Here is a 118,956-nt window from a genome sequence, read left to right as displayed (position 1 = left end):
ATTTTTATCATTTCAAACGAGAACAATATTTTTCAATATATATATTCTCATATTTTTCAATATTTTAACTATATGTCAACATCGTTTTGTTCTCTTTTAGTTTAGATTTTTGCTTAAAAAATTAGTTTAATATTTAGAAGATTTAAGTGAATGAAATTTTATTTGTTGCGGTGATAAAAATGCCGCTAATTAAATAAAAGATGGTCATGCTAATACCATGCGTTGACAATTACAATTTGTTTTGCCCTTTTATCCACAATCAGTTAGTCTGTATTGAAATTATGTTAATAATTTAAAATATAATACAATGATATAATATAAAATTAATATAAATACAAAATATAAAAATAATATAATTTAAAATTAAAAAATTATAAATAATTTTAATAAATTTTTAAAATTATATTTTATTTTTTATATAAATATAAATTATAATATATAATTTTTATATAAAATATGATATAAATATAATATTTTACTAAATACAATAATATGAATTACCAAATTTACTTAAAAGCAACTAATGCAAATTCCATTCCATTTCTTTGCCTATACGTATCTTCCCTTTGAATGAATACTTTGTTCATGTGGTTCTTGTATCAACCTTAACTTTTGCGCTTACCCTTTGACATGATTTGGAGTGGATGGAAAAAGGAAAAATAAAGGTTAACGAGTATTATCCCTTTATTTTATTCATGTGAGTAATATATTTTCAATTAAAATTGAAATTTTAATGATTTTAATAAAAATAAAAATAATTAAAATAAATATTAAAATTTGTTTTAGTTAAAAATATATTATTGATCATTAGATAAAACCGATGAAAACCTTTATCACTTTTTTTAAGCATCGAAGAGATTCCTTCTCATGATTAAATTATATATCAGAATGAGAGTGCATTCATATTTTGGGATTAGCAAAATTCTTGTTGCTATGGTTTGATTTTCTCCATGCAAATATTAATGAGAAGAACAATCATATCCTGTGGTGTTCTAACTAAAGACCCGGAAAAAATGTTGCTTTAATTTTACAACGTAGCAAGAGAGAATGAAAATAAAAAAATTAAAGATGATAATGAATCGAGATAAGTTTTTAATCGTTTTAAATATGATTTGATTTTATATTTATAATATTTAAATTTAATTTGATAATTTTAGTTATTTTATATTTAATTTAATATTTTATAAAATTATATTTAATTTAATTTTAATTTAATAAAATATTAATTTTAATATAAAATTAAATAAATAATTTTAAAATAATTTATATATATTTTAATCCAATTGAATTTATTTAAAATTTGATATTTTTTATTTATTATCTTGATTCAACTCAAAATTTAATTAAAAAAAAAATTTTATAAAATCGAATCGGATGAGTATCAGGTTGGACTGCAATCTCTAAGTACCACAGCATTCAATCTAAAAGATACACTCAGATCGCACGGAGAAATCCATGCATGGATTTGGACCTTGAGTGAGGAGGGAAAGAGCTCGACCGTCCCCACCCTCACGTGACATCACCCAGTTTCTAGTCATTATAATAATAAAATATTAAAAACACAACCCATACACAAACCCCAAAAACAGCATCGCCAGAGAAACCTGGCACGTCATAACTGTACGATTGCCGTATCAGATGCGTCATAATCTCTTCTCTTTTATCTCTATCTCTGTCAGACTCATATTAATCAATCATTATTACTACATTTGCTTTATTGATTTATTCTACTTTGTTTTTTATACAATATGTTTCTTAAACCCACAAGAAAACAAAATCTAATGAATAAAAACAATAAATATAGCCTGCTATGCTGCACCACTTTGGTCTAAAAAACTGGCCCCCGAGACTAGCGGTTGCTTTCAAGCAAACCCCTCGTTTTAAATGAATTGAAATGAATCGAATCTCATTAAAGTTCATGTTCCTGTAAGAAATTAAATTATGATGACATCTCATCACCATCATATCATCCAGCCGCGCTGACACTCTTCGTCAGGGCTATTAAGGTACACCAATTGCAGAGAGGAACGGTAATATCAGAAAGAAGACTAAATAAGTCAAAAGAAAGGGATCCAAACAAGGCAATGGTAGCTCTTTCTGAGCCTAGCTACCACTAGAACAGCCAGTGGCAGTATCCTCCAGTAGAGCTCCAGGGAGAAGAATGAATCATCTCAGCTGAGACACAGAGAGACGTTGAGAGGGGCAGACAGGAAGTGGGGGTTTCTTGTCTCGGGGAGTGGGCTGTGGAACACTCACTCGCATTACAGTGCGTGCATATCAAAATACAGGAGTGAATATTTAATACTAATAATTAATGCAGTAATGTCATTTTATTTTTTTTAAGAAAAAATTAAAATAAATAAATTATTTAATCTTTTAAATTAAAATAAAATTTTTTATATTTTATAATTTAAAATAAAATATTATAAATCATATATTCAAAATACAATAATATCATTTATGGTTACTGCCAATCGTCAGGATCTGCCTTTGGAGTAAGTTGAGGACTTAAGGTCACTCTGTAAGCTGAGTCGCGGGCATTGTCCGAGTGGCTTATAATGCAGGTTTGGAGTTCTAGTTTGGCTTCTTGCTAGACTAAGGGTAGGGGTAAATGTCGGTTGTTTCTAGACTAAGGGTTTAGTCATACTGTGTTAAGAAAAAAAAGTTTTAGGGCCAGGACGAATCAATAATTCATGACATAGGCAATGAACAAGCCACAAGGTTTTATGAATGAACCTGAAAACATTAAAAGGGAAACTTATTTGTTATCATTTTTTTACTTTCCAGTTTCTCAGCACAGCAAAAATGAACTGAATTTGAGACAGATCATGTTGCGGCTAAATCTCTTAAAGAAAATTGAAAAAAAAAAGAGGAGGAAGTAAAGAGGGAAGAGTATATCGATTGTTATTGTTGCCATCAATAAATTTTTATTTAATTTTGACAAAAATAAAATTACATTTATTTTGTACCTAACTTTAACTAAAATTAGTAAAGATATAATAACTTGATAACTTTATTTATTATATATAGATATATTTTTACCTTTTTAGCATAAGTATTGATTAACATATAATTTTTGACTTATTATTTTCTTTATTCATCTTGTTGATTATTCAAATTTATAATTTTTTCATCTTTTAGATTAAAAAATACTAATAAAATCATTCTTGACTTGTTTCACTGTTTTTATTTTTTTAATATTAAAGTAGTAAAGAAATAGAATAATTCAGATCTTTTATTCTATATAGTTTCTATAAAAATTCGATCACTTCATACTCTGATTTTATATTATTTTCATTATAATTTTTTTTTACAAAAATTCTTTTATCATCTATAGTAGCAATGATGTAAGGAGTTTGTGAATTTAATAGGATTTCATTCAGCAATTGTTTTATTTTTTCTATGGTGGTGATTACAGTTTTGAAATTATATAAATTTGTTTTATTAAATTGTGAAATAGCAAATTTTATATTTTTTTTATCTTCATTATGTGCTGATAAATCTAGTCTATAAAACACGTTTTAGACTTTTTAGATTTGATAAGGTTGAAAAAATCTTTTTTTGTGAAAGAGTCATATTAAACTAGTTATTTTAATATGCATATAAAAAAAATATTCATCATTTTTAACAAAATCAAATAGTTTTGATTTAATAAAAATAGAAAAATACCTTATTAAATGAAAAGATAAATTTTGAAAAGTAATTATTCTTACAAAACCATTTTGATACTGATTATACCATAAGTATCATGATCTAATCTGAATTTAATTTTTAAAAATCTGATTGAAATTTTTTTATTTTCTAAATACATAAAAGAAAAATATTCATGAAATTTTTTATGAAATAGAAGATCTACTTCATCTGTTATTGAATTTTTTATTTTATTAAAAATTTTATTGGTTGAGACTTTGTTGGCCTTTTCATATAAAATAATTTTTTTAATTTTTAAAAAATAATAAAAAATGTTTTTTTTAATGAGAAAATCACATATATTTAAAAGATTGTTTATCTCTTCAAATGAATATTTTGTTTCATCAAGTTCAAAATTTTGTGATTCTTCCCAATCTCTTAGAGTTAAACTATTTAAAATAAGATTTTAAAAAGTTTGAAATTTATTAATCTATTTCGTTAATCTTTCCGCAAGCTTAGACATGTTTTTCCTAAAAGCTTATTTACTACCTTGAAGTTGAGCTTTTCAAATTTCATTTATGAGATTATATAACTTAGGGGATAATCTTGGATTATAAAATTTTTTTATTTTTGAAAAATTTTATTGTGGTTTCAACAAATTTTTTGTTTTATGAAGAATTTTAGAATATGATATTGGAGTTTATTGGTTTGGATCCTGAGAAAATTGGGATAATCTATAGGGTTTCATTACTTATTATGATAGAATTCCTGACATTTTCATATATGGTTGAGGATAAAAGAAATATTCTGGATTAGGATATGGAACTAATGGTTGGCTAAATGACTGAAATCTTAATTATTGGTTAGGATTAACATGTGTAAGAGAAGAACTTTGTTTGAATTACTTTTTTTTATAGTAGTTTATTCACCAATTTGTTCTAGAGGTTTTTTACCTCGATCTATTGGACATACTTAAAAAATCAGTAAGAAAATTGTTAGATCTTTTAATAAATTCAATAGAAAAATTATATTGGCATAAAAAGTTATACCATCTAATTCTTTTAGGATTAATTTTTTATTTTTTATTTGTTAAGAAATCTTTAACTGCTTGATTATTAGTTATAATAATAAAGTTTTCATGTGCTAGATAAATATGAAATCTAGTTACAGCATTTTTTATAGCAAGTAACTATTTTTCAAATATAACATATTTTAATTCATTTGGTTTGAATTTTATTGAATTATAGCCACAAATTAATTATTGATTATGTACTTTTAATTTAAGTATACATCTCTAATATTGGTCTAATGCATCTGTTTTGAAAATAAGTAATTTTCCTAACTTTGGAAGATATACTTTATGTATAAATTTAAAGGTATATCCTTTTTTAGTTTTCTTGTAGAACTTTTTCGTTTGTAAAGAGATTTTTAATAAATTATCTTCTATAATTAAGAAGACCTAAAAAACTTTGAAGTTATTTTTTATCTATCAATTGTTCTATAAATTCTTTAAGTTTTACTATAATATGATATTGTAAAGTAAGATTATCTGCAGATAAATTTAATTCTATGGATTCTATATTAGTTTTTTTAAACCCTATCTTTTTAAGACTTAGTATTATACCATGTTTTATGAATTCTTGAGCTATAAGATTTAGGTATTTCCTATATTCATTTAATGTTTTAGAAAATATAGGTATATTATCAATATACACTATACAAAATTTTGTATATTTCTCAAAAATGGTGTCTATCCATCTTTTAATTTTGTGGAACATTACAAAGTCCAAAAGGCATGACTTTCTACTAATAATGTCCTTTTGGTGCAATAAAGGTTGTCAATAGTTTTGACTTTTTTGTTAGCATTATTTGCCAAAATCCTGATTTACAATCAAATTTATTAAAATATTTAACATTTTTCGCTAAGTTTATTAACACATCTTTTCTAAAGATAAAGTATTCATCAAATATTAAAATTTGATTAAGCCCTTTATAATTAATTACCATTATGGTTTTTTTTTCTTTTCTGTTCAGTATTAGTTCTTACCATAAATGATTAACTTAAATATAGACTAGTAGTGGGTTTTATAAGTCCCTTTTGTAAAAATTCATTGATTTGTATATCAATTTTATCTATATATTGTTTAGTATAAATCATTAATTTTACTCTAATTATTTTCTTTGAATCAATGATTTTTAGACTACAGAACCTAGGATTTTTAAACTATAATTTTAATGGTTCCTCACTAAAATTTTCTTTTAAAATTTTATATAACTAGTGTGTTTCACTAATTGATTTAATTTCTATCTTTTTAGTTTTAGTTTGGAAATAAAAATCACATATATGTTTATAATTTTTTACTAAAGGTATTTCATAGATTCTTTATCTATAGTAAAAATAATATTTTTGTTATTCAAACAAAAAGGTAAATAATTGTATATAAAATTATTTACTAATAACATATCACCATACATAAAAATAAAGCATAAAATTTTTGCGATTATGAATTTTTATTTATGAAATAAATAAAAACATTTTTTGCTTTATATTCTATTATGATTTTTTTTCCATCAATTCCTATTATTGCTATAGGGTTTTCGTTGACTCTCATTTTTCTAATGGTAAAGCATTTCTTCTACAATTATATATAATAGCTCCGGTATCTATTAGAACATTTAAAAGGTATGGTTTGTATTTTTTAAATTTAAATTATGCTTCAATATAATTATAATACCTTTTGGTTGATTTCTTGAAAACATAATTACTTCATCATTACCAATTCTATATTGGTTGATTATAACCAAACTTTTAATATCATCTCTTTTAGTATTTTTAAAAGAAATTGAATTTAAAACTAAGTTTATTGAATTGTAAACCAATTTTTCTTGATTTTGACTATTTGTATCTTTTGAAAAAATAGAAATATTTATATTTTTTGTACCTATTGCTTGAGGTTGAAAAAGAAAAGATTGCCTATGTAAAATAAATGATTATTCACTAGCCATACTCTCATTGTTTCATTATCTCTATTTGAGAATGAAGGTATAAAAGAGGGTGATGGTAGAACTAGATTGTTACTATAATTACTTTATTCATAATTTTAAAAAAACATGTTATTTCTTGATACCAAAATTTTCATATGTTTTATTTTTCTATTATAAGGAATAGGTTTTGTAATGCCTTATAATAACCATCTAATGGGTACTAATAAATCTCTATGATTTATTAATCTTGGTTTGTTTTTGAATCAAAATGTTTCAGTTCAAATATTACTATAATATTGGAATCTATTTTTTTAATAGAAGTAAAAGTGTAACCAGTAAATTCATTGAGAGCTATCTAATTTATAGATAGATCACGAGCTACATTTTTTATTTTTGACTGTTTTGTCATTATTCTTAATATAAGGTAGTCTTCTATTAATGGGTCATTAATAGAAATAAAATATTTGGTTTTATTTAACCAAACAGTTTCTGAAACAATATTTGATTGTATTCCTCTTATTAATGCTTTAATAGGATTTCAAATCTTTTATCTACTAATACTATTATTATTGGCATGTCATTACCAACTTTGAATAAAACTTTTATAGTTATCATAATTATTACTAAATGTATATATCTAACTTCATGATAGTTTTGTTTAATTCTCCTAATTTTTGTAAGTAAATAAAGAAATTTTTACGAATCATTGATTAGAATTAATAGCTATAGTATTATCACTAAATTTTTATATGCGTTTTTTTATCCGTGGTTTGAATTTTGAAAAGATAAAAAATTTATATATTTCATCTTTCTTTAATGATCGTAGTTTTTCTAGTAATTTATTTGAAATAGTAACATATTGTCCTAAGACATCATTTAATTTTGTCATTTACTATTTTTCAACAGGTATTTCTTTAGTTTCAAAACTAACTTAATTATTAACTTTTGATAAAGTATTATTAATAAGAGTACTGCTTGTATTAAACATAAAAATATACTCATCATTATCATAATCAGAATCTGTTTCAAAAATTAATTCATAAATAATTTCATCTTCAAAAATTTATTTTCCAAAACAAATTTTTAGATCTTGTTCTTTAAGAGTTTTAATAACTTTTTTAGTATTTTTCCTTTATTAGGACATTGAGGTGTTATATGGCCTTTTTCGTTACAAATAAAAACACTTGTATTTTGATTTCTTTTTAGAAGTTTTTCCTCTAACACATTTTTTTGTCAAATTTATGCTTTTTTTTTTTTGCTTACATTAGACTAATTTTTATCTTATTTTTCTTTTGTATTTCTTTTAATAGATTTTAGATTGAGATTTACAACCAAATTCTCATTCATTTTATAGTATTTTATGCATTATTTATCACTTAATTTACTTTTTACTTGCTTAGAAGCATTTGTTTTAAAGCAACATTTTATAATTTGTTTACAAGCAAAATAAATTCTATTACCTATAGAATCCAAATAGTTTTTATTTTCTGTTATAGGGTTATGAAGTTATAAATATTTTGGATTTTGTTGATTACAGAGTTTATCCTATGGTGATGGTAACTTATGAAAATATTGTTCTTTCCATAATTTTGAATGAGTTTCATCCAATTTTTGGTATTCATGAATATATTTTTTTGAAAATTCTTCTAAATATCTTATGTCACATAATTTTATTTTAGTCAATATATAACTAGCTTCATTGTTTTGATTTGCTGGTTCCATTCTTCCATAAAATTCATTTTTTAATAGATTTGTAAGGTTTTTTTTTTTTTAACAAATATGGTATGATATTTATATGATTTACTAAAGTCCTGTTTTGAGCTTTTTATATTTCAGAGTTTTCCCATTTATACAGAAATTGTAAAACATTTCCTTAAAATGTTCCATAAAAATAATTCAAAAAATTTTCTTTAAACTAGGTGTCTTTGTAGTTGTTTACTATAATAGTCATAAATTGTGCCCAATTTGAGTTGCGTGGATTAGTAGTATCATAATTAAATATATAATGATAATTAAACTTTTAAAAAAGTTTTGTGTTTCATATAGTTATTCAATCATATTCAAATAATCAATCTTTTCTTTAGAATCATTAGTTTTTTTAATTTTATATTTAAGGTGTTGTATTAAACTTTTATAAGATTTAAAATCTAATTTTTTTGCTTTAAAAAAATCAAGTGGTTGAGAGAATGATGGTTTATTATCATTACGAGTAAGAATAGCATTATCGTAATATAAAGATCCAAAGTCATTTGTTTGATTTTTATTAACTTTTAATAATTTTAATTTTTAATTAATATTTTTTAATAACTGTTTAGAATATTGATTTAGATCTAAATTAGTTATATGTCCTAAATGATCTATTTTTTATTCTAATATATTAACTTTATTAAACAAATTTTTAAAGAAAATAATAAATAAATCTACAAATTCATTAATACTATGATTGATCATCTATATATGATTTTTTTAATTAAAGATCTATATATAAATTATGATTATAAGATTTTTTTAAATAAATACAGTTTTCAATATTTTACTTTATGTCTTTAATACCTAAAATCATCTGTATATTTTTTAAAAATCTCTAAAACTAAATTTAAAAGTTACAACAAAATCATAATATAATTACAGAGATAATAAATAGATACATAAATTTTAAGAATATAAAACTTAATTTTGAAAGTTACGAAAATTAAAAAAAATTTATAATAATGGTTGTGACCGACAATTTCAAGTAAAAAAAGTATATATATTTTTTGTACATTGATTTATACAATTAATGATATACAAAATTTTTATAAATTTTATTTTAGGCTGTAATACCAATTACAAAAGTGAAGAAAAGAAAGAGGATAGCTCGCACGAGTAAGTATTTTGGCAGAGGCAAAAATAAACGAAGGGAGAGTGAAGCAGACGCAAAGCAAGGAGAGAAAGAGGAGTGAGACAGGAAAACAATAGGGTCTTATTGGGAAACTAAAATCCCAAGTCTGAACGCATTAATAAAAAAGCCTGACGTGTTTTTTAAAACTCATACAAAAAAAAAAAAAAAACGCTCCGAGCTTTCCTCCATTAAAAGAGCCTTCCTCAAGCATTTTCTACCAGTTCTGTGTGTGTCCTTCTCTTAACTGTCATTGCTTTCTTAGGAAGGCAACAGACTCACTTTATAGGAAAAGAGGAACAAAAACGAAAATGCAGAGCTTCAAAGCTGCAGCTCCTGCCAATCCAGACATGTTTTGCCACTCTTCTTTTTTTCTCAGGTACATTTACCTACTTACCATCGTTGTGGTTTTTGTTTTGTTGAAAGTGCATGTCTTTGATTACAAGGCAATGGTTATACTTGTATATACGTATGTAATGGAAAAAAAAATAGAGAACGAAAGCTGGCTACTGTTTCTGTTGTAGTACAAAGAAAGAAACATGCTTTGTTCTGACTCTTTGGGTGTCTCTGTTTGAGTTGAAAACAGAGGAGACGATTGTAATAGCCGTAACCAGACGCGTTTCTCGGATCTTGGAGAGCTTGATCATCCCGCTGCTGCTTTTCATCACGATGAAGCTGTTGATTTAAGCCCAAGTATTCTCTTTTTATCTAAAATATGTTTTTTTTTTCTTTTTGCCTTTTCTTAATTACTCTCGAACTTTCAGCTTCTCTAACTACTTTCTCTGTTTATGAAATTCCTTGTAGGCTCCAATTTTAGTTTAAAATCCAGCAACGTTGCTGTTGTTGCTAATAGTTTGCACTATGGCTTCGTGAACACGGTACTCAACCCAACTTCTCTCTGTGAACACAAGTGACAAGCTTTTTTTGCATATATTTCGCATAGGTTAATGTTCGCACATGTTTTGCTTCCGTGCAGAGCATTGGTGCAACAGGGATAGTTTCTAGTGGAACGGGGTGTTTGGATACAGGGCAGTTCATGTACCAGAAGGGGACAACATTTGGTGCCTCGTTGGGAAATGGGCATATTGAAAACCGGGGTGACTCTGGCCTTGCTGATAATAGCCAACAAACTGACACATCTACTGATGTTGACACTGACGATAAAAACCAGGTTTTATCTCTGTTTCTTTTATTCTCGTACTAGGCTTCTTTCTTTCTTTCCTTCATGTGTTGTTGCAATGGGAACACCTTTAGGATAGAAATTTGCAAGCATTAGAATCATGTTTTGTTCTAAAATTTTGCTAGTTATAGTAGAGTGTTATTTTTTGGGTGATTTTGATGATAACTTCCTAATAGGATTGCCTGAATTAGATGAAAGTAATTCATGCTTACAATTGTAAATACCTAGTTGGACACTGTTGCAAAGCATAATTATTTTATGATAATGAATTGTTGTTGCTTAACTCTGAGTATGGATGTTGATCTGAATTATTTGGTTGCGATTGGATATTATTAACTTGTGATAGTGGTTCTTAATTCTTTATGGTGTTGTAGCTTCATGGAGTTCAACATGGAGCTATTATAACGGCGGATTCTGTGGATCAATCTAAGTCTAAAAGTGGTGACCTAAAGGTTTTTAACATTATTGAAGATGTTGAGGAATCAATTTCAATATTTGAAGGTTAACTGTGTGACTTCTTGCTTATTGTCTCTGCAGATGCTTCGCAGGCTCGCTCAGAATCGAGAAGCTGCAAGGAGGAGTAGATTGAGGAAGAAAGTAATGTGTTTATTTCTTATTTATTATTTTTTTCTTTGTGTGTTGTATAAAAGGATTCATGGGCTGTCTGACATCCTGTTTTTCCATGTTTTTATCCGACTTTAAGTAGATTCAGTTTATCTGATAGACCTTGAATTGTGATCTATAAAAGTTAGAAACAACATTTAGTAGTTGGCCTTCTACAAGTTAAGGATTTGTCATTATGGTGGTCATTATTGGAGAGTTGAAAATTGTTGCCTCGTTCATCTATTGGAGATGTGGGATGCACTGCATTGGGTTTTAATGCTTTATTTGTGCTTTTATTCATGTATGGGAGAGGTAGGCTTTTAGTTAAAGTATGATGGATATCAACATTTGGGAAAATATATTTTATTGGGTACGTGGTAACTGAATATTGCTGATGGTAGTTGTGTAAGGTATTTGAAGCAAAAACTCACTGACTTTCCAAGTGACTCTACTGATTTATCTTTTGCCTAAAATATTTAATCTCAACTAGAAATGAATGTGAATGTGGTTGTTTTACACTTAACAGAGATGGTTGAGTGCACACCCTAGTGGCTTAAGCCTTGGGAATATTCTCTTGAGTTGAAGTTACCAAATGCAACTTTTCCTCTATGAAAAGTCTCTACTGCAGGTTATTGTCCTGTACAAATATGAGGGTTCTCTTTGATGTGCTGATTGTTCTGTGTCTTGGTTAGAATATTGTCTAGCAAAAGAATGGAAGAAGTGTATTGGTATCATAAGTTAATCAATGAAGCATGCTTGGATCATTTATAGGTTTTGGTTTTTGGATAGGCATATGTCCAGCAGCTTGAGAATAATCGACTTAGGCTTACACAACTAGAGCAAGAGCTTCAAAGAGCACGACAACAGGTATGATAGTTAATTCTGTTTATTGGAAGGTGGGGCTTAAGGGAGGGAATTTACAATCTCTAGTTCAGGATGCACCTTCTCTTGATTTTTTCTTTTGATTTTATTGATCCAATGCCATAGATTCATATTCATTATTGCTTTATAAATCAAAGTTTTGTGTTTTGGTTCTTGATTAGCTATATGTTTTAATTCAGGGTATTTTTATTGCATCTGGACTTAATGGGGACCATGGCCATTCAGTTACGGGAAATGGTGAGGAAATTTTATGTACAGTTTTGGGCATTGGATCATAGTGTTAACTAGTTTTTCATTTACATCTCTAAAAGCTATCGCTAAAGAGTTTTAGTTCAGGGTACTGCAAGAATTACTTAGTTGTGGCTTTAACCTCACTAGCCACAAATGGCAATACTAGCATGTGGTAATGGTTTTCAGTGCTCAGAGCGCACTTGGTAATGACTTCATGCTAATCTTGCGGATATGGAGATCCTCGTGCTGACATGATTTTTTGGATCAGATCTACAAAATGGTTGCATCTCACCACCTCCCTCAAGTGCATTCTGTATTTGTCTGATTTTCCTACAGTTATAATTTATAAATTCTGGTCCCTGGTATCATAAGATTGGCGGATGTGTAGGACTGTGCCAATTTTCAGATTCTAAGACAATCAAGCTTGCAATGCAAGCCAATCTATTGGCCATAATGATCAAATACTAAATTATTTTTTATAAGCAATTTTCTTTAACTACTATAATCTCAGTCCCATTCCAATGCCAACTCTGAATGACTTCAGTTTTGCTATCATTAAGCCAATTCAGTTTGCTCGCTTTTAACACCCATATGGAGAGCCTTCACCTTCTTTAATTAAATTGATAATCGTCTTATTCAATGACTCCTATGCATACATTTATCTTTCTTAGGTGTACAAGACTTCCATATAGAGGCACAAACACGTATTATTTTTACTACTAGTGGAGGCTTGCTTCTATATGTTAAAGGACAAAAAACTTTTCTAGGGCCTAAAACTTTCTGTATCTTATTCTTGTTGTTTGTGGTTTCGGTAGGAGATCTACTAATTTCTGAAAGCTAGTGCGTGAATCATTAAAGAGAACTTATTTTATTATTTGAATGATGATTTCCTCACATGGTTTAATCCTTAGTTATGCTTCCAGGGGCCTTGGCCTTTGACATGGACTATACTCGCTGGCTTGATGAACATCAACGGCTGATAAATGACCTAAGATCTGCTGTAAATTCTTGTATGGGAGATAATGAATTGCGCTTTCTTGTTGAGGGTGTTATGACTCATTATGATGAGGTTTTCAGGCTAAAAAGCATTGGTGCAAAGGCAGATGTATTTCACATGCTCTCTGGTATGTGGAAAACACCAGCAGAGAGGTGTTTTATGTGGTTGGGAGGATTTCGTTCGTCTGAACTTCTCAAGGTGCTTTACTGTTTGATATTTTCATTCTATTATTTATATCTAATGCCTTTTGAGGATTTTCAAATTAGCTGTTACCTCTTTGATTTTGGAACTTTAGATCCTTGGAAACCACCTTGAGCCTTTGACAGACCAACAATTAATGGGCATATGCAATCTACAGCAGTCTTCTCAACAGGCTGAAGATGCCTTGTCACAAGGAATGGAAGCTTTGCAACAATCTCTAGTAGACACCCTTTCATCTGCTTGTTTGGGTCCTGCTGGTTCTGGAAATGTTGCGGACTACATGGGCCAGATGGCAATTGCAATGGGCAAGCTTGCTACATTGGAGAACTTCCTTCACCAGGTAATTGACTTTTACCACATCCATTAAGTAACTGTAAACTGAAGTGCTTATAACAGTTTTTACAAGTCTCCCTTCAATTGCCAGGCTGACCTTTTGAGACAGCAAACTCTTCAACAAATGCATCGAATTTTGACCACTCGCCAAGCAGCCCGGGCACTGCTAGTTATTAGTGATTACACTTCTCGGCTTCGGGCGCTTAGTTCATTATGGTTAGCCCGACCTAGGAACTGATATTCTTTCATTCTATGGAGCTCTTCCTGATTTCATCAATGCCTTTGGCAGAATAGTTATGCCATTTAACCTTCTTTTGGAACCCATTGAAGGTGCTGGATGGCGAAGGTGAAACATGATGCGAAATGTCCCATGATACCCTAAATTTCGGTTGCTGTGGTTGTAATTTCGCCCTAGGAAGATTTCCACCTATAGGCCCATCGAAATGACAGTATTGTGAGGGGTGCCATATTAATTAAGTAGGGATTTGAGCATGTGTTGTGATTGTCAGTAGTAATCTCGCATGTGAGGTAAATCCTCCAGAACTTTGATGGTGGTAGTATTCACCTTAGTGCAATGCCTAACTTACAAAGGTCAATGCTAGAATGTATTTAACGATAGCGATTGTACTAACGTGTTAGTCGTTCTATGTATTGGGCTATCCCAAATTGTGGTAATCTTTGTTATCAGAATTGACAAATGACTTACAGCTATTTATATGTTGATTCTTGTTGTCGTAATATGTTGATTCTAATGTAATCAATGATACACATAACCCAACAATGATACAGCATCTTATTTAAGGGAATGGGATATTTGAATCGGGATCTACAATACACAGCCTGTTGATCCTGCCATTGGTTCGGCTTGTTCATGATTGTTTGGTGTCAACTGGCCTGTTTGCTCTTCTCTTGTTCGTCCTACCTGCAAGTTACCAGGTAAATGTTTATCGATGCAAACAGTCCACATAGCAAAACTGAAACTTGTAGAAGATAAAACTGAAATGTACTTGAAATGAAATCTTGCCCTTATAGTGGAGAAATGTGCATACCTGCCCTATGGCATCTTCTAGATTTGACAAGGGGGATAAACACGCCAGTTCCATTGCTAGTTCTCCACAGCTTCGCAAGCCAAATTGGTGCTGAGTTTGTGTTCTTGCTTTCCCACGAACTGAAATAGCTTCCATGTTGCAAAGAAGAAGAGATATTACCAACTGCCCTGTTTGATCCTGGTTTGCTAGAGCTGTCGGAATGGATATTTTTAGTGTCTTGATGATCTTCCTCATCATCCGCTGTTAAAAGTAGAATCTGTCTTCTAATCTCAGCATAGAAGACATCATCTTCATCAGTCCCTTCATATTCAAAACCAGGGCTGTCGATTCTCATATTCATGTCCATGGTAGGCCGAAGGCTGTACTTAAATTCCATGAGAAAGCCTAGAAACTGTGAAAGCTTGGTTTCTAATTGACATGATCGGACATTTTATAGAAGAATTTGGAATGTAAATGACTTTGTTTAGGGTCAATGTTTCAGGTCCAAAGAAACCTTATGGCTCGACTTGTCTCAAAAAATGGATCTTCATATAGGGAATACCTCTCTTTTTGTATGTTAGTTAATGTATGTCTCTTAGTTTGCCTTTATTTAATATTAAATCTTCAGGGACTGGTTTGTTAAACCAAGTGAATTACAGTGACTTGGACCTCCCTTATCACTTTGAAAAGCATTCAATTTTGACTAAGAAAACGGTTTAAGCTCACGGAATCAGATCCTTTTCATTGCTTAACGATAATTAGGGGAATCAAATATCAGCTGGTTGACTGCTACAGCAGATACTTTATCAGTCGAGTGGTTAGACCATAAAAACATGACTATTTACGTCGAGAAGTTGATCAAACCCTACCAACCTAGCTTTCTTCGGATTCTCTACCCGTTGAAATATATCTACTTTATTATATTTTTATTCCCAACGGGATAATTAGCAACGCCTTTTCTTTTCTTTAAAGACCAAAAGAAGGGTTAGTAACGTTTGTAATTATTGGTCAATATCTTCAAACCAAATTAGTTCATCCATCTCTTTTTCTTATTTTTTATTTTAATTTGGAAGGAAGTTAATCCATCCCTTAAATACTCTAACGATCAGAACTTTTTTTTTTTTTTTTTCAATTTGGACATGTTGTATTGTTTGTCCTCTTTTTCTAATATAAAATATGAAGTTTAGGTGTGATAAAATTTTTGTACATTGTTATAATTTATTCTCCAATTAAAGATAACTTCTTAACTAGGAATTTCTACCCTCAATCAAAATATAATTTATTCTCCCAAAAAAAAAAAGAGAATTGCAATTTGTATTTGATTTCCTCAGATCATCGAATAAATAAAAACATGCATCTTTTGTATTAAAGTGCAAAAGGCTATTTAATTTGTAAAAGGATATGAATTCGATGAATTGGAATTTACAAAACCAGAATATTAGTAAAATGAGATTTCTTACAAATTAAAAAGTCAGATCTATACAAGCAGCGTATACACACACATACACCCATTCACCTGTAAGGCTAGCGTACCAGTCGTGGTACCACAATCGGGGGAGTCATTCCATTCTTATTCCACCTGGCCACATTGCCCTCCCAACCTTTAAAAAAAGTGCAAAAAATTACGATTAATTATGGCCATGAATTCGGGGATCAAATTGCATCCACAACAAAATGGCAGATGATAAAAATTGTGTCAACTTCAAGGACAAAAAATGTTAATTGAGACTTATTCGGATCAAACTCAGTATGATTTGTTCGAAACAAATGTTATTTGCCAAATTCTGCATTGTTATTATGGAAAAAACCAGAGCAGATGATATGAATATTTACCTAAGTTTGGATCAGCTCCCCGAGTTTGGAGTTCCCTGTGTTCTTGACAAAGAGCGCACCACATGCACAAAAGATGAGTGCACCAATCTGGTAATGGTGACTCTGGCAATGAAAAGTGTTGCCTCAAGCGTGTACGGTTTTTCGACCCAAATATCCACCCGAATAGCACAGCCCCCGTAGCAAGGTGAAGGAGGCTGGCTGATCTGCAGGCTGCTCATGCAACTTATAATAAGGAAAATCATTGCAATATTAGATTGTTGTATCAACAATTTCAATTCCAATTCATGTGTTGATTAATTATAATTGTGATTGTAATATCAAATTCATAATGTCACAACCTTAATGTGATAGATAGATTCAATTCTGAAAATTCTAATAACAAGAGTTTGCTTACATATTTCTCCTCTATTGATAATCTCAGAATTGTGTCCCATGGTGATGCAGGGACAAAAGCATGTAAAGAAACCTTCAACAACACAAACAAAATACAACATTAATGCATCACTAAAAGAACAAAAAAAAAAGGATGAAGAAATTGTATGGAATTGGAGTTACAATTAGAAAGATCCTCGTAACACTCGCAAATACTGCTTGTCCACAGTCCTTCCGGCAACTGCCTCATGTATGCTCGATATGGAGAAGTTTCAGGGTCTGGACTGAACACTGGAATTGCAGTTTCAGTTTTAGGTAGAAACATTGCAGCTTTCTGCTCCAAACAATAACACAAATAGGTAAATCAATGAATTTCAAGTTAAAATGAATTCTCAAAGCATTATGTCAGTGTTTTCTTTGATTCAATACTCTGTGTTTTGGCTCTAATTAGGTGCTTGAAGTCTCAGTTTTGCTTGGTTTTAAACCCGTGACCAACGAGGCTGAAGATGGTTTACTCAAGAAATCGAACAATTTATTCAATTGACGTTTTTTTTCTTCTCACTGATGATGATGCAACTGCAAATATATACATTGCAAAGTGCAAACAGAATAGGCTTCAATAAAAGGTTAAATCTGCAACCAATTGGTAGAGGAAAAGACAGTTTTTTCCTCCCTAAAATATGGCGCATATATATATATATATATAATTTAAAGGGCCAATTTGTCATGGGTTATGGGGTCAAAACAAATGGTAGAACAATAAAATGGCTGTGGAATCTGCGTTTTGCATATGCAGGTCAATTGGAATTGGAGAGGGTAATGAACTACATTAATAATCATACCTTCAACTTTTTTCCTTCTCCCTGGAAATCACCGTTTGAGATGTTTCAGCTCCGTGGTTCCTATCCTCCGATTATGACAGATTATTTTCATCATTAACAAATTTTGCACCCTTGAACTCAAATTTTCACATTCAAATATGAGGAAAGCCTCCTTATTTTACTTTGCTGTTGAGATTAAAAGGGATGGGAAATCTGAAGTTTAGGATTCTTTTTGGATAATCAAAAGACATATGAATCTAACAAATTCCACACTTTTGCGTATGCTTGAATATGGAAGTGAGATTGATTTGGGTATTAAATATGTAGTTATTTTTGGATTAAAGGCTTTTTAAGTGATTTTAATCAGGCTATAAGCAAAAGAATCTTAGACATCGATCCTAAGGTGATGCGAAGAATTTGCATGACCCCACATGCAACATTAGTAGATCTATAAGTAGCTTCCAAAGTGAAGGGCTGATAATATCAGGATACTTGAATATCCTTGGATCAATTGAGGTCCAATAGTAGGTCAAGTCTATTTCCATCAAAGCTATTGTTATAGCATGTAAACAATAATCAATTTTTACTTTTGGGTACAGAGGACTAAGGCACACGAGCTAACATGCCTATTTCAATATCTTTTGACAAATATATTTATTCCAGTGACAGATATTGTAAGAACAACTTACTATAGAAGAAATTAGGCGAAAGACAACAAGCTATATCTCCTGTTTATGACTCTGGAAACTAATTCAATAAGTATTTCTTTGATGCAACCTTGTTCTGGTAAACGGATGAATTTATAATTTAAACAATGGAAAGATACAAAGATCAAAATACAAGACAATCCAAAAGAGACTCGAACTAGACAGCACAGTGAAGTATCTGCCAGAAAAGTACAATATGTAATGTTTGAAAGCAATTGTGAACTAAAGAAAGAACCAAACGACGACGATCAACGGATCAGGATAAAAAAGGGACTAGCATTACAACATGATAAATAAACAACCAAATTAAAATTGACAACAATGATATGGTGAAAAGAACGACGAGGACTCATGCAAGCATCGTTTCTGTAGTTGCAGAGCCACGCTCAAAGTAGTTAACGGTCCATTCCTGGTGCGATTATTGGTGGTTTAAGTCCCTCCCGTTTCCACTTCTCAACATTAGCTTGCCAACCTTCAGTAATCAGTGATCCGTCGCCAGTTTTTGTTAATTAAATAAATAAAATCGTATATTTATTAATGATTTGGATATTGGATTCCAAAGAATGAATTGACTATTCCATTAATCGTTACTCCTAATAATTATCAAAAGATGATATATATACTCTTCCACATATTATTGTTAATCACTAAGCCAAGACCTAGGATATATAAGATAAATTACCTATGGAGGGATCGGCCCCCTGTTCTTGAGCTCTCTGTACTCTTGAGAGAGAGAGCAAGGGCAGCAACAGCAATGAACAAACCTATCTCCATATGGAGCTTCAGGAAGTGAAAACAGTTGTCGTAGTTTGGTTCGATATAATCCGGCATAGAGCCACTCGCAATGGATGTTGCCCATAGCATAGTAGACGAGTCCCGATATTCCACATGCTGCTCATGCAATGCAAAAAATTTCATCCTAAAGTTAGGCCTTTGTTTAGTACCCAAATATATATTGTTGACTTTTCACCTGTCTATAGAATTAATCATGGCAAATGGAGATAAAGTTTATTACAACTCACATCTATCCCCTCCATCAATTATCTCAGCTATCTGCCCGAATGTGACGCATGGACAAGAAGAGAGAGTAAAAATAGCAATAAGAAACTGCAAAATTTAAATACGATAAGCTTTTCAGCTAGCTGCAATTACAATTAGAGGGGTCGTCGCCACGGTCATAGAGACCAGTCGTCCATTGCCCTTCAGGATACTGCTTCTGAAGTGGAGCAGATTTGGGATTGGCGGCTTCGATATTTTTCGGATCCATAACTAATAATTTTCCTGGGAGCTAGAAACAAGGGAGTACTAGATGAAGTTCAACGGAAGGGAGGTTAGGGTGTTGGAGTCATGGCATTGGTTCTCAGATATTTATGGTTTCCAAATGCTGATATTTAATTATGGCTTGAAAGTGATAAGGGAACTAATTAAGTTGATTCATGAAGAAAAATATAAATTCAATTCCTGAACTCGGAACCATATATGACCTCAAACCTATGGATCAAAGTTCCTATTAGACACGTAAATAGCAGAGAGACACTCAACCCCAATTAAATTTTTTTATAATAAATAAACTTGCGGTCATTGTTTATCTTGAAGGGGGCCTTTTTTAAGATTAGGAGTTATGCAATGCTGTCATTCATTATCTTCCAACTCGGCCTTGGACAACAGCCTTTTTTTATTGGTCGTTGACTTCAGCCATGAGAAGAACGGAAACATTAATATTTGCAGTCAGTCATGTAGTACTCACAGAAACTTCATTCAAGGTACATCATTGCTTTATTATAATATTTTTTTGACATCTATTCTGGTAAGGAAATTTGGGTTTTCACTTTCCATGAATTATATAATCGTGCATCATTGAAGACTTCAAGTCTCTTTTATTGATTTACAAACGTCGGTTCTTGTGGCGAGAATCCTTTGCTTTTCAGGTTTGTATTGAAAAGTGAAAGCATTTAAAAAATTCGCCCATTTCTTAGGCAATTCCTTGTCTTGTAGTGGATGCTCACATAAGAATGAATGGGTCAAATAATGGAAAAATCATGCGGAGTATACACAACTATAAATGATGGGAAAGGAATAATAACTCAAAAACGATTTTCTCCATATTTTAAAATTTTGTAATTTAAAAAGGTTGTTTCCGAGGTCTGTCATTCAAATGCATCGAAAAACCAATAATGAATTTGAAAGCTTAGTTTGATGGTTTCAGATATTGTCCATTTGCAAGCGAAAAAATGGACAGCATACTACTTTTAACATCAAATTCATGAAATATATAAATCCAGCTATCTAAGAATTTGAGCATTATTATCACAAGAGAGACTTGCACAATTACCTGACAGCAATGGGCTCTGTTCCTTGTCACAAAATTTCACTTTTCCAGGCTAATTAGCACAATAATTTTAGTTTAGATTTTTTCCAATTTCCATTTTTTTGCAAGCATAAATATATTCCACGTAATTTTGCCACAGCCAATAAAAATCATGCATGATTTACGGTTTCCCAACTGTTTCCTTGAAAAGACGCGTTCCTCCTGTAATGCAATATTTGAAACCGAACACTTTTGATTTTGAACATATAAAACATGCATTCTTCGATCTCTTCCAACATTCAATGCCTGGTATAAACATAATGTACGGTATTCCTAGTTCAATGGAGTTCGAAAAGGAGTCACCACTGCCATCACCATCAGCGCCTCCATATCCACCACCGCTTCCACTGTCGCCTCCGTTAGTGGTTACTCCAGCCACTAACTGTCAGATACCATTAAACAAATCTAAGCCATCAAATCCTCCAACTGCTCCCAATCCAGATTCTCATTCTCCTGTGCCATGGTCCACAGGCCTTTGTGATTTTTGCGACGATTGCAACAGTTGTAAGTTACAACATTTAACCAAAGTTAAACACACGACCATGTCTTCTTCAACTTAATTTATCGTCACATGCAATTTTATACTTTTAATTGATCTGATTCTATCGATCAATCGGCAGGTTGCTTAACATGTTGGTGTCCATGTGTAACATTTGGTCGAATTGCAGAAATGGTTGACAGAGGATCCACTTGTACGTTTCAAGAGATCACAAACCCTTTTACTAGAAATTAATTTCTGTTTAATGTATTGACAAAATATAAAAATTATAGTAATTATAAATGGTGCATTGCCTTGGTGGGTGCAGCATGTGGATTGAGCGGAGCACTTTACATGTTGATATTGTGCGTAACGGGTTGTTCCTGCATGTACTCGTGCTTTTATAGATCCAAATTGAGAGGACAATATTTCTTAAAGGAAAGCCCTTGCACTGATTGTTGTATCCATTGTTGCTGCGAAGAATGTGCATTGTGCCAAGAGTATCGTGAGCTCAAAAACCGTGGTTTCGACATGTCCATAGGTAATCATTTTTATACAATATTTATAGAAAGTAAGGCTTCTTAATTAATTTAACTATCCCACTCTCAGGATTTAATTTTTACTTTGTTTATGACCATTGAATTATATATAGGGTGGCATGGAAACATGGAAAGGAATAAAAGAATGGCTGCTGCAATGCCTCCAACAATAGAAGGCGGCATGTTTAGATAGAGCTATGATTCTATTTTTTTTCTCGTTATTTTACACAAGTGTAGAAATATTATCAATAACTAACTTACATGAACCATATATCTTATTTTATCTAAACAAAAAATCAATAGTTTAACATCCATTTTTCTTTGATCATTCTTTTACTGTTTGATATTTTTCTTTCTTTAAATCAATAGTTAAAAAAAAGAAAAGACCCAACATATATAAGGCGACAAATTCCCATACTGTAGGCTAATTAAGGGAGGTGGTTCAAGTCATGGATTTTGCTTCAATTTTCAACAAGAAAAGTGGATTGAACAGCAAGATCAGTAACTATGAGAGCAGATGTTTGAGTAGTTGGCCATATCTTCTATTGAAGACCACTCTTTCTTGTTCCCAAAAAAAAAAAAAAGAAAAAGAAAAATCCCGATGCGGCCATCCCATTTTTGAAAAATCACTGATCATTTAAATAGGAGTATGGAAAAGTTGACAAAATTATATGATTTTCATATCCTTGATATTTTATGAGTACATGAAAATAATATGTAGTTTAGCTAGTAACCTGTGAATTTATTGTTAATGTATTCGAGATTATTTGATGTTCTCAATTTACTACAAAGAATGAAGACATACTTCTTGGTTTTTGCTGAAATTTTGACTAGGATATAGTCATTTAGAACTTTCATGTTAGATGTCCCTCATCTATCATCATAATAAGCAAGATAAGGAAAAGCAGAAGAGGTAGAAGTATATCTGTCAAAAAGGGGTCCCCTCGAACCTAGCGAAAGCTAGTTAAGAGCTTGGATTCCCTAGAAATTATAAAAAAAAAAAAGAAAAAGAAAAAAACTAAAACACTTTCAAACGATTCACATAGTTAGCACTTAGTAGAATTTGAATATTCGGATCTATTCCATGAACAATTGGTGATAATTATTCTATTGTTCTACTGGCCAAAAAAAAATTTATTCTATTACTCCACGCCATGTGAAGGGTCATGTTTCACGACATCTTTCAACATGTGAATCAAATGATGCATTGACTAGCCTCAGCCTTTTTTTCTTTCAAGAAAAATCCTAAGCCTTTGTTGACAAAGCTAAAGTTACCATTTTGACAATGATAGAGAACTGCATTAGTTGAGCAGCATGTTATATGGTAGTCCTCAAAACATGGAAGAGGCTCATACTTATGATCTAGCTAGTTTTTCATTTTTTAAAAAATATATTTTATGATAATTAATCTCATTAGTTTGAATATTGTTCGTATCATTTACAATTATCTTTATTACAATTCGAAAGGTCATATCAGTATAGTTGGATTAATTTCATAATTATTGTAATTCGTTAAGAAAAAGGAGTTTACCTAATCCAAATGGTTCACATGGCCGTCTATAAATGACAGAAACATCAAGAATTCTATCCTCTAAGTTGCAAGCAACAATGACCCAAACGTAGTTGCTTGAAAAGATGTTATTGGGAGGCAACCTAAAAAGTTTGGGCCGTGATGTTTTGACTCCACTACATGACATGTCCCTCAATTCGTCAACAATATTAGGCCACATATTCTGAAGTAAACTTTCCTGTTCATATTGATTGTTTCCAACCTATATACTTGTATCATTCGATAATGCTTGAATATCTATCTCATCTTTGACCCCCGAACTTATGCCTTTAATCCAACTCTCCTTTCAATTAGATTTTGCCTTTAAGATTGAACTTATTTCGAACTTAAAATATTTCAAAAAAATTTGATTTGAAAAATTAAAATTACAATCAATTAATCTCAAATAATCTTTATTATATATGCACACAACTATCACATCTAGTAAAACAAACCAACATACTAATAAATACCGTTATATATGTAATTAGAGAAATTAAACAAACAAAAAAATTGGGAGGATTTGACACTTGAAAGATTCAAAACCTCGTCATGTCGGTCCGGCATGATGATTATATATTTTAGACCTTGAATTGATGTGACAAATGTGACATAAGTTCAATGTATGTTAATATATTTGTCATTCACTAGTGGGATGGCTACTTTTAGGCTATTGCAATGGTAGTGGAGACGAGACAAAGTGAAATTACTGAGAGGATTCCAATGTGAAAAGATTAATAAATAGAGCTATATAAGAACCGGTGGAGTTTGAGAAACGTGAATCTGGAGGAAGACCAAGATAAATTAAAGTCAGATTTGGGGTCTCCATTGACTTCTATTTTAATAATCTTGAGGAAGACCCTGTGTTTCATAGCTCAAAATGGCATGTGTTTTTCCTTGGCAATTAAGCCCACCAAAATTTGTTCATACCTTGACAGTAGTGCTGTTTACTTTTTTCGGCATACTGAGTGGCCCCAACTACGCCTTATAATTAACAAACAAGCCACCAAGATTGAAAGTGCGTGACAACAAAGGTCAGATCAATGTACCCATGATTCAGCGGAAACGCTCGACCCCCACGCTTTGATTCCACGTAAAGACATGTAGCTAGTACCCAGTTGCCCACTTGGCAACAAAGTATGGAAGTGGGACAATATCTTTCTCCTCATTTGATATTCCAACTAGCTCTCTTTCTCTCTCTCTCCTTATCATCTTGTTTCGTATATAAGCTATCTTAAGCAACCGGAAAATTCCAGTTTCTAACTTAACTCTTGTTTATTACATAATTTCTATGAGAAGAAGGAGAATGGCTACGACCATTGCTCTGGATCCAAGTTTTAGCCTACAGATTGGGAGGGGTTTAAATCAACATGGAGCTGTGATAGAAGAAATTGAAGGGCTGATTAAAGTGTACAAAGATGGACATGTGGAAAGACCACAGATTGTTCCATATGTTAGCTCCGCATTGCCTCCGGAGCTTGGTGTGACGTCAAAAGACTTGGTTATCGACAAGTTCACAAATGTTTGGGCACGTTTTTATGTCCCAAAGTCAAATCAGAAGCTCCCTTTGGTCGTTTACTTCCATGGAGGAGGGTTCTGTGTTGGCTCTGTCGCTTGGGGTTGCTACCACGAGTTTCTAGCAAAGCTAGCCGTCAAAGCTAGTTGCTTGATCATGTCGGTTAACTATCGTTTGGCCCCGGAAAACCCTCTTCCTGCTGCTTACGAAGATGGAATCAAGTGTCTAATGTGGTTAAAACAGGAAGCACTAAATGGGTCCAGTGAATGGTGGTCTAAGCAGTGCAATTTCAGTAGCGTCTTCTTAGCCGGTGATAGTGCTGGTGCTAATATTGCTCACAATGTGGCCATAAGACTTTGCTCTAATAATCCCCACCCTTTAACTGTTAAGGGTAGTATCTTAATACAGCCGTTTTACGGAGGAGAAGCACGTACAAATTCTGAAAAAAATATGGTCCAATCTCCTCGGTCTGCCCTCAGCCTAGCAACTTCAGATACATATTGGCGATTGGCATTGCCATGTGGCACCAACCGTGACCATCCATGGTGCAATCCATTGGGAAAAGTGTCAGCAAAAATATTGGAGGAGATGAGGGTTTTGCCTACTCTAGTGTGCATATCAGAGATGGATATATTGAAAGATAGGAACCTGGAGTTTAGTGCTGCCTTGGGTAAAGCAGGGAAGAAGGTGGAGTATGAGTTGTATAAAGGTGTTGGTCATGCATTTCAGGTTCTGAGCAAGTCTCAGCTCTCACAAACTCGAACCAATGAAATGATTGCCCATGTCAAGGCCTTCATTTATCAGTGATATAATGATCTTTCGTAAATTCATTTTCAAACATTTAATTTTTGTGTAGTTGTCCCATAGGCCATAGCTTGTAAATTCATTTTAATACTCTTGTTAAGTATATATAAATCACACTTATGATTGTAAGTGACACTTCAGGTTTAAAGAATAAGCATATATGGAAAATTAAAATTGTCAAAATTTAAATCTAATAATTGAAACAAAAAATTCAACCCTCAATTAACGAAAGAATACGTTGGCCATACGTCTTAACCATTGGACATGGAAAACTCCAACTTGCCTAAAAATTCTGTTCCTCCGGTTATTAGTGTCTGACATAAAAGTATGACTAATAGAAACCTTTTGACTTTTGAGGAATGGGGGCATTATAGACAATGACGTATGCCAAAGGTACAAGGAGACCTAAGAAACCATTGAACATGCCCATCTGCGGTCTGCCCCCACTATTTGGAATCAGCTTAATGCTCAAGGATTTGATCAATAGAACTTAACAAATGGCACTGACTTTGATCCTGTATTGGGATTCCCTGGAATATTTTACTTTTGATACCAAACTTGAAGGCTTGAAAGCATCACCAAGGGGTGATCCTTCTCCTAACGGTTTTCAGCTTTCTCAAGCTTAACCATGGACGCCTGCTTGAGCAATCCAGGGAAAGCTGGTGCGTGCAGAAGCATAATCAGAAATCAAAATGGGGAGTACTTTATTGCTCAAGAAGTCTTGGAGTTGACTGTTGAGTTAAATTATTATGGTGGCTGACAGACGGGTTAAAAATCCTTGCTCAACGTACAATTCCCAACTGGCACCTACTTGGTTAATCAACTCACCAATATAACAACAAACAGGCGCCTGTGAAATCTTTAATTTCTGATTGCAGGTGGCTAATGAACAAGCTGGGGGTTCGGGAAGTGAGGCATGTCGCCAACCACCAAGGAGTTATGCCAATGAACATGATTTTGACTATTGTACTAAGCGTTAATCCAAGTAGCTGATCGGGAACTAGTGGTAATATTTTGGGAGCAACCCGCTCCAATAATCTGTGAAAAATTTCTACTTCAATACTACAATCCTCCTTTTATTGGTTAACAATCCCCTTGATAATCCAAGTTTCTCTTAACCATGAAGTAATTGCTCTTTCCGTTCTAATTAATGGTAGGGGTACTCATGTATCCTAATGTGTAAACCTTTGAAATTTGAAAAAAAAAATGTCATTTTAAGCTTCGATTGTATTATTTTAATTCAGAACCTTTTTAAAGAACCCTTACAATTATTTAATTAGCCATTTTTATTAGATAGTTAATTTGGTCAAAATTGGTGGAAAGTGTTCAATCGGGCAAACACCTTTTCGATCTATTTATATTAATAGCAAGGAATAATTGAAACAAATAATTTATTAAAGAGATTTGAAATCTGTATACAATAATTAAAAAGTTTAAAGAGTACCTGCAAATTATTCAAACCATAAAATCTTCTTCTGTCGACTATAAATTGATAGATAGATAGTATATAAAACATTCAATTTTCAGTGATATACATAAACCAACTAACTAGTTTATATATATCAATTAGAACTATATATCAGTTATTTATTAGGGAGGAAAGCCTAAATTAAGCTTTTATATGTAATATTATATAAATTCAATTACGGTTTCGGATATAAAGCTAAAATGAATGTACCACAAACTCTAAACCTTTTTTAAGGTCCGAGGTTGATGTGTTGGTGCCTTCATTTTTGCGTCCATGGCTTCAGATTCTTGCTCAAATGAATATTCCAGATATAAAGCTAACGTCTCATTTCCTGCAAAAGCATATGTATTTTTTTTACGTTAACATAAACATTTATTTATTGCTCAAAATTGGAGAAGATTAGCAAGATTTACCTCCAGAATTCTTAACCTAATCTCATCTCTCGTATGCCATTGACACGAGGCTCCTACAATGTTAAAAACCTAGATGGTGATCAAAGGCTCCGTATTTAAACTTGAAGAACTTCCGGTAATAAGCAATTATAGAGTATATGGTAATTCAATGCTTGCAACCCTATTACAAAAGTTTAGGTTTATATATATATATATATATATATATATATATATATATAAAAGATATATACTTTGGAGATGATAAGAATAATTAATAAGAAAACAGAGGAAAAGAGAGAATAAAAGTTACTGGATATTTATTTATTTATAGAAATGAAGAATGGGTGTAAATATACCTGTTGAGTTTCGGAATAAATAAGGTTTGGGGTTTGTTTTTCTTCCTGGAGGGTTGCTTCCATGTTTCTTGCGCGAGACGAGGAAGGGTCAATGTCTGGGTTCACATGAAGTGCAGAGTGTTGTAATTATGTATGCGAAGAAAATAGGCCCTAATAATACTCTATATATAATTTTTTTTTGAATGGAGATTTGGTGGTTGGGTTCAATGGGGTTGAGCCACCAGTCCGAGTTGACAACGCTTCAACCACCAAAATCTATGATTATGGCTTAAGAAGAATTAATATATAAGAACTTAAGAGGATCATTAATATTCTCTTGAGTGGCTAGAGATAAAATAATATTTAAAATTTCATAATCACTATGTTATTTCTTCATCTCCGAGACATGAAAATAGCATCATCCAAAAAACAAAAAGATGAAGACCATAAAAGTATATAAGTATATATCTTCATCTCCGAGAGAAGTAAAAACATTCTTTTTTTTTTTCAATCAAAGTGTGGATTGCCCTAAAAACTAGTATTTGATGAGATTGGATCTGGAGAAAAAACTCGTTTATATAATTTAAGTGTTTTGACATATATGTTGTGTTCCATGGTAAATTTGAAATAACCACTTATCCATGTGAGTAAAAAACAAAATAATAAAAAAAAAAGGAGAATAAGAAGAAGTGGAACTAAGTGTCCAATCATATAGATGTGTCATGTGAACTCAATTGAAGGGAAAGTTTGAGGACAAGACTTTGAGAAGGCTTATGTTATGCATGGGGATTTGGCACAACTTCCTTTCAAATGTCCCAATAAAAAATAAATTGAAATTTCAAGTGGTGGTGGGTAGCTAGGCTTGCCGTGACTACCCTTCGTCTTAATCCTCATTTTCCTTTTTATCGTCAGCCAAATCACTACTTATATTTGAAGGTTGGTAGACTTCATAATGCATGTCCTACGTCTTCTACTTCCCCAAAGCTAACACCATTACTTTTATTTAATGACCACTTACATTTTTTTTTTGTGAATACACCCTCAAAAAAGTAAAAGGAAAAAAAAAAACCCAACAAAATTTTTTTTGGTAAACACAAGTTTTATTCTACTAGATCACATCTTCTCAAATTATTACTATTAACCAACATTAACTTAAAAAAAGATTAATAAAACAATATTATTAAAAATAAAATATTACATATTAACCAAACGTACACTATATTCAAAGGCATAATGTAGTAAAATTCTCAGCCGGGGCCAGGGGACATGTTTTTCGTTTGAGAACAAAAAGAATAAAAATTAATAATATATAAACACCAAAAATCAAATATTTCAAAGATTAATTAGGGATATGTGTCTCAAGCTTGAACACAATTTCAGTAGGCAAAAATAGCTTTCTGCGTCAGTCAGCCCACAAGATGCAACGAACGAAGCTAACAATCAGAGCATAGGAAAAGACAAAACCAACCAACCTGTTGAGCAAAAACAAAGCACCTCCAGAAAAGTGGTCTTTGTCAATTGGGAAGGTTTTGACAGTGAGTCCTAGAAACAAGTCTGGCCTAGCTGGACATCAGGACATGGTCGATTGACTGAAGTCCTTGGTTAGCAAAATAACGGACATCAATATCTGGGTCCTCACTCAGCATAGCCAAGCATGGACGGATTGTCTTCTTCACCACCTATTGCAATAAAAACTAATTAAAACAAGAAACAGATGGAACCAAAAGGTGGTATGTTATGTTGAAAATTGGGATACGAACAGACTGATCAACGATGGGAACAAGAGACTGCAAAACTTTTGCCACATTAAACTTAATGTTGGCAACCCTGCAGAAAGCAAAATGTAGGCAACCAATTAGTGATCACTTGATCGGAATACTAAATACACCTTCCATATTGATTTTGCTCACAAACCTGTCTTTTGATGCATTGATGATAACTGGCAACAGTTTAGAACATGTTATTTCTGAGCCCATAACAGGAGCAAGGAGAGAAATTGCACGGAGACTGGTCATCCGATAGAGATACTGTGAATTGTTAGCCATCTCTAACACCTGCTCAGATAACAACCAAACTTCCTCGTTAAAGATAAGCGTAAACCCAATGAAAAGTAAATTAAATAGGGGACATCATATACACATAGCAAAGGTCTATTCAGTGGGGTTATTAACAAGCCAAAGAATGGAAAAAACTAAAAAAAAAAAAAAAAATCCACAGAGAAATTATCAAATCAATTCTCACTAAATCAAAGTAATGCAGTCCATGGCTTAAAAAGAAACGAAAAAAAATCAGTACAGGCCAAGCAGGGCATTCCTGCAAAAACAATGTAGCTCATAAAATTTTATTTTGCCATAAAGGATTCTCGTACAACCAAAGCAAAGACATAAGGACAAGCAAAGAAATTTGTTTATATTTCAGAAAACACTTCCTATTTGCTTTCAGCAGTAAAAGTAACATTTTTTCTTCTTTTAGTTTACTCTCTTTTTTTTGGGTGAAAATTAAAATTATTGGACAAACCTTTGGAATAATGTGCTGCATTGCCCAATCTGGGCCAAATTCTTCAGCAAGACGCTTTAAATTGTTACCAGCTGTATCTCGAATAGAGTAAACCTTTAATAATACCCATGCAAAATAGTGCTTAGATTAGATATCATAACATTGTTTGCAATCAGTAAATGAATATTAACAATGTGGCAGTTAAAGCATTCACATATTAAAAACAGACTTTTCAGTTTATATGTTACTCCCTCCTAGCCGACTTAATATGCTGATTGTAGCCTTCTAAATAATAATACTAATTAGAAGCCAATAGCATTACTTCCTGATATCATCGAGCAAAATACGGAACAAAGCAACATAAAATGTGGATGCATTAGATATATTTTACTTGAACTAGTGCATTATCAAACTAGACAAAAAAAATTTAGAGAGGAAAGAATATTTAGCAAACTAATCAACAATATAAGAAATTCTATTGTTTAATTATTTGAAAATTTAAAATTTCTTTTCCCATCTTGAAGCCTTTGAAAGTAATATAACAAGTGCATCTCATCCTGGATCTTTAGTCAATGCATAATCACCAAAAATATCAGTCTACTCACGAGACAAACATTAGATATACATAAAGGTTCTAAGGCACTAATTAAAAAATGAGAAATAAAATATAATAAAAAGATAAGAGTACAGAAGTAAGGGAAAATGCAAAGAAAAAATTTGTATGCAATGACTAATGCATAAAAGCAAAAGTGTTTGACTTTTAGCTATACACATGCAAGGTAGGAAGACACAAACCTTGTCCTGCAATCACTGCATTCAAAGGGGCACCAAGTGTATCATCAAAAAACCCAACACCTAACTGACTTGCCTATAATGGTATATACTCAATTATTGCAAGCCGAACCCTCCAATGTCTATCCTCAGCAAGCTCAACAATGGCTGGTAATAAGGATTGGGACAATAGATCAATTCCAATAACCTGCCAGAAAGACTAAACTTAAAAAACTTGAAGGCTGCTTGAGAGAATGAAGTTAACTTCAATATAATGGCTTCACGTAGAAATCACTAATAGCATGAAAACCAAATAATAAGTTGTGATTAAAACTTGAATCTATTCATTATTAGTAGCCACATCTAAGACCCTGGTTCCATTCTGCTTCAACCGCTTATTTGTCTGATAAAAGTTGGAATCTCAAGCAAAAGCCAGATAACCAAGGTGGCGAAAAAAAAAAGCATATCAGCACGTAGAAAACAGGGTGAAGGTTTAAATTATACCAAACCTGATTCACTTGATCAAGCTTGCTGATTATGTTAAGGCGCACATCAGGAAATTCATCCTTCAAAAGGAAGAGAAATATTGGAAGAAGCTGCTTGAGAGTTGCATCCTGCAAGGAGCATCAGATGAAATTCAATAATCCCGTAAAAGCAAATTAAACCAGTATCTTGATGCATCCAGCATGAACATTGAGAAATCTGTTAAAACAACCACAACTCAACAATTATTAATAAAAAGACCTTATATCAGTCCAAAACAACTTGCTAGGACAAAATTTCTATTGGTAAAATCAATAATTTCTAGCTTGTATTTATTTGTCCTACATTACCAGAGTAAAACAAACCTTGAAATGTTCTAGGGTACTTCTTCATCGAGGAATTACTCTATGTTCTTACCTTTCCAAGGATAGAAGCCATGCCCATGATAACTTAAGCCAAAGCAGAGCGGACATGTTGGGAAGAATCAGATGGCAGTTCCTGTAAAAGGTATTTGCAATGCATTGAGATGAGAAGATGGCCAATATTAAACATAAGATGAAACAAACAGCAGTGTCTTCTCTAACAGGAAATTTTATAGAGGATCAGAAGCTTCTTATCATAAATATCTGTACCTTAACACAAGGAAGAATATGTTGGATTGCAAGTTCTGGACTCAAAATTTGACAAAATTTAGTTACTTTTCCGGCAGCTGCTATGCGAACTTCAGCCTCATTATCCCAAAGTAACCTATGCAGGCACCAAGTCAGTCCTCAAAACACAAAAAGTCAATAACAAAAATCACCTTAGGTTATTGTGACTAAAATCAAGAGAAGATAATTACTGGCCAAAACACATCGTAACTGTGTAAGATAGTGATAGATATGGTTACATCCTCATTTTGATATAGGGGAAAATTCCATCCATGTAGCATTAACATATTTCATCAGCGGCTTTGCAATAAATAAATAACTAGTAGAATCCTGTCCCACAGCTTCACAAAGTTCATATAATTGATTTGCAACCATATAACGTACACGCCAAGATTTATCCTGTTAGTTACAAGAAATAGAAAAAATATAAGAGCATGTAGAATCAACAAAACTTTTTTCACGCTAAAGATGCTTGAAATCATCAAAAAAAATTTTCTTTTATATGCAACGAAAAACAGAGGATAATCAATAGCATTCCCACCGCTGCACCCTTTTAGAAAAAGTTTATTAAATCATGATAATACATCAAATCAGCATGATAAGTACATGATAAATATTGCTAATGCAATAGAATAAAATCTTTTTGTCACTAATTGAGGACTGACTTCTAAACTTAACCTCCACATTATGTAACCATAGCTTTATGTTCTTTGAGTATGATACCCCATAGATCATGCAACATTACAAAAACTATTAAATCATTACTAAATAAGTACAAATAACCTGTTATAAAACTACGTTGATACATGGCAACAATTTACATAAGGTTATCAACAGTTCAATTTTTCCATAAGACATGACTCAGAAAATTATAAGAAACAAAAACAAGACAACATTTGTAAAATTCACATAAAATTAAATGAAAACGGGAGAAATATACATCATCTACACATACCAGGGAGAAATTGACAATTACAGGGAGAATGTGTGCCACACAATCCTGGGGCTCTAACAACTTTCCAAGAGTGGCACATCCCTCAACAGCCAATAATCGAACTGCATCATGATCTGATATACAAATTTAATAAAAGTTTCTTGCGTGAAATCATTATAAAAAAAAAAAAACCAGTTCAGCTACTAATGCTTTACTAAAACCATAAAACAAATACCATAATATTATTTTTATCAGGAACCTAATATTGCAACATTCCTACATGATAAACCTAAGATTCTGATGCTGGGACCTGTTTTAGAAGCTATCAGGTGTCCTCACCTATGCCCATATCCCACAAATCACTTGCAGGTTGCAGCAGCCATGGGAGGATGACTAACCTTTTATCTGTTGCTAGGTTTACATCCCACTACATTTGTAGCTCAGTTATAAAAATTATGATGGAGAAAACTAAGAAGCTTTATATTAAATTTTCAATAACAAATTGTGCTAGACTGCTAGTCTATTTCCAATTAAATAAAAAATTAGTCAAGTGCATTCCATGTAGAAAACAAAATTAGTTTTGTTTTCAAGCTAGATGGCCTAAAAAACACTTGACGAAATGTCTGTAAAGGCAAAAAATTCATTTACTAAAAGCATGGAGGAGGAGCTGGGGGAGGGCAGTAGAGGAGAAGAAAACAAGCAGTATCCGTCTGTGGAAAGATAAATAATGTTACTTATCAACAACTGAGATTTCCCTCAAGCAAGTATGTCTTAACCAGTCAAATTACCATCTTGTGTAAGATCCTCAAATATTTGCATGATGTCAGCTTTCAAATAAGCATATTCAACTGTTGCAGCAAATTTCGCCAGATTTGATGCAGCAGACTTTCTTACCATGGGCATGTCATCTTGACACAATTGACTGTATATTAACCGTAATTCTGTTTTGAACATCTCAGGGGCACTTGGATAAGCAATATGAAACAGCCCACAGGCTGAAACTCTAGCTGTAAACCATTCACCAGCAGCCAGCCTCTGAAGGTTTAAAAATAAATAGAACATTAAAAAACATAGTGCCAATTGGCACAAAAACTTTTGGTAACTGCACCTTCACTGGAGGTGCTTATGAATTCGAAGGGAGCCTAAATCTATTAGTCATAAACCATGTTATCCTTACTATAACTTAAATTCATTTGTTATTGTTTTCATTTAGTCACAAACAGTTGAAAGTTGAAGGGCTTTTAAAATTCATTGACTGCAGTTACTATAACTTGCTTAACTAATTCCAGCACCTCAATTTCAGGCCACCAAAACAGTTTTTTGGCATATAAATTAAGCACCTAATACTCTTTAAATTAGAGCTTTATTGTAAGCTAAATCTCATTAAAATAAATAATAGCAAATTAAGAAACAAAAAGTCTAACCTTAACTAGAGGGATAAACCAGTCTACCAAGTCATTATCCCTCATCTGTGATCCAATTCTGCATGAGGACTCGACAGCTTTATCTGTTACACAGGTTTCCTCAACACTGCAAAAGGTTTCCAAAGGTGGCAGCAAAACATGGGCATGCTCAACACCCCCAACATAAGGAATAAACACTCCCAGCTCCTCAGCCGTTGCAAGAAGCACCTCATCATCATCATCATTGTTTTCACTCAGAAATGGAATTAATTCCTTCCTGGTTCCCTCTTCCCCAAGAGCACGTGCAATCGTTGAAAGCCTATGGATTGAGTTTAAACGAAGTTGGATGTCATCATTTTTTAGCTCATCAATCAGGAAAGCTATTGGATACAACGGTTCTTCAACCATAGACATCGTATGTCAATGTCCGATAACTTTGATTGACTGCACAAGTACAGAAAATAAAAAAAAAAGCCATAATCAATTGTTTATTACGAATCTTTTCATATATAAAGTAACAGTGTTCATCTTTGATCCTTAAATCTCATAATTCAATAATACTTCCGTATTCATTGAACTTACAAGCAATTCAAACAGATAAAAGTTGATAAATAGATCAATCTAAAACAGCATGATCCCAAACAAACCCTAGAATTCAAATACAAAAAGTGAAAAAAAATTAAACAACGATTTGAAAAGAAAAACAAGGAAAATGAAATTCGAATTTGAAAATTGAAAATAACATGCACTGTAAGATCGGGAGATAACAACATTAACTAACTAAGACAGACATAACTCTAAATTAATAACTAAAGAATCAATATTTAATTTAAAAAAAAAGTAGAAAATGTTAGAGAAAGGCGATAAAACTGAGAAATGGGGAGAGGATAATTTACCGATCTCGACGCCTTCCCGCCGGCTGTCTCTAAAGAAAAAGAAAAAAAAAAGTGAAATATTTTCGGCTTTTGTAATTAATTAATTACTTATTTCTTGTAATTTAATATTGTAATAGTTGTATTTTGAGGCCGATGATATGGGCCATTTTAGATTAATAGGCAATGAAACGTCCAAAGCCCAGTTAAAGAGGATTATGGGCCAATGGTGCCTTTACCTTTTGAAGAAAATAGGTAAAATTGTATATCGGCCCTCCGAAGTTTTCTTAATCTGATCCTTGCGTGAAATTTGTAATTGATTTGATAAATTTATTTCAAAATTTATTGCACATTTTATTTTTCTCGTCTTCCTTTATTTCCTATTAACGGCTTTAATATCTATAATCTATAATATATTAATAAAAAAAATATAAAATATAAAATCTTTCAAACTAATGAAAATAAACATATATTTCATTATATTTCTAAGTTGTCATTTTAATTTTTTTTATTATAAATAATAATAAGATTTATCCAATTTAAAAATAAAACTCTACTTTGACTGAAAGATTTTTATTAAATAAAAAACTCTTACTGTGCTTTTCTTTCCCTCTGAATTTTCATTACTGTGCTTCATCATCAACAAAATAAGATAAAAACTTCAAGAAAATCAATTTCAATGGCTGGACTCACCCTTTACATGAAGGTTCTTCCCAACTGCATTAGTGTAAAGTTAGGGCATTTAGATAGGCAAGCTACAACAAAGCAGAACTCAATGTAGAACTTGTCTTGCCAACTGCATTCGAATCAATTTAGTTCCTCATGGTCGAAACTCAAAATATGATCCTTGACCAATTTTTTTCTAGACTTCAGTTCTTTGAGTGAAAGCAACTTCTTAGTCTGTTCCAAAATCCTGTCACCTCTTTTCCAACTGGTTGGTCAATGGGTACCTTAAAATTTGCTTTCTCACTAAGCTCTTGAAATGCGTCCACGAGATTTTGGAGTCTTGCAACAAACTCAATCAAGAGTGATGCGAATGTTGCTAAAGATAGAGAGCTAGCACTTTCATACATTTTGGATTCCGGTTGGTTTAGTAATGCATCTGCAGTAAATGAGAGACGTGGCCATGATGGTTTCTGGAGTATACTCTCTGAGGTAATTAAATCTGGCATGCGAGAGTCCATGCTGGCCATGTTTGAGTTCTGAACATCCCACATATCACTGAGGGATTTGATCACTTTATTCTCATCATCTTTAACATCAATTATGCTCACAGGTTCTTCATATTCCCTGAACTGTGGTGCATTTGCCCAGCTTTCTGAATTGACTAGAAGGAATGAGTTTTCGTCTATCTTCATTTGCAAATCCTCTCCTGCCTCGTGTATTTCCCCGAGTATGTCTCCAGAGCTTAACTTTTCCATCTTTTGAATTTTGTCTCCAAGCTCACGCAGCACTTTAGCGCCTGCATTACCAACCCTCTGAAGCTCAATAGAAAACGCTTGTCTCTTCTCCGGTGGTGCCTGCATGTACAAATTTACAAGATCTAATTATGTAATTAATATCTCCAGGGATGTTGTCCAAAATTGTCAATAGGAAATATGTGCTAACACACGGTTGTATCTACAAAGGAACCATAGGAAAAGGAAACAACATTAGTTTAGTCTAGTGGCCAATTGGGATTCTTGTTGCAAGATTGTATACTTTTTAACTTCATGGTGAACAAATGGAGCATTAAGTGCAGGCTAAGATGAATAGATCATTGAAATTTTCAAAAGAATATTCCATTGTCAATGAACAGTGTTAGCCAATATGTGCCAATGCACCATTGTAGCTGCTAGGGAAAGGAAAAGGAAACAGCTTTGTTCTTGTGCGTAATTTTGAATTCTGGTTCTGGTGCTTTGGAAACAAATGGAGTGTTAAGTGCAGCCTGTGGTGAAAGAATGCAAAGTTCAAAATAGCCTTACATTGTCTACGGATGCTGTTTGTGGCATCCTAGCCACAGCACTGTTTACATCAGAGAAGCAGCAAATTTAATTACATAAATCTACTAACCTCCCACGATAAGTCCTAGATTGCTAAGAGAAACGAAGATATTTTGCTAAGAGACTGTTGTGAAGAACCTCAGGAAAGCGGTAACCATAACTCCTTTTTTATGGAAAGAAGATAGTATTTTATAATGGATTTATCACTAGAAATTTTCTATGGACTCAATTCAGAAATACAAGCTCACTTCTAGAAGAGGCTTCTGCTATTCTATCATTCCGGATATACAAGCACGTTCCATGCCCTTCAGGAACTATTTGTTTACCATTAAACATCATCACTTCGCTTCTTAGTTGAAGACATAAAATAATAATGCCAGTGTTGAAATAAACAGGAAAAGTAAAATAAAGGAAACTTTGTATCATTGCATAAGTGGAAACCAAATATTTTGTTGGAAAATCCAAAGCTTTGCCATTTTGATTGGGTCTTGTTGTCTTCCTTATTGACAAAGTAATAATCTCAGGCATCACCCTTTGAAGAGGACCTATCATATACAAATAAAGGTCCGCAACAAGTACAGAAGGCTTTACTGTCTAAACTACGTAGGTTGTTTTATTACCCAACTTCTTAGCCTATTACCATTCTTCTGATTGCTTAATAACGCAACGACGTGCCAAACGATTAGCATTAAATTAATAGAAGGCGGTTCTTCTAAATATTATATGAAATTATGGGCACTTTACAGCTGTGGGATAGGAGTGTCCATAACTCTGGTGAGGCACACTAAAGAGGAAGGAAATACTAAACAAGCACTGATGCTGAAAAGAAAAGTCTAGCAACCTTGTTTACTGCTTTGAAAAAGAGAGTTCTAGCAGGAGTAAAACAGATAAGTTTGAAATATATATAATTCAAAAAATGATTTTCTAAATATTTGGTGAAGCTGTAATCTCTGTGGATCTTTCAACAAAAACCCACGGAGTAATAATGTTGCTAGTAATGATTTCTTTGAAAATATGCAATGAGATAGTGTTCTCACCTGAATTTCTGAAAGTATACATCCATGCATTGCCATGACCATGAATGCACAATGTCTTAGTGCACCACTTACTTTGACATAGTTTCTCCAAGGATAGTTGAATGTCCTGTAAGGACCGTGTGGAGGCTCCCATAAGGCAAAATCTAGCTGGAAAAGTAAAACTCAAAATAAATAAAATGGAGATAAGGAAGACAGGATGAAAACTGGCATATGAGAACATACCAGAGATTCCTCTTGGCTTGAAGACTGTACAACTGATCTGTAGCCGCTATACAATGGATCATCAGATGCTTGGTATGTAAGAATTTTGGAAGGGATCCTCTCATATTCAACACATTGCAGGTATCCATTAACACAGCCTAGAAAAGAAAGTTCAAGGTTATATATTAAGCAATTTATCATCACTGTAAGTAGTACAACTTCAAAACAGAAAATTAAGGAGTTCTATAGACAAACTACTCAGAGCACTACTGAAAAAAAAGGGGTTAATCTCAGGAATGACTTCTAAATTATAGTGAAATATCCAATGTGGTATTTAACCTTTAAAAATCTCTAAGATAGTATTTAAATTATGAATCGGTTAACTAATATGAAAGTTAAAGAGTTGTTTGTCTATTATGTATTATTATTTGAAGCTAATCATATTAAAATTAAATATCTCATTAGTTAAGATATTTATAGTTCAAATATCATATTAAAAAATTTTAAAGTTCAAGTATCATATTAAATATTTCACTATAATTTAGAGGTCATTCATGATATTAACAAAAAAAAAAAAAAACATAACTAAAAGCTAACCTTCCAAGGAAGAAGCAACACTCTTGAAATTTTTAACCACCAATTTGTGTAAATCCTCCCCTGACCATATGGGGTATATGCATATATTTACAACCAAACAAATGCCAGCACCAACCGCAATAAGCAACAATCGATAAAAAGCAGTGTCGAAAAAGGTTCTTGACTTGTTTCCAGATACCAGTACAATACAAAATGTCAACAAGAAGACCCGAAAACCATATTCATATGTCTTCATCGGAGGGTACAATTTGCAATAGCTTGCACAAAATCCTAAAGCAGAACAAAATTTTTAAGAGTTATAAACAGAATGATATTGTGAGCAGGAAGATACATTATAAAGGAAAGTTCATGTGTATTTACAGTTGATACTATTTAATGCTAGAAGCCTAGAACTCAACCTGCTATGAAAATGCTTATCAAAATAATAACTTCTTCAAACTTTCCAGACTTTATTGATACTTCTGCAATGCCTAAAGCAAGGGCTCCTGCAGAGAAAGTCCCTAAAGCTCGATTGAATCCTTTGTTAAGTGTTGCACCTACGATAGAGATATTGATTTCATTGCCACGATCCATTTAAAAAAAAAAATGAATTAGTGGAAAATTTGAATTGGCAGAAATGGGACGTGAATATTGAAGCAAATACCTACGCTGAATTCGAAAACCACGACAACAGTAAGAATTGCCCAGATCGAGTATTGACTAACATGCCTTAGAGGCTCTTTGAAAAATATAAGCAGTGATACAATTGCTAGTGAGGAACCCATTTTTGCAGCAAAAAAGACCTTCCTAGGATCTGATCGACCCATTTCATATAACTTAACAAAGGTTTCTTGCAAACCGTTCCAAAAATTATCAATTGAATCAGAACATGATCGAAAACACCTGCATTTAACTCCATCCTCACAATCACCGTAGCTGTTCAATCCAAATTCCGAATACCCTATCCTTGGAAGCAGCCTTTCTTTACTCTCAGAACCCCGCAAAAAAGACCTCCCTGCCATTTCTGCATCAACAGACAAAAAAAAAAAAAAAAACCAGAAACAGTGATTTAAAAGACCCCACAAAAAGTCTTTTCCTTTATCATAAACTGAACTTCTTTTAACATACCTTATAAAGGATGAGTAGCAGATCAGAATAAGTTATTGATATAACTACAATTTCGAAGAACATACGAGTATATACATCTGGATTCAATGGAGAAAGGGTAGTGGGATCAAAACGATGTCGTTTGTTTATGTGAGGATGGTATAGATGGAAGCTTGAGAAGTAGTTGGCAGTTTTGATTGAAGAGGAAAGGGAGAAATAGTAAAGAGTCGTAGAGTGGCAGGAGAGAGAGACATGGCATCATCAGGTTCAAAATCACTCACTCCACGCGTCACAGGCCACTTGGTACATCAATTAAACAAACACATTGGAATAATTAGTTGACTTCGAGAAAAGTCCGTCGAACCTCAAAAAAACCATTGTCTCCCCTATTTTTAGTTTCTTCATTGTCTGTTTAAGCTTGAATGCATAATATAACACATTCCGAAGGACTTTTATGAGTCGACGGGAAATGATTTTCTGGGTTCATGCTTAACATCATTCAAGAAAGTGGCCCTTTTTTTGTTCATAAATTCATTTGTTGAATAAATGATTAGAAAGATAAAACACATTATCTCCACTCATCTTTCGTTTGCTTTATGGCGAAGGTTTTTCTTTTGGTTTCGAGATTTGTTTTCGTCATTACTCATGCCAGGATTAACAGGGATTGTCAATTTTGTCATCCAAAAAAAATAGTTGAATCCGATCTGAAACAAACAATCAGATTCGTGCTGCTTTTCTTTGTTCTGTTCCATTTTAATAATAATTATAATCATTGTCGGAACATGCCTGTCTGTACTCTGTATACTTTAGTTTACTGTTGGCAAATTTCTTTATCTTGAAGACTTGAACTGAGTTGTGAAACCTGATGTGGGGTCTCAATTCTGAACCTTTGGTATCAAAACCATCACTTCCATCCTAATCAGGTAACAGTATATAATGCGCGCAGGAAAAGGTTTCGTGTCAGCAATGAAGCAATTCCATGCTGGTATCGCCTGTTAGACATTTTAGTTATAAATAAATTAAACTATTTTTGGGATCCTCAGATCAAAAGAAAAAAATCTGGGGTGTAATTGCTGCTAGAATTTCACTCTCAGCATGAATGAGAGAATGCTTTCGCGTTCATCAGATTCTGAAAAAAAAAAAAATTGCTCCTTCAGAACCTTCAACAGCTACTACTTCTTATCGACATACACTCTGCCTAACGCAGCCAAGTTACATGTCCCACTTCCACAATTGCTAATGGCTTGGTAGTTGGTACCATGTGATAGATTAAAATCAATCAATAATTATACACCACCCAAATAAGAGTTCTTTTAGAAGCAAACAATTAGAGGCAATTAGTATTATTTTTTGTTCCAAACTATACTTTTTTTTAGATACAAACATGCATTATTTAAACAGCAACAAGAAACAGATGCAAGAAAAGCTTCATCTCCTATGTGAACAGTTCAAGAATTCATCAAAGCAAAAAATGGCTTGCTCTCTTTTACAGCAAACAGAGCTACAAATTTCTCCTCTTCCTACTTCAAGACTTTTAACGTATTTCTAGACTCAATTCTTTTTTAACGTATCACTGCAGTACAGCATCAAACTATTGTTCCCCCTCAAGATCCAAAAAGAGAAGATAGGCAACTAAGCCGACAACAGGGATAAATCTAAGATAACTTACAAGACCTACCTTGCTTTTCTGAACATTTTGTAGGTTCCCACCAATCAACCAGGGCTGGAAGATTGAGTAAAAACCTATGTCCCAAATGAAGGCATAAGCCAGCCTTTCTGAACCCAAATAGCTTACTAGGAACTGCCATCTATCTGTTATGCTCCCAAAGTCACCATTCATTCGACCATAAAGAGCCCATATTGCAGATAACAGACATACAGCCCCACCAACTAATCCCACTATGGCTGCACCATTTGTCATCACAGAGCCCAGTGGAGAGCGCTTGCTAGGAGTGCCATCTGCATCAGCTTCATTCAGCCGAATTGCCATGTAGGGAATTAAGAATGCTGGCATCACATAGTGGAGGAATGCAATTAGATTTTTACATATCAGATAGAATTTATATTAAAAAAAAAAAGGAAAAAATATTGCTTCAAAATTACCGTCATAACGTTTAGATATGAGGATTTATCGCTAGCTATTGATTTTAGGAGTCGCTACCAATTTTTTTTGTTTAGGTACGATCGACCATCTAAGTAATCTATCCTTTCAAGGAACACCTAAGCTTGACTAAAGGTCCCTAAAAGAATAAGATCAGGTCTATTAACCAGAACAGGGTTCGAGAGTTCGGTTACGTGTGAGAAATGTTATAGCACCTTTACAACGACAATCGAAAGATGGTACCAACTTAATTTTATGTTATCCGATAAGCCTTAAAAATTTTATTAAGTAATTAATTATTAAAAATTATTTTTAATTAACTCCAATACTTTTGGCAAAAAATTAAAAAAATTCTCTCACCTCAAGAGTATGCAAGAAAACTACTGTTTCACTTGCAGAGACTCTATCGTCAGATTATTTAACATTAAAAAAAAAAATTTTAAAAAGAAAGAAAAAAAAGAATAAAATAAAAAGAAATAATGATTCAACTCTTGATATAAACCCTATTTTTTTTGTAAAAAAAACTCATTGCTTTTGTACAAGAAAAATTAATACTTTCAACTTTTCCTTAAAATATTTTTTTTGATAATTTTTATTTTTAAGAAAAATTGATACTTTCAACTTTTTCTCAAAATGTTTTTTTTGAAATTTTAATTTTAAGAAAAATTAATACTTTTAACTTTTTCTCAAAATACTTTTCGAAAAATTTATTTTAAAAATTTTACTTCCAAGAAAAATTGACACTTTCAATTTTGCCTTAAAAATATATTTTTTAAACCTTTTTATTTTCAAGAGAAATTGATACTTTCAATTTTCCCTAAAAATATTTTTTAAAACCTTTTTTTATTTTCAGAAAAATTGATACTTTCAACTTTCCCTTAAAAATATTTTTTTTGAAACTTTAATTTTAAGGAAAATAAAAAAAATGTATAAAATAAAAATAAAATAAAATAAGGAATACCAAATAATTCTAATTTAGAAAATAGTAATAATAATAATAAATAAATAAATAAATAAATAAATTGAAAAAAAAAACCTTAATGCGGTTCAACTCTGTGGCTAGAATCAGCTCAGCTCGAGGCACAAAAAAAGGCTGGAATGAAACGGCTCGGGGTATGGCTCGGCTTGGCTCAACGGTTCAATAGGGAATAGGTGATTCGGGTTAGGCGCAGGTTGCGCTACGGGTCGGGTCAACCCAAGCAGAAACGAACGGATCCTCTAGGTTTACTAATACCAAAACGACGTAATTTTAGTAAAGTATTTAGGGCTAAAAGCTCAGCCTTTCAGCAAAAGCGTCTTTTTTTTCTCTCTTCCATTCTTTTGCTCCTCATTCCCTCTAAACAGAACCTAATTTTTGGTTGAATATTTAACTGAAAATTGAAAAAGTATGTCAAAAACTGAAAAAGTACGTCAAAATCTGGGTTTTGGCTGAAAAAGTCACCAAAAAACTTAAATTTGGCAAGAAAATTTCGTCGGATTTTAGAAAATTTCTAGAAAATTTCCAAAAAAAAAAATTCCAAAAAATTTGAAAAATTTTTGTAAGAATTCTAAACTGGCCCTAAACACTTTTTTGCTTCTTTTCACCTCTATCTTATGTTTTTTTTTTTCGTCTATCCTTTCTGTGTGATTTATGGACCTATTTATAGGAATTGATCAGAAGAGTTTCTGATCAATCTCAGCTCCATCTGGGATTTGGATTCAAGCATTTGAATCCAATCCAGACTCCTCTAGTCTATATTCACGGTAGAATTCATTCTAATTTTTTCTAATCTCCCAACCGAAAATTGATCAAGAAAAAGATAAAATAAAAAAAAATATATATTAATTGATAAATAATAAAATATATTAATAGATAAATAATAAAATATGTTAACAGATAAATAATTAAAATATATATTAATAAATAATAATAGTAATAATAAATGAATAAATACAAATAAAAAATACAAATAAAAATACAAATGGGCTTACCCATTTGTATTTTTATTTGTATGGGCTTACCCATTTGGATTAGGCCAAATTGATCCAGGCCTAAACCAAATTAAGTGTCTACAGCTGTCCTTCTTTGCACATTTTCTGTGAAACAGAAATTACGCAAAGACGTTGACATCTATTCAAGACTCCACTCGACCCTTTTTTTTTTTTGCTTTTTCTTTTTTTGTGTTAAATTTTGATTAAAGCTCCTCTAAGCAGAGGCTCAACAACTTTGAGAAACATAAACAAAGCTCATCTAATCAGAGGCTCAACAACTTTGAAAAAAAAAACAAAGTTCCTCTAATCAGAGGCTTAACGACTTTGGGCTCAACGACTTTGAAAAAATAAACAAAGCTCCTCTAATCAAAAGCTCAACGACTTTGGAAAAATAAACAAAGCTCCTCTAAACAGAGGCATCACAACTTTTGAAAATAAATTGCTCCTCTAAACAAAGGCTCAATAACTTTGAAAAAATAAATAACTCCTCTAAACAGAGGCATCATAACTTTTGAAAATAAATTGCTTCTCTAAATAGAGGCTCAACAACTTTGAAAAAATAAATAACTCCTCTAAACAGAGGCAACGAACTTTGAGAAATAAATTGCTCTTCTAAAAAGAGACATCACAACTTTGAAAAATAAATGGCTCCTTGACAATCACATTCAGAGGAGTCAAAAATCATGTTTGAAGGAACTATAAGAGATTATGCCAAAGGGTTTTACAAATTGTTCTTGATACCAAGAGATATCATTTTCTAAGGATTAAAAACTTACCTCACAAGCTTTTTCTCAAACGAAAATTTAAGAAAAAAAAAATCTTCACATCTGTCTTCTCTATGTGGGATCCTAGAATACTCCTGCTTTTTGAATTTATGCACTATACTTTATTGAATGTAGTATATGCTATGCAATGCGTGTGAAATTTAATGCGTGCTATGCAAATATTGGCTAATTAATTATATTCAATTATGGTACTCAAGTTTCTCAAGCTCTTTTTTTAGGCTTCGAACCTTTTGTTATTCAAAAATCAAGTAAGTTTAACTTTCAATCATCTCTTTCATTTAATTCTCATATCCTAAGCAATCTCTTTCCAAATTCAATGTCCTTATTAGGAACTGAATATCTCAAATTTGCCTTTATCACTCTTGACCTTTACAATGTAATGTAAAAATCTTTCATATTATTATTTATTTATCAATCATTATTTTGATATAAAAAAATAAGAATGTATTCACACATTTCTTCCATTGTAAGGTATTAATGAGAAAATAATAAGAATAGTTAGGAAATAATCAACAAAAGAGGCACACAAAGAATGAAGAAGAATATCTTTTATTAGCAAAAAAAGTTGGCAAACTTTGGCCAAAAAGGAATTACAAAGATAGGTATGGGGAGACAATGCCCAAAAATGAACAATCAAACAATCATGATAACATATTTCAAAGTTCTTCTGAAAACCCAACCATCTGATGCACTTAACAACTTAGAGCTCCTCCGAATTTGCTAGCCTCAATGCCAATGAATTTTCAAATTTGATGTTGTATTCTCCTTATCTAAATTGCCTTTTTAGGTTTTCAACTTAGATAAATCCCTTATAACTTAAACCGTCCTTTTAGGGTTTTCGCCTTGAGTCCTCCCTTTTCATTTCTTTTTTTTTTTAATTTTTTTCAAGCATAATACTTTTTCATAGCATCAGAATTTATAGGATGGGGTAAATCATTTCTATCCATCTCAGCCAGTATCAATGCCCCACCCGAGAAAACTTATTTCACCATATATGGCCCTTTCCAACTTGGAGTTTATTTTTTTTTATTATTGTGCTGATTTGAAAGAATTCTTTTCAAGACCAACTCTCTTTCTCCAAAGCAACGGGGTCAAACTTTTTTATCATGAGCCATCATCATCCTCTTTTGATATAGCTGACTATGGCACAATGCAGTCAACCTATTTTTCTCAATAAAATTTAATTGTTCATAACGCTTTCGAACCCATTTACCCTATTCTAGTTTAACTTCTTTCAGAATCTTCAAGGATGAGATTTTTACTTCTATTGACAATACAGCTTTCATCCCGTAAACCAAAGAAAATGGACTTACTCCAGTAGAGGTACGCACTAACATTCGATATACATGCAGTGCAAATGGTAACTTCTCATGCCAATCTTTATAAGTTTCAATCATCTTCTCAAAATTTTTTTTTATATTTTTGTTAGCTACCTCAACTGTCTCATTCATTTTCAGACGGTATGGTACTAAGTTATGGTGCTTGATCTTGTATTGGACACATATTTCTTGCATCAACTTGCTATTTAGATTCTTAGCATTATTCAAAATGATTCTCTCTGAAAGTTTATATCTGTAAATGATCTCTTTTTGTTATAAATTTACAAATCACAGATAGTGTAACATTTACATATGATGTCATTTCCACCCATTTCGTGAAGTAATCTATCATCACGAAAATAAATCTATGCCCATTAAAAGCCTTTAGGGTAATAGGACCAATGACATCCATACTTCATATCGAGAATGACCAGGGTGGTGCCAAAACATGAAAAGTAGATAACGGAGCATGGATCTTGTCAGCATAGTTCTAGCATTTATGACATTTACGAGCATAGTCAATGTAATCACTTTTCATTGTCAACCAATAATATCATGCTCTCATTATCTGTCTTACCATCATATATGCATTGACATGTGTCCCACATATTCCATCATACACCTCTTCAATGATTTTTTTTACCTTAGCTTTACTTACGTATCTCAGCAATACCTGATCATGCCTTCTTTTGTACAAAACATCATCATCTAAGAAAAAGCTCATAGCTAATCTTCAGATGACCCTTTAATCATTCTTCGTTGCTTGGACTGGGTATTACTGGTTCTTAATGTACTATAAGATATCATAATATCAGGCTTTCCCATTCTCTTCCTTTTCTACATTAGAACAGTGAGTTGGCATATCTTTGACATCTAACTTGATAGGTTGAATGTCAGTATTATCACTAATTCAGATCATTGCAACCAGAGTAGCCAAGGCATCCGCTATCATATTCTCTTATCGAGGTAAATGATCAAACTAGACATATTCAAATTGTTTTATCAACTTTAAAATATACTTACGATATGAAACAAGTTTTGAATCTCTCGTCTCTCATTCTCCTTTCAATTGATATATAACTAGAATTGAGTCTCCAAAAACTTTTAGTGCTTTAACTTTCTTATCTATAGCAGCTTGTAAACCTATGACACATGCCTCATATTCAGTGACGTTATTTGTACAATTAAAATTTAACCTCGCTAGTATAAGGCAGTATTATTCTTATGAAAAAATCAGAATTACCCCAATTTCATGTCCTAAGGCATTGATAGCTCCATCAAAGTATATTTTTTAACATTTTTCTTTATGTTTCTCCTTCTCTAATTGGAAAATAATCATCAAATCTTCATAGGAGAATTCCAATCTCATTGGTTCGTATTCTTCAGCAGCACGATCTGTAAGAAACTCAGTTATAGCACTCTCTTTTATTATCTTTTGGTTTACATATATGATATCATATTCTGAGAGCATCATTTGCCACCTAGCAATTCTTCCAAATAAAAAAAGCTTCTCGAAGATGTATTTAATTGGATCCAATTTTGATATAAGCCAAGTGGTGTGATAGAGCATGTATTGTCTGAATCTTTTGGCAGTCCAAGCTAATGCACAACACATTTTCTTCAAAGAAGAATACTTGAATTCATATTTTGTGAATTTTTTACTTAGATAATAAATAACTTTCTTTTTTGACTATATTCATCTTACTGCCCCAGTACACATCTCATTGAATTTTTACACACTATCAAGTATAAAATTAAGGGTTTTCTTGAAACAGGTGGCATTAACACTTGAAGATTTGACAAGTATTGCTTAATTTTATCAAAGGCCATTTGGCATTCATTGTTCTATTCTCCAGGATTATTCTTACGGAGAAGCTTAAAAATTAGATTACATTTATAAGTAAGATGAGATATGAATCGTGAAATGTAGTTCAATCTTCTTAAAAAATCTTAAACTTTTTTTGGTGTACTCAGAGATGACAATTTTTGAATGACCCGTATTTTGTCTGGATCGACTTCAATCTCTTTTTCACTGACCACAAAGCCTAGCAACTTTCTTGACTTTACCCCGAAGGTGCACTTGGTTGGGTTCCACTTGAGTTGAAAATTTTTCAACCTCTCAAATAATTTTTTGAGGTTGATGACATGATCTTCATTTTCACGAGATTTTACAATCATATCATCCACATATACCTCAATCTTTTTATGCATTATATCATGGAAGAACGTCACTATGGCTCTTTGATACGTTGTCCCAGTATTTTTTAACCCAAAAAGTATGATTTTGTAGCAAAAAGTTTCTTACACGGTCACGAAAGTGGTTTTTTTTATATTGTCTACAGCCATTTTTATCTGATTATATCCTGAGAATCCATCCATAAAAGAGAACATTGAATGTTTAATTGTGCTATCTACTAGTGTGTCGATATAAGGTAAAAAAAATTATCATTTGGGCTAGCCTTATTCAAGTCATGATAGTCTACACACATCTTAACATTTTCATCTTTCTTAAAAACTGATACTATATTGCCCACCCACTCTGGATACTTAGCCACTTGTAAGAAACCTGCATCAAGTTGCTTCTTCACATTTTCTTTAATCTTTAGTAGCATTTTAGGCTTCATTCTCCCCAGTTTCTGTTAGACTGGCTTAAATTATGACTTTAGGGGCAATCTGTGCTCTACTATCTACATATTCAACCCTGACATATCCTAGTAAGACCAAGCAAACACATCTATAAATTTTCAAAGTAAATTTTTCAAGCGTTGTCTATTTCTCGATAAAAGTGAAGTGCCAATTCTGACATCTCTCTTATTCTCCCCATTTTCTAGATTCACCAAGTCAATTATCTCCTAATGAAGCTTAATTGACTTACTTTCTTGTTTAATCAATCTCATTAGGTTCGGAGGTATAACATACTCTTCAAAATCATTTTTATTGTCAAGTTCATCAGTGTTAATTAAATTTTTAAAACTACCCTCTTGATTGTTATCATAATTATCTTCTTGTTAATTTAAAGATTTAAAATTGAATGAAATGGATATATTGACAAGATGTGTTTGAAAAATGAAAAAATGACAATAATGAAGGCACAAGAAAAAATGAATGAAAATGCATCCTTTTTAATCTTTATTAAAATAATAAAAAATAAACGACCCAAACAAGAAAGATCATCCCAATACCTTGGGCAATAGCTATTGGGATATACAATTACATTACATTAGTCTCAAAAGTATAGGGTATCTCAATGGTACTCCAATTGTTTAGCTCATAATCTGGCAGATAAGGGCGGACCCACCCTTCTTTTCTTGTTCAAACCCTTTTTTATCTTCAATAGCATTAATGGTTAACTGGACGAATGCCTTTATCATACTTTGTTTGTAACTTTCTTCTGCATTTGAGTACATGAATCCTCCAAGCCTGAAAGTCTCGTACAAGTGTGGAATGATCATTAGTCTTGCTATTTTTTTCATTGGTCTCTTTCTGATCTCTCATCCTTATGTTTCATAACCTAAGCCTAGCCTTTCACTGTTATCATTCGTTGTTGAAAGTTTTCTTATTTCCTGTAAGTTCTTACCTAACCTTACTCCTGAATACCAGCCCTTATTGATGACTTAGCACATCACTATCTTTGCAAAGGGTGACCTTCACCTACAGAGTTGACTAACTCGAAGAATTGATAAGAGCATTCCATTATTTTCTCAGCAGCTTTCACATAAGGGACATTCAATGGCTAAGTCACTAGCATATCTTCCTCTCCAAATACTACCACTAATTTTTTTTTCATATTAAACTTAATTTTTTAGTACAGAGTAAAAGGAACAACCCCTGCCATATGAATTCATAGCCTTCCTAGTAGACAACTATAAGATGAAGAGATATCTATTACTTGAAACTTTACATTAAAAGTGTATGGCTTAATTTACAAAGGCATTTCGATATCTCTTATGACTTTTTTTTTGGTCCCATCAAAAGTTCGCATGACCATTTGACTGTCCTTCATATGGGAACAATCGATAGGTAACCTTGTCAAAGTTGACATAAGCATGACATTGATAGCAGAGCCATTATCAATAAAAATCTTGGTTATGATATGGCTCTTGCATTTGACTGTGATATGCAGAGCCTTGACACCTTTCTTTTCATCTGGAGAAATCTCATCATCACTGAATGAAATATTTTTTGGCATGACTAAATTTTCAGCCAGGTGGTTTACATATTCAATAGATACATTATGTGCCACATATGCTTAGTTCAACACTTTCAGCAAAGCATTTCGATATGGTTTTGAGTTTAACAACAATGATAATAATGAGATTCTTACTGGCATTTTGTTCAACAATTGAATATTCACTATGTTTTACTGGCTTTAAAAATTCGCATGTCTCTTTTTCTGACATTGATTTCGGACAATCCTTTTTAGGTTTCATTTCGAGGTTACTTCGCTCTTCACTTATCTTGGCCTTTTTTTTCTTAGCCTTTTCCAGTATTTCTGGTCTAGCATTTTTCACTTTTGGTGATGCCCCCTACATCTGTTATGTTATAGGTGTCAGGCTTAAAGGCATTCTCCTCTTACCCCTAAACTATTGTATCACAGCTATATTTTTAGGATACAGTTTTATCATCTTTATATGGAAATAGAGCCGAGCCTTTAAAAGTTACTAGCTTAAGAATGAGTTTGTCTATGACTGACTTTGGCTTGTTCCCACAGTGAATTGTTACTGGCTTTGAAAATAATTTTACAAGCTTGTCAGTCATGGATACTTCAACACTCTTTAAAACTTTTTTTTTCATAGACTTTCAGTTGGTATGAATCCAAGAACTTTTGTATCTCTTAGTAAAACTGATCATAAGCTTCGACAGAGTGACCAATTGCCCCACTATGATATTTACAACTAGTGCTTACTATATATGTTATATGATAACTGTGCAAACTCACTGGTTGTATCATGTCAGCCTTTCATAAAACATCAAACAGTTGATTACGAAGTGTCTTAATATCTACCACTTTTCTCTTCAAATGACGTTTCTGTTCTCCACTTAAAATATTCACATTGTGATTAGGTAAAGAGTTACCACTAACATTTGATGAAGTTACCCCTCCTATGTCGAAGCTAATCATTCCATCTTTAATCAGCCATTGTACTTTATGTTTCAAGGTAATGTAATTTTTAATGGAATGACCAGTAATTCCATAATGATAGTCATAATAGGCTATAAGATTATACCATTTAGAGTAAGGCAGCTTGAGTGGCTCTAATTTGCTAAGAGCTATCAAATGACTATTGTAAAGCTCATGATATAACTCTGTATAGGTAATGGGTATTGGATCGAATACAAGCTTTTCGCTAGTAGTTCGTTGCTCTCGTGATCCATCCATTGGGCTAGCTGGATGGGTTTGAGGTCTTGAGGTAGTAGGTTGAGTGTTAGGATTGTATGTGGTATTTTGAGGCCTAAAAGAGGGTTGATATGTTTAGGGATAAAAAGATTATGAGATTGGTTGGTATGGGTAAGGGGAAGTGTTATTCACAGAAGGGTAATATGGAGGGTATCTTTGTGGTGGGTAGGGTTGATAACCCCTGAATTATTATCTATCAAAACTCACAGCTTGAGCTTCAGTCTCTTTCTTCTTTGGGGCTCTTTGGTTGGATGCTTCACCTCTTTTCAACTTGTCATTCTTGATGGTACTTTCAATAATTTCTTTTAAAATCATCATGTCAGTGAAATTTTTAATTGCATTCCCTATCATCTTTTCATAATAGAGAGATTTCAAAGTGTTGACAAATAGTATTATAGTCTCTTTCTCAGTCAGAAGAGGTTACATCTGAGAAGCTACATCTTTCCATCTTTGGGCGTATTTTTTAAAAGACTCATTTATCTTTTTCTTCAGATTTTGTAAAGACAAACGATCAGAAGCCAAATCCATAATATGTCGATATTGACTAATGAAGTCATAGGTCATATCACTCTAAGAACGGATACGAGTTCTATCCAGCTGAACATACCATCTGTCAGTAAAGCTTGTAAGGCTATTTTAAAAAACATGCATTAATAGTTTTTCATTATGGGCATGAGCTGTCATCTTTCGACAGTACATGATGATATGAGTTTTTAGGCACTTCGTACCATCGTATTTTTCAAATTCTAGTACTTTAAACTTTAGTGGAATGACTACATCTGGGACTAAGCAAAGCCTAGCAGTATCGACAGAACCATTAAATCCAATTCCTTCTACAACTCGTAATCTTTGTTCAAGCATACTAATATTTGAATTTTCCTGAAATTCCACCACCTTTGCCTTTTTTTTCTCTTTCTCTTTCAAGTCATCTAGATCAAAAACTTGGATCGATTCTATTACCTTTTCAGTAAAGACAGAATTTACATAGCTATGGTAATGTCCTGAGTTTAAAACTGATGGCATTTCAGGGTATACAGGATGTGAACTACTGTGATGGTATATCTTGTGTGGACTGGACTTATTATGGATCAAAACCTGAAGGATATAGAGGGTCAACCACTTTTTGTGATGGGAGACCTTATTGGCTTGTGTTTTTTTTTATTCTTTTTCCCTTGTTTAGCTTACTGAGAGCATCCAAAATCTTGCTCAACTCATTCTTAACCTTTTCCTATGCTTTTTTCAGTTTTTCAAATTGATGAGAGTTTTGTTGCTCCATTTGTCTAGCTCTGGCTCTTGTGTTATACCAGTAAGCGAGATTCTTATTGGATGGAGCTATCCTTGAACTTTGAATACTATATCTTAAAATTAGTAAGTTTATATGACTATCTCATGGTTACTTTGTTAAATGTAATGAATGAGGATACAATGAATGAAAATGCATATAAGCAAAGAACATTTGCTTTAAAACAGTGCTCAACCAAAGGATTTCATTTATTCCAAAAAAATTTTATTTACATAGAGTTTATCATCCTAGAGTTATAACCATAAAATCATTTGATATGCTCATATTAGGCTCTGGCTTCCTCGATGAAGTTTAGGAGACATTACCCATGTTCTCCTACTGGGGGCATCACTTGTTTCAATGCCTCTGCCTCTTCTACCATCTCTCTTGCCTTACATATCCCTTTGTAAATTTGGGTCGTTAAGTGCTTAATGTACTTCTGTCTTCTTAAGTTCTCTCTTTTACTACACCAAACTTAGTATGATAACTCTCTATGCTCTTTAACTAATGCAGTAATGTAATCTTCTTGTTCATTCAACTTCTGTCTCAACCTGCTTAGGTAGCTGTTCAACATGTTATTCTTTGTCTGTACTTGGGTACTTTTTTTTCAATTCAACATATTCTTGTTTCAATCGCGCATTCTCTTCAGTCAGCTCAATAATTGTTATCTCTTTGGCTTGTACCATCACACATAACCTCTTATGTTTATGGTGTAACTCCGATAAGTCTTTGACAGCTATGTCACGTTCCCTAGCAATCTTGCAAACTTTAACTTCATGCTTTTTAACTCTATCTTTCCATTGATCCTTCTCCTCTCAAAGCTTTTGGATTTTTTACTTTAACTTATCTTTTTCAGACTCAAATTCTTTTGTTGTAAGCTCTAATTTTGATGGTGTCTCTTCAAACTTTTCTCTTATTGGTGATTGAAAGCTTTCATAAATGAATACCATTTCGTGTCTTCGTCTTGCTCTCCAAACCAAGTACCCCTGAGTGACCTTATCAGTGAATGGTCTAGGACTCACTCTACGAGAATTTTTTCATACTTTAATCATCTCATTCATCATCTGAAATGCTTTCGGCTCACTATAAGAAAAATTTGATTGATGAAGCTCATGCGTCATAGAAATGAATTGTGTTACCCCAAACTGTCTTTTCACTAGAAGTGGCACATAACTTGTTACTCCCCATAAACCCAAAAGTGGGATGACAATGTTATCTCCACACTAATATAGCATAGGTTCTAGATTCATCTACGAGACCAACCATCTTATTTCGGTACTTATCAATTTTTGTAAGAAAACTATCCACTCCTTTTAAATTTTTATTCTGACCATCCATTTTCGTAGAATTCCTTAATCGAAGCTCGATTACGAACATAAAGCTTTAAGAAAATACCTTTTTTTTCATTTGAAATGACTTTTCATCCATAAGTACAATAATTGTATGCAGCCTATAAAACGTCTTCAATTTCAACGATAGTAACTCAAAGATCTGACAGTCTCTGTTAATATTACCGTTGAAGGGTTACAGTCATAGATCACACTCTGAAAGAAGTCAATCACTGCTATTTCAATATAACCCAAAACCTTTGAAAATATCATCATTTCATATATAGCTAAGGTAAATACATTTAACCCCCGTTTTTCGTTGGTATGTTGTACTAGAAAATCATGAAAGAACTTCTATGGTAGGCAGACATGTTCTTGTTTCTTCTTTGTATGTGAATCCACAATCTTTTTGTCTATCCCCACGAGATGGGCAAAATCCTTACGGAATCCTAATTTATGTTTTTTGACATATATTTTGTCAGAGCCTTGAGGTGCAAGCCCAACAAAGTCGAATATTCTTTAATGGTTGACGTCATATCAACTTCATTGAAGATGAAACACTTGTATGTAGGATTTCAAAATTACGCTGCAGCTCTAATTAGTTTATTGTCGACGCTTACTACGAGAAAGTGTGTTATATGCCCATATTTTTGGCAAAACTTCTTTTGTCTAGCTGGGCTCATCTTCTTTCATATATCAACCAAATCCTCTAGATTATTTTGTTTGAAAAGGATAGATGTTTCTTGAGACAAGGTAGAATCATAACTGATTGGTAAACAATCCCCCATCTTTAGTTGAATCTTTTCTGACTTGACTTTTACTTCGTTGGGTGGCTCACAAGGAGCTAATACAAATGAGGAGCAAACTAATCATTCTGTGGAGTCCATGAAACACTTTTTATTAAAGATCATCTTTCAAACAAATGTTCTTTATGCAACTTTATGATATGAGCATGAACCAATGCAAAAGAATGAGAAAAAAGGTTAGTATACCAAATAAGGAGAAATAAATAAATAACTAAGTAAATTAAAACATCACACAAAACAAGAAGAATGAACCATATGTTTTTGGTCAATTTTAAAAGGAGGGAGATGACTCATCTATAGGTTAGGCATTCTTAAAGTTCATTATATGTGGTTCAAGGTTAAAAGTCTAAAGGTTCCCAAATTATTCATTACATCATTGTCCATCACAGACTAGTAAGGCACCCAAATCCTTACCCATTACAGGTTACAAGCGAAAAAGATTCAATTTGAGTGAGAGTATTTCGTCAGTCACTGCAGAGGTATTAAATCTCACGAAACCAATAGGTATTTTATTCTCTCCTAGAGTGATGGAGCTCAAATATAGAGCTCATGTTATGCATATGTATATGAATAACAAAATTAACAAAATAAATAAATATGAATGAATAAAAAAAATCTATACAAAAATTTTATTAGACTTTCGGATAACACAAATTTATTTGCTGGCTTGACTCTCAGATATCCCCAGTGAAGTCGTCAAACTGTCATAACATCTAGATTCGAAGATTTATCGCTAGACATTGACTTTAAGAGTCGTTGCCAATCTTTTTTGTTTAGGTGCGATTGGTCACCTAAGAAATCTATCCATTTAAGGAACACCTAAGCTTGACTAAGTGTCCCTAAAAGAATAGGTTCAGGTCTATTAACTATAACAATGTTTGAAAGTTCGATAACGTGTGAGGAAGGTTATAACACCCTCACACAACGTCTATTGAAAGATAGTACCAGCTTGATTTTGTGTTATCTGATAAGCCTTAAAAATTTTACCAAGTAATTGATTATTAAAAATTATTCTTAATTAACTCCAATACTTTTGACAGAAAATTAAAAAAATTTTCTCACCTCAAGAGTATGCAAAGATACTACTATTTCACTTGTAGAGACTCCATCGTCGGATTATTTAACATTAAAAAAAATTCAAAAAAAGAAAAAAAAATAAAATATAAATGAATAATGATTCAACTCTTGATATAAATCATTTTATTTTCATAAAAAAAAACTTATTGCTTTTGTACAAGAAAAATTGATACTTTCAACTTTTCTTTAAAATGTTTTTCTTGATAATTTTTATTTTTAAGAAAAATTGGTACTTCCAACTTTTTCTCAAAATATTTTTTTTTGAAATTTTAATTTTAATAAAAATTGATACTTTCAACTTTTTTTAAAAATACTTTTTGAAAAATTTATTTTAGAAATTTTACTTCCAAAGAAAATTGACACTTTCAATTTCTCCCTAAAAATATGTTTTTTAAATATTTTTATTTTAAAAAAAAATTGATACTTTCAACTTTTCCTTGAAAATATTTTTTTTTGAAACTTTAATTTTAAGAAAAATAAAAAAATGTATAAAAATAAAATAAAATAAGGAATACCAAATAAGTCTAATTTAGAAAATAAAATAATAATAATAATAAATAAATAAATGAAAAAAAAATTTTAACGCGGCTCGACTCTGTGGCTGGAATTAGCTTGGCTCGAGGCATAAAAGAAGGCTAAAATGGAGTGGCTCGGGGTATGGCTCGACGGTTCAATAGGGAATGGGTGATTCGAGTCAGATGCAGGTTACGCTACGGGTTAGGTCAGTTCAAGCAGAAACGCATGAATTCTCTGGGTTTACTAACACCAAAACGACATCATTTTAGCATGGTATTTAAGGTTAAAAGCTCAGCCTTTTAGCAGAGGCGTCTTTCTTCTCTCTCTTCCCTTCTTTTTCTCTTCATTCTCTCTAAACAGAACTTAGTTTTTCAATTGAATACTTAATCGAAAATTAAAAAGTACGTCAAAATCTAGGTTTTGGCCAAAAAAATCGTCGAAAAACTTAAATTTGGTTGAAAATTTTCACTGGATTCTGAAAAATTGTCAAAAATTTTTCAAAAAAGAAACTCCAAAAAATTCAAAAAAAATTTCTAAAAATTCTAAACTGGCCGTAAACATTTTTTGCTTCTGTTTCACCTTTCTCTTGTGTTTTTTTTCCGTTTGTCCTTTCTGTGTAATTTATGGATCTATTTATAGAGATTGATCAGAAGAGTTTATGATCAATCCCAACCTTATCTGAAATTTGGATTCAAGTCTTTAAATCCAATCCAGACTTCTCTAGTCCCATATTCATGGCTGAATTCATTCCAATTTTTTTTTTATCTCCCAATCGAAAATTGATCAAAAAAAATATAAAATCAAAAAATTTTTATTTTAATAGATAAATAATAAAATATATTAAAATATATTAATAGATAAATAATAAAATATGTTAATAGATAAATAATTAATAAATATATATTAATAAATAATAATAGTAATAATAAATAAATAAATAAAATAAAAGTGTAAATGAGCTTACTTATTTGAATCATGCTCAATTTATCCGCACCTGAATCAAATTGAATGTCTACAATTAAAACTATGATATCCACGGGCTAGAAGGATGCTGACAATGATCCAGTTGATATAACAGATGATCCAATGTATGATTATAAAAGGATGCAGAAGAAATACTAAAACTTGTTGGGAGTTAAACCAGTCCAGCCAAATTAACCATGGTCCTCAAGGGATTTTGCTAGGCTTATTAGACGTGGATGTTACTAAACAAAGCTAGGCAATAGTAAAACATCTTAATTGCGTTATCAAAAGTGAGCTGATCCAATTTATTATAAGCTTGAGAGTTTGGAAGGAAGCATACTGTTAGTGAGGAACATCTGCAGACCCCATAGAACATCAAGGGACCCTTTGTATCTATCCCTCTTACAATCCGTGAATAACAATGGAGCAAACATCAGCGTCCACCCAATAACAAAGTTGAATAATCCCTCAGACATCTGACAGTGTTAAATTAATAAATCTGCGGAAAAGAATAAAGTTCACTCACCTAAATAGGAACTGAAGCTTACCGGGTGAAGAACTGGGGCATCAATCAGACGAATGCCAACTACTCTGCCAAAAAAAGGTTCATTAATTTATAGATCATCATCAAGGAAACAACACAATAAAAAGGAAAAGGAAAAAGAAAATCTTTTGTCTAACTCCAAACTCCAATTAGAAAAGTCAACAAATTTTGTCTATTGCAAAACCAAATAGTACTATATAATCCATGGAGTTGTTGAATGTACCAGCATTTGTCAAAGGCAAAATGAAGAAGAAATTGAGAGAAAGACCGATGAGATCGTTTATTGTGCTCGAACTGATGGCCCATACAGGATCACCCTGCTTAACTCAAAAATCAATCTTTTTGTTTGCAAGAACCGAAGAGAAAGTGGGAAAAGAAAAGAGGAAGCTTACAGGAGCATAAGGGAGCAAAAAGAGCCACAAGATGTAAACAGCCTCAGCGGCCCACAGAGCCACCTGAAAAACTCGCCGCAAACTACCATCCTCGCCTTCTTCCGAGGTGGAAACCATGGCGGTGGACTTCCGGCGAGACGAATGGCATACAATGGCCGTCGAATGGAGGGGTTTTGGAGTATGGAGGATAGAAAAGGAGGTTGCGAGCCATGTTTTGCAGGGATGTTTGCAAGGATAGAGGTGGGGATGAGACAGAGAGAGTGAAGGAGGGTTAGGATTGAAGGGTGCTGGTCTTGGAACAATCGGGCAACGGGTGTTGCACAGCAAAGGTTGAGTTGCTATTAAAGCCATGCCCTTCACTTCCTCTTCATCCACTGGCTACAGCTGATAAAAAATAAGAAACTGAAGACAGCGACAAGCGACTCTTCCAAAAACAAAAATGGGGCTGAGCTTGTCATACGTGGTTCACTCATCATCCACACTGAACCGTTAATTTTTATTTTGCGTGTGCATATATATATATATATATATTAAAATCGTTACCGCTTTTAAAGTAAGGAAATATCATACGGCGTCGTTTTAAGCAAGCTTCTATCCACTCCACCTTACTTTGTCAAACGGGCCTCTATTATATCTGGCTTTGTCTTTTGAGGGAAACCAAATTACTGAGAGGAAATTATTTTTCCCGCGCATTATAATTGAAATTCTCCGATCGATGGCTCGGAAACCCGATAGCACCGAAGGTAACACCGACGCTCTCTCTTTCTCTCTCTCGCCGTCGATAGCTTCTTTCTTCATTTCATTCTTTATTATAGCTTTTCCTATCTTTTCAAATTTACGACGCCGATTTTTAAATTTATTTCAAAAAGAATTCTCCATTTATATTATCTTCTTTGATTGAAGCTCGCTTCTTACTTTTTCCATTTTTCTTTTTCTAATTTTAATTCGCAGCAATCGTGCTCAAGTACGTGAACGAGGTATGCCTTTTTTGGCTTCTTCTTTCGTTTGCGGCTTACTGTTAAAATCTTACGTTTAGGCTCTCATTACTTGTTCTGGTTTCAATTAGGTTTAAAATTTCTTATTCATTGTTTGGATAATTTATGTTTAAACTGGTTGCTAGAGGAAATCGATTAAAGCTGAGGTTTTTGTAACAAGATTGCATTTTCGTGATTTGTGCTACTTCACTTTATTTTTTTCCTTCTTTTTGCCTAATTTTCTTGGCAACCAAACGGAGTATAATTCAGTCTTTTGATATTTCATCTTAATTATGCGGCTACCAAACTCCGCTCACTAGTAATTGCAAACTACAAATAGAAAATAAGAAATAAATTTTTAAAAAAAGAGGTTTATGAGACTGTTCATTTTGATGAAACTTTTGCTATACGATTCCTTTTAAAACGACGGGTTTTTAATCAGGATTAAGATAAATAACCATTGACCGATAGTGTATTTCTGCAAGTGCTTGTGATTACTTGTTGTTGAAAGCTGTTTTTAACCTAACATGGTTTTTTTTTTTTTTCTAAACCAGCAAAATCGGCCTCTAAATTCTCAAATTGTGGCTGATTCTTTACAAAAGTTTAACCTCAAAAAGGCTTCAATTCAGAAGGCACTGGATAGCCTTGCTGACAGCGGAAAGATTTCATTCAAGGAGAATGGTAAGCAGAAGATATACCTTGCTCGTCAAGACCAGTTCGATATCCCCAACAACGAAGAGCTTGCTTCTATGAAGGAAGAAAATGTCAAACTGCAGGAACAGCTTGAACAACAAAAGAAAGCAATCGCTGAAGTTGAGGGAGGTAATAATCTTTAAACATCAGATTATTATTCTGCTGAAAGGATAGCTGATACTTTTTGAACATGTCAGCCCTGGTCTTAAGATTCTATCCTTTGTTTCACTGTTTTTGGTGAAAATTTTATCAGAATGTTCTCAAATTGTGTTATGCAAACATGGTTGTATACTGTTGTTGCAGAAATCAAAAGTTTGCTGTCAAATTTAACTCTGGAACAGATACAAGAAAAGGAAGCAAAACTAAGGAAAGAAGTAAGGGTTATGGCTAAATTTGCCAATTTGGAAACTTTTTATTTCTCTTTTGTCAAAACTGGTTGTGTTTTTAGCAAACAAGTGGGAAATTTTTTATGTTGTTTATCATGCATCAGGTTAAGGAAATGGAGGACAAATTAGTTAAATTGCGTGGAGGAGTTACCTTAGTTAGGCCAGAGGAGAAAAGGGCAGTTGAAGCCGTGTACTCAGAGAAAATCAGCCAGTGGAGAAGGCGTAAAAGGATGTTCAAGGATCTCTGGGATGCTATCACTGAGAACTCACCTAAGGATCTAAAGGAATTCAAGGTTCCTAAACGTCACTGTTTTGGAAGAATTCACATTTTGCACCATAAAAGTTATCTCTGACAGTGATTACTGTTTGCAGGAGGAACTGGGAATTGAATATGATGAAGATGTTGGTGTGAATTTGCAATCCTTCTCTGATCTCCTTCAGCATGGGAAGAAGCGAGCCAGAGGCCAGTAACTTAATGTGAAGCGTTACCTACTTGGTCATCAACTCAGACAGAATTTGGTATTTCTCTAGAGATGAATCATAAATCTGTTCCACATATTTGTAGATTCTTCATCCATACTAAATCTAAATCTTTACTTCTGGATCCTACATACAGAGTGAGTTTCTCTTTTTACATGAGCATTACATTCCAATGTTTTTTCATTGAGGTAAAGGGTGGATGATGCTAGTTTTTATAGAATTACGTTTGAATAATATTGCAAGAAAACGCATTTTTACTTTGAATCACAGTTTGTAAATATGAAGAGCTTAAATATAGTCATTAAGCTTGTGCAAGTTGTGTTTCTTTTCTGATTTTATCGATTATAATCCTACTAGATTATCTTTAGGGACTAGAGTAATTTTCCAAAATCTTTTGCTTCACAAAAAGTCTCAAAAATCATTCAAAAAAAAAAAAATTTGAGTTTACATCTTATGACAATTAACAAAAGAAAAATCATAGAACTAAACCAACTTACAGACTCAGCCAACAGTATAGTTGGAACTCGCCAAACTTACCTACAATCATTTAATATACTTGTGCTCCTCAGTACCCACGTACTTGTCTAGTCCTCAAAGAAAACGGCCCCTTATTTATGGTAAACTGTCGTTTACTTCTCATCCCAGAACTTTCAGCGGCATGTTCTTTGGTGTTTTCGGCACCAGTCTCCACCTTCAAGCCAGCACGAAGGCTGGAAGGGATTTGCTTATCTGATGTGTAGTGAAACATCAGTCCAGTTTTTTCTGAGTGCTCATCATCCATATCTGTATCTATGACCTTGTCTTTAAGCTTCCTTGTGTTCATATCAAAACTCAAACCAGGGGAATCATAGTTATCATCGTCACTTTCAGGGATAACTACTTCCTTCTCCAATAGCTTGATTGGGTCCACTTCATCCAAGGACATTGTCCTACGGTCCAGGTTTCCTTCTGTTGAGCCTTCACTTGAAGAAGGACTAGAGATCTTGATGTATGGTGTCTTCTTGATCTGATTCAACTCCTCTTCTTTACCATGATGAGTTTGCTTGTCTTTAGAATTTGATTCATTTCTGTTAGACACACCTTTTCGTTTACTATTGGGACTGTTTTGATGATCAGGGTCGTGGGAATCAGACTGAGAGAGTTCCACAGCTGCTCTTGCTGCTGCTGCCGCATATGCAGCTGACTCAAAGGCTGCTTGAGCAGCATCAGCTACATCCCTGTACTTTTTCCTTGCTTTTGTTGAATCAGAGAATTCAACATCATCTCCTACATTGCCACTTAACTTTGCTGATATGTCTAGCTGGGGCTGGCTTTGCTTCTTGCTTACATCCAAATTATCCTGTATTGATAACATAATTGGCATTTCATGAGTTCATTTTTATATGTTCAACATACAGTAAAGACTTTCCTCTCTTTCTTTTCAAACCCCGTTGATCCTTGTAGTAAATTGCCTACCTCACTGGAAAAAGAGGTTTCATCAACTTGTAGAGCAATGCCATTCTCAGCAGCAATCTCCTTGAGGACATTCCTTTTGTTCTGCAAGTCTGGTTGTCTGGTTGAGAGTTTTTGTATAATCTGTGGGAGTCGAAAATTATGTTATAGCATACTGCAGAACTCAACTAAACATGATTCACAAGAAAAGCTAGGAAATTATATTCCTATGTTCATTTGGGCACAAAGATGCACATTTCACAATTGGAGTATCCGTTTTATGTGAAAATCATTCATAATGCAAATTAATCATTTCATTTTTTTTTTGTTAGCTACAGTAATGGTTGCTCTACTTTTCTGGTTGATCTGACTAGCCAAGTTCTTCCAGCACTGATGGTGTCACGAAAACTATGTCTTGCCACTGAGCGTAATGATATCAATACTAAAACCTAGAATAACTATTTTTCCTACCATCTTCGCAGATTTTTTTCACAAAGCAACCACTAGTAGTAAGCATGACACAAACAAAAAAGAAAAGAAAAAGAATAAGAAATACAATCCCAGGAATATTGTTCACATATCTGATGATACTTTTAATAGTAAAGAGACTTCATTCCATGCTCAAAATTAAACAATAAGTTCTGGTATTAGTTTCAGACCCTGAAGGATAAAAACCTTTCATGTTTTAATCAGAGATGAATATTAGGATTTCATTTTTCAAATCAAGATTTACCTTAGTGTTCACTCCACAATTGTTGCGCAACTCAATAGCACGAGCAGCGAATTCTTTGCCATAGCGAGACATGAAAACTGCACGAATCTCTTGAACCTCGGGAAAATCCCCACACCTTGAAGATGCAAAGAGCAAGCCAGATATTGCCTCCTTGAGCTCGTCAGGGCATACTCTGCAAGAAAACAGAACTCAGAGTTATCAAGAAACTGAAAACCAGTATATAAAAACCCTGACAAGAAAAAAAGAAAATGGTCAAATAAACTAACCTCTCTTGTTCAATAAGATGGACTCTTTCAACAACAAGATTACAATACCCTTCCAGCATAATAAACGCGTCCAACATATTTTGCTCCTTGATCACCTTCTCAACCTGCCCAAATTAACAAACCCAAGTTTAATTAGCTCGAAAGTACAAAGTAAACCAACAGAAGAAACAAAGAAACATTTCCGAAAACCGATGTCTTTACTCTAAGAAGAGCTCGATCATGGTGACCAAGTTCAAGGAGCTGCACAACGTCGGAACGAGCCTGGTTGCAAAGAACCTGACGCTGGTTCTTAAAAACAGCCAGACGAGAAATGGCAAGACTGATGATTGATTTGAACTTGGAGGGCTTGAAGGTTCTTCCAAGCAAGGCATCAAGCTTCTTCCCCATAAGCCTCCTCTTTGGTCTGTTTGGTGAACAAACCTTTGAATTGAATGAGTTATCTCTCTCTGTCTCTAACAAGAGAGGAGGCTATTAATAACAGACACACGAGAGAACAAACAAGGCAAGGCTTGTTTGTGCCTTTACGTATTGACGAGAGAGAGAAAAAGAGACAGCGTGGTCCGCATGGGACCGTTTACGTGTTCCATGGGATCTCTTAAAAGGAAACTTCGAAGTCTTTTTTTTTTGTTAAAATGAAGCAGTGGGCTAATGGGAAAATTTGACAAGGAAAAGGAGGATTAAAAACGCGGTTGGGCCGTCAATTTCGAGGAACCGACTGCTTGGAATTGACCCCCACTCCCGGGCCCATGTTGTTGAATGAGACGCATTTCAGGCACGTGAGCAACAAGCGCTGACCGTCCAAGGGGTAAAAAAGAAAAAAAATTTAGAAAGAAAAATTAGATTTAGAAACGGAAAATACATTCATTATTGTAAAAGACATTGTTGCGAAAAATGCCATGTCATAAACGTAATAATTATTAATTGCTAACGTATTATTTTAAAACACTAAATATCGATATAATTTAATATAATAAATTAATATTACGAAAAACAAATAATCTTTTCAAATCCCACACTCGATGGTTCAATTTAATTATTGTATAAGTTGTTCTTATCGAATGGATCCAAATTGTTTTCATTATTACCGTGAAATTGTACAAATTTTCTTCATAAAATATATATATAAAGTACAACTTTTGACCTGAGCGTGGTTAACAGGCGAGCGTCGACTGCCTAGAAACAAGAAGTTTCTTAACAATTTCCAGAGCCACAGTATTACGAGAAATGTAGACAGAGTCATAATCAGTTAATGAAATAACTTAAACACATTAATTATCTTTTCATTAATTGCTGAAATAAAATATAATGAAAACTATCAAGATAAATAATATAAAATTATTCTTCAAGTATTTATAATAACCCTAATTCATCGATGATTCATAGCTTTTCAAGAAGCGCTAACTGTGTACCTCCTTTTTGCATTATAAGAATTTAAATGATCCTCTAGCTTGAATAAGCTGCACAAGTTTAAATAGCAAAAAATCATACAGCCTTCCAGCTTTATCAGCATTATTGAACCAGGCCGTGGTGGGCAAACTTCAAATTCAAAAAAAATATATATGTAATTACTTTCATCGGAGGGTGGGATGAATTTCAGCTCATTCAGCTTGCAGACATCACAATTCACACAAACTCACAAAGACCTTCAAATAAGCTACTTTCAAAGTTTTATTTATAAAACCAAACCCACTCCCAACACGCAGCACTCAAAACCAGCTAGCAACAATCAGCACAACACCAAAACAAGCCGTACTCTGATTCCACACCCACCCCACCCAGTAACGACAATACTGATAATCGGCACCCCAATCATTCAATCAAATTGAGAGCCATCTAATGACACATAAATAGTGCAGATTCTCCAAAACTTTAAAGTATCGGTCATAGAAACAGAGGATAAACCAAAATAGACCATTTTTAAAATATAGAGATACACTATACTGTTGCTTTATTTGGAAAAAGAGGAATCAGCCTACATTTGGACATCCTTCCTGAACTATGACTATTGTTGCTTCCATCAAAGAACCTATTCAACTCAAGATTGGTTACTCTCCCGAATTGGTGATCGCTCCTATGAACCACACCGTTTGCTGCTAATGGGGATTACAGTACTACAGTATTGACTCTAAACTTAATGGTTGCATTCAGAATTTCGTTTATAGTTTTTGAACTATGTTACCCTTGTAGCAGGCCTGTCCTGCTTCTTTTTGGATGAGTAAGTGATTACATTTACCCATATATATATAAACACAGAAAGAGAGAGAGAAAGAAACGAGATATGATGAACAGGCTTTTCAACCGTACAATTTTAGAAGACACAAATCAATATCATACAAATTATCACCAAAAAATGGTAAGACAGGCAATCAGGGTAGTAATTAGAAAGAGATAATGTCACCCACAATAAAACCCAAGATATCCAATGTACTTTTATCGAAAAAAGATATCTAATGTACAGAGAAAAAGAATGCATCCACGGGTAAGACAAGGAAAGATAAAAACAGGGAAAGAGACTGAGAACAAGTACAATAAAGATAATGAAATCAAAAGAGCCATACAAGAAATGAAGGTTAGACTCCATGAGAGTAGCAAAGGTCCCCTTAGTCTAACACTAAGGTTATTGTTTCATGGGTTCCCTTAGTCAAGAGAAATGTTGCATCTGGTGGTACATATTTGGATCTATATGAAGTTCCTATTTCTGAATATGGAAAAACCATAAAAGATTGGGCACACTCTATGTCCATTGTTGTAATCGGTTATAAAGATACATGGGCAAAAGAAAAATTTTTGAATTATTTCTACGAAACATGGCAAGGTGATATTTTACGATTTTTAAGAAAATGGAAAAATTCATAATCAGGGAAAACCCAAAAAGGGATACTCCTTCCTATTTCTGAATATGGAAAAACCATAGAAGATTGGGCACAATCTATGTCCATTGTTGTAACCGGTTATAAAGATACATGGTCAAAAGAAAAATTTTTGAATTATTTCTGTGGAACATGGCAAGGTGATGTTTTACAATTTTTAAGAAAATGGGAAAATTCTGAATCAGGGAAAACCCAAAAAGGGATACTCCTTAATGTTAAATGCTATCCCAGATATTTTAAAACCCAAATACTCAAACGAGTTTTGTGGCAGAATGGAGGAAGCTGATCTTAATAGTGAAGCTCAATTTATCCTATCAAAAATGAAACTTTGTAATATTAGAAATCTGGAAGAATATTCTCAAAAATATGTTAGTGAATATAAAAAACTGGATGAAGCACATTCAGCATTTTGGAAAGAACAATATTTTCATAAACTTCCTTCACCATGGGATGAATTATGTTTAAAAAATTATCCTACTTATCTAGAGTTACATAAGCCAGCTAGTAATAATTTAGTTTATGTTGATACATTAGGAAATAGAGTTTATTTTCCTCAAAAACAAGTTGTTGAGTATTGTCTTAAACAAAAGGCTGCTAAACAAATTAAAAGCAAACTTAGTGATAAACAATGCACCAAGATTTTAGAACATGAATTTGAATTTGGTTGTAATAAACAAACCAAACATATTATAAAAAACCTCGAAAGCAAAAATATTATAAAATGGTTATGTGGAAACCAAAATACAAGATTACTAAAAGTAAAAAGTTTGTTGTTAGAAGAAAAACTTCTAACAAAATCAAAATCTAAATATAAATGTTTTATTTGTGAAAAAGGTCTTAATAGCACCACAATGTCCTAATAGGGGTAAAAGTGCCAAAAAGGTTATTAAAACTCTTGAAGAAGAACGAGAATTAGCAATTTGTTTTGATGACAAATTATCTGATGAAGAAATTATTTATGAATTAATTTCTGAAACAGAGTCAGATTCTGATACTGAAACAGAGTGTATTTTTATGTTAAATTCTTCTACAAATCCTATTGTAGATACAAATACAGAAATTTCTACTGTTGAAACACATCAGATGACTTTTTTCCAAGATGTAATAGGAGAAAATCATATTATTACAAATGAAGAAATTTCTCAAATGCAAATCATCAAAAAAGATGAGATTATATAAAACTTTTTTCTTAAAAAAATTTCAACCTTGGGTACAACATCACATTGAAAAAGTCAATCGTGATATAGTTACAAATGATTCTAAACAAGGGTATGTTGATATTCCTCTTTTAACAAAAGAAAAAATCAGGAAATTTAAACAAAAATATCCTGAAGTTAGACATATACATATAGGTATTATTATGATTACTATAAAATCCCTTTTTATTGCTGGTAAAAACATACCAACATTAGCAGTTTTATTAGATAAAAAGTTCATCAATCCTGTTAAATCCATAATAAGAGGTATTCAATCAAATTTAGTCTCAAGAGCTATTTGGTTTAAAGTAAAACCAAATTATTTTATTTCAATTAATGATCCTTTAATAGAGGATTGCCTTAGATTATGTATTAAAACAAAAAATTTCAGAGATTAGAGAAGTAGCACATGATCTTTCTATAAATTGGACGGCAATTTATGAATTGACTAATCATGCTACTACTACTATTAAAGAAATTGATTCAAAAATTATAGAAATTTTTTAACCAAGATCTTATGATTTAGAAATCAAACCAAGACTTATGAATCTAAGAGATTTATTGGTTCCTATAGATTGGCTATTAGAAGATGTTACTGAAGAAAGACCTACAAACAGTAGAGTCAACTCTTTAGAATTATTTGCATCAGGAAATAACCTGTATTTCAAAAATCCAGATACTAGTAGTTCTAGTAAAAATCTAGTACTACCTTCATCTTCTTCAATACCCTCATATTCTAACAAAGAAGATGATGTTGAAAGCATTGCTAGTGAACAATCTTTTAGCTCACAACCAGATTCTATTGGAACAAAAAATATCAATATTCCTATATTTCCAGGTGATAATAATACTAGATCTAATCCAGAAAACTCTGTTTATAACTCAATAAATTCAGTTCTCAACTCAGTTTCTTCTAGAGGCACTAGAAGAGATGATATTAGAAGTTTAGCTATCATCGCTCAATACAAAATTCGAGATGATGAAATTACTACTTTTTCTAATAATCAGCCAAAAAGGTATTATAATTATATTTATGCAGAATTTCAATTTACAAAGTAAAAACCATACTTTTTTTTTTCCTCGATCAACCTTTTGTTGACCCGTTTCCATGAGAATAGGTTTTTTTTCATTTGCTTCCTGAGATGAAAATGTTCTATAATAGTGGTTTCTTCTTTAACTAGATTAATAGCTAAAATATTATCTTGATTATCACTATTTGTACTGATTTTATTCATTGTGTCATAATTAAGCATATAGTGATAAGTGAGTATGTTGAAAAGTTCTTTGAGTTTCATAAAGCTTTTCAATCATATTTAAATACTGGATCCTTTGTTTAGGAACAGTAGCTTTATTCATTTTAGACTTAAAATGTTTTATTAAACTTTTATAAGATTTAAAATCAATCTTTTCTTGTTTAGAAAATTGTAATGAATTTGATGATGATGGGTTGTCATCATAAAGAGCAAGTATAGTATTTTCGTAGTACAAAAATTCAAAGTCATTGGTTTGACTTATATTATTAATTTGTTGATTAAGATTATCTATTTTAGATTCTATTAACTCTACTTTAATAAAAACACGTTTAAAGAAAAATGCTTCTAGTACCTAAGATCCTCTGTTTTTCAAAAGCTAGATAAAACGACAACAGAAATGCCAAAACTAGCATAAAAACAAAAAAATAGTTATATGAGTTTTGAAACACAGCAATAAAATCAAATTTTGAAAAAGTAAAAAAAAACTTACAATATAAAATGCAAAAAAAACTTTAAAATATATATATATCTGCAAACTATATATACACAAGCTCTGATACCAATTACATAGTTAGCAAAGAAAGGAAAGACAGAAAGCAAATGAAAGAGAAGGAGAAAAAACAATTCTAAAGGAGAGAATTCATTGTCCTCCCACTTAGTGTGATCTCTTTATTTATAATTACAAAAAAATTCTAGTTAAGTTTTATAAACTATAGTTGAAACTCTAATTGGGTTTAAAATATCAAAAGAATCTTTGCTATCAACCATTACTTTTAATGTTGATTTATAAAAAATTACTTTTTAAGAGGCTTGCAGAAGTTGTTTAGTCTTGTAACTGTTTTATCAAATTTATCATTCTTGAATATTCTCGAGATTAGTTAGTCCTTCATCATCAACCTGAGCTAAAACTTGTGGATATTGAGATTTTATGATTTCACAGTGCAAGGTTTTTGCATGATCCATCATGGTAATTCCAACTTCAAATTGATATTGATTGGGAGAAGAAAATTTCTTTAAAGCTTAGTTAAACTTTTCAAAATCTTCATTAACTTTTTGGACCTCCTATTAATTTTTGAATTTCCTAAATCTAATAGGGTTGGATAAATCTCTCTTTGAAAAATTCCCAATAAACTAGTAACTTTAAAATAGATATAGAAAAAATATTGATCATCTTTTACATAATCAATAAATTTAAATTTAATAAAAGCAAAAAATTGTTTTAATTGATGAAAAGAAAAATTTTGTATAATAATCTGCCCTATAATACCAATTTTGATACTGGTGATATCGAAAGGTTCATGATCTAATTTAAATTTGATCTTTGGGAATGGTTCCCCAATTCTAGTGTTTTTGAGATAGAAAAATAATAATCAGAAAATTTTTCTTCTAATAGTTTTTTTATTTCAAGAAGAATAGAATTGTTTATCCTTTGAAAATTTTCTTTAGGTAAAAGAATTGCAGCTTTTTCAAACATTAAAACTTTCTTTAATTTCAATATTTTTCAAGAAATTTTCTGTTTTTCAAAAATCTCACAAATCTCGAGAAAATTGTCAAGAATGTATTGATTTTCATCAATTGCAAAGAAATCTATATCTGACTTTTTTAATAGAGTACTTGTACATATGTTTTTATATACAAGTTCTTGAAAATGAGCTTATTCTTTAGCTTGATTAGCTAAAGTTTGTGCTAATTTTGTCATATTTTTACGAAAATTAGCTTTACTATCAGCTATATAGGATTTCCATATATTATTAAGAAGATTATATAATTCAGGGGTTATATCAGGATTATAAAAATCTTTTATTCCTACCGGAGGTGTTCTTGGTTGAGGCAATTCTTCCGTTTGTTTGAGAATTTGTGAATATGAAATAAGAGTCCCTTGGTTGGGATCCTAAGAAAACTGAGATATATTTGGAAATTGTGTAGGTTCCATTACTAATTGTAATGATGGTCAAGGGATAGAAAAATAAGGTTATGGTGGATAAAAATATCCTCAAGGATATAGAATTGGAAATCCTAGGTTAGGATTATAGGGAGAAGTAATCTTCGGTTTAAATTGAGGTTTTTTACCTTTATCCATTAGGTCTGCTCAAAAAATGAGCAAGAAAATTGTTAGTTCCTTTAATGTATTCAATAGTAAAATTATATTGACATAAAAAATTATACCACCTAATTCTTCTAAGATTATTATCTAATTTCTTATTTTTTTTAAAAATCTCTAACAGCTTGATTATCAGTTCTAATTATAAAATGTTCAGGTGCAAAGCAAATATGATATCTAGTTACTACATTTTTTATTACAGGCAACTCTTTCAAAAATTATATATTTTATTTCATTTAGTTTAAATTTGCCTGAATTGTATCCACAAATTAATTTTTCTTTTTGAACTTTAGCTTTGAAGATACATCCTCAGTGTTCTTCTAAGACATCAGTTTCTAAAATCAATAACTTGCCTAGTTTAAAGAGATAAACTTTTAGAATAAATATAAGATCTGATTTTCTCTATTTGATAATTTCATAATCTTGTTTTGTCCAAGAAAAAAGAATATATTTTTTCAATTTTTCTTGTAAAAGCTTTTCCTTTTTTGAAAGATTTTTTATAAACCATCTTCTATAATTTAAAAGACCTAAAAATTTTTGTAAATGCTTTTTATCTTCCAATTGTTTTGAAAAATCTTTTATTTTTATAATTTCATAATCTTGTAAAGTCAGACTATTTGAAGATAAATTTAATCCTAATAATTCTATTTCCATTTTTTCAAGCTTTATCTTTTTAAGGCTTAAAATTATACAACGTTTAATAAATTCTTGAGCAACCAAATTTAGGTGTTTCCTATGTTCTAAATTTGAAGAAAAAACAAAAATATCATCAATATAAACAAGACAAAAATCTTTATATTTTCCAAAAATAGAATCCATCTATCTTTGAAAATTTTGAGGTGCATTGCAGAGACCAAAGGGCATTTACCTTCCATTGATATTGACCTTAAGGGACACTAAATGCGGTTAATAATTTTGACTCATCAATTAGCATTATTTGTCAAAATCTTGATTTACAGTCAAATTTACTAAAATATTTAGCATTTTTTCCTAAATTAATCAGAACATCTTTTCGAGAAATAAAATATCCATCAAAAACTAAGCTTTGATATAATCGTTTATAGTTGATTACCATTTTGGTTGTCTCTCGTTTTTGTTCAGCATGATTTCTTACCATAAATGCTAAACTTAAATGTGGACTATTAGTAGGTTCTATTAGTCCTTTTTGTACAAGTTTTGTAATTTGAATATCAAACTCATCTATATCTTGTTTAATATAGATCATGGGTTTGACTCTAATGATTTTATTAGAATCTATCATTTGTAGACTACAAAATCTCGTACTTCTAAACCATAATTCTAGTTGTTCTTCACTAAAATTTTCTTGTAAAATTTTAAATAACCAATGTGTTTTATTGATTGATTTAATTTCAGCTTTGTTAGTTTCAGGTAGAAACTTGAATCACAAATATGTTTATGACTTTTTACAAATGATATTTCTATAGATTCTTTATCTATAGTAAGATTAATATGAAAAGGATTTAAACAAAAAGATAAATAATTGTATAAAAAATTATTTCCTAATAACATGTCACCATGCATGAAAAGAAAACATAAAATTTTTGGAATTATGAACTTTTTGTTCATAAGATATATAGAAACATTTTTTGCTTTAAAACCTATGATAATTTTTTAACCATCTATACCTATGACTGTTAAGGGATGTTTCATGGGTTCCCATTTACTTAATGTTAACGCATTACTTCTATAAATTTATTGTTTCAATATCAAGAAGGATGGAATATCTAGAATAAAACCAGAACTAATTCTCCATAATCATTTAACCCTGATGATGAAGAACTAACCAATCTCAAAAATATTCAAGAAAAATAAATTCGACAAAACAACTACAGGACCAGACAACTACAAGTATCTTAAAAAGTAACTCTTGATAAGTTAACATCATTATAATTGGCAGCAAAGATTCCTTCGGTATTTTAAACTTAACCAGAGTTTCAATTATAGTTTACAAAACTTAATTAGAGTTCTTTTGTAATTATAAATAGGAAGGGACGAATTGACAAAAAACGATATAAAAAATGATTAGAAAAAAAAAAGATAATTTTAAAAAACACTATAGATATAATTTATTATCATATATATTTATTAATTATCAAGATAAGAGGGACTCATATACTTATGGATCACCATTACAAGTAAATAAGAGGGAAGAGATTCCTTATAATTACAACATGGATAAACGAAAATTTTTTGATATATTGGGGGATATTCCTATCCATAATTATCTAGATGCTACGGGGAAAACGGGGAAATTTTCCCATAAAAAATTTTTTAATTGGAGAAAAACTTAATTAGAGTTCTTTTGTAATTATAAATAGAAACATCATATTAGGTGGGAAAATGAATACTCTTCTCTAAAATTCTCTCTTTTCCTTCTCTTTCATCTGCTTTCTTTTCATTTTTTTTGCACTATTTTGTAATTGATATCAGATATACATATTGAAGTTTTCTTTGCATTCTATATTGTAAGTTTTTCTTTATTTTTTTAATTTTTAATTTCATTACTGTGTTTCAAAACTCATATCTGTTTTTCTGCTTCTATGCTAGTTTTAGCGTTCCTATTATCGTTTTATCTAATTTTTTGAAACCTTTGAATGAAAAACAGATGGTCTTAGATACCAAAGCATGGAGCAAGAAGTGAAAAATTGTATTAGTCCAGAAAAATTTCATAATCATAGTTTGCATATTGAAACTCAATTAGGATCTCATATTCCGACAATCAACCATAGTATTAATGGTTTAGTAGATATATCAGCATCTTTCTTTAAATGTTTTTTTACTAAAATAGATTTAATAGAATCTAAAATAAATAATCTTAATCAACAAATAAATAATACAAGTCAAACCAATGATTTGGACCTTTGTATTACGAAAATACGATAACACATCATCATCAAATCCATTACAATTTTCTAAACAAGAAAAAATGGATTTTAAATCTTATAAAAATTTAATATAACATTTTAACTCTAAAATCGATAAAACTACTATTCCTAAACAAAAAATTGAGTATTTAAATATGATTAAAAGCTTTATGTAACCCATAAAGAACTTTTCAAAGAAATTAAATTATCATTATATGCTTAATTATGACACAACGGATAGAAACAATACAAATAGTAATAATCAAGATAATATTTTAGCTAGTAGTTAAAGAAGAAACCACTGTTATAGATACAAAAACATCTTCATCTGAAGAAACAGACAAGAAAAATATACTCCCATAAAAACAGATCAACAAAAAGTTGATCAAGAAAAAAGAAAAGTTAGTGAAGTTTCTAACTAAGAAATGGATGATTTTCTTAAATTTCCAGATATGGGAAATCTATAATTGTTTGATGTTCAAACAATTAAGGATAATAATGGAATAAAACAAACAAATACAGAGCAACAAATTGAAAAAGATTATGTATTTAAAACTCATAAATAATTTATGAAAATAGATTTCATTTGTAAAATTCATAAGCACTAAGACTTCTAGGTACACCATTACTCTCTGGGCAAGATTTTTCACGGCAACAATAAAAACTCTTTAACAAGTGAATTATTTTCTTATTACAATGATTTAGAGACAAAGGACAAGAAAAGGTTTCAAATGAAAATAACAATCAGCCCAATTAAATGTAGTGATACCTTTTTAAACAAGAATCTTCAAAAAAAATTGAACAGCTAACAGAGCAGCTTTTTGGGATTTTAAGTGATATTTCAAGGCAAAGATGGTAAAAGGGCTATAGTTGGCCGTAGAAAAGTGATTCCTAGGTTCCTAAAAGGGTAAACCACATAAAACGAGACACTACAAGACCAGCACCATGATTATAGAATTAAAGGACACATTTCATCATTCCTTTATGAACAAAACACTAAAACTAGGCTCTCCAACTATTCAAGCCTAATGAGTAAAGCATACGACTTTACAAGGACTAAAATAAGTTGAGGAGCTTTTTTGGGTCACTTTGCTGCACTAATTTTCTTGGTACATCAACTAAGTCTTGTAGAAGGATTTTTCAACCATGAAGCTGTTAGTAGTAAACTCACTTGAGCCTATTCATGAAAATTCAAGGGAAATTGAGGAAGTACAAAGTTAAAATCCCTAGTTACAGAGAGATGATCAGGCTTTCAGATTTGATAAGATAGATTTTAAGCTCCAAAACATTTAAGAAAGGAAAGCCACTGAAGAGTTCTCAAAAACAAAAAATAGACAATGCTTAGATAATGATATTGAAAAATACTTACACGAGTTAGGAAGCACAGATTTTATACCCTAAAAACAAAATAAAAGACACATTAAAACATTTATGTTTTCAACAGGATACATTGCCAATTAATTCAGAGGAACTAGGAAAGCAATTACTCACTGAGATGGACTTTCACTTCAAGCTGACTCCTACACGACCAGTGCAAGTGCCTCCAGAGTAATTGAACCATGGATCAGATATAATGCAATTTCATTAGGACATGCATATTGCTAGAAAAGGTCAAAAGAATTTAAAAAGAAAAAAACTTAAAAAGCACTCAAACATAGGCTACTTAAATGAGCATAACCAGCTACAACACAAAAGTATTACCAAAGCACCACTAAATCATACATAAGATCTAAAAGAAAAAGTTGGCTGAAAGCAAAATATAAAATAATATTGGCAATCTCTAGCAATTCACAACAAAAAAAAAATTAAGATGATCAGGTTTTAGGGTGTCAAAAACAGGTCAATAAACAAACCAAGGTCCAAGGTACCTTCTCCTGGGTGCCTTTTAAGCATTTAAGCACTGGAGGGTTGCCTCAAAGCAGTAGCAGATATCCTGAATGAAAAACCAAATTAGACTTCCAAGCCCAAAAAATTCTGATAAGATAGCAAAAGAAAACCAACTGGCACATAACAAGAAAAGCAACAATGGAACCAGCAAACCAACAACTAAAAGAGCAGTAGAAACTAAAATAAAAAGGCAAAAAAGAAAACGGGAGAGTCACCTTGCCTAGTTTAAAGAACAAATTTTGTTCTATAAACTGAATATGTTATTCTCATTATTTTCCAACAAGTACGACAGGTGAAAAAATAATAAGAAAATTTTCACAATGACCATATTCAAGAATGATTACAAGAGATAAAAACGCCTTTGGCTAGTTGTCTTACAATAGAAAAAGTACATTCCACTGAAAGAATCGCCAGTAAAGAGTACTCTTGACCAAACATCACCCTTTTGACTTCAACCACGCCAAACACTGTTTCCAAAGCTTTAGTCCAGCACAGAGAAGATAAAGACAGAATTCCCAATGATTAGATATCTAAATATGAGTTAGGTCATAATGTACAATATCTAGCGCAACACATTTCTGGAGTCATAAAATCAGCAACATGTTTCACTTGCCCGTGATGAATGGATGAGCCAATGCCTGTGTTACTGTCATTCTCTTCTCTGGATCCAACACAAAAATTTTTTCTAGAAGGTCTTTGAAGTTGACTACCATCTTGGGATCCTCACCAGGAGAGCCAACAATAATTGAACTGATATCTTTTGGCTTTATGTTAAGAATCATCCTCTTTATACTCTGAAAGGCAGAATTAGATTTTATGGTCAACAAAAAGGCAACCATGACAACTTCTATCTATGTTACTAAAAATGGCATTGATAAATGTTAATTACGAAAAGAAAAAGAAGACATTGATAAATATTAATTACCAAAAAAAGACGTTGATAAATGTTAAAAATTTCAAAAAAGACAAAAAAGTTAAAAGGAGAAAAAAAACCTTTTTAGTAACAGGATCCTCTTCTGTAGCATGAAAATTCAGATCTTGATCAAAGTGTTGTTCTGCAAATGCTCCCTAAAAGAAAACAAAAACAAAATAATAATAATAATAAAACTATCAGCACAAGCCAAGAAAATTACATAATACAAGTGAATGTTGTATAGCAAATTTAAACCAAAGTACAATATAACAATGCCCATTGCCCAAAATATTTCTCAGAAAATAAAATGACTCACACAATTTAATAATGTACCTTCCGAAGCATCTTCTTTGGAAAAGGGCCTTTTAGTTCCATATGAAGGCGTAGCATGTCATTGTTTGTAGGACCAGGGAAAAGAACTTTTCCAGTATATAGCTCATATAAACAGCAACCAACAGACCAAATATCCATTGGATGATCATAAGGCAAACCAAGAACTGCACCATGCAGAAATATGCATCAAATACTAGTACCAGAGATATAATCATGAACAGATATCAAAGAACAACAAAAAAATTAATCCAGCCACCCTAGATACTAACAGCTTCATATTACAACTTACTTATTTCTGGGGCACGATAAAAGCGGCTTACAAGGTATGGTGTAATTTCATTTTTACCAGCAAACATGGCATTACCAAAATCACAAAGCTTCAGCACATTTTTTGCCTCATTTACCTGAAAAGAGCAATAAGTCAAAGAGAGCAATCAACTGAAAACTAAACCAAAAACAAGAATAAGCAAAAAAGACATACCAGCATATTATCAGGCTTTATATCACAATGAAGAACACCACAGTTTTTGAGATGCTTAAGCGCAATAAAAAGTTGCTTAGCATATGCTCTGACAGCAGTAAGTTTAAGACCAATATTGCGACCAAATTTCTTGAGAACTTCACGCAGATTCATATGAAGTGACTCAAAAACTAAACATAGATGATTTCTGTACTTGAAACTTGACAGAAAACGAACACAATGGCGTTTATCATCTGGATCAGCACCTGCTAATTTTTTCAATATTTGAACCTCCAGCTGACCAGCCTTGTGCCTGCATCAAACCAGTATTAATACAACCACATAGTAGGAAAAGAAAGGTTAGAGAACTCTACATAACAAAAAATAAAAAACATAAGCATCAATGAGCAGGCAGTTTGATCACTCACATTGTTTCATTATTACGAATGATCTTTATAGCCACTTCTTCAGGATCAGTAGTACCAGCCTTAAGATCCTTTGCACGTACAACAGTTGAGAAAACACCTTTTCCATGAGCAGCAGTTATTTCATATCGGCTGTCAAGTAGCTCACCAAATCGATAGCCTGGACAGGAAAAAAACAGCAGTTACATGAGTACAAAAATATACCAGAGAATTTGGTTTGACATTCTGTGTGTGTATATATATAAATACAACTAGAAACTTACTATAATATCCTTCTGCATCATCCCAATTGTCATTAAGACCACTCCTTATAACTGGCAAGCCATCACCTTTACCCTACAAATATGCAATTCATAGATGCTGTCAGCCCTATAGTCCCAGTTCTCAATTTAAACATACATAATATATAATATATAATATATAATATAATATATATATAAACATAAATACATATATATATATATAATAAACAGACTTAAAATGATGTATGGGAAAGTACATGTGCTAGGAGAAAACAAGTAAACTAATCTTGCACAGGAAGCACTATTTTAGGAATTGCTAACTCATCCACAAAGTCAATGATGTTACAAAAGCTTCTAAAAAGTGAACAAATTAGAGCATTTCCCCCTAATTAGAAACTTCAGTTATTGCAGGTATACACAACAAAACAGAATGCTTAAAAAGGAAAAAAGAGAAGATATCTATAGTCACAATCAATTACCGGCAGCCACTACTCAAACAGCATCATAACAAAGTTAGGTCAATCCAAGCCTGAGACACCACCTTATTCAACTCATAATTAATATAGAGACACAACTAACCAAAGCAAATAGCCAAATCTGATACATACCAATTTACGAACTCCAGTAGGCGTTTCTCCAAATATATCGTCACAGAAAATATCATCTGATCTCTCACTCTGCACAAATAAATAATGGAAATTATATACCTCTATGAAAGAATGCAGGTTCCAGCAAAAATAGTAAGTTAAGAATATATAAGATTCAAATGTAACAGAACAAGAAAACCAACACACCTTCGGGGTACCCTCACCAAGCCCAGCAGCACCAGGTGTCCTCTCATTAGCAGCATGCCCATTTTCTGAAGGTAACTTCCTAACTGACAATAATGGCTCAGCAACATAGACATCTTCATGTCCACCATCAAGAACATCTGAACCAGCATTAGCAGCAGCTACTGTTTGCCCATGATTCTCTACAGAGCCAATATCTGGTTTACATTAAAAAAAAAAAAGTATTAGCTATTTGTAACTATAAACATAGTATTCATGTAGATGAAAGCTCAATAAAGCCAAAATACAAGTCAGAAAAATAAAAAAATAAATAAATAAATAATAAAGAAGACCTTTATTCACATCCACTGCATGAGACTGAGTTTGCTGCTGTAACCGCTGACTCTTATATTTCTCTAAGATAGCTTGCCTTCGTTTCCTACTTTCCTCTTTAATCCTATTGAGTTCTTCCTCTTCGTGATCAGGAAGTTTTAATGCAATCCTTTCTTCAAAATCATCTTGCTCCTCTTCATCCCTGAATGAATCAAAATATACAAAACATAAGTTAATAAGTGAACAAAAATACCATGAAACATCTTTCTCAGACAACTTATACCTTTTTAGATTATCTCCATCTCCTTCAAATGAATCACTGTTAGAACCATGAACCTTTGCTGTTTCATTTTTCCTTTTTCTGTCCCGATAAGTTTCTGTTTCATCCCGTTTCAAGTGCTTATAATTCTTATACCTATCTAGATCACCATAACCATCATTTTCAATCTCAATATTCCTACCTTTATCCCTACTCCTGTCACTTCTCCTCTCCCTCTCTCGCTCTTGGTTCAATTCTTCAGTTTTTCCCTTTTTCCTCTCTCTATCTCTGTCATTAGCTCTGGTACGATCCTTGCTCCCATCTCTTTCCTTCTGCCTCTTCCTATCTCTATCTGCTTCCCCATCCCAGCTCCTATCACGCACCTTCTCCCTTCTCCTTTCACCATCTAGATCACAGTCCCTGTTCTTCCCTCGCTCCTTCTCTATTCTCCTTTTACTTTCCAGTTCTCTCTCCCTAGTCCTCTCTCGCTCTTTCTCCCTTCTCCTTTCACCACCCATGTTTCTTTCCCTACTCCTCTCTTGCTCCTTCTCCCTTCTCCTCTCACCATAAATCTCCCCATTCCTTCTCCATTCATCCATCTCCCTCTCTCTGCTTCTTTCATGCTCTTTCTCCCTTCTCCTTTCCCAATCTATATCACTTTCCCTGCTCCTCTCGCTACCCCGGGTCTCCATACTCTGATGCCTTTCTTCGGCAACATATTTGCCATAACTGACGCTTCTGTCATCACCCCTAACTAAGTTTCTACTACCATGCCGTTCATCCCTATTAGGATCACGTTCATGACAGTGACTTCTTTTAAAAAGGGCTTCCTCATCTACAATGCTTTTAGAACGTGATCTTTCCCTAGCAAGACCACGTGACTCAGATCTACTCCTAGTATAATCATAATATCTCAAATCAAAGGGTGAGCTAGCTGATACCTTGTACTTTTCCCCAGAACTTTCAGAGGACAACAACTTTCTCATGCCACTTAACTTCCTCTTATCAGCCTCTTCAACATCCTCAGGGTAAATTTTTTTCTTGCCACTTCTTGAAGGCGACCTAGACTGCTGATACTGTCCAGCATCCTCTACATGATGTTTTGATGGAAAATCCCCATTGATATGACAGTCAAGGACAACTCTAGAGACCAATTCTCCCTGAGACTCGACACTTAAATTTCTAGAGAACCCACCATGACTTTTGTTCCTCTCATCACTGTTGTCACAAATCTTTCTTCCTTGCTCATCCACAGAATTACTATTTTCCCCAACTCCCTACAAAAAAGAAAATGCAAACAGAAACACTGAGTGCACAAGCTCGCAATGCATCATTTTAAAAAATGAAAGAACAGTAATTACAAGCATAAATGTATATATGCAACAACTGTAACCAGCTCTTACAAATAAATAGTAAGGCATCAGTCTCCATTGAAACGCCTAGGAGGGATACTTCTTTTTGCAATTCACACATTTTCTTTGTGTAGTATTGCATATGCAAGGCATACTCACTCAGTAATCTAACAAGTTCTCACAAACCATAGATTCATTATCCCAATTTCATAAAATATAAAATAAATCACATCATAATGTCCAAGAAAAGGTCTGTCAGGTCACCGAGAAAAAGGGGTTCAAATGAAAAAGGTCAAAATTTTCAAACTCAGAAAGCAAAAAACACTTCTTTCAAGTACTCTTCAGCATTCAAATTTCAAAATTTGCATAAGGAATTTTAGAACCGAGTAAAGTGAAAAAAAAAAGATAAAATATTTTAAAATTATTTTCCTTGAAATGAAAGAATACCCCAATTTTTAACCCAATTTCTCAGTAACCAAACGGCAAAAGGAAATACAATAATATTAACCACAACAAGATAAAGCAGTTACGAATTAAAACAAGCAAGGGTAAACAGAACACACCGGATTCGGAACACCAAGGCCGTCGAGAGATTCAACAGCCTTGATTTCGGCGGTCGGCTCCTCATCAAGAATCTCTCCTTCCTCGACGTCATCATCAGGTCGAGGAACCGAGGGAGGAGGAAGGGAATCATCGCCACCATCTTTAGCTTCGTCTTCGTGCTTCTTGCTGGGGTGGCGGTGGTGGCGGTGTTTATAGTGGCGATGCTTGTGGCGTTTGGACGACTTCTCGGCTTCCTCGTCGTCGGATGGAGAACGACGGTGCTTCCTTCGATGAGAATCCGGGGTGTCGCTAGCCATTGGAAGCTAATTGGACAAAATTTATGGTTAGCGTTAGGGTTAGGGTTAGGGTTTTTTTAATGTATGATTTTCTGTTTTAAAATTTTTTTGATCGAAGGGAAAGGGAGTTTTACTGATGAAATTCGATTTCCCTTTCGTGTTTAATGACTGCTTCTGGTTTTGAGAGAGGAATTTGGGGCTGCCTGAGCTCTTTCGCACGAGGCGTAGTAAAGCGTGTGGCGGCTCCTTTACTAGTGGTTTAGGAACGAGGCTTCAGAAGCACAATGCGGGAACCGATAATAAATATAAACTTTTTTCACCTTTCCCTTCTTTTTCTAATTTCCGCCTTTGGTATAATTATATTAAAAGAAAATAACACACAAACTCTTCTCCCGGCCCAAAGGAGAACCCTTCTTAGGAGTGGGCTTCCTTTTGAGACATTTGTTCAAACACATATTACGCATGTATTCTCTGGGCTCCAGCGCTAGAGCAGGGAGGCAAGCAATGGGTAGATAATAGTTTTTGTTAACTGACATTAGGCCCAACCCACCCAATTGTTGTGCGGATACTTTCGGGAATTACTAGTGGGCCAATAAAAATTTTTAAACTTTTATTATATTCAAATAAGTTTTTAACTTTGTTTAGCATGCAAATAAATTTTTAAATTTTAATTTATATTCAAATAAATTATTATCTTTTAATTTTCACTTAAATAAACTTTTAATATAAATCAATTTTTATTTGAAATAAAAGTTTATTTTGGATACAAATCAAACAATAAAAGTTTATTTAAGTATAAAAAAAATATAAAAATTTATCTAAATAAAATAATAAAATTTATGGAATTTTTTAGTATTTTAATCTCATTAAAGTTGTTGAAAATACCCACACATCAAGTGTACCCCTGACCAGAAAAGAAGAAATTATATGCTCCAAATTGAACTTTTCCATTTGCAATTAATCATTGTTCAAAATTAAAAAAAGATTATTACATCAATGTGCTAAAACAAGCCATTATGAAAAGTTGAAAATGCATTATTCACTGAATCTTTCTTTTTGCTTTCTAAACTAGGGGAAAAGTTGATTTATATGTGTTGATTGGCAAAAAGTGAAAGACTAATCAAAGATAAAGAAAAAAAACCACAACCACCTTCACCCTAACAGCCCATAAATAAAAGGAAAAAGCGAGTTGCTTAGTCAGTTCATTCCCAAAATGTGGAATTTGAGATATGCTACTCATTTGTATGTTCAGAATCATATGGTTAAAAGATTGAAAACAGCAACAATATATCATAATTCTTCAGAATTCCTTTTCATGTAAGCTTTTCAAGGTGTGATAAAGGCTGGCTTCATTAGTGTTAGCTAATAGCTAGCTTTAAAAATAGCAGGGAAAAAGAAGGAATGGCTCATAAAGATGCTGTCTTAAACTTGTCCTTCCTGACATGGAGTTGGGAACTGAAAAGAATCGAGATCAATGATAGGAATTGGTTTTGATGGTTTTCAAAAGCTTTGGAAAATTATATGTAGAAATTAGAGAATTCAAGGGATCAAGGACCAAGAATATTTCCACCTTTGGCTCTCTCATGGGAATTCCTTGGTTTCATTTTGGAATCCGATTCTCGGTTGATTCATCGTGACTTAAATATCAAGAAATTAAAAGAAGCCTCCCTTCATGTAAATGTTGTGTTACCCTGTACATGATTATGAAGTATCCTTTTCTTATTTACAAAGGTTTCTGTTTGCATTAAATTTAAGCATCAGTTACTTCCGATTTTAGTTTTGCCTGAAAGACAAGACATATAATACTTTCACTCAGCAATGAAAGTAAAGAAAGTACAACAAAGATCAAGAAATCGGCTGATCATTTTAAACACATCCAACTATTCAGTGTGTTTTTCTATATACAGGTGAGACATGACCAAACTGATTATTTTCTTTGTACAACAAAAAGTATATACAGGGCATTCAGGCTACAACAGAAAAATGTTTATGTGAAGACTTCTGAAGCATATTGGATGTTTCTTGATTGGATTTCACCTTCGGGAAGAGCGAAAGAACCTCTTGATCATGGCCATTGTGCTTACAGGATTCCTGTAAATAACAGGAACTTGCCTTGAAGGTAACTTGACGATACCAGGGTAAGTACAGGTGAGTGTTACCTTCTTCTCCAACACATTTACCAAAACAGAGTCTGTCTCTGCCAAGAAACAATTAAATTAGGAATACAATTCATTAAGTTCCAAATTCCAGATTAAGACCATAATCCTGATTTCTGGCTAAATTTCATGCAACTTTTTTACCATAAATGTAAAAGCAAGAGAGCCACCGTTACCGCAAAAGACAGGAAAAAGGTGTCAAGCATATTTTGAAAGACATTTTACAAAGTTAACAGTAGGATAAAGATGAAGCCATTTCCAGACATTGTAGACTCGTTTTCTGTAGAAAATGTGTTAAAACACTGAAGAGAAGACCAATTCATAAACTGCAAGTGGGTTGTTAAAGAAAGTACAACCAAGATCATTTGATGAAGCTGATAATAATCTTAGCCACAATTAAATAATGAAGAAAGAGTACCACTCATTCTTGACATTATGTCAGCTATTCTCCTTTGACACCCTGCGCATCGAATATCTGCAGCGAGAACAACTTCGTGGACCTGCTCTCAGCAAATTGAAGATAGTAGACCAAAATCTGTTAGGAACTACACTCAACAGGCAACAAAATGAGAATACACAAAGACGGAAGAGAGTACAAACAAGAGGCATCGATAAGGATTCAACAGAGGCAAGGCTAGTTCCAGGAAGCAACAAGCTCTTTGGCTTGTTGAATTCAACTCTCCTGACCTCCTTCTTAGCCAGACCAGGAAGAACCATAGCTTCTTTATCCGTTATGTAAACACTGAAAGTGAAACGTCTTCGTACAAAGAAGGTCACCAGGGTTCAATCTGAAAAGGCGAGGAAGAGGCTAAAAACTAGAGGAAAAGGATCTAGGAACAGCACCTGCAGCCTACTGTTGTAACCGAACTACTGATAGAACAAGCCCATCTTTTGAGATGCTTCAGTTTGGAGGGTGAAGAAAGGGTCTTTAGATGGTAACAGGAAAGTGAGAAAGGTCTCCTTTTATGCTTAGTGGAAAAAGATGCCTCACTAGTACAGGGTGCCCCACATCCTACTTTTCCTGAAATTTTCTCAGCCATATAATAATTGTTTAAAGAGGTTGCTTATGAGGCCAAACTCATATCCATATCCTACTTTTAGTTCATTTAATCCATCATGTCATAGTTAGATCAGGTAAGACCCCCAAAACGAAACCACTTGGAGATTTGCTTTAGAATAAGACAGAGACTCCTCAAAATTTTAGGAGTAAAAAAGCCCAAACTCCTTTATCCTAAAAAAGCCTGGTGATATCATGAAGTAAAAAAGATTTGCCAATTCCGTAAAATATAGCAACTTGATTCGCCAAAAACAACTGAACCTAGGACGACGCCATTTACAGCTTTAACTTCGTTACCAAAGCTAATTTTTAACTTTAAAGAACAGCAAAACAGTGATCCACTTAGTTTTCATTTTTAGCAAATTAAAAGAGAAAAAACGATCCCTAGTTTCTAGGTAAAAACGGGACCTAAGTCAGAAACAATGGCTGGTTCTTTCTTCCAAGTTCCCTATCAGCAGTTTCCCATTGTAATACATTCTGGTCGTAATTGCCCAATTTCTGGATTATGTCAGGGAAATGCAGTAATAATTAAAGTAATCGTCCTTTTTAAAAAGCGTAATTTTTAGTTTCTAATCAACAAATATATTGGCCCCCATCAATGGAAAGTGATAATTACATGTATTAAGCACTGGACGCACCATGGCAACTCAAACGATGCCGTTTGGGGATCCTCCCTGCAGAAGCGGGAACCACCGCCATTATCCGTCCAAAGAGCGAATAGCGATACTCTCCGTACTAAACAGGGGACTGGAAACCAAGTTTGTCCAGTTGTGGAATTGGAAGCTAAGACTGGACAAAATTCCAACCAACCAAACTGCAAAGGGAACCAAAGCAGCCAAAACCATACATGCATACTGTCCAGCGTCGATGCAATGCTATTAGCAACTTCAGAGTAAGGCATTGAGCTCGCAGTTGAATTATGAATCTAAGAAAAATGTAAATTTTTATTACCAGAAATGATATACATGTTACATAAAAGCAGAAATCCTCCGGCAAACATCCTAAACAAATCAGGCTAACTTAGTTAGAAGTTATTATACTGCATCCAAAATTGTGACCTAAATTGCAAAACAGAAAGCAAAATCTCCACATATCCAATGAGAATAGTCAATCACCTAGTCATAACCAGGCTTGTTAGAGGCGGCACTACTGAGGAACTAAATAATGGATCACCTATGTACTTGCAGTTATCATTATCAACTTTTAAGGATGCAGGGATCAAAAATCTTTCGCAATTAACAGACCCTGCAGTGCATTTGATGGGATTTCGACTGCAATTCAGCTTCTGTATACAGGTCGCAGTCACACGTTTTCTCTTCCTCGATGACTTCCACTTCAACCGGGAAAGCAAATCATCCTTTGAAAGATCCGGAATACAACCCACATCTTTTGCCCTTTCATTTCCTGGTTCAACAGGAGAATCATTACAATCAGTGCCATCCTTGCCAAACTGCTCCCCGTCACAAATGGTGATTTTGTCCAAATTGCAATCAGAGGATTTGCCAGCATCTTGCTTTCTGCCACAGAGTATGGAACTCACAAGATCATGCCTTTCCTTTATATTTATCCACCGATTTCCCAGCCATTCCTGAGATTGTCTTACATCACCACTGTCAAAGACTGATTCCAGCTTTTCTCCTGCATATAATATAATATGTCAAGAGTTGAAAAAAAAAAAAAAAAACCAAAAAACAATCTTGACAGTTCATGATCACGAAAAAATCATTCATATTCAGATTTAAATTATTTATAAACCTGGAAAATAAACATGAAATTTATCTTCTGAATCCTTCTCAACAACAATGCCTTCCCACCACCCATCATGCCACCAGACATCAACAACGGACCCAACAACAATACTTGAAGCACTGCCTTTACGGTATTGTGAAGATGGTCGAATAGTTGTCCGTCCACAAATACGGATACCAACTTGATCAGGAACAGCAACCCTAGATGCCAAAATCCATTCCTATAACATAAAACCATGAAACATTTAGCAACTTCGGAAGGAAGGGTCAATAATATTAGTTTTCATTATTTATACATCCTTTCAGTTCCATAAATTAAAAACAATATATATATATATATACCTCTAGTTTGTTAGCTTCATCAGCTGCATCCTGAATGTCTTGGTATTGCACCTTCACCTTATCTTTGTGCTTCTTGATTATCTGAGCTCTAAACCAGCAACCTCTCATACCACTATCTTGAGCTAGTACTTCAACCTGGGAACCTGATTTTAAATGCTGAGAAGAATATTGCTTAGCCTCATCAGTGGACAGGAATGCAGAACTCCCCCCACTGAAACTGAATGATTCAGTTCCATTTTTACTGTTCTGAAAATCTAGCACATCTGCACATGATGCATCCATTGACTCTCTACTGCCACTGTAATGCATGTACACATCATCACCTTTTGACTGACAATATCTCTTTCTAGGCCTGATCCCAACACCATCGTCAACATCCCATTCTCTTTTCTGGTCATCAGAACGTTGCTGACCACTCACACAATCATTTGAAGGAGAAAGACCATACATATATCTAAGTATATCTTGTTTCCAATAACCCTTAACTAGAGTCACATCAAAAGGCTTTACATCATCATTTTCAAACTGCTTGCAGCATACATATGGCTCCAGCCGAGTATGTGTTGCCTCGTTCAAAAATTTCTTGAAATGCACTGGACTAAGGACAGTGGCCAATCCATCTATGCATTCAATACTGAGATCTTGAAGACAAAGAGAAAAGAAAATCTCCCTGCAATTATAATTGCGAGGCAAAACAATACCAACCTCGTCAATTTTGTGAAACCATCGTACCACAACCATCTTGTTGCCTCTAGAGTCCTCGTACAAATCTTCCAAATAGGCAACAAGTCGTTTATCCTCCTCAGCTAAGACATAAACAAAGTCGTGAATCTGAGAATATTTTATGAGAATGGGACAAAAAAGGCCAAAAAAAAATGAGTTAGATAATGAAGCCATAAGCCGCACAAAACTTTAAATGACAAAGCACAAATGGAAGGGGGGGATTGATAAAGATAATTACACTCACCGAAATTTTTACACCGTTCCTCCACAAGGACTGATAGTGTTTCCTTTTTTTCCTGCATGTCCATGGAGAACCTAACCATAAAAATTCTTTAGTGTACCGGCCCAGCTTCCGTGATTGAAGATCCTGTAGAAGGGAAAAAAATTCAAATATTGTTACAAGAATTTTTAATTGAAGAAAGAAAACCACATAGTAACAAAACCAATCATACCTTCACTCCAAAATCCATATTTTTCACATCTTTTCCATTCCAAAAGCCATTAAGTGAACAGTAAGGCTCACGGGAAGAGGAATCTGTACGTTTTAAACCGCAATTAGCAAAACAAATGCACAAATATTTCATTCTATTAAGACGCCGCAAAAGAGAAGATAAATAATTAAACAAAAACAAGATGACAAGGACACTGATACTTGAGAAAGGACAAAATAAAAACCAGATAAACACAATAATAAGAGCTTATATATGTCTTAATAGGATTCTTTTTAACCTTTCAATAGGAATTAACAGCTTATTGAAAAATGTTTATGTGGAGATGAAACTTTGTTTATTGAAACCTAATATGTTAGGATATGAAAGATGTTGACCTAGATATTTGAGGGTGTAAAAATCGTGACGCTCTCAATCGGCTCTTAAAATTTGAATTAGCAATCCTGCAACCCAGATTATAGTCCGTTAACATTTACCTTGGTGACTGGAACCAAAGGGAACAACCCACTCCAATCACAGAAACAAATACCCCCCAGCCAAAACAAACACAAAGGGAGCAAAGAACAAAGCCCAAGGTTACTTGAGAACCAAAAAAAAAAAAAAAAATCATAGGTTTAAAAGTTAATATAATGAATCAAGATAAAGGGATGGTTTTAAAAGAGAAAATTTACACATCTTCCAGTTCATAAATAAATATATATATATATATATATAAAAGAAAAACCAATGAAAAATCTCAAGCCGGCACCTTAATTTCTTGGGGTAAAAAAAAAAAAACTCCCAGACTTGAAAAAGAAAATGAGAAATAAAACTTTTAAAAAATCTGGCAAAAGAAAAAAAAAAAACACAGAAGCTTGATAATATTATCGGCCTGTATAGCAAAATTATAAATCAAATAAAAATAAAAATTGAAAACGAATAGTAAATAAAGAAAAGGAGTTCAAAATCTTATAAAAGGAAACCGATTGTTTGAGAGAGAGAGAGAGAGAGAGAGAGAGGAAACGCTAATAAAATCAAATCCTATCAATATTCACCACAAACACTCAGATCTAACAAAACCCTAAGAAAATTGAGCCCAACACAATCCCTAATAAACCCCTAAATCTCCAAAACCTCAAAACTCAATATAGGAAGAGAAGGTGAATAATACTTTTAAGTTATTACCTGAAACGACAGAATTGAGCCAATAGACGACCTCCCTGCGAGACTTGAGCTTGTAAAACGACGTCGAAGAGAAGAAAAGGGAGCGGTTTTTAATAGCGAAATGATAAGACATGTGCCTCAAGCTTTTCTCTTTCCCAATCACAGCCAGATCCGAAACCCCATCTCTTCTCTTCAAATAATAATGAACCTCTCTCCTGCCTTTATCGCTTGAAACATTCACCTCCACCCAGCTCACATACGCTGCCGCGCTCCACGATGGATAAGCCGCCACCGACACTCCCTCCATCTTCAATTCCAAGAGCAAAAAAAAAAGAAGTTTCGTGGGAAGTTGAGAATTTTAGAAAGAAAAGATAGTTCCAAAATTCGTCTGAAAATTTTGTGTCCGCGGGAGGGAAATTGAAAATTTATACGTGGGAGGTTTTGCAGATTGGGAATCAACGGTCACGATTGCGTACACGAGGATGACACCAAGGAAATCAATAGGAAATTTCATTGCCGATGAAGGGGAAATTTGGATTACTAAAATACCCTTGATAAGATTTTGGATTTACTGGCCGTTTTTTTTTTTTGCATTAATCCGTCACGTGTCGTATTGGAGGGCTTGAAGAACAGGACAAAACACAAGTTGAGGAAAGAAAAGAAGAGAAGTGGAGCCCGTAATTGGCGGTCTATAAAAGTTAGACTCGCTCAGCTTGATTGCCAGCTGTCAGATTTGATGTATTTTCTATTTTTAATTATTAATTATTAATATATTATGTAAATTTTAATATAAAACTTTTTTCCTTGCTATTTCTCCTCACATTCTTACTCAATATTTGAAAAAAATAAATAAATAAATTATATCAAATTAAAATATTTAATTAAAAATTTTCCAAATTCAAGGAAGTTATTTATCATTAACTTTAGGTAAAATATTTGGCTTTTCTTAATTATCTTTTTCATCACGATTAAGTGTACATGAGCTTAAATTTAATATATTATTAATATATAAATTTTATATATTTTTAATTAATCAAATAATATTATCTTATTAATTAAGTGAATTATATTATATCATTCTATTAATCCGATTCACTCATTAAAAAATAAAATTTTTTAAATTATTTATTTTTTATATATTGATATTTACTTATTAATAATTTTATTTACTAATAATATATTAAATAAATTTTATGTATATACAAATATTTTTAATGAATATATTTGATCATAAAATTTACAAATATCACAAGCGAAATTAAATTATTGTCATATGTTTATTTAATATTTATTTTTCATAAATAAATATAATCAAATAAAACATGTGTTAACCTTCTAACAAAACAAAATTTTCATAGGTGACTATGAAAATTCAAATTCCAATATCTCACCCTCAATATCCAAACCTAAAACTTTCAAGGAACATGTCTCAATTTCTAACTGTTACAATGTCTTAATTAATTATTTTTATATTCGCATTATCACTATTTATATTTCTAAAACCAAATGATTAGTTATATTAAAAACAAAATTGATAAAGAGTTCAAAATTGTATAGCACACAAATAATTCAAATAGATGCATAGATTAATGTTTTAAAAGTTTGAGGTTGCTACATTTCAAAGTTCAAAACATAATAAATTTTGAATATAAAAGATAATTCTATCATTATGAATTATAAAAGTTTTACCCTTATTTACTCCCTTTTTATATAGCATGAAATATTGGGACAACAATTGTGTAATTTAATAATTAAAATTAATTTTTAACAATTTAAAACAAAAATATATATATAGCATAATCTACTATTGTTATATGTGTGGAGGTGTTAGTGAAATGCACGTCGAGGGGTAGGCCTCATGCAAAGCAGAATTAAAAGGCATAAACAGCATGAGGGCAAATAAGTTGGCCCTTTGAGAATTTAATAATATTATTATTTATATTGGTGGTGGGTCCAATTACTCTTATTTGTCGAATTAATTTACTATTATCCAATATAATTAATACTAATATAATTAAAAAAAATTATAATTGAATTAAATTGATATGGTGATGTAGTGATTATGTATGATTCGAATTGAATCAAATTTTTTAAATAATATATAAAATTTTAAATTTTAAAATTTAATTTAAATTTAAATTAAATTTTTAACAATCTAAATCGATTTGAATTTTATTGATTATGTTTGATTAATGATTTTTTTAATTTATTTTTTTATTTTTATATAAATTTAATATAATTTTTGATATATTTAAATAGATTTATATATAAAATAATTATTTTATTTTAAAAAATTTAAATATATAAAAATTAATAAAAATATATAATTTAATTCAATTCAATTTTTTTTTTTTTACTTTTAACTTTCATCTTATCCAATTTTAATATGTATTTGATATTTAAAATTAATTTAAATCAAATAAAAAACCTAATCAAATTAAACTAAATACTATAATTACAAATAAATTTTTAATTTTTTTCTCACCACTAATAATGAAGATGAATGAATTTTTTTTAAAAAATAATTTAAAAGTAAATAAATTATTCAATTCTTTAAATTAATATAAGATATATCATATATGATAATTTAAGATAAATAATTATAAATTTTATTTTTAAAATAATTTTAATAAATAATTATCACAGAATTCGAATTTAAAAAATTTTTATCAAAAAAAATAATTTTAATTAATTAAATTAGATAGGAAGAATGAATTTCAATCGTTGGGGAAAATGTCCAGTAAAAATGAAAACTGGACGGATGAATCATCCAACTTGGAGAGTGGTAACGGCGACATTCACTATTGATAACGGCTTGTCGCCGTAATATTATCGCACCTTTTGGCTGTTGATAATTGTACGAGAAAAAATTATTTTAAAAATAGGGGACAAGTCCCATCACGGCCGGCATGCTGATTTTTTTGACTTGGTTCTTTCTTTCTTTTGTTTCCATTTTTCTAAAAGCAGCCACAATGGAAAAGAGAAAAAATTGAATACGACCAGGTACTGCTTCCTAGGCCAGAGTTCGTCTGACGCGGCAAATCATCTGATCGACACGCTGCATCAGCATCATGGACGCGTAGCTTCAATAATACTGTTATAATACCTCTTGAAATATCAAAAGATTATTTATTTATTAGCTAAATTTATTATTAAATTAAATAGAGAGGCGATTCACCGAATAAAGGCAAAAGGAGATGGCGTAGCCATCGGGCATCGCTCCCAATTTAGTGACAGCTGAGCCGGCATCACAAATTTGGGACTTATCTTCTCAGGGTGGGACGTTTGAAACAAAATCTGATCGGCTGCCTTGTTCAAAAGGAAGATATATATTTTTTTACTTATGATTTAATTTAATTAATTTATGTAAATTTTTTTTAAAAATAATATTCAATAATTCTAAATTTTATATATCACAAATGTATTAAAATAATAAAGAATGCATTTTAAAATTAATTTTAAAAACAAAGTATAAAAATACTTTTAATTTTATTATCAAAATATATATAACTCCAACAATGGAGTAGAAGGTTATCACATTCTTTATCAATATAATATTTAAACATAATATTATTTTATAAAAGAAATAATGTAACATGCTAAAATATTTTATTTTCAAAATTTAAAAATTTATTTGAAAAATTAAAAAGTGAATATTTATGTCCATTGATCTTGAAATTAATTAATTAATATGATATTGAAGATAAGTTTTGATAGTTACTGTTTAAAGGAATTTATATTCATAATATCTTATTTAATCGGATAAATATATAAATAAAAAATTTAAAAATAGATTAAAAATAAAAAAAATATTTATATGTTTGATAAGCCCATAGCATATCTCAAGAACAATGCTGCTAGTCCAATTTTATTACTATCCAAGCCAAATCTTATTTTATGGCCTGACTCCTAAGGTATGAAAATGCAGATCAAAAAATGGGTTTAAGCGTACAATGGCAAATGTTGTAAGCCCAAGGCCTTAATGGTTGCCTTCTACTTAAAATTGCTAAGAAAAATGTTGTTACTATGCTTGGTTTGGACTGAAAGTTGTTGGCCCAAGTACTTTATGCTCTTTTTTTTTATTGGCAATAACTTTTTGCTCTTTCAGTCCTTCTTCTTCTTCTTATTTAACTTTTAGACACAGCACTTTTTTTTTACCAATTTTTATTTTTTTTAAGCAAGCGTGACAAATGGTTTTATATATTTCTTTTAATTACTCTTTTGTTAATTGGAGTATTGATCCGAATCAGATTGGACCATTTAGAACTTTAAAAGGAAATTCTTTTAATATATGCAACCATAATTTTCAAACCACAAATTTTAATTACATTACAATTTTTGAGTGCAATATTAAATTAGCTCTTGGAAAACAAGGGCGTGCAATTGAAAAGAAGCAAAAACTTGATAGCTCAAAGTGTGAAAATGAAAACAACAAAATCCAGTTAAGGAAGTCTAGCAATGGGCGATGCAAACACAGTTGGGTAGTTCATAGAGTCCAACTAACTTCTCCTCGTCTTCTCCGCCGCTCCCTTCCCCACTCTATTATTTTCCCTCCACTCCTTTCTTCTCCATTCGCTCCTAAATCATTTCCTTCTTCTTTCTCTCCAAATCCTCTCTCCAAAGCAAGAAAAGAAAGGGAAAAATGGCTTCTCCTTTTCTCTCCAACACCACCATATCTTTCTCCTCTTCCCTCTCTTCTTCTTCTCTTCCTCGTCTTGTGCCATCTATTTCTTCCTCTCCAATTCGTTTCAAGTCAACCCCAAGACGAATCTTGACTGTCCGATCGAAGATCAGGGAGATCTTCATGCCCGCCCTCAGTTCCACCATGACCGAGGGCAAGATCGTGTCTTGGATTAAATCCGAAGGCGATGTTCTCTCCAAAGGTGAAAGCGTCGTCGTTGTTGAATCCGACAAAGCTGACATGGACGTCGAGACTTTCTATGACGGCATTCTCGCTGCTATCGTTGTTGGGGAAGGCGAAACTGCCCCTGTCGGTGCCGCCATTGGCATCCTCGCTGAGACTGAAGATGAAGTTGCCGAGGCTAAAGCCAAAGCTGCCTCAAAAACGGGTGCTGCAACCCCATCTGCTCCTCCTGCTACTCCTTCTCCAGCTCCAGCTCCCCCGAAGCCAACGCCAGCTCCAGCGGCTGCGCCAGTTGCGGAGGGGCCGAGGAAAACCGTTGCGACACCATATGCAAAGAAGTTAGCGAAGCAGCACAAGGTGGATATTGAGTCCGTGGTGGGAACAGGGCCGTTTGGGAGGATCACGCCCGAGGACATTGAGGCGGCCGCCGGTATTTCGCCTTCCAAGACAAATGTTGGACCTGCGGTGGTTGCGGAAGCTAAGCCTGCTGCTCCACTGAAAGCTACAGCTGCTGCTGCTGCCCCTTCTAGCCTTCCTCCTCCAGTTCCAGGTTCTACAGTAGTGCCATTTACGACAATGCAGGCTGCCGTTTCGAAGAATATGGTGGAGAGTCTTTCAGTGCCCACATTTCGAGTGGGGTATCCTGTGACTACGGATGCGCTTGATGCCTTGTATGAGAAGGTATATTGAGTTGGATTATTCGATTTGATAAATTGGTTTATTTGTGTTTTGATTGTCAAATTGGTTTTAATACATCAGTTTGGTATATTTGTTTATAGGTGAAACCAAAGGGTGTGACAATGACTGCTCTGTTAGCGAAAGCTACTGCAATGGCACTGGTGCAGCACCCTGTTGTGAATGCAAGCTGTAAAGATGGCAAGAGTTTTACTTATAATAGTAACATTAACATTGCGGTAGCTGTTGCTATCAATGGTGGCTTGATTACCCCAGTTCTTCAGGATGCAGATAAGGTTAGTGATTTTATGTATTGATCTTTAATCATCGGAATCTAGCATATGAATTACATGTTTTTAGTGAACTGATACATTATAGTTATATAAGGTTTTTCTATCAGTTTTGTATAGCTTGTAAGAGCTTGACTGACTGGAATTGTTTTGGAACAGTTGGATTTGTATCTATTGTCTCAAAAATGGAAAGAGCTGGTGGAGAAAGCCAGATCAAAGCAGCTTCAGCCTCAAGAATATAGTACAGGTTTGTACTGCTTAATGGTTTCACCTCTGGTTCTTCTCTGAGTAGGTGATTGAGATCTGGCTTCTAGTGTATATAAGCATAAATCATAATTGAATTGCTTGCAGGGACATTTACTCTGTCCAATCTGGGCATGTTCGGTGTGGACAGGTTTGATGCCATTCTTCCCCCAGGCCAGGTGAGTGGTTATGGATGGACTTTCAATTTCTACCGTTTGATTATATTTCTCTACATTTTGTTAATTATTTTTTGGAATGATGATCAGGGAGCTATCATGGCTGTTGGAGCATCAAAGCCAACTGTTGTTGCTGATGCTGATGGATTCTTCAGTGTGAAAAACAAAATGCTGGTGAGTCCAGTTTTTATTTCATTGTCAATTACAGTCCCTTTTGGATAAAATTTTCTTTTGAACTTTAGGGAAAATACATTAAATAGGATAAATGATATCACATCTATTGTGGAGAAATACTATTATTTAGTGTTAATGCTTTCAAGTTACGGTGTTGTGGCAGGAATTGTATATTACATTCTAATTTTAATCAATGTAATATAACAGTGAAACAAATGTAAGGATCTGAGGCCATCTTAGAAAAAGTACGTTTTAGGTACTAATACTCTAATTGTCCGGAGTAACTGTCATACTGTTTTAAGGAGTTCTCCTGTTATTACTCTTCATAGGTTATAACCCTTTAAAGGAAATTATTGGTAGGAGGAAAAGATTCCTCCAACTATGGCTCTCACGACTGGTAGGATTACTGGGATATCCAATCTGATTTACTACCCTTTCATCTCTCAGTTCAAGTGTCAGCATGTGAAAGTAGGATATTGTGATATATGTTTGCTTTTCCTAAAGATCATATGGACTCTCAGTTAGTAAGTATACATAGTGCCTTGGTTGCTGATTCTCGGAAGGAACCTACCTTGATTAGCTTCTGTTGGCCCAAATTGCTGCTTCTATGCTTGCTGACTGAATGGCTAGGTAAACTTCCCAAGTGACTGAGATCTTTGCCAAGACATTGTGCAATATTGGACATAAAGTATAGGATCAGTTAGAGGTACAACAACAAACTAAGCCTTAACCCATTAAGTAAGGTTTAGCCATATTGGATTATAATGTGCCACTGTGCCTAATTCTAGACAATATCCTTAGTAAGCTTAATACCTTGAGGTCTTCGTTTGTAGTTTCGATCCATGCCCGCTTCAGTCCTGCTCTCATTCTCTTGACATGCGTATATCTATCAAGTCACATCTTCGCAAGGGGGTATTTGGAGGTCTTTTATTTATGAATTTTCATTGCAGTCAACCATCAATCTCTTTTCAGACTTTTCTTATCTTGACAACACAAGGAGATTGAATTCATGTATTCTTGGATTTTCCCTCTTGAAAGCATGATTAGGGCCCATTCAATTTTGGAAAATTTTCTCCATTTGTGCCACTGTGCCTAATTCTAGACAATATCCTTAGTAAGCTTAATACCTTGAGGTCTTCGTTTGTAGTTTCCATCCATGCCCGCTTCAGTCCTGCTCTCATTCTCTTGACATGCGTATATCTATCAAGTCACATCTTCGCAAGGGGGTATTTGGAGGTCTTTTATTTATGAATTTTCATTGCAGTCAACCATCAATCTCTTTTCAGACTTTTCTTATCTTGACAACACAAGGAGATTGAATTCATGTATTCTTGGATTTTCCCTCTTGAAAGCATGATTAGGGCCCATTCAATTTTGGAAAAATTTCTCCATTTGTGAAAATTATTGAATCAATAATTCAATAAGAATAAGGTAAAACACCAATTGGAAACATGGGTTTCCAAACTTAGCTAAAAAAATTGAAAACAATTTGAAATACTTGTCCAAGTTTTCTATCAAATTGGAAAACAGGAGTTTCCAAATTTAATTAGTTACTTTATTTTATTGATCATATATGGAATAAATATTTTTCCACAGCTGAATGAGCTCTAATATTTTTGCTGGCATTAAATAAGTTATATTTGTCCAAATTTATTGTATATTACATGAGAGTGGTTAGAGCTCTTCTTTGTTAGAGATGAACCAATCTTTGTCACCATGATCATATTAATGTTGAAAGATTGTGCTAAAAATGTTTTAATGAAGTTTTGAAAAATATTAATAAGAAATAACTAGTTTAATTGTTACACTAGGTTTCTTCCACATACTGGTGAATATTGCGTGCTTTTCATATTTAATAGTTTAATATAGGAGTCCTTTCTTTGGACAGGAGATAAACTGAACTTTTCGTCATGGCCGACTATTTCTAAAGAGCAACTTAAACTGAGTTGGAATGTGATTCCTCTATTTCAGGTGAATGTAACTGCTGATCACCGCATTATCTATGGTGCTGATTTGGCTGCCTTCCTTCGGACCTTCTCAAAGATTGTTGAGAACCCTGAAAGCCTGACTTTGTAGATGATGCTCGGGTTTATGCAATGAAGTCACACTGAGTCTTTATTTGGTGGCAAAGCAAGATTTTTGTCTGTCTATTTAAACAAAATGCCCAACAGCTGAGGAGCCTGTTTTCTTGTAGCAGTCCGTTGTAATGTATTGCATTTTTATTATTTTTTAAGGGTTTCAGGTGCCATCTCAGATGTAGTCGAATTAGATATGGATGGAAAGGAATAACAACGGGAAGTTTTTGACAGAATTAAACGCAAATTGTCTTGTTAAGAATTGTGGTTTCAAACTTTGTTTTCCAGTTTTACTAGATTAGGTGTTGAACGTATTAAGCTGGCACTCAGTTGTTTTTTTTCTCTTCAACATCGTAGATTCGCAGGTATTGATGTCGAGGTATAAGAAACTGAGCAACTTTGGAATATCGACATGTTTGCAGAGGCATCAAAATATACATGCCATGAAATATGATTAGCTACCTTAAATCATAGGCATTTACTAGCTTGCAGGCTGTCTAATCATTATTTGCCGAAATGCTGAGAAGGATTGATCCCATTGGAAGTTAGATCTTGTATCATTTTGTATGAGGACAAGGAATAGGAATTTAAACCAAGAAAGGATTCGAAGTGAACACATTAGCAACTCGTTTAAAGCTAAAGTAGTTGTGTAGATTTTCTTGCTTCCTGTGAGCTGTTTATGTGAAAATAAACGAAAGGCTTCTTTCATGAAGATAACACATTAGCATTGGAGAGGGTTGTTTATCTTCATTCTACAAACAATCTGAGCTTTTTCTTATCTGAATAAACAATATTGATTAAAACTTTTGCTGTTGATCACAAGAATACTCGACAGCAATAGCAACGAAACTGATATAATGTGACTACTTCGATAGAAAAAGCAGAATGAACATTGAAACCAAGGATTGTGTCATAGACTGTTGCTGTGAGATGTAAGATGCTTCCATATAGGTTAAACGTTGGGAAGTGACTACTAGCTGGAACAATGAGACGCATAAAGGATTTTGTTGCTGCTTGGATGAAAGATCTGTACCTTTCTCTGATATTCCCCATTTGATATAAGTCATCAGTCCAAGGTGATATTCCTAGAAATATAAAGCTTATCAATGTAATATATTACTGGCGTGAAGCTTTGATATACCTACTCATTTTCTTCTCTGCTGTATGATCTGCAACAATGTTGATAAGACGTACGGAAAGATTATGTCAGCTGAATTTCAGCTTTTCTCATACAGAAAGAAACAATGTGACGATCAAAGCTATTCAACAAGACACTTTCTGAAAGATTTAAAAGGTGTGATATAGGGAAAGTGCATTAAGTGAAGTCCAGGTCTATATTTGAGATTTATAGAAACTTCAATTTGCGGAACATATTAAGCATGCATATACTAACTTGCTCTCTCCTGAATCAGACAAGATGAGCAGACATTGATCAAGGTTCAAGACAAACGTTGTAAGGCCTGAAATATATTGTTTCTTGTAAGTTGCAGAATTTCAGTAAAAGATTTATCCACAAAACAACATCCTGACAAATGTTGGCGGTTGGAGATGGAAATTTGATTCAAACTCACCTGTTTCATTGAGCTTCAGAAAAAGTTGTTCCCTTGTTGGAAGAGAATACATTCCAGCAGAAACAGCAGCCCTGACAGCCCATGTGTGGTATGGTGCACATACTTGAGCATATCCCTAGAATTAAAATAATAATAATAAAAAGTGCATTGAAGCATGAGATGACATGAAAATGGATTCCAATAAAATCCATCATCCTTGTATGAAGGAAATAGAGGAAAACAAATCATTTCAACTTTTTCCAACTAACCCCACTTCCCAAAAGTATAAGCAAGTGAGACTACCATATAGGAAGCAATTGTCATGCATGATGAATTTAAATGGATCTTCTACGTTTCAATGTGTTTTATATGAAAAAGGCAGTCATAGATCAAAATGTAATGTAGTTTCTTCTTGAAGATCATGCAGGTGCAGGAATAGAATTCCAATTAAAAAAATAAAATGAAAAAAAAAAAGTCATTGATATCAAGAATAGCCTCTGTTTTGACCTGTTTTGGCATTTTGCCTTTTCAAGCAAATGATTGAGTCAGGAAAACATGCCACAACGTATTGCACAATGCCCAAATACTGAAATTTTCTCTTTAAATTAAGAGCTGAGAGAAAGCACAACAGTCCTTTTCAATCATTGGAATTAAATTGCATTAAAAAAGGAAAAATATATTTAAAGATGCAAAAAGGAAAGAAATCTAACATACTCAGATGACAAAAATTCTTCAAATAAAGCTCGGATGAGGTCAAGACCCTGTCTAACACGACGCAAATACGCGAATGGCTTCCTGGTTTTTTCACTGTGCCATTAGCAACATCTAGATCAAGCACATTTTCTAAAGTGGCAAATCTCTTTGATGCTTCCACAAGATCACCTATCTGATCAAAGCATTAATCATTCATTAGATCAAGTTTTTAGGTATTTGTAAAGGACATTAAACAAAAGAGTACTTCACAAAGATGATGAGATTTGGAATAGCATCATCAGCACATCGAAATAATAGGAGTGGGAAATCATAGGAAACTAGACCTTGAAGAGCTGTGGTAATGCATATCATCATTGACATATATGATCCACAGCATCAGAAAAAGCTGTCTATAATGTAGAGTTTTTTCCAAATCTTTTGTCACTAAACATTGGTTCAATGTTGAACAAACTGCAAATGGAGGAGGTTACTTTTAAGTTTACGTTGATTGGCATCAAATTTAGGTTGAATGGAGTCCAAAAAGGTTCATAATAGTTTATGAAATAATCGCTTAAAACCTGACCTGTACCACATGACAAACTTCTATCAATTTTAAGGGAAAAAAAAAGGCAATGAACCTTAACGACGCACTCCATCTCGGCGAATCTGAAGGCGAGGCCAAGGGAGCTAAAAAGAACAGAAACTAAAGAACATGCATCACAGAATGTATCCAACCGAAGCTCTTCATCCTTCACCTGACATTCCAAGAACTCCGACAGCTCCTCAAACGCGTGAGCTATAGCTGACAGAGGCGTTTTCGTTGTCATTGTCATCTTCGTCTGAGAATCATCAGAAACATTATCTGCTTCATCCATGGCTACATAGGATCTTTATATTTTATTATTATTATTATTATTATTGTCGTTAGTTACAATTCCTTGTTCACTTTGAAATCGCCTAAGATTTTGAATTTTCATCAAAAGGAAAAGATAGAGTTAATTGGACTACAGTTTTACGTGTTGGGATTGATTCATATTTTTTCTGTTATGAAAACATGACAAGTGTTATGGGAATGTTACAGTTAACACTAGAAGCAGGGTCCACCTAGGAAAGAACCTGGTTTACAAAATTGGAGAAACAGAGGAGACCATAAAAAACCTTTGGAAAATTCCAACACATATGTGGTCCTTTGATTCCATGTTGCTTCCCTTTCCGGTCGTTACTCGTTACTTTCTCGCCTGTTTGATGGAGATGAATCAAATGAAATTTTGGTTCACCATTAATTGCGGCCCCAATGTAAGTAGACTCCCACAAGTAATTATCATCATTATTGTTTTTTTTTTTTTTTCTAATTGATTAGTTGGGAAATTGGGATGGACAAAGAACCTTCTACCATCAATTTTCATAACTAATGCAATCTAAATTGGAATTTCCAGACCCAGTTTCATTGTACTCTAAGACACGGTGTAAAGCATGCAACCAAAAAGTGAATTATTTGTTACAAAAGAATGAACAGAAAGGAAAGCGGACACTGATTGTGTAGGCGCGGTTAAGGAACATTTTTTTCTCTCTTGGTTTTGCTTAATTTCCTGGTTTTATAACTAGAAGAAGACAAACAGAATAGTTTCTACATTTTTATTTTTCATATATTACAAAATGTAACACTTTTGGTGGATTTTGCTTTCTATTATTTAGTACTTTACATGCTTATAATTCAGATTACAAATCTACTTGACTTCTTTACAAGATCCATCACTAGACAGGTTTAGAGGGAAGAACCATACCATCTAATTAACCAAGTGGCTAGCTACTCCATGAAAATGCAAACTAAACCTTGCTTGCATTTGCAAGCTCTACTCCATCTTCTTCAGATTCATTATCTTTGCTATGGACTTGAATTGGCTTATAAGTATACAGCTTAGCACAACAGATGTAGTAAAGAAGATTAACCACTTGCATGCCAGTGAGTAACCAGTAAAAATACTCCAATTTCCCCTTGTTTAAGTTGTTATCTGGAAGCCAATTTGATTCATCAGGTCCAGCACTAAATTTGTGGACTAAAGAAACCAGCAGCGTGCTCACATAATTCCCAACTGAAATTGAAGTCCAAAACAGTGCAGTAGCAGTGCTCCTCATGCTTTCAGGAGACTGATCATAAAAGAATTCCAAGTGTCCAATCGCCATGAAAGCTTCAGCTATTCCATGAAGACTGTATTGCGGCACAAGCCAGAAAACTGAAATGGGGATGGTTGACTTAGCCTTGTCTTGAAGTCCATGTGCCAAAGCTGCTTGTTTACGCTTCACTTCAACGAAGCCTGCTACAAGAGTGGCTAATATTGATATCATAAATCCGATTCCCATCCTGTGCAAGAAGGTGATACCGCGGTCAAGCCCTGTGAATCTTCGTGCAATGCGGACTAAAAAGCGGTCGTACAAGGCTATGGTGGAGAGCATGGAGACCATGGTGAAGACAGACATGGAACCAGCAGGGATTTCAAAGGACTTTGTGAGGTGCCTGTCCATGGTTTTGGCTTGTTGGAGGGAGAATGTGCTTTGCTGAGCATAGGCTGTAATGAGGAGGATCCCTGCTGCCCATATTGGTCCCATTCGGATCACAGATTTCAGTTCCTCGACTCGATGAACAGTGTTCAGTCTCCATAGGTTGGGAGCCTGAGAGGATTTTACGAAATCTTCTTCAGTCACAATGGCTGCCTTGTCAAGAAATCTGAAAGTCACCATATACATTAATTAGTAAATCTTGATTCGGCTTACCATAATAGTACTTAGAGCCATCTCATTGCAACAAATTTAAGCTTAATATTATTGGTTTTTGGTATCACTATTTTTATTTATGCCAACAAAAAAATATTTTAGCAATTTTTTTCTTGCTTCCTTCTTGGGTTTAATTTACTAATTTCCTATACATTTGTTCCGATGTAGACGCAAGCGGAAGAAAATTTGACCTGTCAATTTATTCCACCAATATCAGGGGGCTGATATTTATGGCTTTTCTGGCCCAGGCCACTCCAGCACAAGGCCAATTCAGGACGCAAATTGCGGGTGATTTAAAGTGCAAACGCGTTTCCATTGTATGGTCGGGTCTGCTGGGGCCTGAGGGGTAGTTTCTGATAAGAAACTAAAAAGAGCTTTTGTTTTTTGTTGTTCTGTTTTTTTTTTTTTTAATTTAGTGAGGAGATATTTCGAATTTCATTCAGTATATCTCTTTTTCAAATTGATTAATATAAATTTATTTACATCAAAGTTAAATAAATTTATAAAAATTAACCTTTCAAGTTTTCTAAAAAATCAAATCCAAACGACAAAAAAAAAAAAAACACATTTTTTTTTCACTCGAACCACATGCAGTGATAAAGAGCTTTTATTTCTCTGCTAAATAAAATGCAATTATGGGAGGGACAAATTGTGCGGTGGATCTGAATAAGATCAGAGGTTGTGGCCCCTCCTCCTAATTATTGTACAATTCACAAATTATTGAGTCTTATGCATATTCAAGAATCCCCACATACAATGAATCCTACAATGAGAACGAATCTGACCAAACATGATGATGAAAAAAAGTTGGTGACAATCAAATCAAAGAAAGGTGATCTTTTCTACTTTCAATTTTCTATTTTTCTTCCTTTAGCTTGATACTGAAAACTAACAGGAACATATGAGAAGACATAAGGTGACAATATATTTTTGAAAAATTTATCATTTGCATATACTTCATTCATCCTTCAAACTTGACTGGATATAAAATTTAAGAAAAATATTTATTTTAATTTATTTTTACAACCAAAAAAAAAATCAATGTGAAGTATGATTAAAAAGAGTAAGAGTATTGTAAATGATTAAGAATTAAAAAACCATAATTTTGGTACAGTTTAAAAAGAAGTTAATATAGCAATTTGGGACGAAAATTAAAAGCATAACTTAGGTAATTATAAAATATAAAAAGAGAAATTTAAGAATAAGATAAAAATAAAATAAAACTAGAGAAAAAGGGTAAAAGATTACATCGGTCATGATATGCATGCATGGCATCCTTCTTTAACATGGGATATCAGCAACTACTATGTATAGACAACAACATACTTCGATGCTACTATATTTAGCTATCGTATCACAGTCGGTTTCAAGATCAATTAATTCCAACTTTGAGTAGCCTATATTTTCTCTTAATTTAGACATCCATTGATGCAATTGTCTGTATGTTGGAGGAAAGTGAAGACAGAGATTAGAAAGAGACAACTTACGTCATTTGTTTAGTGTGAACAAGCCTCCCGCCTAGAGAAATTGAGGCGTCAAGCTCTTCATTTCGGTACAGCAACTTCGGATCAGAAACCATAGCCAATTTCCTCTTCTTGAAAGCTGCCACAGAGACCTGTAACAACCGGGTAAATGGACTCCCTGCCGGATCCATGTGTCGGTAAAGTGGGTATACGATGACGAAAGCAATGATCGAGAGAAACATGGCGACGGTGGGGATGCCAAGGCCCAATCCCCATCCAATGTTATCTTGAATGTAAACAAGCACTGTCACAGCCACTAGGATAGATACCCCCATCACAAAATAGTACCAATTGAAGTATTTCCATGTCTTGGTTGATTGCTTTGGATCAGTTTCATCGAACTGGTCTGCCCCAAATGCAACCACACAAGGTCGGATCCCACCCGACCCCAAGGCTCCGAGCAAGAGAGATCCGTATAGGATTGCCAATTGTCCTGAAGTAGCTTGTTGGCACACTTGCTCACCTTTACATGGTGGTGGCCTAAATTGTGGAAGTATTGCTGATAGTGTTAAAGATGTCATCCCCTGATTCAATCAATTAAATAAGAACAAAGATTTTGTTAATAATTATGACTTCGGAAGTGAAGAAAAAGAGAAGGAAGCGCTAGCTATTTGATTTTGACACATGAACAACATAGAATCTTTGATTCTCTAGGGAGATCAGTTCTTGACAACAATCTTAAAAGAAGCCAAAGGTTAAAAATAAATAAAAAGCAAACTAAAATTCGATGAGCATCTCTTTCATGAATCTGAGAATCTTACTATTTGGTATATGATGGAAGCGACTGTTAGAGTCCAAAAACGACCGGCGTATGCATCAGCGATAAAGGCCCCAAGCAGTGGTGTCAAGCTTGCAGTTCCACCGAAGTTTGTGAGAGTGTTGGCTGCTTTGGTTAATGGCATATGAAGCTGTGTTGTTAAGTAGCTGATCATATTAGCGTTAAATCCTACCACGGCCAACTTCTCACAGACCTCATTTGCTGCATCATATAAAAAACAAACCAACAATAAATTAAACCGAAGTCCAATTATAACAATAACAACATAGACAAAAGGAAATTCTTAAGTAAATCGAGTGCAATTACAAAAAAAAAAAAAGTGTATACATATACATGCACACGCATACACACAAAATTGACGAAAGCTTACAAAAGATGAAGGGCATGGTTATCATTCCTCCTTTCGGCCTTTTAACATTGTTTTCTTCATGATTATTCTCCTCCATTTTCTCCATCTTACTGCTCTAGCCAGTTCCTGTAATGAAATGGTGTCTTCGGAAGCCTATTTATAGGCCGGGTTGAAAGGGTTTTAACTCTTGTAAACCAGTGGCCGTTAACTTTTTTTTTTGAACAGAGAGGGTTTACTGCATAATATCTACGACGGCCACAAATTGAGAGCAGTATAAAAGTTGGATACATGAGAGTGAACTTTCGTAAAAATTAAATACAAAAGTGACACATGAAAGGACAAGGACATAGAAGTTCTGCTGTTTTCAGCCTTTTGTTTGTTTGTATTATTGTATTGCTGATATGGGATCCAGTTGAGGTGGTAGCCACGGGATGGATCACTACTTGGCCTAACCTTTCTTAATAATTGTACGAGAAATTGTTCAAAAACCAAAAGATCGAGGTTAACTTCACTAATTAATTCACTTACCCATTTTCATTTATTCTAGTATTTTGATAAAAGTTTATAATTGATGTATTGTCAATATATAAATTTTATATATCTTCAATGAATCATATAATATCATTTTATTAATGAATGAATATTAATCATTAAAATAAATATACAAAAATATTTTAAAAAAAAATTTACTTACTAATAAAATATTATCACCTTATTCACTTCATTAATATGGTGACATCATTCGATTTACTAACAATGTATAAAACTTATACTAATAATACATTAAATATAAATCCTTTTGATAATACTCTTTCTTCAATCACATGTGATAGAGTAACAATCAGTAATTCATGGTCATTAAGGGTTGAAATTAGAATTGTTAAACTTCATTGAATAAAAACCAAAGATCATGCATAAACTTAATATATTGAAGATAACAAGTTTCTAATAATTTAAGCCATCAGTACTCTTTTTTCAAACAAGATTCGTAATTGATTGATTGAACTTTCTGGCACAGGTTTTAAGTATTTAACATGAATCCATGCCTCACCAGAGAAACGACCATAACTTTTATATTTGGTTAAGTAGCTAGCTAGGGCAAGTTGCTAGTGTCGAGCTATGCTTACTCTTTGGACGTTAATAATCATGTAATCTGTTAATAATAGAATTTTAGGTTTTGTAATCAAATTTCAATTCTTAATCATTTCAAGTACAAGAAAAAAAATCATCCACCTATAGACAGGAAGTTAATTGAAGGTTTGATATATAAAATCTTCTAGAGGACTCCTTTATTGAGCCCTTTTTAAAGGCAAAAAAGGGAACCCTCATGGAGTTGACGTGTAAGATGATGCAAGCAAAACCAAGAAGGAATAAAAGTACAGTAAATGAAGGGAAAAAAAATGGGTTCCAAATCATAATCCCAAAAGCTCTAATTATCAGACATAGAAAAGAATTGCAACAGCAAACTGGATTTTGATAGAAGAAGGATGGTTTGTCTCAACCATGTGTTCCTACTTTTCTTAGCCTCCCGTGATTTGAATCAGGTCAAAATCAAACCAATTAATTGAGACTCCCTGTAGTTTCATTATGATTAGGGCAAATCAGGAAGTGGGGTCTCTGAGAAGTCTGGAGGGTGGCCCTTTTTAAGGGAACAGTTAATTAGCCAGACCAAGTGGTCCTCCAAATTTACGTTTATTTTTACCCCCACATTTCCTCAAAACCAATTTCATTTGTTTCAGTTTTAGAGTTCTTTAAGTAAGTGGTACCCAGCTTTTTTGCCCATAAACATAGCAGGAAAGAAAAAAGAACAAGAAATGAAGGGCACGTAATCTTGAGAAGAATGGGGCGGTGAGGGCATGCGTGTCCTTTGGAAGGAAGGGCACGTAGTCCTTAGGATAACTTTCAGCGTGCGTTGTTTTGTGCATGATTGTTGAACCCTTTTTTGTTTGATTTTGTGAAAAGAGTGTCCCAAAAGTCATGGTAGAGAATAAGATCAGATCTTCTTCGATATGATAGTTTAGTTGGCTTCAGGAACTGTTAAGGAATATTTATCTGTTCTCTGAATTTCTGGTATATAAATGATTGGAGAATTCAATTTAATTAGCTAGTTCAATATTTCTTGTACTTATTAAGAGTCTCATGAACATAATTCTATATTTCCCATATTAGTTTCTGTCACGACAAATTAATTTGCAGCATAACCATGATATATTCGTGATTAATTCATTTCGGATATTCCAAAAGATATATTAATATGTTAATTCAATGATATTAAAATCTACGATTCCAAAATTGAATGTCTCAATTTCGAACTAGCTTCAAATAACCAAAAAAAAATAAAAATTTCGAGGTTAAAATTTGAAATATTTTAAGTAGTCCTTTTCCAAATTGGAAAAAAGGAACTGGTTGGAATGTGACCTCCCAGTTAGATCTGAGAAGAGATGAATATTTTGTCGTCTTCCACATATTATGATATACATTATTTTTCCATCAATGAACTAATTAATCAAACTTGAAGACCTTTCAAAACAATTAAAAAAATTTATATTTGATATATTGTCATTGAAACATACCACTTTATCAATGACTAAATATAAAATTTTACAAACCCTTGAAATAAATATAAAATAAATTAATTTTTTTTTTAAAAATTTCATTAATAAAATAATATCATCTGATTCATTGATAATATATAGAATTTATACATTACAATATATCAAATATAAATTCATAATAAATATATAAAAAATTCTTAATTAGTGTCAAAATTTCTTGTTCAAAATGTGTAATAAATGACACTTATGTTAAGGCTTTTTCAGAAAGATGCAACACTATGCTTATTGGCACCCACAAGATAGACAATAAGATTGTATTCAAAATTAATGGCATCCATTTTTCTTTATTGTTTTAATTGAGGATTTTCTGTTAATGAGGCCACATGAATTATTCAAGATAACATGCATTTCCAACTTCAGAAAATGCTATGAAATTTTTGTAAAGAGGAACAATCCATGACACATGAAATTAATAGAAACCTCAAACAAACTTTTCTTATGATTTAGTGCCAAACATGATATATCAGAAGTTTCTTAAGCATTATTTCTTAAAAAAAAAAAAGAATTATCTTAAGCATATAGTTGCAACTTAAGTTAGTTATCTAATAATTAGATAATTAACTAAATTTAAATAAAATCATTTAGATGAAGTTCATAAAACTTTTTTTTTTATGGAGAACCAAATACAAGTAGTGGTACGGTGGTGGTGGGTGTCGGTCTATCGGATCTGGCCCCCTTGTGGTCTGGAACAAATTAAAGATAATTAGGTATTGTGTTCGAATTTATTAAATTTATAGTTGACATGATAGGAAGGATTTATGCTATTATAATTTTTTCCTTGATCTAATTAGACTAATGGTCAAAAATTTCAAAAGTGGTTAGGTTAGGACATAGGCAAAAATAGATAGAAACAGGTTACTTTTTCTTTTTTTTTTTTAAAAAAAAGGCTATGTTTGGAGGCTGAAAATTAAGGAAATTTTCGTTCTAAGTTACTGTAAACACCCATTTTTGGATTTATTTTTTTGGTGGATTTTAGATAAGATTAATATAATTTTAAAAATAAAAGTAAAATTTCAGTCTTACTAAAACTCTAGGATTAGGGTTTAAATTTTGAAAATAGAATCAAAAAAAGGATTTGGTTTTTTTTAAATGAGGATAAACAGATTGGAAGATAGGGATTTTGATTTTCAAAACCCTCATTCCCCAGTCCTATATATATCCTTTAGCAATAAGAGAAAAAACATAGAGAAAGAAGGAGGAAACTAGTAGTCAGAATAAAAAAAATTCGAAGAAGCTATAATTTGCAGTAAAGGGGTTTTGGGAGATTCATTGTTCAGATTGGAGGATTAGTTTTTTCTAGAAATTTTTTTTCTGAAAATTTTTTGAATCAAATGAATTTTCTTGCGAAATTTAAGTTTTTCGACAATTTTTTTAGCAAAAAATCCAGTTTTCGACAATAAAACCTAGAAACTAGCAAGAATTTCACTGGAGTTCTTTGTGTCTAAAGAGAGACGCAGAGAAAACTGAAGGGAAAAGAGAGAAAAGGGAAGGAGCATTTGAGGAAAAGAAATTTTTTTGCCTTTTATACTAACGTGAAAATGACGTCATTTTGAGAAGTCAATAGTGGGCAGGATTCACAAGTCACCCAAGATCCGACTCGACCCGTAGCGCATCGACCAGCTTACCTGCTTCATTCAGTCTCTATTGAATCGTTAAGCCGAGTCGTGTACCAAGCCGCTCTGATTGCACCTATCTCTGGAGTCGCATTCCATTTCAGCCAAATCGAGCAGCATCAAGATGTTTTTTTTTTCTCTTTTTTATCTGTTTATTATTTTTTGTGCTTATTTATTTATTGATTAAATTGAAATTATTTATTTATTTAAGTAAGCATTTTTTAATTTTTCAACAATTCTCTTAAAATAAAATTTTCAAAAAATATTTTTGAGGAAAAGTTGAAAGTATCAATTTTTCTTAAAAATTTATATTTAAAAAAAGTATTTTTGATGAAAAATTGAAAGTATCAATTTTTCTTGAAAATAAAATAAAAATTGAGATTTCAAAAAAGTATTTTTAAGGAAAAGTTGAAAGTATTAATTTTTCTTGAAAATAAAGATTTCAAAAAGTACTTTTGAGGAAAAGTTGAAAGTATAAATTTTCCTTGAAAATAAAATTTTCAAAAAAATATTTTGAGAAAAAGTTGAGAGTATCAATTTTTCTTGAAAATAAAACTTTCAAAAATAATATTTTGAGGAAAAGTTGAAAGTCTAAATTTTTTTTGAAAATAAAACTTTCAAGAAATGTTTGTTTGAAGAAGAATTGAAAGTATCAATTTTTTTAAAAAAAATTTTAATGTTAAATAATCCGACGATAGAACTTCTGTAAGAAAAACAATAATTTTTTTATATATTCTTAAGGTGAAGGAATTTTTTTAATTTTTTGCCAAAAGTATTAGAGTCAATTAAAAATTTTTAATAATTAATTACTTAATAAAATTTTTAAGGTTTAATGGATAATACGAAATCGAGCTAGTACCATTTTTTGATAGGTATTGTGAGAGTGTTATACGTAATCGTACTCTCGAACTTAATTTTAATTTCGCAGATATTGAATCTACCTTTTAAAAATACCTAAATCAAATTTAAAATTTCTCTTTAAAAAAATATATATATACAATTAAATAACCAATCGCACGTAAACAAAAATAATTTGTGACGACTCTCTTAAGTCCACGTCTAACTTCTTTATTGAAAGGGAATAACTAACTGACACCTTACGAAGTGGTATACTTATTTTGAGTAGTAGTAGGAGCTTCACATACTCTTACTACTCTAGAGATAGGATAGCACCCCTTATCCCGAAGTTACGAAGATTAACAGTTATTTGACGCCGGAAGGTGACCCGGTCAAGCGCTGAAGCTGAGTATAGAGCTATGGCTAACGCCGCATGTGAACTAATGTGGCTCAATAATTCTCCTAACTGAGATTAGAGTCAAGGCACTGAAAGTGAAATGCATTCCGGTGCAAATAGCTTATGCCCCGGTCGTGACCTGTGAATTCGCGTGCAATAGGAACAAATAGCCGGTCGTATAAAGCTATTGTAATGAGCATTGAACAGATGGACATTGAAGCTGAGGGGATTTGGAAAATTAGACTTTAATAGGTGTTTGTCCATGGTATTGGCTTGCTGAATTGAGAAAGTGCCTTGTTGGGCATCAGCCGTACGTGGCAAATAGAATTCCAGCTTTCCCAATGGGTAACAATCTGATCATGGATTTTAACTTTTCAACTCTCAGAACAATGTTTAGTCTCCATAAATTTAATTGGTTCCCTTCACACTGGGGTGGCCTCATATGGCAATGCAGCTGATAACGTTAGGCTTATCATTCTCTGGTTATACAAAGATTGGAAAAATCAACAAAATTTAGTTTTCAATCTGAATAAAATTAGTGTGTGTATGCCACTTGAAATGGGATAAAAATTATGGAAAAGGGAAAGGTCTCTTAACTAGAAGGTATATGGTGGATTCCAAAGTGATGGTCCAAAATCTTCCAGCATATGAATCAGCGAGGAAGGCTCCGAGCAATGGCGTCAAGCTAGCAGTTCCATTGAAATGGATGACCGTATTGGCTGCTTTTGTTATTGGCACATGAAGTTGTTTTGTCAAGTAGCATGTTTTTGTTGAAACCTAGCATTGCAAACCTCTCGGACATGTCATTTGCTAGCTACACCAACAAAACATGAGGAAAGCAAAATGCAATCATATTAATTATTACCCAATTGTGTAAATTAAAACTCTATATAACCAACTATTCGAAAGCTAATTACCTAAGATGAAAGGCATTGTCTTTGTGCCTCCCTTTTTCTCATTGAAAGCTCTATTTCTTTGCTCGAGATCAGCATTTTCAGTCTTTCCATGGCTGCTATCTTGGTCTGCCACGGCCATATTGCCAGTCTTAATTTGCATGTATTTCTACCACACCCCAAGTTTATCCATATCAGATTTATGGTGGCGTCTTTTTCCAATAACCTGTTCGATGCTATAACTAACTCTTTAATATACTGATGAAATCGATAAATTTTCCATTGATAAGAACCGAGATGCAATGAGACAGGTCAGGACGACAGCGAAATCTTTGTTTCTTCTCATGACATTTTTAACTTCCCATGAAGTCTTAATTAAAAACATCGTATTAGCCATGATTTGGTTTTAAAAAAAGGCTTAGACAAGAGGGTTATCTTATGGGGTATATGGAAGTCATGAAACAGACAATATTGCCAATATCAAATTTGGGTTTTTTTTTTTCAGTTGTATAATTGTTAGTTGTTTCTGAAAATTAGATCGACCGATGCATAGTGATTGTCAATGAGTATAAAATATTAATGTTTGTAATAAAAATTAGGCCTCCATATATATCCAATGTTTCAAATAAAAATTAGGCATCCATATATATCCAATGTTTCAATAAGTATAAAATCTCTCTCAGCATTTGAATAGTAGATAAATATATAAATACAAATGCTGACAGATACATAGGAGTACTTGCTGTAAGTCAAGGGTCAATTGCATGCAAATGGTCTTATGTACCAAAAAATATAAATTCAACATGGGATTGAAAGTCATGGCAGATGAAAAGATGTAGTCAATTCCTGAATGAATATTCGACTATCACTTGTTCAATTATGATAGAAAGTAATTACGCTTTATGAAAAGTGTAATTGAGTACAAAGCCACCAAGGCCCAACACATTGTTTTTGTTAGCCGCAGTATGAAAAAGGAAGCTTGTCTCTGCTCAATTTTGGAGCACTTCATTCTCTAGGAAGAACCGGGGCAAAACAAGAAAACAACTGATCATTGGTTAATATACATGGCATGTAAAAAGTAAGAGAGGAAAATCTGTAGAGACAAGAAGCTATATATTATTATTTGTTCCTAACCAAGCTAATTGCTAAGCAAATACAGTTAAACTTGGCTAGCAAGCTCAACCCCCTCACCATATTGGTCGTTGCCAGCTTCTGTTCTCTGGCTCTGGAGAGGCTTGAAAGTGTAAAATTTTGCACATATTAAGTAGTATACATAGTTTAGAACTTGCAAAAACGTGAGCAACCAGTAAAAATACTCCAACTTCCCCTTATTCAGGTTCTTATTGGGAAGCCAGTTCGTATACTTGTGCAACAAAGTGACCAAAAGTGTGCTTGTATAGTCCCCAGCTGAAATCGATGTCCAGAACAAAGCAGCAGCTGTGCTCCTCATGCTCTCTGGTGCTTGGTTATAGAAAAATTCAAGGTGACCAATTACCATGAAAGCCTCTGCAATACCATGAAGGCTATACTGTGGCACAAGCCAAAATACTGAGATGGAAATTGTAGATTTGGGGCTGTCAATCAGCCCATTGACTAAGGCTGCGTGTTTTCTCTTCACTTCAATGAATCCAGCTACTAGAGTTGCCAGTATTGAGATGAAAAAGCCTATGGCCATCCGATGCAAAAAGTTTATGCCCCGGTCAATCCCTGTGAACTTGCGGGCAACAGGAACCAATAGTCGATCATATAAGACTATTGTGATGAGCATGGAGAACATGGTGAAAACGGACATGGAAGCAGAAGGGATTTGAAAGGACTTCGTAAGGTGTCTGTCCATTGTTTTGGCTTGTTGTAGCGAAAATGTGTTTTGTTGGGCAGAGGATGTGGCAAAGAGAATACCAGCTGCCCAAATTGGTAACATTCTTAGTATAGATTTTAATTCTTCAACTCTATGAACGGTGTTCAATCTCCACAAATTCGGTTTTTCTGAAGATTTGAGAGTATCTTCTTCAGTTACGATGGCAGCCTTATCCAGAAATCTGCAATTCGTGCATAGATGAGTTGGAAACAGCTTAAATTTTAATCATATGATATAAGGCATTTGGCAAGTGATGACTTACTTCAATTGTTTTGTATGATGAAGCAGTCCGTCAGTGGAAATCGATGCATCAAGCTCCTTGTTCACATACAAAAATTTAGGATCTGAAATCAAGGGAAGCTTTCTCTTCCTAAATGCCGCAACAAATACTTGTAACACCCGAGTGTAAGGACTCCCGGCAGGATCCAGATTCCGGTAAAGAGGGTAACCAATCAGAAAAATACTTATTGACAAACCCATGGCAATGGTGGGAATTCCGAGGCCCCAGCTCCATCCAACATTATCTTGAATATAAACAAGCACGGTTGATGCTAATAATATTGAGACTCCCAATGCAAAGAAATACCAATTAAAGTAGACCCATGTTTTTTTAGGATGCCTAGGATCCTCCTCAACAAATTGATCTGCCCCAAACGCCGCCACGCATGGCCTGATCCCGCCTGATCCTATGGCTGCCAGTAGAAGAGACAGGTAGAGAACAGCCAATTGGCCGCCACTGGCTTCTTGACAAACTTGGTTACCTTCACATGGTGGTGGCCCTAGCTTTGGCAGTACTGCTGAGAGTGTTAGGAGTATCATTCCCTGCTCAGATTAAAATTTTAACAGAGAATATCAAATTAGTTAAAACTCCCACTTCCAAGTTAATTTATTAAGATCAAACACTTGGTTAGATTTGACTATATTTTTATAAACAATTTTGAGATCCACTTAGCATACTTCATCAAAAGTGATTGAACCAATTTCCTCTTCTCCAACTATACAGATAATTGAAAGCTCTCACAAATGAAAGAAACAATCATTCAAGGAAAATCTCTATAGGGAAAACGTATCCATTCTCACTAGTAGGTATATAGCTGTTGCAAAAGTGATAGTCCAAAATTTCCCAGCATATGAATCAGCAATGAAGGCTCCAAGCAATGGCGTCAAGCTCGATGTACCACTGAAGTTGGTGACAGTGTTGGCTGCTTTTGTTAGTGGCATGTGAAGCTGGTCTGTTAAGTAGTTAACCATGTTTTTACTGAATCCCACCATTGCCAATTTCTCACATATCTCATTTGCTGCATCAAATAAGCTTAATAAAACATCAATACACCAAAAATGAAAAACAAATCTAAGATTTCAACTTCTATCAACTACAAGGTAGCTTACCTATGATGAAGGGCATTGTCTTAATCCCACCCTTTTCGTCTTCGACAAGTCTGTTACTCTGCTGATCAGCAGTATTTTCAGAACTACCAAAGCTATCATTCTTTTCCTTATTTCCACTCTTGTTGTCTCTCCCCTCCACTTCATTCCCATTCATGTTGCTGTGTTTTTCCATCAGACTCAACTGCGAGAGCTCAATTTTCAGTATTTGCAACTAAAATTGTTGTTCATCAATGGTAATGTGATGCCATAAAAGCGATTGGTGGAATTAAAATTTGATCATGAAGGAGGAAACAGAAACAGGTAGAGACGTGTAATCTATAAAAGTCAAACAAAGGACAAAGAGAAAAACTTATCTTCTAACATTACCTGCTTTTCTGTCCCTATGATTAAAGCTTAAATATATATATATATATATATATATCTTCACTTTGCATTAAGGGTGGGAAATTTGCTGACGAAATGGCGTATTGGACGTTTCCTCACCAATTTTTGAGAAATGGGGCAGAAGAAGACAATGCATAGGTTTTAGTGGCCTAAAAACTATCGTTAACATGATTTTTTTTTTTTTTTGTGAATCATATACACATCGAAATCATATGATTAAGAAGGAGATTAGAATATTTTGGGATTGACTGATTTAGACGATTACAACCTTTCATTTCCTTACAACTTGCCCTCTGACACCACTTCTACGTCTGTCTGTTGGCTTTCATTTCCTAACAGCTAGCCTTGTCCACTGTGGGGTAACAAGAAATTTTTTTCCTTTGGGTACAGCGGTAATAAGAACATTTATATATAATTATTGAGCTAATTAAACTATATATCAAACCCAAAAAAAAATTATTGACCTAAACTTGAGTTGTTTAAATAGAATTGTACTTATAATGAACTGATTACATGGGATTACTAATTATCATGTTTACAAATTAAGTTGAAAGAAGGTAGAATGAAATAATGAAGGGAAATTAAATAGGAAAAGTGGATAATCCTATTTTTTTTTTTAAAAAAAAATCAACTTAAGTAATTAAAGGTTGAAGGATCATTTTTTTAAATTTGTACAAAAGATGTCATTCATTAGAGATAAGGGAATAAATTATAGATGTCGAAATTTAAATTCTAAATATATGAGATATCACTTTTTAATGTGATTACATGCAAAAAGTGAATTAAATTTTAAATTTAATAAAAAATTAATTAAATTGTTGAGAAGCCAGCAACTCAATTGCCTGCAATGATACATTTAATTTATGGAGTAATATATCAATCAATTATATCATAAAATAATTGCTTGGAAAGCATTTCATATTTAAAAAAATCTGAAAACAAAATTTTTCAAACTTTTTATCCATATTGATAAGAATCAAGGGCCGAAAACATTGCTTTTAGCATGTAATTATACTATTAAATGCAAAAATTTGACTCTAGGACTCCGAACTATGAGAGATTGATTGGTGAAATAAAAAACAAGTGTGAGGGGTTAAACTATGATTTGGCCTACTTAATACGACTGCGTACTTATATCAAGGCTTCCTTTAATTTCGTGTTCATAAAGTTTTGAATTCAAACGTGCCAAAACTGAATGAACTTAATACTGGCACGTTCCCTTAAAAAATCAAAACTCAGCTCGACTCGTTATGCTACTTAATCTTAAACTCAGCAAACAAATATAACAAAACAAGTTCAAGTATTTGGCAAATTGAGTTGAGTACGTAACTCAAAATATAACTTGATTCATTGGTACATTAAAAAGAATTGAAGCACGTAATTATTCACGTACCCTTAATCAACTTCATGTAGCTTAAAAATTCATTTCTGATTGCGCAGTGTGATTTTATGTGCAGCACATGTTGAGGAACAAGCTTAAATTTTATACTTACTATTTAAAAAACATGTATTTAATATTGTTAGAACAGACAATACATGGGTTGTTTGAGTTAGAAAATTTGTTGTTATGATGTTACCTTGAAATGTTTTGGAAGCGTTGAAGATTTTGTGGTGTTATTTTCTAGCTGATATTCCACTGTGAGCGAACAGAAAGAAAACAATAAAAGAGATGACATAAGAGATGACAAACGCAAAGGAATGAAGAGAATATAGATGGACAAACACCATTCAACACTAGTGTGATTTTTCTTTGTCTAGTTGCTTTCATTTTATCTGATTGTGGAGCATAAACCAAACTTAATCCAAAACTATGGTCTTCCATATTAGAGTGGTCACCATTCGAGTATGTATCTGGCATGTTGAGGGGGTCAGGTCAGCTGTGACCAGACCTATCGCTTTTTGCCTCCAACTTTGACCCAAAAGTAAGAGATGATTTTACAACCAAAATATTTTTCATTTGGGTCAATTTCACGTGTTAGGTCTTCCGTCTTCACGCGGAGAAGAAAGTGGGGGTGGGGGCAGTAGGAAAAAAGGTGGACTGTACTGCTTTGCACTGCATTTGTTTCATTGCAATTTCATACTGGTATAACTTGGTCTCACGTGTTAAATTAATTGCCCCCCTTTTCTCAGTTTCTAGAACAAGAGAGTGCTAAATGCTCTCATTTTCACCAAAAAAGATGGACGGAATGTAGAGTACAAGCGTGTTGTTGTAGGGCCCGATAGCAAAGGGTTGGGATGTATTGTCAGGTTTGGACATGTTCATTAACGTTCAAGTCATTCAGCTTTCAAACATTCAAATGGATGGGCGCAGGAAGTGGCGCACGGCCTGCACCACAACCACACGGCTTCTTTGTTTATGGTTCTAATCTAATCCGCATGCGTTTAACCAACAAACGAACAAATAATAATGATAATTGTGGATTCCAACAGTGAGAAGCATGCGAAAAGTTCTTGTCCCTGAAAAATGTATGTTGCAAACAGCATATTGTTATCAAGATTCGTATTTGACTAATTATCAGCTATATACATACATATTCGGTTAAGGCCCAACAGAAAAGACTTGGAAGAGGCAATTAACTACCAAAATACGACAGCGTTCTCTGAAAAAATTTATATGTTGTTTTTGTTTGTCGTTTATCACCAAGGGACATTGCACAATTGCTTTCATTGCTTTTCCTCTATATTTTGGAGTACAAAAACACTTCAATAACATTAGCGGGAGCTATCAAGATCAACCCATCTAGCCTTTGAAGTAATTTGTGCCTTAAATTCTCTTTTTTACCCATTTTGTATCAACCAATTTGTGCCTTTGTGAGGCAACTGTGTCATAAAAAGCCTTCAAAATACTCGGCAAATTTGCTTTTGAGGGGCAATGAACTCTTGCATAGAGCATTTTGTAGCGCTTGGGTTAAAAGCTAACGGCTTAAAGCTGGAAAGAGAAATAGAGAATTGCTGGAAAAACTTGTGATAAAGTTTAGTGGAACA

The 118,956-nt window shown here is 33.0% G+C and overlaps 16 protein-coding genes, 1 long non-coding RNA gene and 1 pseudogene across 44 annotated transcripts; 5 read left to right on the top strand and 13 right to left on the bottom strand.

The window, feature by feature from the left end:
- The first annotated feature begins 9,651 nt into the window (after positions 1–9,651).
- PAN (bZIP transcription factor family protein) lies at positions 9,652–14,578 on the top strand. Its single transcript, XM_022921247.2, has 11 exons — positions 9,652–9,872; positions 10,080–10,186; positions 10,298–10,371; positions 10,470–10,664; positions 11,048–11,125; positions 11,211–11,270; positions 12,066–12,143; positions 12,338–12,395; positions 13,313–13,584; positions 13,682–13,927; positions 14,012–14,578. The coding sequence occupies exons 1-11, from the start codon at positions 9,805–9,807 to the stop codon at positions 14,156–14,158; spliced, it is 1,383 nt and encodes a 460-aa protein (XP_022776982.1). The 5' UTR covers positions 9,652–9,804; the 3' UTR covers positions 14,159–14,578.
- A 131-nt stretch (positions 14,579–14,709) lies between these two features.
- Positions 14,710–15,741, bottom strand: LOC149520221 (uncharacterized). The gene is made up of 2 exons (XM_089756968.1): positions 14,970–15,741; positions 14,710–14,842 (listed from the first exon to the last, which is right to left on the bottom strand). The coding sequence occupies exons 1-2, from the start codon at positions 15,343–15,345 to the stop codon at positions 14,790–14,792; spliced, it is 429 nt and encodes a 142-aa protein (XP_089613094.1). The 5' UTR covers positions 15,346–15,741; the 3' UTR covers positions 14,710–14,789.
- A 5,284-nt stretch (positions 15,742–21,025) lies between these two features.
- Positions 21,026–23,547, top strand: LOC111317638 (protein PLANT CADMIUM RESISTANCE 2-like). The gene is made up of 4 exons (XM_022920074.2): positions 21,026–21,553; positions 21,670–21,741; positions 21,856–22,068; positions 22,180–23,547. Exons 1-4 carry the CDS (start codon positions 21,166–21,168, stop codon positions 22,257–22,259), a joined length of 753 nt encoding a protein of 250 aa, XP_022775809.2. The 5' UTR covers positions 21,026–21,165; the 3' UTR covers positions 22,260–23,547.
- A 1,101-nt stretch (positions 23,548–24,648) lies between these two features.
- LOC111317636 (alpha/beta-Hydrolases superfamily protein) lies at positions 24,649–26,070 on the top strand. The gene has a single exon (XM_022920073.2). It carries the CDS (start codon positions 24,907–24,909, stop codon positions 25,936–25,938), a length of 1,032 nt encoding a protein of 343 aa, XP_022775808.2. The 5' UTR covers positions 24,649–24,906; the 3' UTR covers positions 25,939–26,070.
- Positions 26,071–27,309: 1,239 nt separating this feature from the next.
- Positions 27,310–28,141, bottom strand: LOC149520220 (uncharacterized). The gene is made up of 2 exons (XR_016334993.1): positions 27,817–28,141; positions 27,310–27,734 (listed from the first exon to the last, which is right to left on the bottom strand). It is a non-coding gene; the product is annotated as an uncharacterized LOC149520220 (long non-coding RNA).
- Positions 28,142–29,282: 1,141 nt separating this feature from the next.
- LOC149520219 (protein phosphatase PP2A regulatory subunit A-like) lies at positions 29,283–31,559 on the bottom strand. Its single transcript, XM_089756948.1, has 5 exons — positions 31,422–31,559; positions 30,648–30,740; positions 30,045–30,184; positions 29,891–29,957; positions 29,283–29,809 (listed from the first exon to the last, which is right to left on the bottom strand). Exons 2-5 carry the CDS (start codon positions 30,666–30,668, stop codon positions 29,690–29,692), a joined length of 348 nt encoding a protein of 115 aa, XP_089613074.1. The 5' UTR covers positions 30,669–30,740; positions 31,422–31,559; the 3' UTR covers positions 29,283–29,689.
- A 794-nt stretch (positions 31,560–32,353) lies between these two features.
- On the bottom strand, positions 32,354–35,875 carry LOC111318396 (serine/threonine-protein phosphatase 2A 65 kDa regulatory subunit A beta isoform-like). Its single transcript, XM_089756939.1, has 7 exons — positions 35,764–35,875; positions 34,889–35,311; positions 34,253–34,499; positions 33,486–33,598; positions 32,742–32,929; positions 32,513–32,627; positions 32,354–32,378 (listed from the first exon to the last, which is right to left on the bottom strand). The coding sequence occupies exons 2-5, from the start codon at positions 35,279–35,281 to the stop codon at positions 32,774–32,776; spliced, it is 909 nt and encodes a 302-aa protein (XP_089613065.1). The 5' UTR covers positions 35,282–35,311; positions 35,764–35,875; the 3' UTR covers positions 32,354–32,378; positions 32,513–32,627; positions 32,742–32,773.
- Positions 35,876–36,309: 434 nt separating this feature from the next.
- Positions 36,310–41,265, bottom strand: LOC111317635 (aluminum-activated malate transporter 4-like). The gene is made up of 7 exons (XM_089756908.1): positions 40,664–41,265; positions 40,200–40,559; positions 39,955–40,092; positions 39,557–39,826; positions 38,981–39,117; positions 38,759–38,905; positions 36,310–37,259 (listed from the first exon to the last, which is right to left on the bottom strand). The coding sequence occupies exons 2-7, from the start codon at positions 40,555–40,557 to the stop codon at positions 36,609–36,611; spliced, it is 1,701 nt and encodes a 566-aa protein (XP_089613034.1). The 5' UTR covers positions 40,558–40,559; positions 40,664–41,265; the 3' UTR covers positions 36,310–36,608.
- Positions 41,266–41,945: 680 nt separating this feature from the next.
- On the bottom strand, positions 41,946–59,612 carry LOC111318395 (uncharacterized). Of its 5 annotated transcripts, none has more exons than XM_089756923.1 (6): positions 59,125–59,612; positions 58,956–59,049; positions 58,737–58,774; positions 58,529–58,589; positions 58,190–58,219; positions 41,946–42,649 (listed from the first exon to the last, which is right to left on the bottom strand). In XM_089756923.1, the coding sequence occupies exons 1-6, from the start codon at positions 59,473–59,475 to the stop codon at positions 42,234–42,236; spliced, it is 990 nt and encodes a 329-aa protein (XP_089613049.1). In that variant the 5' UTR covers positions 59,476–59,612; the 3' UTR covers positions 41,946–42,233. The 5 variants fall into 5 exon arrangements, with proteins under 5 accessions (XP_089613049.1, XP_089613041.1, XP_089613052.1 ...); XM_089756915.1 differs by having other exon boundaries at positions 41,947–42,649; positions 58,529–58,664; positions 59,125–59,611; XM_089756926.1 differs by lacking the exon at positions 58,190–58,219 and having other exon boundaries at positions 41,952–42,649; positions 59,125–59,606.
- Positions 59,613–59,741: 129 nt separating this feature from the next.
- AHP2 (Tat-binding protein 1(Tbp-1)-interacting protein (TBPIP)) lies at positions 59,742–61,789 on the top strand. Its single transcript, XM_022921244.2, has 6 exons — positions 59,742–59,867; positions 60,076–60,101; positions 60,653–60,920; positions 61,095–61,165; positions 61,282–61,470; positions 61,550–61,789. Exons 1-6 carry the CDS (start codon positions 59,840–59,842, stop codon positions 61,646–61,648), a joined length of 681 nt encoding a protein of 226 aa, XP_022776979.2. The 5' UTR covers positions 59,742–59,839; the 3' UTR covers positions 61,649–61,789.
- Positions 61,790–62,049: 260 nt separating this feature from the next.
- Positions 62,050–64,602, bottom strand: LOC111318393 (uncharacterized). The gene is made up of 5 exons (XM_022921243.2): positions 64,289–64,602; positions 64,088–64,191; positions 63,822–63,993; positions 63,113–63,232; positions 62,050–62,996 (listed from the first exon to the last, which is right to left on the bottom strand). The coding sequence occupies exons 1-5, from the start codon at positions 64,472–64,474 to the stop codon at positions 62,223–62,225; spliced, it is 1,356 nt and encodes a 451-aa protein (XP_022776978.1). The 5' UTR covers positions 64,475–64,602; the 3' UTR covers positions 62,050–62,222.
- LOC111318391 (uncharacterized) lies at positions 64,103–82,480 on the bottom strand. Of its 14 annotated transcripts, XR_016334949.1 has the most exons (18): positions 81,930–82,069; positions 81,418–81,533; positions 80,039–81,291; positions 79,776–79,957; positions 79,447–79,640; positions 79,261–79,329; positions 78,674–78,746; positions 78,414–78,570; positions 78,007–78,298; positions 77,815–77,929; positions 77,526–77,689; positions 77,273–77,347; positions 76,893–77,073; positions 76,658–76,758; positions 76,261–76,325; positions 75,884–75,933; positions 75,762–75,789; positions 65,334–67,268 (listed from the first exon to the last, which is right to left on the bottom strand). XR_016334949.1 is itself a non-coding variant. In XM_022921238.2 (13 exons), the coding sequence occupies exons 1-13, from the start codon at positions 82,224–82,226 to the stop codon at positions 76,610–76,612; spliced, it is 3,201 nt and encodes a 1,066-aa protein (XP_022776973.1). In that variant the 5' UTR covers positions 82,227–82,480; the 3' UTR covers positions 76,496–76,609. The 14 variants fall into 14 exon arrangements, 2 of the variants coding, with proteins under 2 accessions (XP_022776973.1, XP_022776975.1); XR_016334941.1 differs by lacking the exons at positions 65,334–67,268; positions 81,418–81,533 and adding an exon at positions 64,740–64,877 and having other exon boundaries at positions 81,930–82,480; XR_016334936.1 differs by lacking the exon at positions 81,418–81,533 and having other exon boundaries at positions 81,930–82,480.
- Positions 82,481–83,991: 1,511 nt separating this feature from the next.
- On the bottom strand, positions 83,992–86,343 carry LOC111318390 (uncharacterized). Of its 8 annotated transcripts, none has more exons than XM_089756861.1 (4): positions 86,057–86,343; positions 84,962–85,382; positions 84,780–84,861; positions 83,992–84,402 (listed from the first exon to the last, which is right to left on the bottom strand). In XM_089756861.1, the coding sequence occupies exons 2-4, from the start codon at positions 85,076–85,078 to the stop codon at positions 84,239–84,241; spliced, it is 363 nt and encodes a 120-aa protein (XP_089612987.1). In that variant the 5' UTR covers positions 85,079–85,382; positions 86,057–86,343; the 3' UTR covers positions 83,992–84,238. The 8 variants fall into 8 exon arrangements, with proteins under 8 accessions (XP_089612987.1, XP_089612978.1, XP_089612980.1 ...); XM_089756869.1 differs by having other exon boundaries at positions 84,354–84,396; positions 85,205–85,382; positions 86,057–86,191; XM_022921236.2 differs by having other exon boundaries at positions 84,355–84,402; positions 85,205–85,382; positions 86,057–86,191.
- Position 86,344: 1 nt separating this feature from the next.
- On the bottom strand, positions 86,345–90,213 carry LOC111318389 (uncharacterized). Of its 2 annotated transcripts, none has more exons than XM_022921230.2 (6): positions 89,845–90,213; positions 88,684–88,766; positions 88,476–88,598; positions 87,509–88,339; positions 87,174–87,387; positions 86,345–87,056 (listed from the first exon to the last, which is right to left on the bottom strand). In XM_022921230.2, the coding sequence occupies exons 1-6, from the start codon at positions 90,128–90,130 to the stop codon at positions 86,530–86,532; spliced, it is 2,064 nt and encodes a 687-aa protein (XP_022776965.1). In that variant the 5' UTR covers positions 90,131–90,213; the 3' UTR covers positions 86,345–86,529. The 2 variants fall into 2 exon arrangements, with proteins under 2 accessions (XP_022776965.1, XP_089612968.1); XM_089756842.1 differs by lacking the exon at positions 89,845–90,213 and adding an exon at positions 89,058–89,093.
- A 4,184-nt stretch (positions 90,214–94,397) lies between these two features.
- LTA2 (2-oxoacid dehydrogenases acyltransferase family protein) lies at positions 94,398–98,561 on the top strand. 2 transcript variants are annotated; one of them, XM_022921227.2, is made up of 6 exons: positions 94,398–95,368; positions 95,467–95,658; positions 95,812–95,899; positions 96,004–96,074; positions 96,162–96,245; positions 98,217–98,561. In XM_022921227.2, exons 1-6 carry the CDS (start codon positions 94,466–94,468, stop codon positions 98,319–98,321), a joined length of 1,443 nt encoding a protein of 480 aa, XP_022776962.1. In that variant the 5' UTR covers positions 94,398–94,465; the 3' UTR covers positions 98,322–98,561. The 2 variants fall into 2 exon arrangements, with proteins under 2 accessions (XP_022776962.1, XP_022776964.1); XM_022921229.2 differs by having other exon boundaries at positions 98,134–98,561.
- A 419-nt stretch (positions 98,562–98,980) lies between these two features.
- LOC111317767 (ACD11 homolog protein-like) lies at positions 98,981–101,580 on the bottom strand (annotated as a pseudogene). The gene is made up of 4 exons (XR_016334924.1): positions 101,202–101,580; positions 100,585–100,756; positions 99,892–100,006; positions 98,981–99,489 (listed from the first exon to the last, which is right to left on the bottom strand). The product of XR_016334924.1 is annotated as an ACD11 homolog protein-like (transcript).
- Positions 101,581–102,177: 597 nt separating this feature from the next.
- On the bottom strand, positions 102,178–106,115 carry LOC111318386 (protein NRT1/ PTR FAMILY 3.1-like). The gene is made up of 4 exons (XM_022921225.2): positions 106,007–106,115; positions 105,620–105,837; positions 104,823–105,382; positions 102,178–103,288 (listed from the first exon to the last, which is right to left on the bottom strand). The coding sequence occupies exons 1-4, from the start codon at positions 106,089–106,091 to the stop codon at positions 102,391–102,393; spliced, it is 1,761 nt and encodes a 586-aa protein (XP_022776960.2). The 5' UTR covers positions 106,092–106,115; the 3' UTR covers positions 102,178–102,390.
- A 7,297-nt stretch (positions 106,116–113,412) lies between these two features.
- LOC111318385 (protein NRT1/ PTR FAMILY 3.1-like) lies at positions 113,413–115,968 on the bottom strand. The gene is made up of 4 exons (XM_022921224.2): positions 115,588–115,968; positions 115,279–115,496; positions 114,461–115,020; positions 113,413–114,379 (listed from the first exon to the last, which is right to left on the bottom strand). The coding sequence occupies exons 1-4, from the start codon at positions 115,757–115,759 to the stop codon at positions 113,500–113,502; spliced, it is 1,830 nt and encodes a 609-aa protein (XP_022776959.1). The 5' UTR covers positions 115,760–115,968; the 3' UTR covers positions 113,413–113,499.
- Between the last annotated feature and the right edge of the window lie 2,988 nt (positions 115,969–118,956).

The sequence above is a fragment of the Durio zibethinus genome, chromosome 2, assembly GCF_047325235.1.
Source record: "Durio zibethinus cultivar Kanyao isolate XHJ-2024 chromosome 2, ASM4732523v1, whole genome shotgun sequence".
Lineage (NCBI taxonomy): Eukaryota > Viridiplantae > Streptophyta > Magnoliopsida > Malvales > Malvaceae > Durio > Durio zibethinus.
Note: the sequence above shows the minus strand (reverse complement) of the source record. Positions and strands in the feature narration are given on the sequence as shown.

What these genes read in the sequence shown, in the direction of transcription:
- LOC111318390 (XM_089756852.1), bottom strand. Translation starts at nt 86,319, where the DNA reads ATGCCTTACTCTGAAGTTGCTAATAGCATTGCATCGACGCTGGACAGT. An exon ending in GCGTCCAGTGCTTAATACAT is followed by an intron (nt 84,862 to 86,034) that starts GTAATTATCACT and finishes TGCTGAGAGCAG; the next exon opens with GTCCACGAAGTTGTTCTCGC. An exon ending in CATAATGTCAAGAATGAGTG is followed by an intron (nt 84,403 to 84,779) that starts GTACTCTTTCTT and finishes GTTTCTTGGCAG; the next exon opens with AGACAGACTCTGTTTTGGTA.
- LOC111317636 (XM_022920073.2), top strand. Translation starts at nt 24,907, where the DNA reads ATGAGAAGAAGGAGAATGGCTACGACCATTGCTCTGGATCCAAGTTTT.
- LOC111318385 (XM_022921224.2), bottom strand. Translation starts at nt 115,759, where the DNA reads ATGGAAAAACACAGCAACATGAATGGGAATGAAGTGGAGGGGAGAGAC. An exon ending in GACAATGCCCTTCATCATAG is followed by an intron (nt 115,497 to 115,587) that starts GTAAGCTACCTT and finishes TATTTGATGCAG; the next exon opens with CAAATGAGATATGTGAGAAA. An exon ending in CATCATACAAAACAATTGAA is followed by an intron (nt 114,380 to 114,460) that starts GTAAGTCATCAC and finishes CACGAATTGCAG; the next exon opens with ATTTCTGGATAAGGCTGCCA.
- LOC111317635 (XM_089756908.1), bottom strand. Translation starts at nt 40,557, where the DNA reads ATGGCAGGGAGGTCTTTTTTGCGGGGTTCTGAGAGTAAAGAAAGGCTG. An exon ending in GGTTTTCGAATTCAGCGTAG is followed by an intron (nt 40,093 to 40,199) that starts GTATTTGCTTCA and finishes TCTCTATCGTAG; the next exon opens with GTGCAACACTTAACAAAGGA. An exon ending in GATAAGCATTTTCATAGCAG is followed by an intron (nt 39,827 to 39,954) that starts GTTGAGTTCTAG and finishes GTTCTGCTTTAG; the next exon opens with GATTTTGTGCAAGCTATTGC.
- LOC111318395 (XM_089756915.1), bottom strand. Translation starts at nt 59,475, where the DNA reads ATGGCTTTAATAGCAACTCAACCTTTGCTGTGCAACACCCGTTGCCCG. An exon ending in ATGCCCCAGTTCTTCACCCG is followed by an intron (nt 58,665 to 58,736) that starts GTAAGCTTCAGT and finishes TAACACTGTCAG; the next exon opens with ATGTCTGAGGGATTATTCAA. An exon ending in ATTGAGCATGATTCAAATAA is followed by an intron (nt 42,650 to 58,189) that starts GTAAGCTCATTT and finishes ATGTGATGCCAG; the next exon opens with CATTCTTAATTCCCTACATG.
- AHP2 (XM_022921244.2), top strand. Translation starts at nt 59,840, where the DNA reads ATGGCTCGGAAACCCGATAGCACCGAAG. An exon ending in AATCGCTGAAGTTGAGGGAG is followed by an intron (nt 60,921 to 61,094) that starts GTAATAATCTTT and finishes CTGTTGTTGCAG; the next exon opens with AAATCAAAAGTTTGCTGTCA. An exon ending in AAGCAAAACTAAGGAAAGAA is followed by an intron (nt 61,166 to 61,281) that starts GTAAGGGTTATG and finishes ATCATGCATCAG; the next exon opens with GTTAAGGAAATGGAGGACAA.
- LTA2 (XM_022921227.2), top strand. Translation starts at nt 94,466, where the DNA reads ATGGCTTCTCCTTTTCTCTCCAACACCACCATATCTTTCTCCTCTTCC. An exon ending in TTCTTCAGGATGCAGATAAG is followed by an intron (nt 95,659 to 95,811) that starts GTTAGTGATTTT and finishes GTTTTGGAACAG; the next exon opens with TTGGATTTGTATCTATTGTC. An exon ending in GCCTCAAGAATATAGTACAG is followed by an intron (nt 95,900 to 96,003) that starts GTTTGTACTGCT and finishes AATTGCTTGCAG; the next exon opens with GGACATTTACTCTGTCCAAT.
- PAN (XM_022921247.2), top strand. Translation starts at nt 9,805, where the DNA reads ATGCAGAGCTTCAAAGCTGCAGCTCCTGCCAATCCAGACATGTTTTGC. An exon ending in GGAGTAGATTGAGGAAGAAA is followed by an intron (nt 11,271 to 12,065) that starts GTAATGTGTTTA and finishes GTTTTTGGATAG; the next exon opens with GCATATGTCCAGCAGCTTGA. An exon ending in TTCAAAGAGCACGACAACAG is followed by an intron (nt 12,144 to 12,337) that starts GTATGATAGTTA and finishes GTTTTAATTCAG; the next exon opens with GGTATTTTTATTGCATCTGG.
- LOC111318391 (XM_022921238.2), bottom strand. Translation starts at nt 82,226, where the DNA reads ATGGCTAGCGACACCCCGGATTCTCATCGAAGGAAGCACCGTCGTTCT. An exon ending in TTGGTGAGGGTACCCCGAAG is followed by an intron (nt 79,330 to 79,446) that starts GTGTGTTGGTTT and finishes TTATTTGTGCAG; the next exon opens with AGTGAGAGATCAGATGATAT. An exon ending in AGGATCCTGTTACTAAAAAG is followed by an intron (nt 77,074 to 77,272) that starts GTTTTTTTTCTC and finishes TCTGCCTTTCAG; the next exon opens with AGTATAAAGAGGATGATTCT.
- LOC111318396 (XM_089756939.1), bottom strand. Translation starts at nt 35,281, where the DNA reads ATGTCTATGGTTGAAGAACCGTTGTATCCAATAGCTTTCCTGATTGAT. An exon ending in TGAGGATCTTACACAAGATG is followed by an intron (nt 33,599 to 34,252) that starts GTAATTTGACTG and finishes TTTGTATATCAG; the next exon opens with ATCATGATGCAGTTCGATTA. An exon ending in TAATTGTCAATTTCTCCCTG is followed by an intron (nt 32,930 to 33,485) that starts GTATGTGTAGAT and finishes TGTAACTAACAG; the next exon opens with GATAAATCTTGGCGTGTACG.
- LOC111318393 (XM_022921243.2), bottom strand. Translation starts at nt 64,474, where the DNA reads ATGGGGAAGAAGCTTGATGCCTTGCTTGGAAGAACCTTCAAGCCCTCC. An exon ending in CATCTTATTGAACAAGAGAG is followed by an intron (nt 63,994 to 64,087) that starts GTTAGTTTATTT and finishes GTTTTCTTGCAG; the next exon opens with AGTATGCCCTGACGAGCTCA. An exon ending in ATTGTGGAGTGAACACTAAG is followed by an intron (nt 63,233 to 63,821) that starts GTAAATCTTGAT and finishes CGACTCCCACAG; the next exon opens with ATTATACAAAAACTCTCAAC.
- LOC111318389 (XM_022921230.2), bottom strand. Translation starts at nt 90,130, where the DNA reads ATGGAGGGAGTGTCGGTGGCGGCTTATCCATCGTGGAGCGCGGCAGCG. An exon ending in ATATGGATTTTGGAGTGAAG is followed by an intron (nt 88,599 to 88,683) that starts GTATGATTGGTT and finishes TCCCTTCTACAG; the next exon opens with GATCTTCAATCACGGAAGCT. An exon ending in ATGAAGCTAACAAACTAGAG is followed by an intron (nt 87,388 to 87,508) that starts GTATATATATAT and finishes TTTATGTTATAG; the next exon opens with GAATGGATTTTGGCATCTAG.
- LOC111318386 (XM_022921225.2), bottom strand. Translation starts at nt 106,091, where the DNA reads ATGGAGAAAATGGAGGAGAATAATCATGAAGAAAACAATGTTAAAAGG. An exon ending in AACCATGCCCTTCATCTTTT is followed by an intron (nt 105,838 to 106,006) that starts GTAAGCTTTCGT and finishes TATATGATGCAG; the next exon opens with CAAATGAGGTCTGTGAGAAG. An exon ending in GTTCACACTAAACAAATGAC is followed by an intron (nt 103,289 to 104,822) that starts GTAAGTTGTCTC and finishes GGTGACTTTCAG; the next exon opens with ATTTCTTGACAAGGCAGCCA.
- LOC149520221 (XM_089756968.1), bottom strand. Translation starts at nt 15,345, where the DNA reads ATGGAATTTAAGTACAGCCTTCGGCCTACCATGGACATGAATATGAGA. An exon ending in TAGAAGATGCCATAGGGCAG is followed by an intron (nt 14,843 to 14,969) that starts GTATGCACATTT and finishes GGTAACTTGCAG; the next exon opens with GTAGGACGAACAAGAGAAGA.
- LOC149520219 (XM_089756948.1), bottom strand. Translation starts at nt 30,668, where the DNA reads ATGCAGCACATTATTCCAAAG. An exon ending in TGCAGCACATTATTCCAAAG is followed by an intron (nt 30,185 to 30,647) that starts GTTTGTCCAATA and finishes TTATCTGAGCAG; the next exon opens with GTGTTAGAGATGGCTAACAA. An exon ending in TTCCCATCGTTGATCAGTCT is followed by an intron (nt 29,810 to 29,890) that starts GTTCGTATCCCA and finishes TTATTGCAATAG; the next exon opens with GTGGTGAAGAAGACAATCCG.
- LOC111317638 (XM_022920074.2), top strand. Translation starts at nt 21,166, where the DNA reads ATGATTTACGGTTTCCCAACTGTTTCCTTGAAAAGACGCGTTCCTCCT. An exon ending in TTGCGACGATTGCAACAGTT is followed by an intron (nt 21,554 to 21,669) that starts GTAAGTTACAAC and finishes ATCAATCGGCAG; the next exon opens with GTTGCTTAACATGTTGGTGT. An exon ending in GGTTGACAGAGGATCCACTT is followed by an intron (nt 21,742 to 21,855) that starts GTACGTTTCAAG and finishes TGGTGGGTGCAG; the next exon opens with CATGTGGATTGAGCGGAGCA.